Source organism: Cygnus olor, chromosome 2, assembly GCF_009769625.2.
Source record: "Cygnus olor isolate bCygOlo1 chromosome 2, bCygOlo1.pri.v2, whole genome shotgun sequence".
Classification (NCBI taxonomy): domain Eukaryota; kingdom Metazoa; phylum Chordata; class Aves; order Anseriformes; family Anatidae; genus Cygnus; species Cygnus olor.
Genome location: NC_049170.1, coordinates 44,337,561 through 44,467,273, shown reverse-complemented (window position 1 = coordinate 44,467,273; position 129,713 = coordinate 44,337,561). Strand labels below are relative to the sequence as shown.

The 129,713-nt window shown below is 45.9% G+C and overlaps 1 long non-coding RNA gene across 3 annotated transcripts; it reads left to right on the top strand.

Moving 5' to 3' along the window:
• Positions 1-64,285: 64,285 nt before the first annotated feature.
• Positions 64,286-129,266, top strand: LOC121065807. Of its 3 annotated transcripts, none has more exons than XR_005817326.1 (4): positions 64,286-64,396; positions 65,325-65,383; positions 118,703-118,804; positions 127,611-129,266. It is a non-coding gene; the product is annotated as an uncharacterized LOC121065807 (long non-coding RNA). The 3 variants fall into 3 exon arrangements; XR_005817324.1 differs by having other exon boundaries at positions 64,286-64,576; XR_005817325.1 differs by having other exon boundaries at positions 64,286-64,576; positions 118,703-118,851.
• The last annotated feature ends 447 nt before the right edge of the window (positions 129,267-129,713 follow it).

The following is a 129,713-nucleotide window of genomic DNA, read 5'->3' as shown; positions in this document are numbered from 1 at the left end:
ATTTCTCTCCCTGGCAATATCCGGAAAGAGATGAACATGCAGCCAGGTGAATGAATCTGAACTCGGATCAAGTCACATCTTTAATTAATAGGCAAATGATTACAAAACCATTTCCAGCGGCTCCTGGAGCACAAGCCAGCTCCTAGCTGGGTCCGTGCATCCCCTCACCCCATGGACCCCAGTCCCGTGAAGTCGGCCCTATAGGTGTGGATGCCTATAAGATTGGCAGGGGAGAAGATGAAGGCGGAAGAGGAATTTTGTGGGTTTTATGCCCCCTTTCATATGGGAAAGGGAGGGCTGTGGAGCAGGAGGGTACAGAGCGTGGTGCCATCAGCTTGGCAGTACTGTGCAGTAGTACTGTGCCATTGCTTTATTACCCTGATGTCTTTTCACAAGGCAGAAATGAAGCCCATGCAAAAAGACTAGACGGACAGAGGGGGGGGGAGTGCAAACGAACCTCCTGTGTTATTACAGGCCGGCCCCAGAAGGAGAATAAATGGTGATAAGAGGAAAAATAACTGCGACAGAATTATTAAATAAGGGGCAACTTTGAAAGTGGCTCCAGTCTGGCTTCCAATTTTGTTCCTGTAATTTGATTGCGGGTTTAAATGGGGCTGCTTAGACACCAGCCACTCGATCTGCGAGCAGCAGCAGGTGAGCAGCGCGGAGGCACGCGCCCTGCATGCCATCGTGTGCGCAGGGCACGGCTGCACCCACGCTTCGGGGCTAAGCAGGGCACCACGTCCTGCCAAGAGGAGGGATTTCACCCCTCCTGCTGGCACAGCCTTGGCTCTGTGAATGTGTCACAGGCAGGTGTCGAGACCCAAAAGATGGGGAGAAGTGGGGCGCAGGGTGTAGCACGAAGGTGGACAAAGACAGCAAGAGCGATGCGAGTTACTCACAACTTGCTCCAGCAGCCCTGGCCGAGAGCAGTGGCATCTCAACCCTCCATTGCGGCGTGCCGCCACTGCATGTCACTGTTAGGACAGAGCCACAAAGGAGGGCCTCGGTGAGGCTGGTGCGGCTCTGGTGGGGACAGACCCCGCTGTCCCCGAGGGAAGGGCCACCGCTGCAGCAAGGTGACCCCAACACAGGAGGGGAGGGCAAAAAAAGATTGCTCCAAAAACCGGTTGTGCCCAAAGTGACAGAAACAAATTGTCCGAGCCACATACTTAATGAAGTCTTGCTGGTTTTTTGTCCTTTTTTTTTTTTTTTCCACCTGCATGATGGGTACGGGGTACCCGTGGTGCAGGCAGCGGTGGCCTCCCCTGTCCCCTTGTCCAGCTCAGGCTGGGTGGCTGTCCCCTGCGTCCCTCCTCTGGCTCGAAGGTGGGAGCACGGCAGCAGACAGCACGAGGGAGGAAGCGTCTGCCAAAAAAACAGCATGTTACAGAAGCAGGGCATGATTCGTGGTTCAAGGGGAAAGCTGAAAACACGCCGTGTCCTGAGTGTTAATCGTCGGGGACTCTGCTGTAAATAAATGAGACTCTCGCTCGCTGTCTCCTCACTCCCACATGCTGCCAGACATCTGACTCCCTCCAAAACAGGGATTTTTGCCGAGGAGGAAGCACCGCAGTGCCCAGGGAGAATCACAGGCCACTGAAATACCAGTGGTGGTATTTAAAAAGAATTTGCTGTGCCAGTCCCACGGGAGATGCTCAGGGCACCCCATCCATCCTGCGTGCCCCATCGCACCCTCTCTGCTGCGTCAGGTCTCGTTGGGAGAGGGATGCCTTGGAGGTGCCCATCCCACCTGAGGAGCAGAGACAGCCGGTGGAGATGCCAAGAGGAGGGATGGGCAGTTTTGTGGGGTGCAGCTGGCCGGAAAGCTCCTACAAACATTTCCCCGATGCCCATCCCCGTGGCAAGGCCGTGCCGATGGCAGCTCAGCCGCTCGGCAGGTCTGCCTGGTGCTCGCACAGGGGCAGCTTGTCTCAACAGGATATTAAAAAGCAGAGATTATGAAAGCAGGGCTCGGCACGAGGCGAGGCAGTGCCGGCATTTATCTTCTCCCCGCAGCTCACGCTCAGCGCGCAGGAAACATCTGCAGCGCCAGCGCACGTCCCCCTCCTCCTGCTGCCATCGGTCCCTCCTGGTGGCTCTGCGGTGGGGACCGGGGGCAGCTCAGAGGGATGGGCAAAGACCAGGTTCACCGTGCCCCGGGGCTGCAGGGTTGCTCTCTGTTGCGGCTGCCAGACCCGATAGTTGCTTGTTCCTGTTTTCCCCCACCCCACTGTCACTTTTTCTCCTTCCTCCTCCCTCCTGGTTTTGCAGTCTCTGGATAGAGGGATATTTTTAGGGCTCTCAATTACTTTTCAGATCTATTCTATATTTATCTCCCAATAATCCGGAGTCTTCAAATCACGGCAGTGGGATTCACGTCTGCAGAAGAAGCAGCTGAAAGCACGGTGCGGCCATTCGGGCCTCGCCTCTCCACTGCAATCCCTCCTCCTTCTCACCCACCACCTCTCTGCGATGCATCCCCCAGACCCCTGCCAGGGCAGGAGGCTCATCCCACCCCAACTGGAACACCGCAGGTGCAAAGCGGGGAGCCGGGCTGATGGGTGGGTTTGCAAATGTGATGCATTTCGCCCCGAAGCTTGTTGTACCTGCAAAGCTTCCTAGGGGAAACAATTTATATGTCTTTCTGAAAGTTAACCAAGAAATGTGGTATTCTTGAACATGTTCATGCTGCAAACCCCAGGCAAAATAGGAAGGGGACCCAGGACCCCTGCTGCACAACTGCTGTAGGGTGCTCATATGCAGAGCCAGAAAATATCAAAACTTCCCAGTACTCATCCAGAGCCTGCAGCCCTTTGATCTGCTTCCATCTACTCCCTGCAGCGCACGAAGAACAAACCTTTTCTCCCCACTAAGTGTTTCACACCTGCCCCAGCCAACCAGCCCAAACCCCTCACTAATTGCCTTTTTCGGGATCCATGTGCCAATAATTTTGTCCTGTGACCTCGGACCAAGGAAACTTCAGGCTGTTGGTGTGAGGCTGTGCCCCATCACCCCAAGCTATGGGGCTGCCAGGGCAGGATCCTACTGATTTTGTTTCCTCCCCTGTCCTTCCTACCAACCGGTGCCCAGGTGAATCGGAGGGGCAATGCTCTGGGTGGGGTAACAGAAGGAGAAAAGGTGGGAAGGGGTTAATGCTCTTTCCGTCTTAAAGCACTGAGGCTGCCTGCCAGTTTTAGGAAAAGCTGCAAGTCATGCTGCCAGGACTGAGGAGGAGGAGGAGGAGGCTTCAAGTCTCCGGGATGCTCTAAGGAAAGTGCCGCAGTGCAAACCCAGCCCCGCTGGCGCGGCAGGCAGGGAGGCGGCAGGGGAGATACCAGAGCAGGGGGATCTGCAAAAACACTGCTATCCCCTCGCTGTTTCCCTTCTCACCTTCGTGTGCCCCGCACCTTTCACCTTCATGTGTCCCCATCCTTCACTGCCCCGGGTGCCACCCACTCAAGAATCAAGAAATTTGGGGCCCTGGGGTCTGATCGTGCTGTGAGCCCGGTGTGGTGACGGGAGCTCCCCAGCGCACAGCTCCATCCTTAATTCCCAGCTCCTGGGTGCTGTGAAGCAGAGCCACGAGGGCTGGAGGCAGCCAGGGCTGTGCCCACCGCAGTGCCCCCATCCCTGCTCTAGGGGCTCCCATGGGGGTCCTGCTCCAGGGGAGAAATCCCCCTTGTCACTGGGGTCCTCTTTGATTTTGTTGCTTGGCAGCATGAACACCGTGCAATTAAAGGCGAGTAAAAGCACCAAAGTAATTTCCTCTCTTACATTTTTACATTTAGAGCACATTACAGCCAGCGAGACCCAGGCTTTTGAGGGAAGCTTTGGTCAATTAAGATTAGCTGTCATTTTGCATTTATTACCATCATTTATGAATCCTCTGCGTTGCCAACAGGCAGGAGAAGAATATGGTGCATAGAATAAATAGATAATTGGCGGGGGAGCTCGTCAGGGCCCTGCTTTCTATCCCCCATCATATCTGGCTCAGCTCTGCCCTATGAGTCAGCGGAGGGCCCTGGAAAACCATCGCCATTTCGGCCCTGCTATTAATCCCTACGCACGTATCCTGTTGGCACACAGGCTGAGACCGAAGCAGGTGCCCCATGTAGTGTGTGTGTGGGATGTGGGCTCAGGGACCAGCACAGCATCCCCCTTGCACAGCCCCAACCTGCAGGCACTTGGGGTTGGGTGCCCCACGCTGGATATGGGCTGCCCAAAAGGTGGCCGAATTGAGGCAAAGTGTGGAGAGTATTTCAAAGGAATGTAGTTAAAAGGATGGTCCTAAAGGTCTTGAACACCTGGGAGTGCTTCAAAACGCTCCTGTCTTTCTACCCCTTCAGTCCCTGCCGTGGCTGTGCAATTGCATAATAGCAAAATGACCTTGAGAGAGAAAAACAAGACTCGAGATTGCTGGGCTGGGTGAGGAGAGCTTGTGTAACACAGTATTTCTGGCAGGCCCACACTCCTAAAATGTGTGTCCCTAATCAAAGGTAGCTTAAAAAGAAATACTCCTCTCTGCTGCCACAGCACTATTCCAAAAGCACGTGCTGTTGAGAGACGGGGGGTTAGTCTTCACGTCTTTTACACTGCGCAATGTGTGCCTATCACTGCTGCCTAGGTCTGAGTGAAGACAATATAGCTCATTACAAGTGAGAGGCAAACAAAAAGCACCAGGAATCAAATTTACCAGGCGTGGGGCAGGGAGGGGGTGTGAGGAGGATTACTGTCCCCATTGTGCAGTGTGTCTCTTATCTGGCAGGGAAGCCATGGAGCAAACAAGGCCCTGGCACGTGGCGAGCTCCTTACCTGAGCAAGGGGCTCTGTGGTAGCACACCAGTAATCGCTAAGCCCTTTTGAGAGGTTAATAATTACAGAACCCACTGAAAGCAAACAAAAACAAATGCCATTTGATCCTGTACCAAAGGGGAAGGTTAGGGCTGCTCTTTGTGCTCCCGGACAATGGGCTTTGCAAAGCGCGCAGGGGCAGCACCATTTTGGGGGGTGAAGATGCAAAGAGCCACTATCAGCAACCTTATCTGGAGAGCCACCCCAGGATTTGGGCACAGCTCCTCACTGCCTGTTTGTGAAGGGCTGCCACAGCCAGCCTAAGCACAGCCTTGCCAATGAACTGCTAACGAAGAGGCGAGAGTTAAAGGGGGCCCAGCCTGAAGACCACACGCCAAAGCTCACTTGGTATGGGCCCTGTGCGTCCTTTTTCCTTGTGAGGGAAGATACCTCTGGTTTTGTCCAACGGGGTCTGAAGGCGGTGGGACACCCCCTTGAGGTCCTCCTTGCATTCAGGACTGGCCAAAGACAGGCTCAATATTTGGGAAAGCTGGACCCCATCTACCCATAAGTACTGTGCCCCTCCCCTGGTCTGCCCCACACCTAATCTATGGACCGGACTTTTATGAGACTATCTTCAAAAGTACCTGTGGTCACGACATTTCCCAGCATCTCACCACTTTTAATTATAAGGTGCACACATTTCAAAGGTAACCACAACCTCCCCGTCCCACAGCAACAAGCAATGCCATTTACTCCAAAGGACTTGTTTTCTCCTCACTGTTAGTGACTTGCGTAATTATGTTTCCATGCCCTTCATTTCAGACACTGGTCCAGCACTGAAGTCTTTCAAGCAGCTGGCAACAGGACAAACTAAACTTGGAGTTACACCGACTCATCTCTGAATCCCTTTTTGCAGTATCACCTCACTGGGGTCACGAGAGGCCTTTGGGCTGTCAAGCAGTGACATGGGGAAGGACTGTCGCTTTGCTCTGAATTGTGTTCATTGACAATGAGAAGTTCCCACACCCTTTCCTTGAAAAAGGAGATCCTGCAAAGTATAGACCATGAAAGAAAAGCTTGTCCTTTGTTAGAGTTGATGATTATATTTTATAATATATGAATATTAAATGAGTATTGCCTTTGCACGTTTCCCTCTCAGTAACACATCCTGCTTGTTCCTCCCACTCTCCCAGGAGGCCCTCAATGACATTAGGAGGCTCAGTGGGCAGTGATTTCCCTGTCCTCTCAGACAGGCCTCGGGACAGACCCTCATTTTCTTCCCAAAGCACCTGTGCTCTGAATGACCTCTGGAAACCCTTCACTTGTGGTGCTGGGAAAAGTTCAAACCAAACCAACATGTTTTTCATGATGGGGATGCTGATGGTGACTACAGTATTTCTTTGCACTTAGAGAAGGTAGTGAGGGATTGGTACAGATACTGTGGATCTCTGGCAGAATTGCAGCACTTACTCTTTTGAGTAGGGGATGAATTTTCTAATAATTTGCAAATAAATAGGATAATTTGCCTGTGTTAGAAGTACTTTGAAAAACACATCCTTTGACAAATTTAGCAGCAGTCTTCAGACTTCTTTCTTCCCATGAATGCACCAGAAGAAATGTGTAGACTTTTCTCCAGCCTTCCCTTACAGACAAAGTGTTTCTCACAGGCGGTATTTATGGGATTTCGAAGGTCCGTGGGTGTGTTCCTCCCCCGTTGTTGAGAACTGAATCTTTGTCAGCTTTTGGCAGCGGACGGGTGATAACTGCTGTCCCAGAGATTGCCCCATTTCATGAGAGACTGAGCTCCCTCCTCAGACAACTGGGGTCATAAGCTGGCACAACTCACAAATCCCTGAGAGGAGAGGAAGGTGGAAGTACATGTCTGCCCCCCAAAAGCAGATATTTGCTGGAGCAGGAATGGCCTAAGTGCAACTGGAAATACTGGGAGCTGATGTGTTTCAGAATAGCACAAGGGCTGCAAAAGGAGTAGGATGATGGGTGTGTGGAGGCACCTGCATGGGGAATGTGTATGCAGAGGTAGTGGGGAGGGATGAGGGTGGGTAGAGGACACAGGGATGTGTGAGGTGGCATTACCCAGAGGGGCAGCGGGCAGGTGTGTGGGGTGGGACGAGTTACCTGCTCCAGGAGCTTAGGTTCTCTGCATCCCTGCAAGAAAGCCAGGGCTCTCAAATTAGCATGGTCATGAAAGACCAGAGACCTACGTAAGACTGATATTCTCCATATCTCGGACATTCATTTCTTTCATACTGTAGTATTCTCTTCTCATGTCACAGTTGCTATACAAATCTGACATTTTCAACATACTAACACTTACGCACTAATACTAAATGCATCCAAACTGTTCATGTTGCAGTTCTCTCCCCAACCCCTACAATTATAATCTGAAGAGATGCAAAGTTGGAAAAAAAAACATTAGAAAAAAACTATTATAAAACTATGGAAATCACTATTAATGCATTCCCAAACCCCCAGGTCTACCCGGTGTTGATAGCATCAGAAAAAAAAATGAAAAAGTATTAACTAGATTTCATTTTGGAAATCAGGATCATCTACTGTTGGACTAAAATCTTGGTCAAAATGTCATAGTTACAGGATTGCTTCAATGTCACTAAGGGGCAGAGTTAAGATTTGACTAAGCCTACCAAATACACAACTCCTTACTCCAAATAATTGTGTCTTCTTCTTAAACTCAACAAGTATTTCCATGGATCATGGGTTTACAGCATTTTGTTTTGGCGTAATCAAAGCATGCCAATGACATACTTTTCCTTAAATTACCAGTGTGGATGTTCTACCTCTCCCCCTTCTCCATGCCATAGGAGGCATTTTTCGTTTTCCCTGTAGTCAGGGCATAGAAACAAGAAAGCCCAAAACTGTGGTTAGGGTGTTAATTAAAATCAAACCAAGTATTTCCTCACATTTTAAGGATTCTCTAGTGCAGATACCTCACCGTGTGGGGGCAGTGGCCTGCTGCAAGACAGCCCCAAGGCTTTTGCTCTTCTTCCTCCTAGCTGTGGTGCTCCATTTCCCAGGGAACTGAGCATGGGTAGGTGGGAGGATGCACTGGAGAGGTGCTGGCTGCCTGGTGCGTGTCCTCCTGCCTCCCATTTACAGATACACATGCAAACTACATGTAGTTTTCTGCATGACAGTGTAAGTGGAAAAGCCTTGCTACCCTTCCCATTTCCTACCTCCTCCTCAGGACTGCTGCTGCACAATATGGGAGGAAAATGGGATGAACCGCCTGGAGGCTGTCTAGATTTGAAAGGGAACACTATATGTTACATGGTCCTGTAAGCGATGAGCGGTGCTTGCTGGGGTAAAACAGTCTTGTTGGGATGGCAATGGGGAGCCAGACACCACCCTATGGCCAGCCCCTCCGCTCAGCACTCCTCAACCATTGCTGCCCATGCAGAGTCAACACACCCAACCATGCCATCCCAACTCATTTCCTTTAAACAAGGAAGAAGCACAGTTGCTTTTTGGTGGCATTTCTCCTTCTGTCTTGGTGTAGCAGGCCCGGAGGGTGCATCAGGCAGGGAGGTGGGCATCATGGGGCTGAGAAACACCCCCACGTACCTGCTCGTAGCGCATCGCGGCTGACCTCCCGAGGAGGCAAAATGCTGACCACAGTTCTTCTCTTCCTCCTCCTCTGCTTGCTCTCCAGCAGTAATGCACATGTGCTTTGTCCATAAACATATTATTTTGTGTTCCTGCCAGCCCAGACTAATAGGGCTAATGTTTCCTGAGGAGCAGCCCAAAGCTACATTAGCCGCAGATGTTTGATTGATTTAAAACAAAGAGCCCGACCGCCAAACTGCTCCATATGGTTTCTCTTCCTGTCACTTTGCCTGCAGGGTTATCTCTGAAATGCAATTAAGGTGCTTAAAAGTACATTTTCAGGAAGATGCAGAATTGATGAGGGTAGGTTTGCCGATGGGTGCATCCAAATTGTTAGAGCAAGAGCGAAGAAAGTCGTGCCCTACCCTTAGCAGTTGCACACATGTTTTTTCCACTTACATGAAGATCCTAAATAGGAGGGCAGGACAAAAAATGCCCCCATTGTAAAGACCTTGCCATAGATGTACTTCACCAGTACTTGTGCCTCCTGATATTCTGCTCATTTATTATTGAAGCCAAACATTTCTCTAATTAGATATTTGCTTGGGAACTTAAGTGCTGTGGAGATTATATCCAGCCCCACCTCTCCTCTGCTCCTGCTGCATGGACACCAGAGACAAAACCCAACCCAGTGTACCTGCGGTGAAGGCCCAGCTCTGCCTGTCCCTTGCTGTGAGGAGGGTGCTGGTCCAGTCTGAGCACCAGGAGACCTCCAGACAGGCTCTGCAGACCTGGCACGGCAAGCCCAGCATGGAAACCACCCCACAAAGGGCTGACATCCCCTCTCCATGTCGACCTTCACGAGGCCAACAAAGGGAAATGGCGGCCAACCCTCCATCTTCTCCTTAGTTTAGCTATTGTGAGCAAGTGGCAGCCCCCCATGCTGCATCTTTAAAGATCTTAAATACTTTGGTTTCTGAAAACAGATTTGTTTTAATTCTATTCCATGGAAATTCCCCAAATAGGTCCCCGACATCTGGCATCTTTATGCACGTCTTGGTGCCTAAGGAAAAGCAAGTGGGACAAGCCAACTGCAGTGACCCAAGGGACTGCCAGGACCTCAGAAACTTTCATCCCTCTCTGGACCACTTATAAAAAAAGAAACCATGGATTTGAGCAGGGAATCCCAAACCATCATGCAGAATTAATTTCATACTATAGAAAACAGAAATAATTACATCGCAACAGGTCTGAAGATTCATGGCAGCAGTACATGCTGGAAATACACAGCAGCCCCCATATAAGCACGGGATAATTATCTAGTGCTCGACTGTCTTTCAACTAGACCTCTGTTAACCTTGTCCTTGCCTCTTTCAGAATTAAAATCCTAAGGTAATTCATCATAGAAATTCTTGGTAACTTCAAGTATAATTGCTAAGTAATTTTCAGGCATGTGCAATTAACGTGCCCGATTAACCTCATCATGAGTCTCAAAGCCAGGTTGTTTAATGGGCCTCGGATCTAAATAAACTCTCATATTTATATGTATATATATGCATACGTGTGAGCCTGTTCGTACGGGAGAGAAGGATAGCGGCCCTCAGAAATGCATCTTTCTCTGTAGCCTGATTTACTCCCTGATGAGACATTAGTAGAAATATTACCCTAGTTGTTGCATAGTCCCTGAATTCACATGCACGATCAACACTATCCAGGTCTCCACAACCATTTAAAGTGAAGTATTTCATAGAAAACTGATTGTACAAACAACACCATATTGTACCGTGTTTATTTTCTTTCAAGGGCTGCCAGAGCAGCTCTTCAGCTACAAACAAGAGGATCTTGCTTGCATTTTTTTGCCCATGCTGCAAAATCAACCTGAGATCTGAAAGCTCAGCTCTTTTTCTCTTTTTGGCTTTCACCCCCTAGCAGGGGTGGGAATCATGGTTTAGAGGAGCCTACCAGTCTTCTCTGCCTGGCCTGGGAGACCACATCCCTCTTAGGGTGGGTGGAGAGCACACTGCTGGGGTGAGCTCCCAGGGACCTCAGCAGCACCACCTGGAAAGTTCATCAGCAACAGGCTCTGTTATGCACAGAGATGAGGCACCCAAGGCCTTTGGTACTTGGGGAAGGTGTTAGAATAATATGATGAGTAGCTGGAGTCATCCCATGCAACAAACTTCTGCCCAGCAACTCGCCATAATCTGAAGATTTTGCCTCTGAACTGAAGACACCCACAGGGGCCCAACATGCAACTTGGAAACCTTTAAGCAAGGCAAGTGTTACTGGCCCGGGCTCCTTAGAGCTGAACAGGTCCTTCAGGCCTTGAATGCATTTTACAGAAATCACTCAGAAAAGCCTGTTGAAACACAGAGTGAGATTCGGTGTATGAAATTTGAGAGAAACGTCTAAAGACTTCCATAAAGAGAAAGATCTTTTTTTTTTTTTTTTTTTTCTCCTGCATTCTGCAGCTTCACATTTCCAAACAGGCTTGAATCTGCAATTTCATGGTGTCTTTCCTTTCTTCTGAGAAATGATCTTTAAAGAGAAGCGCCAGGAACATTGCCAGCCAGGCTAACGCTATGGGAGGCATCACGTGCTGTACACCTCCCCAACCCCTGCAGACAGCTCTGTCCCTCCCCTTCTCACCCCTGCAGACACTGAGCTTGAAGGGGTACCTGTCCTTGAATTTTGCTGTGCCCAGTCTCTGGGACAGCCCCGTTGCTTGTTCTGCAGAGGGATGCAGCCTGGTCTTGCCCTAGCTCTCTGTCTCCAGAAAAACATTGCAGAAAGCCCTGCGCGAAAGTCTCCTTTCCCCCAGAGAGGAGTGGGCACAGCCCTAGAACGAGATGGCTTTGAGCAGCAGGAAATGTTGACGTGGAGGGAGGCTTGTTAATAGGAAATGGCGTGGCACCGAGCCAGTGCCAGCTCCAGACCCTTCTCTGATTCTTCTCTAAGCTACAGCAAATTCAGCTGGTTCTTGGAACTACACTTTATCTCCCCTTTGGGAGGTTTCTGGGTCAGCTGTATTAAAATGCATTTATTCTTAAGGGGGTCAGTAATCTGCCACAGTAGTGATGTACGAGTGAATGGGGAGAATACATAAATTTCTAGCAATGCAGAAAGAAGAATCCCAGAGTTTTGCTATCTGTAGAAATGGAGCATGGGCTCTGTCATTTTGTGTCACGACAGCCAAATTAAACAAATGGAATCTGACAGGAGGAAAAGAAACAAAGGACTTCTATCCAATTACTTCCCGAAGCATATTAAATTACAGGGGCACTCGCTTTTGTGTTAGCAAATAAGTATTTAAATGGACCTAAAGTCCTTCATATTCTGCAAGTTGGGTTTATCTGCATCGGAGATGCCGGGGATGCTCACTCCTGAAAGGGAACCAGAGGACAGACGGCAGCCTTGACGCAGGCTTGTGGCTGACACACGTGGGTGGCATCTCACACCTGAGGCATCTCATTCTCTGCGCCCTGATGTGCCGAGGGCTGGCAGAGCTGCTAGCACTGCTGTGTGCTGCCACGGAGGAGGGACTCCGAGCCCAAAGGTGCAAGGAGGAGATGGCTGGTTACGGCAGGGCACCTTTGGGTGCCAGCTGGATGCACAGCCTGATCACCAGCTGGGAGGAAGCACAAGGAAGGAGCCACAGCTGCTGCACTGGGTGTCTGTAAAACACAGAGATGGGGGGGGTCATGCATGTGTGGAGCAGGAGATACCTCCCAGACATCAGGAAACACAGGGTACAAGACAGACAACTCTGTGGAAGAAGAGCTTGACCCTACCACCCTTGCTGCATGCCCTGATCTCCCTGGTGGGAGGCTCCAGGCACTCCAAGCCAAGCACGGAGCAGGGTCGGGCACAGGGTGGATTGGAGGAGGCAAATAAGCCATGGACAAAGTGCAAGGCCCAAGCATCCTGTGCTGTCTCCATCATCAGAAAACGAGCAGCATACACAGAGCAGGACTTTCGTTAAAGCAGGATGCTCAGGGGTGCGAGCAAACCAAAGAGCTGGCAGCACCAAACACTGCACTTCTGGAGACGGGTCAGCTTCAGATAAGCCCCAGAGAATATTTCCTGCTGGAACAGATGCCCAACAGGGGTGTGAGATCTTCGCGAAAAGTACAGCAAGGGACAAGAGAAAGTCAAATTTAAGCTGTGGGAAGGCCAGCCCAACCCTAGGAAAAGGCCTGCGTGGACCTGCAGCTTCTTGATGAGGAGGACAGCAAGATCACAGCAGCCTGTCTGAGAGGCGGACTGTGCAAAGGCACTTCTCAGGAGGAATACGGCTTGGAAAGACAAATCCTTGCAAGCTCTGGCGTATCTGACATGCGATGCTGAGGCACGTGGTCAGAGCAGACTGCAGCAGAACCGAAATGCGTCATCACAAAGCGGGAGTGTGAGTCAAAGGCACTTTCCCTTGGGCACGCGCAAGGAAGAAGAAGGTGAAATTGTCAGGAAACATCAAGACGCTCATGACAGAGAGAAAACAGACACTAAAAAGCAGCTGTGATCAGCGATGGATGAGGACCACGTGCTTCCCCTGAAGGCAGGTGGCCACCCACCACCTCCACCCAGGAGATCTGCCTGTGTAACCCATCACCACGTCCAGCAGGAGGTCTCCCCAGCCATGGGAGCTGAAGGACAGTGCCTGGCACCTGGGTGCTCCATGCTGGGACAGGGGTGCCACACCAGTGCACGGGGCTGTCTTACAGGTGGTCCAGCTGTGCTGGTGGGTCCCAGACAAAGGGAAACCTTTGCTAGCCATCAAGGTTTGTGTGCTCACATAACAGCCGCAGTCCCAAGCAGCACCCTTGGCCAAATCTGGGGCCGATTTATAAATGTTCTGCCACGTTACCTCTGCCTGCACAAGGCCAGGAGTGTCCCTGATGAAGGAAGAACTGCTGAGAGCTCCTTTGGATTAGGGGCTGGTCCAGTCAGGTCCTTGAATCACTGAAGGCCAAGACAGGGAGGGACAAAGAGAGAGAAGGCCAAATTCCTTTGTCGCATACCCTGCTGTAAGTCCAGAGTAATCACATTAAATGTAATGAGCCTCCACACTTCCTTCCCCGCTCCCACTTGGGAGCAATCATTTGCTGCGGGCCAATTCCTGCCATAAACGATGCTCCTACCTCCTGAGCTGGCAAAAGTCTCCTGGCTGGGGGATCGAGGGGAGAAGAAAGCTGGTGCTCTTTCCTGCCTTATCCTCCTCCTACTCCTCCTTATCCTCTTCTTCCTCCAGAGAACCAAAAGCTGCTCAGTGTGCTTCCAAGGGTGCTGCTTTACAATTGCACTTGTTTGTTGGTGCTGGTTTTTACCACAAGCACCAGACAGACCTGTGTAACCTCCTGCTGGTCCCCATGGGGTGGGCCACCTGCAGCCCTTCTGCAGGGAGCTGTGGAGCTATGCCCCAAAACTTTCACATTCCCTTCTATTAATTCAAAGAGGTGACAGCAAGGAGCGTGGAGCCAAGAACTGAATCTCTTTGACTTCACTGGAGGAAGCGTCAGGACTTGGGCCTAACAGCAAAGCCGTCTTCAGTGCTTGGGTCTCCTCCTCCTCCCTGCTGTCTACCCTGTGCTCAGGGAAATGCTTTCAGAGACATAAATCAAGTCTCCCAGGCACTGCAGGCTGGGTGGCGGTGCCACCACCAGGGGAGGACACGACCACTCGGAGATCCGTGCCGCATGGCAGCCCTCAGGGAGGGCCTCCTGCAGGCAGGCAGCCCGCACTCGGCTTGCTTGTGACGGCACGGGCTCGATCTGTGCCGCCTGTGATTGTAATCAGAGTTAATTGAATCCTGGTGTGCAGGTTGCTGAGCCACTGGAGGCGTTTATCCCAAGGGACCATAATCACATAACCCTGAGGGAAGTTGAGAGGGCAGCCACCTAACCCTGGCACTGCCTGCTGGCCACAGAAAAATGCTGGTGTTTGTGGTACAGCAGCCAAGGGGAAAGCATTAGGGTTGTGCCTTCCTACCACAAGTTGGAAAGATTGGGAATAGGGCCTCATATGGACGTGATACCTCAAAGCCCAACTTCCCATTAGCAGGTGCCGCTGGACACCTCCTTTCCCCTGATCTCCTGCTGTTTGTCCCCATCCTCAGGCCACCAGCAGCTACAAGGGGGCTGGCAGTGTGCTGCCACCACCGCCCGAGAGCCAAGCATCCCCGGCGCCACCCGTGGGGCTGCCTGCCCTCGTTAGGAGCCGGACTCACTCAGCGCCCGCTGTGCCATCATCAGGGCCATTTGCTGGTGATGAGGAGATTTCGGGAGGCCGGCTCGGCTGGCACCTGCTGCCTGGGGGGACGGGATGCTGGGGGCAGGAGAGGCGGGCTGATTAAGTGCTGCTGTAGAGGAGGGGTCCTGCCGTCACCGCGTCAGCAATCAAGGAGAATTTTTCCTTCACTTTTTCTACTTTTTTTTTTCTAATTGTTGTTATTTTCTCCAAAACCAAAGAGCTTTCATGGAATTTAAAGCCCTGGGGTGCACTGAAAGAAGGAGGGCTGGGGAACAGCAGCGTGCTAGGGAAAGGGACCAAAGTGTGGTGGGACTCCAGACACATGGGGTGACTCCTCACCCCACCTGCCCTCTCCTGCCAGTTCCCCAACACAGAATTTTTTGGAAAAGTAGACACTGCAGAGCATCACGCTCTAGTTAGTCTTGAAAACCTCTCTCCCAGAAGGAGACATCTTGCCAGGCTCCATCCCACAAGGCCAGCAGCACTCGTGTGACAGCTTCACCCTCCTCAGCTGTGTAGGGGTAAATGAGGGGAATGAGAATCCAGTTCCTGCCCCACCAACCTTCCTGGCTGTGAAGTAGGAGCTGCAGGGGAAAAAAAAAATATATATATTTTTTGCTTTATAAACAGGCAGGTTGTGTCCTTTTAGGTGTCTTTTAGCACCTTATTGCCTAGCAAGCAGTGCTCAGAGTGATGGGGCCAGGAGATAATCCATTTAGTAGGGTTTTGGGGAATGGCATGACCCCTACCTCTTGTGCATGAGATTTTCCTGAGGAGAACGAGAGCACAGGACCCACAGGAATTTCACCTTGGCTGCAGGTTGGGTGTCACCATATAGTGGTGTGGCTCAGCCCGGACCTCTTTGGTGGAGTGCTATTTAACATGGCCAGGCATGGACAAGCCAAAGCACTCCTGTTCTTGGCAGGAGATTCAAAGCCTGTTTCCACCTCAGGTATACATTTATTCCCATGTTACAGGCCTTTTTTTTTTTTTTTTTTTTTGACTGTAAACGAAATATTAATTTCATGCTTGGCTTGACTCTCAAGAAGTGTTCTCCCTCCTGCATCACGACGTGGTTTTTCCTCCACACCGGGAGCTGAGGGGCTGCCTTTCCCCAGGGCAGCTTCACGGCCACCACAGTGCTGAGGGACCACAGGGCACCGTCACGGGGGCACCAACCCACCTCCACCTCCCCGCCTGGCCCGGTCATGGTCTCATCCCCTTACTAGAGCATCCCCGCCATGTGCTTTATTTTGGAGGGGTGACTTTTCCAAGCGTGCGGCTCCAGAGAAGGCAGCTGTGCTCAGAGAGCATCCCCCTATGTCCCCTGCAGCCAGGTATTTGGGGTGGTTTGGGGTATGTTCCTTATGGGTGACCTTCCCAGGCTTACCCTTCCCAGGTGGGATCTGAGAAAGTTTCAATCAGTGGTTTTCCTGTCATAAATGGCATGAAACAGAGAGATGAGAAACACCCAGTCTTTCACTAATAAAAAATTCTAAAGCCCAACAAATAATGGGTAAAACTAGGTCTTTAAATGGCTCTTGATCCTTCTTCCTTTTCAGGAGAAATGCAGCATGTGCCCACTTCAACCCATGTGTCCTGGGCTTGCACACTGCTGTAGGTGCTAACCTTATTGTAAGCACAAACTGGGTTTTTCTGTGTTAGAATCCAAACTAATGCTTGAACATGTTAAAATCCATTTACATTACTTGTCACATTTTTTTTCTGAGTATTTGCTTCTAAGTCCTCAAACTTTTAATGTGCTTGCAGAGCCTTGATTGGTCCATTTACAGACTCGATACCAAGAGCTTGAAGGTATTTACAAAAAATAAAATCTGTGCTGCATGTGTGCCCAGAAAAATATCTTATTTAGCTTGTTGTTAATTTTTCTGGGTGGCATTTATTCCTAACACCTTTACATCCCTCTGGTCTTCTGAAATTTCTTTCTTTAAGTAAGTAACTGCATAGAAAGCAAATGCAGAAGCAGCAGTTTGGTAACTGGCTGGGTGACTGAAGATTTATGCTGACGTACACGCTGTGCCTATGGCTGAATTAATAGTGCCACTGAAGCATTTGTATCCCCTGCTTTTTTCATTCCAACTTTGGAATTGGAAAAATAACAACACCTGCACAGAAGGAGTATGGATGACATGTGCATGTATTTAATCTATAATTTTTATTTATTCTCTAAAATAGGATATTGTTGAGGTTACTGGTCCAAAAATGTCATCAAACGCCTCTGTGTTTCTCTCCTACATAGGCGAGTGTTTACCTATTAGTAGAAGTTTTACTGCTGACTTCAGACCAGATTTATGCCCAGATATTTTCATTGTGTTCTGTAAAGTTTGTCTTAACTCCTATCAGGGTAACTGAGAGCAGAATCTAGCCCACACTTTCCCACTCACCTCAGCAAATACTTTTGTTCACTTGTTACTTAAGAAAAACTGAGTCAGAAATATTTTCTTCCTTCTGAAAAGAATAATAATAATTCATTATTCACTTCCATAATTCAGTATCTTTCGGGGCCAGAATTCAGCTACCCCAAATACATTTCCCAGCTTCCCATGACGCAGCAACATGAACAGCTCTGCGATTCTGGGCAATCTGTTCCTTGCTCAGACTGTATTTTTTTGGTGCTCAGAGTTCCCAGGTAAGAAAATACACTCCATCACATACAGCTGTGAGCCACAGCAAAAGACGAGTGCCTTAAAGGAAAAAGAAGGAAGGAAAGAAGAGATGTAGGTTGTTAAGTGAAGGTGGGGAGCAAAACAGATGAAATTGATAAAGTGGAAAGCTATATTATTCACTCCAAGGCTCCATTTAGTCCCTCTGCCCTGGTAGTTTCAGCAAAGTGAAACTCTTGCTAGAATCAATACTGCTATCATTTCACAAAATTACAGTACTTTGAACAGAAAACTAGTCATAAATCAACTTCATGCATGGACAGCTGGAGGAAATATTTCTTGCTTTGAAGATTTGGGTGCTTCAGAAGTAGCGAAGGGGAATTTGACTGCCCGAGAACACCCATTTGCTGCATTGCTTGGAAATACAGGCTGGCATGGCATATTCAAATGGTGCATGAGTCAAAATGGCAATTTGGAAGAAGGCAGTACCTCCATTTTAATCAGATGAAGAATTTTTAGATTGTGATCCTGCAACACCTGAGTGTGCTTGATTTCAGTGACACTCGGGTGTTTTGGAGATGGTCTCTTGCTCTGAGGCTCCTCAAAGCACCCATTCAGACTTGGCTAGGTACGTGTCCTCATTGCTTCTTTTGCACAGACCTAGGTTAGATCCCACAGATTTTGAGAGATTCTGGTAGCCCCTCACTTTCAGCCTAGTGACTTAATATGGATGGAGCCTTTCAAGCCATTGCCACTGGAAGATGTACAGCCCTCTGCTGCCAGGGAAAGGGACTGAGCATGGAGACTGACTTCGTCCTCGCTCTGTTGGAAACACCTCCTTAAAGGCCCTTCTAAGAAAGGCATGACAAGCACAGCTGCTGCCCACCTCAGGAAGGCTTCACTATGCTCATTTTTGTGGTCTTGAATAATTCTCAAATTAAAGGTTTTCTTGTAGCTCTTGTTTTGCAAAAAAAAGTAATCACCAGCAGTGAGAAATCACCTGCGTGTACGCTGGAATCTCACATGTGTAATGCACAGCAGAAAAGAAGGGAATAGTGTCATGAATAGTATTTCCACGACCCTTGGTCTCAACAGAATAAGAGTGGTTGGGGTGGCCCAACCATTAGGCCTGAGGTGTTTTAGATGTCCCCATCACCACCAGGTCCCATATCCTCTTCCCTTGAGTGGCAGGGAGGGTGGCATCAGGGCTGTGCCCATAGGGCAGGTCTGGGACGAGGCAGCCCACCAGTGCAACCATCAGAGGTGGCACAAGCTGAGCTCCATGGCTGGAGAAACCCATGGAAACCATTGCTGTGGTTTGGAAAAGTAAACTTTTATAAAATACAGATATATTTATAAAGTAGGGTGTTTTTCTGCCATATGACCCGAAGCTCTGATTCAAGGGAACTGTATGATTTCATCTCCAAACCCTGAAAATGTTTCCAGTTTCTAAAATATGGCTGGTATCACAGCCTTGTCTTGGCATAGAGCCTCAGAGCTGCAGGCCCTCAAGTGCACTTGCCTTTGCTCAGCTCACCTGGAGAAGGGACAGTCACTTCACTGCATTCCAGCTGCCAAGCTGAGGAGGTGGAGGTTTCTTATTGCTAACTCCTGGTTGTGTCTGAGGCATCTCTGAGCTTGTTTTCACTCCCTTAAGTACTGGTGAAACACACGTTTAGGTGCTATCTGAGCACCGTATAGCTCTAGCTATTTCTAAGGATTTCTGCTATCTTATGCATTTACTACTCTGGAATTTTCTTTTAATTTTGATAGATATTTCTGGAAATTACTCAGTTAAATTTGAAATCATTAAAGGAGCAATCATAATTATTTGATAAATAGCATCATTAAACTCATTACACAATAAAACATTGCAAATACGAGCACAAGTAAATATTTGTGTGAGTATTCACACTGGATTTCCTCTCCTGGCAGTTTGAAAAGCTCTTTTATTATCTCACGACAGAATTGCCAAGTAGCTACAAATGTTCATGCATCATCTGCAAACAGAGAGGAAGAAGGCTGCTGTTTAATAAAATTTAATTTACCCAATGAGGGAACAGGGAGAACAACATATGATGTAAACAGCCAATTAGGTGGCATGTGCACTGATGACTAACACCAGCCAATTTGTTAACAAGAAGCAAATAATAAGCCGTAATCAAAAATAATTCAGACAACTTAGTCTAATAGACACGTTTACTTAAACCGTGACCTGTTCCTTATTTCTTTGACGTGAGAAAACAGGCTGAGCTTGTTGTGTGAAGTGCTTATTGCAAGCTGTTCTGTTTCCAGGTGTTAGAAATTCAGAGAGAGGCAGAGTGACTCCAGGCAAACTGGGGAGGGAGCCCCTGCCCCAGAAAGGTGGGGCCATGTGGAGAAGACCTCTTGGGTCCATGGCTGCCTTGGTCTTCTCCTCCAGAGCTCTCCTCTACCACCAACACCCCATTGCCCCCTCTGACAAGGAGGCAGAGAAGTGCCTGCAACTCCAAGGAAAGGTTTGAGGGTGGTGGTGGTCCCACAGGGGCAGCATCTGGCACCACATCCTGCTCCCCACAGCCACCCTTGCCCCATGGGATGTGTTGGTGCTGTCCTGGGCACAGGCACCCAAGGAAGGAGGCACCCATCTACTGACAGAGGGATGAGAGCTGAATGACAGGCTTTTACAGCTTATTTCAGTGTTATTTCAGTGGGGTGGAGGTATTAGTAACAGCGAGTGGCCGGGAGGCTTCCCTAATGCCCAGCAAGTCAAGCTCCACTGCACTGGAGCCGCATCAGGGAGGCAGGAGCCACTTAATTAGACCAAAGCAACTGACAGCAACTGCGCTGTAAATCTTCCCTCACCGCTTCTGAGGCCCCTGCTCATTCTGTGTCTTAATACTAAATGATGTCTCAATGATGGGAGAGTGGGCAACAAACATGCATCTGCGTTGTGCTGTTGCAGAGCAGGAGGGCAGGGTTTGTAAGGGATGAGTTCGGAGGTAACGATGCAAAACGAGGCTCCCATCTTCCTAATACTCGAGTTTCCTGGGGAGACACAAGGCGGTGGTTAACCAAAAAGAGTCAGTTGCAGACTGAGCCTTCCCTTTGAGGATGAGGAACAGGGAAAGCACCTTTGGCAGTGTGGCTGCAAAACCTCTTTGCTGACCCAAACCATCCCCTTCCAGAGGCTGCTCCATCAATGCTGGTGAGACACAGCTGCTGGCACAAGCCTTGAGGAGAGAAATGGTGTTTGGATAATAACATACAGCAGCCTGGAACAGCATTTGTATCCTGCAGGATTTGTTTTCCCAGTCTAGGCAGGTTCCTGTGTGCCTGTCGAAGAAATTAGGGAGGAATGTAACTACGCTGATGAATACTGATACAAGGACTATTCTCCCTACCGTAGTTCATCTGAGGTATGTTAAAACAAATGTGTTCACCTAGTTGCGTAAAGCAGTGAGCAATGGGCATTAATTACTTGCAAACTGCAATAAAATCACATCTACTGCACATCAAGAGTGGATCATAGCTAATTATCTCACAACAGACAGAAAGGACTCACTGCTTAAAGTAAGCAGGTCCCTAAAATATTTTTTCTTCACTAGAAGATGGGCATTCATTCTTTCAGAGGGCATTTTTGCCATTGCCAGAAAGCAGATTCATTGTTAAATATTTACAAGTTTACTTCGCAAATGAAAGCATCATCCTCACAGAGTGGTCTTGTGGTCACTTCTCCTCACTGCTGGGGGTTTGGGGTCCCACCAGCACTTTGGATTAGCTGCATTTTCCGTGTTGCTGGGAGCACTGGATAGTTATTGGATGGTGAGTGCCATTTCTACCTGCTCTCTCCTTTTTGTGCTGCAGAAAGATGAAGCCAAGTGCTAGAGGGATGGGTTCCCAGCCTCATCCCAGATCCCTTCTCTTCCATAGAGAAGTTTTCTTTTGGTCTGGGTCCCTCTCTTCTTATGGCTGACACCAGCCTCAATATCCCCCAGGGCTGTCTGCTCTGCTGAAATTGCTGAATTTCCAATTCAGGCCTTGGCCCTACATTATAAGTGCATTTCAAAGACTGGGCTCTCTACAGCCTTCCTTTTTACTTCTACCTTACCAGGACAGCACCAAGACTATGCCCAGGACACCATGGTCCTACCTTGGAGGAGCAGACCCCTTCCCTTCCCCTCCCTGACCCACAGGCTCCGCAAACCATGGACAAGGCAATGAGTGGCAGCGGTGCCTTCCCACTGCATCCTATGTGTGCTGCATTATCCCCACACACTTTTCCTTTGCTCCCAAAGTCATTTCCCTGCATTTTAGGAGCTCCTGAGAGCTTCCCTCAGCTGAGGACAGGAGAGGTCTTCTCACCACCTGCTGCCACAGCTGCTGGCACTCGCCTGCCCCTCATCTCCTTCCTATAATATCCTGCCAAGGGCTAGCTCCACCTGCCTGCCCAACCTCAAAACCATCTCCTCCTGCTGCCTCTCCCAGCCCTGCCCTTCCCAGCCCCTCACCAGTGCCCCACACATCCGAGTCACCCCCTCCTGCGCTCACCCATCCAGAGTATTGGGGATTATCTCCACAAGTCCCTGAGTCACTATTTAAATGTGGTATTACATTTTCCTTTCAACCTCTAGCCTGTGCGTTCCTCACCCCATAAAGCATTCAGTAGGTGCAAGGCATTTGGGCTGATGTATATGTATATGAATGAAGCGCACGGCATTGCGATGCATAAGCCATTACCTCCCAGTGCCTCTCACAGCATTTTTTCCTGCTTCTTCGCCGTTAGTTTTATATGAAATGATTTGCAATCAGCGTGGGGGTTAAACGATAACCTTTCAAGGCAGCCTCGCTCAGGAGGACGCAGAAAGATCAAGTCCTCTGCCTTGGTGCAATCTCTTTTTGAATACCAGAGGTAATTCGTGCCTAATGCCTTAAGCAAATGTGCGAGGACACCATCCAGGCACCTTCTGGAGGCACATGGCCTCTGCAGCTGGGGCATTAGGAAACCTTGGCCAAAGCTGGAAAAACATGGCACAAGCACCTGTCCTGCCTGGGGTTTTGATCAGTCCTGGCTGGCACAGGTTAGCATGATCCCCAGGCTACAGTATCTCAAAAAATAAATGACAAATTGCACAAAATCAGAGAGAGTGTGGAGGCAGCCAGGGGGAATACTTACCCAGAACTGGCTCAGAAGGCGCTGCAGGGGCAGCAGTGAGTGCTGGAGGAAGGTGCAGAGGATAAGGCACGGGGACGTGGGGACTCCTGATGCTGCTGGAGAGCAATGCCTGCTGCTCCCCACTAATCTCACAGCGCTCCCCTGCCTGGCATGGGGCTGGTAAAGCCTTTGGGTCACCTGAGCAGCCCAGGACTGAGGCCAGCCCCATTCTGCAAAAAGGCTTTCTGTATTGACAACCCTTTGGTCCAGCTCTATGTTAAAATATCACTTGTAAAGCAGTGGTGAGGAAGCCCTGCTGGTCAAATAGCCACCAGAGACACTGCATCAAAATCTGCAGGGAGAAAGCTGGTTTTCAACCATTTTCCATGGCTCACCCATCCAGACGGCTTTAAAATGACAAGTTGTTTTTCCTGAAATTGTCAATAAGTAGCCAGCCTTTCAAGTGCAGACAGACATCTTGCCAGCTTGTTTGCCCAGGGATGGGCAGAGGCAGGCTCAGCCAGCTCAGGCTTGCAAACCACTGCCGGGAGACATCACCACAGCATTTTGGATGGCTTTAGCCTTTTCTCAATATCAGAATTTAATGGGGCAATAATTATGGTGGGGCTGGCCAGGCTCTTGTGAACGGTGTCAGCACTTCCCGTAGATGCAGCAGGAGATGTTCCAAGGAATTTCCCAAAGGATAAGCCATTTTGATGCAACAACCATCATTTCCAGACCTGGTTTCCTTGAGGGTGGAGGGCACTGTCCGGGTTTTCTCCCTGCCGTCCTCTCCCCAGTTAGCCCTCTGCACGAACGGCCTATCGAATGGTTACTCATGGTTAATCATCAGTCTTCGGTGAAGGTGCAAGGCCCAGGACTCTGTGAGTAGATCCTAATGAAGCCCTGATAGGCTTTCTAGTTGTGTCAAAATGTTGGAGGACCCTTGGTATTTCCATAGTGAGAGACTGAGAGGTATCCAGTTGCTAAGCAAAGCTCATATATACTTATCTCTGGGTAATATTAGATACCTTGCAGTAAGGTGTTCCCTTGTCTTTAAAGGATACTGCTTCAAGAGGGCTGGAGTGCTTTCTGCTGACTCTCCAGTGCCTGCTCAGTGTTTGAAGAGGTAACTGGATGACTGCATTAAGCTCATCTGCACCCATGGGCTCATTATGGTCCCTGTCCTGTGTTAAGGCACAAGGCCTCTATACTTTTCCACAAAGTACTGCACAGTCAAATCACAGCTCCAGCAGGCATGGTTTTATTTATTTATTTATTTATTTATTTATTTATTTTATTTTTGGTACTTGCTCTCCCTGGGGAACCTGCAAGCTCTCCTTGCCATGGTGCTGAAGGCAGTAAACAAGGGGGAAAGCCTAGGCGAGCAGGTGCTTTTCCCTTGTCTGATGATTTGAAATAGTATAGGCGGCACCAGGCTGTATCTGAAGTGCAATCATTTTATTTCCATAACTTTATCTGCAGAGGACATTGGAGCTACAATGCAATCAGCGCTATATAGTTTAAAGTGGAGCTGAGATGTATTGTAAAGTCAGCTGCAGCAAAGAACATATGGTACAGCTTGCCACCCTGCTATAGTATTTCTTCAAAAGACGTTTTTCTTACAAAAACTAAGATATTATCAGTCAAATTGTAAGTAACCCATTTCCATTTATAGTGTACAGTCTACCCTCTGAGTCACATACAAGATCAGCGCTAACAGCTGTGAGACTTCTAAAAGTGTTGTGTTGTTGTGTTTTTTTTTTTTCCTCTTCTTTTTATATTCCTATAAATGTCTCCGCCAGGGTGGTGAGTCTTCCCTCCTCTCCACATTGCAAGCCAAGCATCGCCCTGTCTGTGCCCTGCTTCCCCAGGCTGTCCCACACGGACATGAATTGCTTTACTCCTCTTACTAAATCCTTTCCACCTGCTGCCTTACCTGGAAGAAATACTTCTCCCTTTCTTCTCAGGAGTGCAAGAGCTCTTTGCAATCCTTAGCAAGACCTGGGCACCTCTTGCCATACCTCTTTCTTTTATAGCATGTGTGGTGTATCTTCTTACTCCAATGAGTTTTCTCTCAGAAGCCACTCTTCAGGATTTCTCTGCAAAGTAAAAAAGGTCAAGGTTATTTCCTCAGGGAAAAGGGGCAAGAGGAAGCTCAGAAAACTATTTGACCAGATAAATAATGCGCTCAATTGTCAGAAAAGTATTGGAGCAGAGCAGATGGGCTTTGTTTGCAAGCTCATTTGCATCATGAATACTTTGGCATTGCCCAGATTTTACATAAGCCTTCTCTTTAATATTTCGTTATTGTACAATTGTCCCTGTGATCCCTTCTGCAAACACACATATACATGCAATCTTTTCTAACAGCTTAAATTCAGAACCAGTGAAAGATGATGTAGCTACAGTGAAGACGTATTTTTCTGTATGTTTAAGATGCTTGAGACAGTGCATGTGATTGTCCCCTATAGCCCTAGACCATATCCCACAGGATGTATTTAATAAGGGGGTATGCTGGATTTTTTTTTTTTCTAGAGCTTATTTATATCTGGGGCAAAATTAGGTGCTGAATCTTCAGTCCCATATCATTTGGAAGGGGGGATGTCCATTGTGTCCACAGAAAAGAAGCATTTTTTTCCTGTTCAAAATACTGAAATAAGGCTTGGCATATGGAAAAATGTTATGGAACCTGTGGTATTTCATTGTGGGATAGAAACTATGAAGAAGCACCTGAAAGAAGCCTTCAAACCTGTACTACAACATTATGCTGGTGCCATCCTTGTGCTCTTCTCAGGTTGAATCAGCAGAATGACTTCCCTGAGTAATATCAGTCTCCAAAACAGGACATCCAGCTCTAGAAAATGGGGGGCACACTCTGACCTCCTCAATAACTCCCGTGGTGCAAACACTTCACTCACAAGCACCACATCCTGCCACAATGGATGAGTTGATAAGTACACAGAGGTCGAGTGGTGGTGGCTGGGTTGCAGGAGACCCTCTGAGGACAGTGCAGGAACTCAAATTACAAAAATCCCAGGATATTTTACACACCTAACAAGGATCATGAGCGATGTTTGAAACGTCCAGTGCTGTACGAAGAAAGGATGTTGTGTCAGCATTTGAAAATGGAGCAGATGTGAGAATCCTGCATCCTCTGAAAACCATGGTGTTACTGCAGGTGGGCACCGAAGCTTTGGATTTCAATCCTCTCTTCTTACTGGTTCTTAGATTGCACTAGACACCAACAGAGAGGTGAGCTCTATCAACATCTGCACACATTTACCAGCTTATCCATCACCCTCTTAAGAAGTCTGCTTAAAACCCTCCAGAAAGAGATGGTAATTTGACCCGCAGCCTTTCAGAGTGTTTGTGGTGCCTATCAGCCTCTGGACAAAGACAAAGACAAAGACAAAGACAAAGACAAAGACAAAGACAAAGACAAAGACAAAGACAAAGACAAAGAAAGCCCCACGACTGCATGGTGCACGCTGTGCGTTTCCCCTGCTACCCTCTGCATCCATGCCTTGCATGGTAGGGATCTGTGCTGTCTGCTCTGCTAAAGAGTAATGATTGCAATGCACCTTGCTGCAGCAATCCATTTATTTGTGTGGAGAAAGCACTCGATGGCCAACTTGGTTGATTTTCAATAGAAGAGCAAAGATTTCAACGTGTGATTCACTGATTCAGAAGGCTCCCCAAATAAAGTTAATCTTTTCTTATTGGAGAAAGGTATCCAGCCTCTGTCTTAGTGGGCTTTTAAGTTCTTTAGAAGTAGCTGTAAATGAAGATGGGAAGTGGGGTTTTTTTGCACTTGCTTGTGAGTAGAATCACTTGGAATTTAGGACAATTTTCTCACGAGCTAAAAAAAAAAAGGTCCACGTCCTGGATTTAACACCTCAAGTGTCAAATGAAATCATGACAGTTTTGTACAAATGAATGAGCACCTGAATTTAACTGCAGAGGAGGAAACAAACCACGGAAGGAACCATAAACTGAGTTATGCACACGAATTGGTAGAGAAAATGGAGCTGAAAACAAAAGTTTCACCATTCCCCCCCAGCTGTGGGAGCCTTTAGCAGCAGGTGATGGGCAAATTCCTCCAGCTTTGGTGCCAAAGGTCATACACACAGACCCACCTACCTGTGAGAGCTTTGTAGCAGCCTGGTGAATCTGCTCCTCCACAGCCTGCATCACTGAACCCTCCTCATGGATGGAAAATTTGCCTGGAATTGATCCAGCAATGGTCCAGGACACTGGGCTGAAATCTTTCACTCCTGGCATGGATGTTTTCCATTTGTTTCTTTATACCTTGGCTCTTTGCTCTAATAGCTCAGGCAATCACCTCTCTCCCCACTGGAAAAGTAACCAGCATATTTCTATTTGCAGGCTTCTGGATGTAAGTCCTTCTCATGGGTGTTCTCAATTACTTCTTCTCTTGCAAAGGAAAGGAGACAGTATACGAAAAAAGCTATTTTGTGGAACGCATTTTTAATAAAAATATTTGCTGTTGTTAACACTGAATTAAGGCAGCACACCTTCAATGGCAAAGAGATGAAGTTTGTTTGTATCTGCAGAAGGAAGGTGAAAGGAGTAAGAGGAAATTATAAAGAGAGAGAAAAAAGACGTCTTAACTCCAGCAGGGTCTGCCCATCACAAATGGGGAGAAACTCTTGCAGAGCTACTAACACATTCAAGTAGCTGCGTGAAACCAGAGCAGCCCCACTGCAAATACACCTGCCTTGCACAAAGACTCGTACTTGCACATCCCCCTTTGGTTTGGAAACAGAAAAAAAAAAAAAATACTGGCAAAAGGTTCCTCTTCAGACTGAAGAAACAAATCTGTGCAGAGGCCTTGCAACTCTACTGATACAAAACCAAACAAATGTACAAACAAAAACTATTAATGTCTTCCCCTAAAATGAGATCTTTGTCCTAGCTTTTGTGGCTTCTTGCTAGCTTGTGATCTGCGTATACTCTTTCAACTGAATAGACTTGGAGGATTGTATGCCACATGTGAATCTAGGCCTGCAAGCTTTCACTTGGTTACAACAATCACTATAGAGAGAAAGTTTTGTTTCCGCTTTGCCAGCTATTTTGTAACTAGGTGTGGTGCAGTCATGCAAAGTGTTGGCGTGGAGCTCGGGTGCTGCTGTACAAAGCCAGGCTGTGCCACCACGTGCGGGCTGAACCCCAAGCCCACTAGGGTCTGCCTCTCCCATGTCGGAGGCGTCGTCCCTTCTCTTCGTCTTTTGTCTGGCTTTCTTCCCTCTAGTACACAGAAGACTTGTTCCCATCCCTGCCTGCTGAATTATTCATCGAAAATGTTCCACTGGTATCTTCTCGTCTGCCAGGGAGCTCATAATCCAACACCTCCTCTTCAGTCTTGATTTACAATCAGAGCAATTAGCAACCCATTAAAGGTCTTGGCACACCCATGGCCGTGAGGGCACGGTGTGCATTTTAGGAGCAGTCCCAGTCCAATTCTGAACACCTGTCAGCTACAAATTGTTGAGAAGAGCAGCAAACCTACAGCGAGAAAGGGTCCTGGGTGGGTTTCGGTCAAACCATTGAAACCACTGAAACCAGTACGCCTGTTCAGGCCGATCGCAGTGAGAACGGGATGAGGCCCCATGTGCTGCAAAGGTGTGAGCAACTTCCTTCATGGGCACACAGCCTTGCCTGCTCCCAAAATGGTTGCTCAGCTCCCCAGATATGTGGAGCTTCCTCCCTGCAAGATACAAGCCCCCACTTCCCCCCTCCCCGCCCCTTTTTTTTTGGCTGGGAGGCAGCTGACAGAATGTAAAGGGCTATGAGGGGTCATTTATTAATTCCCTCTGATGCTCTGAAATCATTCAAAAAATGGTAAGAAGCTGTCAATGGACAGCAATGTGGTAGAGCCAAGGCTCTCATCCCTCTTGTGGGCTTGTTAAGTCCGTTTTGGGGAAATCCACGGTGTGTTTGCAGGCATCTCACAGCTGCTGCTGCTCAGGACCAGCGTACTTTGGGGTTGCAACCCCACTCTTCAGCCTCTAGAAAAGCCCTGATTCAGAAAAGGGCAACAAACAACTCCTCCCAGTCGGTGAGCTCCCAAAGGAAGGAGGTGCTGAGTGGAGGAGATCTCTCCCCAGCTGCTGCCCGCGCTGCTGATTGACTGACCAACACGCGATGCGAGGTGATGCACGACCTCGGTGGGAAAGGTCGACGTAAACAGCATCCTTATAAACATTCCCTATAGAAAATAGGCACATGGATTTCCTATTCCATCTCCCAGTCTGCACTGGAGGCTTAATAGGTCAGGACCAGGGCGATTTATCACTTTCCCCCGTCCTTTGCCTTCCTAACGTATTCGAGATGCTCTCCTGCATTTTTGGGCTCTGCCTCTGCTAATGTCTCCGGAAAGATAATCTGTCAAGAAAGAATGTGAGAATTATTAAATCAATAAACACTGCTAACCTTTCAACTGTGTCCATCAAAAGAGATCTTCTCACTGCCGCAGCAATCGCTTGCTTGAGCAGATTGAAAGCAAAGTGTTCTCATTGCATTTGTCAAACATGACTGGAAAAAAAAACACGCTCTTACTCTGTCAAGGGAGCAGTGGTGCCCACAGGGGCTCACGGTGTTTTCCTCCTAAGCCTGTGCAGTGTTAGAAGGAAACACAAACCCCAAACCTGTTGTTTCCTGTATGAAATTCTCCCACGTTTGCTGTTGCTGCCGGGGGGGAAAAGCAAACACATTAACACACAGCCAGATACAAAGATGTGAATAACACTTACAATTATTTTAACAACTTTTGGTAGGCTTTGTATTCCTGAGTGCTTAACAATCAGGCTATGACTAAACATTTTTCAGTTCTCACAGGGGCCAAGGTCTCCGATAAGCACACAGAGCCTCCTCTCGGTGTGAGCATCAGCAGGAATTGCGTGCGCTTATCTCATTATATGGTTCTAGGGAGTGTTTTCTTCCGTCTGCACAAGAGGTATCTGTTCTCAGAGCAAAACGTGTAGCATGGATCCGGAACGATGACTGGGGAGGCAAATTCCACTCATTCAGGAAATGTCTCCCTCCAAATATCAACTTGTTTGCTCAGCTTCCTGGAAAACACAGGAACGGTCTGTTAATAGGTCGTCTCTCTTGTGTTAGAAAAACATGATAGGGTTTGTATTTGAGGATCGTTCCTGTTTATGTGCCCACAGGAGTTAAACCTGCTTTCCAGAAGCTGTTTCCTGATAATACTGGTGTACATTCCCCCAGCTTCAAAATAGTAAACTCACCGCTTAAAGCTCAGAGTGAGAATATTTCTATCTATCTGCAAAAGAGATCCCAGAAACACTTATTTTAAGCTGTCATAAGGGCCACCCAGATCATCCTGAAGCCTGTAGTATTTGTGGTTTTTCTAGGAGAAGCGCTACTCTGAATCACCTTTATCTCGCCGTGTGAATGGGCCAGGCTCTCACCCTTTGTGTGAGCAGAGGCGTTGTACCAGCGAGCTTCCCGGAGACTGCGGGACAGTGATTTTCAGGAACAGCCTTATCAAAGCTAATCCTTCCGGGGAGAAGCACGCTGAAATCCACTGCAGCTCTAAACAGCACTTGCAGGCACAAGTTGTAGCAAGAAGTGATTGGGGTTGTATTTTTTTTTCCCTTCTCATGTTCTGAGGAGCAAGTAAAACCATAAATTCCTACGTCTGCTTGTTCCCCACCTCGAGAGTAATGCACACAGTTAAACAGACTGGGCTCATCCCAGCTTCTGCTGCAGCTGGCAGCACTGATGGCTGTGCCAGCCCCTGGCTGTGGCAGCACAGCAGCTCCTCGGGATGCCTTAACACCGAGGAGCCACGCCGAGCCCTCAGTCATACCCTGCGTACCTCACAAGGAAAAGCCTTTTAGTTCCGCCGGCCGGGCCAAATGAGCAGTAATTTGTTAAATGGGTGAAACATCCAGCAAAACGGATTAGCAGTCCGGCAGTAGTGTCAGCATGCCAGATGTCTCCTGGGCTCATCTGGGACGAGTTAGCGGAGAATGCTGCGTGGTTATCCCCCAGGGTAACCCCACAAGATGCCTTCTCCATCCCTGCAGGAACAGTTAGCCAGTGTGCCCCTCTTTGTGTGGCCCCACCACCACCACAATCTTGAGCCAGAACCCAGCAATAACAGCCAGGGGAGCCCACGGGGAATGAAATGACAGAGGCAACCCTCACTGGTAAGCAGACGGGTTGCTGTGGGATTTTGTGGGGTTGCACCCATTGTACGTCATCCCCACCATCAGAGCAGTTTCTGCAACCATTGCAGCGTGCTATGGGGATGGGAGGTGCAGGATGCTGCTGCTCACACCGAGACCTTCCCACACCCGCTGAGCAGCAGCACCGCCAGGGGCACCCCCCCGAACACGGGAACCACTGGAGCTACATGCCCAGCCGCAATAAGAGACGAGAGCTGAGAGTTGTATAATATTTACATTTAATACAATCCACTGACATCTGACATTTTTCTGGTAAATTTTACTTGGGCCATAAACACTTCTGGAGCACTGAGTAAATTTTAAGTGCTCTGATGGTCTTTTGTGCTAGTGGTATCTATTTGGTGAAATGTTTTGCCACCTTCCCCTCCAAAAATACGTGTCCATCCGGATTTGTGACAGAATCACTCATGAGACTTCTTCTGCACCCTCCAGGCACGAACGCTGCAGAAGCACACACCTCCTTCCCAATTTGTCTTTGGTGTGGTTTTCCTGCTCTCGCTTTCACCCCAGGTGAAACAGCAAATGTGCAGCACACTCCCGTGTGCCAAATCCAGATCTGCTGAGCCCATGTCCTCAGAGGATGCTCCATCCTCCCTCAGTGGGCAAATGTTGGTTACTTTACACAAATTGTCTGCTTGGCTCCAGCAGCACTGCATCTTCCTTGAGCGACTGGTGCCCAGCTGCCCTGTGGATGTAACGGTGTCACAAACAGACACCTCTTAAGAAGCAATAAAAGTTCAAAATTGGGGAAAGGAAATTAATAGCTGAGCAGCCAGTCAACCTCTGCTAATGAAACAGAAAGCAGATAGACAGCGAGGACCTGAGTCGAACGCGATGGCTCCAGTCTTTGACTCGAGTCTCTTACCCTACAGCCTTGGACGGAGTCCAGCAGAGCACTGTGGTATCTGAAACAGTATCCGACCCTGAAGTTGGGATCAATCTGTGCTCTGCAGCCTGTTAACTTTTTTTGTTAATCCTCCCCATGTTATTTTACATCTCGCCTTCCATCACGGAGAAAGAGGGACCGTGGCACTGCCACGGTGACTAATGCCGAGCCCCCCAAGAAGCAGGGGAGAGCTCAAGTTGCAGCCAGGTGCCGGGCTTAATGGGCCTGGGTGATGCTGCCAAGGCATAATTGCCGTAAATCAGCCTGCGCTGCATGGAGACAGTTCGCTGTGTTTTGAAGTCCATTTGCCCTTATTGCTTGTTCAGCTCCTTAATGCATTAATGATAAGATAGTGCGGTGGATGCGCAGCGCAGCCGTTCGCCCCCAAATCCTGAAGTGGTGAATCGATACTGCACTTATCCAGCCTGGCCATGGAGGAGGGGGACATAGATGAAGCTGGATGCAGAACGGGCAACAAAGATATTTTTTTCCCCAGGTTTCTTTCCTTCTGCCCGTCCCAGGGGGCTGAGCATCTTTAAGGAGCATGGGGGCTGGTTTGCAGAAGCATCCCCCAGCTTTGAGGAGACTGCAGCACTCCTTCACCTGCTGCCTGTTCACATGGGTATATTTTCATTTGTGCCTACCAATGCTTTTCAAGTGCCTTTGCCAAGCGAAATGTGCTGCATTAACAGAAAAATGAAGGAGCACCACTGAAGAACTGGAATGCTATTTCTTAGCGGTCTGAGGATGGGCAAACAACCCAGGGAGACCAGTTGTTCTCACCTTCTGGAAAACAAGGTCACTGGGTCTCTGATGGGAGCCCCAGCACACAGAGGACAACCCCAGGCTGTGCCCCTTGCAGGCAGCTGATGCTGGCCAGCATCGGTCCCTTTCTGCACCGCGCAGCAGCAGCAGCTCCCTTGGAGCTGGATGAGCCTTGGCAAGCTTCTCCCTCCTCCACCCCCCCGGTTAGTGCATTGCAACCGCTTGACAAGTCGCCATTGCTCCGTGGACACGTTTATGCTGCTGCTTTTTTCTCAGCCAGCCAGGAGAACCTGTCTGCTGGTGACGGGTGCTCTTGGGCATTACACACACCCAACAGAGCAAGCATCGTCTTGTAAGGGTGCAAAAAGTAGGCATCTGCATGGGGATCAGCAGCCTTGTGACGCTGTTAATATTTTCCACCATCTCCTCCTATTTCACCTAAAAATTTAGAAGCAGGAAAGCCCAGCTAGGAAGGGCAAAGAGGCACAAATCACTGCCTGGCTGCTCTCATTCACTCCGTGCAGATGAAGGCTGTGAACACTCTCTGCCTACCTAGAGATTAGGGCAACGAGCAGCCCCTAACAGCCCCTGCCTGCCCAGGTCTCACAGCACATCTCATCCCTGTCCTTGTCACAGGAGGGGCTGGCCTGGCCCCTGCCTCTGGGGGGGTTCTTCACATGCCTGGGAGAAGCACGACCAGTCAGCTCTGCTCTATTAGCAACAAAACATCAGGCAAAGAATGGGAGAATGGCTGGAGCCCTGATTTGTTTCTCTAGCACAAAAGGCAGACCCAATACCCTCCTTCTGTTTGGCTTTTGAAAGATCTTTTAACCATCGCCTCCAGAGAGACTTTATGTGCTGGATCAATTCGTGTCCTGAGCATCACGATGTACCCAGAATGACTCTGCAGTCTGGTGTCACCCGTAATAAAGCTCCTTTATTTACTCTGCTCTCTGTTACCGAACGGCTCGCACTAGCTTCTCCGAACGCTCCAGGCTAACTGGGCTGGTCCCTCGGCAGAGGTCGGGGTCTGCGGGAGTGAAGGCGGGGAGTTTTCTTCCCACTGCTGCATGCGTGACCCTGGCTGTCCCCCAGCGCTCTCCCCGCGTGCCAGCAGGCTGCTACAGCCCCGGCTGCTGCCAGCAGGGCTAGGTGGAAGGCCAGAGATGCCGTGCAATTAGCAAGTGGATAAAGCAGAGGGGTCGCCTCGTCATGCTGTGTTATCCGCTGCCTTCGAGGCGTGACTCAGCTGTGAGGCGGGCGCTGCAGAAGGGGGACGACTAGCCCCACATCACCAAAAAGAAATAAATCCCCAGCGCTTGGATCCTGAAAAGACTTATCCGCTGCACCTGCTGCTGATGCAGATCTGTGCCTTTTAGTGTGTTTTCAAGTGCTTTTTCTAGTCTCATCCTAAATAACCCAAGAACTCACAGGTCCCCTTAGGAGAGGATATCACACTCTGAGAAATCTCTCAGCAAGGAACCATTTCTCGTGCTCCCACATGACTTTTAATTTGTCTGGTTTCACCCATTTCTTCCCATTGTACTCCTCCCAGCCCGGTGAGGCTCTGGGGATTCTCCTCGCTCCTTGGTGCCCAATCCCTCACATCCTTGGGGACAGCAATTACGTTCCCCTGAGCTGCCATTCAGCTGAGTGTTAACTTTAATCTTTCAGCTTGTTCAACCTTATCTCTGTTTCTCATTTATGAGTTTTTTCCCCTCTCTGCCATCTTTCCAGTATTATGGAGGCATCTATAAGGGAATTTAGCGGTATATTTTCAGCCTTGTGGGGGAGGACCGTCATTTTCCTGAACAATGAGATGACATATACTACATGATAGGTGTTTTCTGAGCTATATGACTCTTCAACACCATACTTATTTTTACATCCATTATCACCGCTGGATTCCTCTCTGCAGTACAGATTTCCTACTAATTACCCCCCACCTTCAACTTTGCTCCTTAAATTGGTCAGCAAGTTCTGGAATAGGTACTAAGCTGTTTTTGTGTCCTCTGCCAGCCTGAGTACTAAGGAACTATGTGAGCAGCAGGAGGAAATTACTCATCTGCATGGTTGTAGTGGTTGTTTTTTATTTTTTATTTTTTTAATGCCTCTCTTCGAGGTGCCTGACACTGGCCTTGCCCAGTATCCCATCTCAATGAAGTTGAAAAACTTGGTAGTTCCTGTGATCTTAACAAAGATGATTCTTTTCACAGATATATCCATACCTGTATTTTTTTTTTTCTTGAAAATGAAGAACTGAGACTGGAAAAAGGTCCACAGGTCCCCATTCCCCTCAGCTACAGGCAGCTGCTTGAAATAGATGCTTCACCTGGAAGAGTCCACAGCACTTCCAATTTATGTTCATGCCAAACAAGGCTCGCTCCATCACTGTTGCAGGCACAAGACTTGTAGTACAGAAGACCAAAAGCTACACAAATGGCAATAGGCTTCAAGTAAGGAGCAATGAAGGACACTACTCATGTCCTAAGTCCCCACACCAGCAGGAAATTTGTTAGCTGAAAATGTCCACATGAAAGATGAATCTCCATCCTTACAGTATTTCTAAGTGTTCTTTGTTGTCTTTTGCCCAGATGACTTCAGTTGTTTCATAAATCACTGCAGCTCCACCGAAGACAAGCAAGGCACACAGCCGTGCCCTTGTTCGGAGATGAGTGATGCTGAGTTGTCACTGTCAGCTCAGAGAAAAAGGAAAATACTTTTCTGATCCCCTCTTCAAAGTGGGAATTCTAAATTCATGCACTCAAATCTTTGCATAGACATCAGAATAAGTAACCTACTCTTAACCTGGGCAGTAGTAGTCCCACTTTTTAATGCCCTTATCAAGCAAGGCACATAAACACCTTATGCAAAAGCACGATGAAACATAAGCAGGTTCTTAAACATCGGTGAATCAGGGCCTACCCATCAAAACGGGGTTGTAAATTTGTTCCTTTACGTGGTACATGGCAATGGACTTTGTGTCCATGGGTTTATTTCTTCTCGTCTGAAATTCTACACAACATGTCGTCATTTCTGCAGCAATAAAACCAAGGTGCAGTGAGCAAAGTGCTTTACATTTTACAAGTGCTTTTCACCAACTAGATGAAAATAAGTGTGATGGAAAGCACTGCTTACAATATGAAATCCTTAGTGCATTGGCATAAAATGCAGGCCTTCCTGTGCAAATATGGACCTATGGTCTGTACACCTGTTGTGTCATGGTTTGGTTTTTCAATGAGCTGGAAGAACATGGAGTAGAAGTCTGTGTCCTTCGGAGAGGCCCGATTTCCTTCCTTGGGAATGCAATCAGTAGCACAATGAAAATAATTCATCAGATTAAAGTACAAATAAATCCTGTCCTGACAATTGGATGTTATCATGTTCAATTTCAACTTAATTATTTTTGTATTTAATTACAGAATGGTTAATTGCTTCATTTTAGTTATGTATCTCTTTTAATTAGATTGAGGCTAGAAAAACCTGATAAGGCTGCTACCACCCCACAGCCCTTCCATTTTCCTCCCCTTCCCCGTATCTCACAACGTATCCGTTGCTTCCCCTTGCTTTGCCGTGAGTTTCCAGCTCTCTCCCACACCTCTTCATAGCTACCTGTTCTCTGCATTGCTTTGGCAAAGCCCTGCCCTACCTCCTTGCTGAGCAAGGAGATGGAGGAGCATGCACTTGTGCCCATGTGTGCACACACATCTGCATGTCTCCCTCATTCATGAAATGGCAGCTGAGTCTCAAGCCCAAGGACGTGGCTTCATGCACCCACATCAGGTGGGCTCCTCTACCACAAGAGCCAGACGGCCACCAGGGACCCAGACACTTGTCCTCCATGAGGCAATGGGATGCACTCACCTGCACAAATGCCAAAGGGAAGAAATGTGCACAGTAGAAAGGGAAGTGCCTTTCTAGCATGCATTTCGGTGGTCTTTCTTTTCTGCTTGCCAGCAGAAAAATGTGTTCCTGAGCTTCTCACACAGCAGAAGAAAGTCCCGAAAGTGAATTAACCCCAGAAACACCCTTGGTCTGCAACACAGCAGGAGGATTGCTAAGTGGTCTCCTTAAAATTTGCTGTATGAACACCAGCAATTCATATTAACCATCCAAATCCAGGAAGAAAAAAAAAGAATACTGGTCAAGTCTATTAAGACTCACATTTGCTAGGACATCAGAGGTAGAATCCCATCACCATTTCTGTTATTTATTTATTTCTATTTTTGCAGAACGGGTAAGGCTGGATTCCTTGCAGCACAGCTTGCACCCTCTGCTCCTGCTCTGTCTGCATCTCACTGCAGGGGCACAACATCCCTCTGACAGGTGAAACTGGGCTTTGTGTAAGCATCCCGACCAGAGAGGGAGCAGTGCCCTCGGTGAGCAGGGAGAAAACAGCCACCCAAGCTCCCTTACCTGGAGGAGCAAGGCTGAAGCCCAGCAAAGGTTAGTGCACAGGCTCCGGGAACCAGGAAAAAACTTACCAATTTGCTATACGACTAAATAAGTGAATACTTCAGCCTGCTTAGTCCCATTAAAATGCCTATAAATACGAACAAAAAGCAAAAATGCAGGAAATGTACAGGCAAACAGTATTAGCCAAACTAAATGATAAAAAACAGTCAAGTATTAATAAAGCTTTTACTTTAGGACTAATCCTATTCCCTTCAGCCATAAAGCCCTTTATAGGAGCATGCGCTTCCTCCCCCCCGTTTCTCTGGCCATTGATATTAACTACAGTACAAATGGTTCTTGTAGGGAAAAAATCTAAAACCTGCCTTGCTTGGGGAGCAGCAGCCGAGGCAGTAGATATCTCATCTGCCCCGATGAAGACCCTTAAAATCAGTGGGCATGTTTAATATGATGGAAGAACCCAGCTTACCCCAACAAGGACCCCCCTTGCCCAGCCCCTTACTTCCAAAGGAGAGCAAGAGACATGAAGAAAGGACAGTCAGAAATGAACATGCCCACCATGATCACCTTCTCACGCATCTTTCCATCTTCTGGCGCTTACTAAGTGAGAGATTTCCTGAGTCAAAGGTTGCATTCAGCCATAACATTGATGGGGCTATTTGTTGCATATTTGTTTAAACAGGTTTTCTGAATTCACTTGTGTTTTGAAGCCCACATCACCTTGTGCTAACTCTTTAAATTAATAGAGCACCTTGTTAAAAAGGTGAGGTTTTTTTTATGTATTTCAGTTTCATCAATATGAACTCTACATATACAAATTTCTTCTGAGACTGTTAATTTCCAGTCTGAAGAGCCCACAGGTTCCTTCCCCAAGACCTGGAAGGGTGGCAAATTACCCCTGCACACCCTTCCCCACTGCTGGTGTATCTTCTGCACCTTCTCTCATGCCCTCCTCGTAGCACAGCCCTGGCCTGCTGTGTTTCTGCCTTGCGCAGGGGCTGCTTCCTGCTCCAGCCTTTATCACTTTAAGTGATTCTTTATCACTTCTGTGATTCTGTGAAACCCAGCAGCTACAACTCAGCCTGGGCTGAGATATTTCCTGGCCAAAACTGTTCCAAGCTGCACTAAGCAGAAGGCCCCACCACCGCCCCCGGCCCACCTCTGGTGGCTGTGTTGGCCAGGGGCTGGGAGGAGAAGGCACAGATCCTTGCTGCTGACACATCAGTGCCACAAAACCCAGAGCCCAACAGACGTCTCACGGCTGCGAGATGTGGTCCAGCTGCTGGTGGGGATGGGAGGCCAGGACAGCCCTACGCAGCACATCCCGGGGCTGCAGCTGGAGAAGGGGGGTGGAAATGGGACGGGTATGGTGGTGTCATGGGGGAGTTTGAGCGAAAGGCTTCCTAGCCGCCGTCTCGAAGAGCTCCTATCAAGTGCTTTATTTTTATGCTTCAATTTGCTTTCCTCTTCTTGATTGTAATACCCTTCTTGAACTTTGCAAATAAAATGTGCTTTCCCTTTTGATTTTTGTCATCATCTCTCTGGCAAGGTGTCAGACTTTTAATTCCAAGCCTTCCATTTCCCCCCCACCTCGCCTTCCTGCAGGGCGAGGAGTTAACAAAGCATTTCTCCCGGATCCTCCTGTCTATCATAGACCAGCACTGTGCCTGCAGCCCTGGGCAAGGTATATTGGGATATTTGCACTGCCTCTTCTCCTCACAGGAAGGGGAAGTTTACCAAGGTCCAGTCCATTACAACCTGGATTATTCCTCCCTCCCTCCCCTTCATTAAAACTCCTCAGGCCCACACCTGACCAGGCCTCTGGTCCCCATCACGCTGTCCACAGTATCAGCCAGTCTGAGCCCTGTGCCCACGTCTTTTGGGGTCACCAAGAAATAGGATATGATGGAGCCACCTCGCAATGCATCAGCCAGGCAATGGCCCAGCAGCAGCAGAGCTGACCCCGTCCCCAAAGATAGCTTCTTTTGGTGCAGGGAGATGACACTTCACTGTTGGGAGTGTGGAGATGTCTGTGAGGGCAGTTAATTGAACCAATGTCATTGGAAATGACTTAGGTAATGACAGATCATGTCAGCTCCCGCTGCTGCTTCAGTTACTGGAATAAATGGGAGGAGAAAAGAACAGAAATAGAAACAAATGGAAGAGAAATTTCTACCAGATGTCAGGGAGGGAGAGGGTTTTATTTTTATCTCTCCACCTTCCTCCACCCAGAGCATAAGCAGCCGGTGCCACCAGAAGGGCCCTGACTGGACATGTGGCATCAGTGCAAGTGCCCTGCTCAGGTCCAGTTACGGTGTGTTAAGCACCCCTGTTCCCTCCTCTTCATCCCATACCTGGCTGGGACTTGAGATGAAAACTGCACGGGCTGCCTCAGTGATAGGGCAGCACCGAGCAAGCAGCCTTGGTACACCAGCAAGATACTCGCATTGGATATGGAAAATGAGTTGAAATACGAGTGATTGCTGTGCTGGAACTGCTGGCTAAACTTCCATTGATTTCTGAGGGATCGGGGTTTCACCCCGGGGATTTTGCATTCCCTTGGCTGATGCTCCTTCAAGAAGGGGTGTGCTTTCACCTGCCGCAGCCACTCCATGGGAAGCCTGGGTTTTGTGTTCTTGTATGTCCATATGAAATATTAAAATCTGACCTGGTGAAAGATAGCACAGAAGCACAAACCACAGAGGGCTCTGACTGTCTCGCTCTCACTCGTTGGCTGTGCTTTTCCTGGCAGCCAAGCCAAAGGAGAGGCAGGCTTGGTGAGAGCAGGGCACTGAGACAGAAACCAGGACATGCATGGGGACAAGGGAGAAGCCAGCTCTGCCCTGGGGTGGCTTTGCTGTGCACGGCAGAGGACAAGCCAGCCATTTATGATGGAGGGAGAGCCCCAGCTCAGGTAGCACAGGGGATCCTGCCCACTGCTGGGACAAAACATGAGAGCGTCGAGAGCATCTGGCTGAAGGGCCTCTGTGCTCTCAGTGGTGCTGAGGGTCAGCCTATTTCTGGCTCGTTCTGTGATAATGCAGCTTGTGTTTTGGATGCTAGCTTGCACTTAAGCCTTTTAATCACTTGTTCATTAAGAAAAGATTTTCAGGACACCTTGCTGAGAGGCAGCATCTCATATACCTCTGAGGAGAAAAAAAACAGCCACTTAGTCAAACACTCAAAACACTCAGATCCTAATGATAGAATAGTAATGAGGGTGAAGTGTATTATCAGCTTAATGATAAACTAAGAGATTTGGCACCCATAACATGGGCTCACTCTCTAACTCCCATAGCTGGTTCAGGAAGGCTAAGTGGGATGCAACTGATAGGGGCTGCAAGCTGTATTTCCTGTTGGGACCTGGAGCAACCAAATTGCATTATAAAATGATTTAGTGAGGCGTTGAAGAAGAGATGCAAAGTGGTGAGAAAAAAAATCTAGACCTTTCTTGTGGTGACTCATGACATAACAGCATCAGAAATCAAATTTACAGAGGCAAAAATCCTTATGAGATGCCTATTACTTCCTGTTTATTTCTATGCAGAGCCATCTTGGTGGTGAAATCAACCTTTCTTAACTTATGGGGTGGAAGAACCAGTGATTTTGGGCAGGCATGCAAACAAAGCCAATGACCAACCCCACGTTGTCTTCCGGTATCCAGGCCTCAGCTCACACCCAGGGCTGAAACCCTGCAGCTGCTGGTGCCTTCAGTTGGGAAGGGGAAAACCCCATCTCCTAAATGTGATGGCTGAGGTACCTGCCTCCAAAAAAGGAGGTGTCCAGGGGAGTTGCCCTCCAAAAAGGAGGTCCAAAATGGGAGTGGACACTGTGGGAAGTCCCTGTCTCCTGAATGGGAGCTGAGCACCCAATTCCCATTTGATGTTACTGGGACATGAGTATGAAAATGTGGGCTGTAGTGTTTATGGGTGAGAGAGGCCAGAAAGCAATGATTGGGATGGGCTGCATGGGGACCAGGAACATTCCCCAGTACCGCAACATTATGCTCCCTGGTCCAAGCCTCTGTGGTGCACAGGAGTGTGCAAGGGGTGAGAGAGGAGAGATGACAGAAGTGCCACAAACTGGGGCTTGGTCCACACTGCCCTGGGCCAAGCAGTGAGGGTGGTGCAAGGAGGGCGAGAAACCCCTTCTCTGCAGCACAAGAGTAGGAATGGGAGACGAACCCAGCCTGGGTTTGCCACGGAACAGACAACTTGTCCTAACCAAAAAGGAAAGTGCTATGTGAAACATGTAAAATAATATTCCAAAATTAACAGTAAAATCACATCTTGAAAGCTTTATTTCAAGGAGTAATTACAAAAATCCCAGAAAGTATAACAAAGCCAATAAAAGCCCTGCACCCTCTGCAGGCAGAGCACATCATGGAGTGAAGGCACTGAACCAAGGGCTCCCATCTGCCCTGAGGAACTTCTTGCCATTGCCCAGTGCCACCAAGCCAACGCTGGTAGCAAGCTCTGATTGCAATAGATACACTGTTTTATTCTTTTTTTCCGCTAAACGGTTGCATGTTGAACTTGTCAGTATTTCCCTGCTCTTCTCCTGGATCATCACTACAGGGCGGCCAACGTGCAAGGTATGAGAATGCCAGTCTCACATTTACCTCAGGCTCTGCTCCAGCCGTGGGGAGACAGGGAGAGACACCTGTGACATCACTCCTCCATGAATATTGCATTTGCCAAGAACTGATGCAGTTTTACACACTTACGTACACAAACGTATTGATCTGCCATGCATAAAGTGCAACCTAATGCAACGCCGTGACAGATGCTGCCCACCGAGGTGATCTACGATTGTGTTAACAGATTCCTTTCCTGGCAGGGTGAATAATTACTAACCCACACAGGCAGTGGCCTTTTAGCATGGTTTATCTTAAAGAGTGCTTCTCAGCTAGGCCAGAATGCAAAGAAAAAGAAAAATGCATCTGTAGTGAAGGTCCAGGGAGCCTGCAGACAGCTAGCAGCAAGGTCTGGGAGTTAAAATTTCCATTTCCTCTTACATGGGACTAATTTTTTTTTTTATTTTTTAGTTTTCATCTAGGAAGCCTGGCCCATAGATTGCTGGGCCATTCAGACAGACCATGTCCTTTAAAGACAAACCAAGGTGCATGTTGCGTCTCCATCCACACAGCGTTAAGAGTGCATGGGTGACTGTTGAGGACTGAGGGGAGTAGTCAGAAGTGGGTAGACTTGGACCAAATGCTTCTTAAAATACAGATGAAACTGAAACGGGTTCCCAGCATCGGTATGAAATTCTTCACATAGCTCTAAGATGCTGAGGTCGATGCATTTTTCCCAGAGAGGGTGTTTCAGTTTTGCTTGAACTGTGTAGTTTCAGGGCCAAAACAGACCTCGTGATGTTTCCGTGGTTGGGAGAAAAGCACTTTTTGGTCAAACCCAGCTTGCTGCACCTACGGGCACTCTGGGCAGCTTTGGAGGAGGTGGTTTAAAGATGACCGTGACTCAGGATCCCTGATTGCCAGTCCCAAAGGAGCAGGCACTGTGACACGAAGCCAGGGGCACAGCCATTGCCCATGCCAGGAGATGCCCTTTGTGGTGCCTGTGCTACTGGGACATCGCTGGCGGCAGGGGCCGAGCACATTGGTGGCTGTCACGCTGATACTTGTCTCCCAAGACATCTTCCCAAAAACGTTACTGATGCCTAATAGCGCTCTGTCATCTCTCCTCTCCGTGATCTGCATCTTGCAAAACTCCATCCCGCTGCAGAGGGCTGACGTGCATGCACACACTGCCCCGTAAAGAAGCGTGCTTTCCTCCAGTCCTTTTCCAGGTGCCAGGAAAATCTGGCGAAACCAAATCTGTCAGATAAATACAATGCTATTGTTGTTATTAATAAATACAGTAGACTATTCTTTCATTCACCGTACATAAAAAGGGACCAGCTTTCACTAGGGTTTATTTTTCCCCTGCAAACTCTTGCACTTCTAAATCCAGACCTCTCAAAATCAGTTCTATCTATGATGTAAATTCCTTTAATAAGAAGAGTTAAAAATGCTTCCCGACATGACAGACTGCGGACTAAGGTGCATGTATCTCAAGCAGCCTCAGACTGCCTGCTGGCTCAGCCACGAGAGCAGTGTCCAGCCTCGAGGTCTGCCTCTTCTGAGATCACAGGACGTGGAAAAGCCGCAGTTCAGGCTTGCTTCATGATTGATGTGTTGCTGCTCGGTGCTTTTACAGATAAAGCAGTGGAGCAATAATTAATGAGAAAATACAAGGACGATGCCACCTGGAGCAAAATCACATCCACACTGAAGTCAGTGGGGATTTTGTGTCCTGCGTGGCAAGAGTTCACCTGACAGCAGGGAAACAAAATATGCAGATGAGGCAGCAGGTAATTATTCTAGTGTTTTTCCCTGTGACTTGTGGCCCAGGGACTCCTCTCCCTGCTTTTTCTTTGCACCCACCTTCCCCTGCTGCTGCTGCTGGAGGCACGCTGCACTTACAGACAGACCCATGAGATGAGGCCTCGCTGCGGGAAGCTGCAGCCCAGCCGAGAGCTTGTTTACAAAGCAGATCACAATGCAACACCACCTCAAACACCAGGCAGGTTTCACCTTCAGAGGCTGTTTTTTCATTTTTGGTCACCAGATGTAAGATAACAGGGGAAGATGGGGAGGAAGGACCGCAAGGTAAACATGCCTGGTACCAGGCACTGTGTGGTCTGAGCCTTGGTGGACCAGCAGATACCCACAGAGAATTTGTTCCCCCATCTGCTCCTCTGTAGATCACTTTAAAAATTAACTTACTGTATTAAAAAGAAAATGTGATTGTTACAGTTAAGTGGCTGCAGTGCTAGAGATAGTTTGTCCCCCTCCCTTTCAAATTATATCAAAAATACACAATTAGTAATACATTTACTTAGCCAGGAACTAGTGAGAATAAGTCAAGGTTTTGTTATAAATACATTTTATTTTGTGTCATAAACAGGTATTTTTTTCCACACATATAATATTGCAGAAGTGATAATTCCTCTCTACAGCACATTTCACACTCCCCTAGTTTCAGGCAGATTAGTACAAATGACATTTTGTGCTCAACTCATCTGATTTTAGAAAGCACTCGTCTGTTAAGTCATGCTACGTTCAGATAATTATTCTACAAAAATATTCTTAAGCTAATTGTATGAGTGGAGCAAAAATACAGTTACATCAGCTGGAAACCCTCTCCATGTCCAGCAGAAAACATAGAGCCCAGTGAGCTGCCAGGGTCCTTTAACCAGTGAAGAGAGTGGACATTTGACAAGGTCAATATTTATGTACAGTTCACATGCAAAAGTAAAATCACTAAAATCACTAAAAAGGTAATATAAATAAAAATAGATATTAATGTTTCAAAACGCTCAGAGGAGACATATAAATCCATAAATTTTTCAGCAAGACTGAATCCATCGGAGCCCAGATCTTTCTTTCTAATAAATTCGGTTGTCAGACTCTGAGTCATTTACTGTAGATGCTGACAGTGCTCTATCAGTATCCACGTTAGACTCTGCTTTTGCTAGGATTTTCTTTCTCTGTCTTTAAAATGATCATGTGATAAAGCCTGCTGCTTGAGCAATGGGTCTTGCACCAATCAAACCACTTAGTTTATCAAATTTTTCCATCGCTAAAAATAATAAATGGCTATGGGTAATATTTTGCTGTCTTCAGAGTGACCAAGGATCAGTTCTCTTATGAGAAAAACAGTGCCTGAAATTAGATGTGAGCTCTGCTTTGTTACACTCCAGAGCACAAAGCAGCACAGCGGTGCTCAGGAGAGCTGTTTTCTGAAACAGTCTCCTCGTAAGTATTACATAGGTGTCCTGGGCAATGAGAAATGTAGAAACTTCTTTGTGAAGTTATCAGCAAAGATGACCTTTGAATGCCAGATGGGTATGTGCTACATGAAGGTCTCCAATACTGCTTGTCTTTGCTGGTTTTGTATTAAACCTTTCTCTTAAAGCTTCTTTGCAACATGTCCCAGCAGTTGTGAGTTTCTAGTGTCTCTGATGTTCAGTTCAGATGGTATCACTTAGATATTGGTGGAGGAGTCACGAGAACTCTGGACATTTGGTATTGAGTCTTGCCCTTTGTTGGGTTTGCATCCTACAATGCAGAGTGGTTTTCACAAGTTCAAGAGATGACCAGCAGCCAGAATGAGCTTTTTGTCCTCCAGCCTGTAAATAGACGGGGGCTTGTGACCATTCCTTTTTTTTTTTTTTTTTTCATGATGGTACCTCTGTGCTGTTTCATGGGCTGCTATACTTCACGTGATGGCATGTCTTAAATCTGGCGATGGTTAAGCTGGTGCAGAACTTGGTGATATTTCCTTTGCTGTAAGCATGTTCATGCTACAGAGAGCTGCACCAGGTCCCTGTTGGCTTCTGGGTGGCTTCTGTGGTAAGAAACTTAACTTCAGAGATACCTTGGCACTGATCCAGCTTGGGGAACATCTGAGGGTTCAGCCAGGGAAGATATTTGGCCTGCAGTCTTCATCCTACCCATTACAGAAGCGAAGGAGCACTTCCAGTGGTAGTTCTACAGGTCTAGGACTTGGTTCTCTCCTTGGCCTGTCGTAATTCAAAGGGGTTAACACCAGGGTGGGACAAGCTTTGAGCCCCACTTTACAGGATTTCCTTATGATTGACCCACTCTCACACTCTAATGGCACTTTGTTTGGAAAACACAACTTAAGCCTGGCCCCCTTAGCACCTGCCCTTCCTTTGATGGCCAAATCCCAAAGTGGCCAACAGCCCCCAGTGTGAGTTGACACAGTGCAGACCATCATATCCTTCCTGTTCTTCCTCACCAAAATTTTTCTTAGACTTTTTGGTGTAGCGTGGTCACGGTGCTGCATGTTATAGCCCCTTTGTTGCTCACCCTCCCATGCCGACGCGGGGCTCCAGCTCATGGTCTCCTCACCAGACGGTTATGCTTCTTTTTGCCACAGAGCCCCTGCCTTCTGCAGGGAGTACTTACGCAGGTGAAAATATAAATAGTCAAAAACTTACTCCAAAGGGTAACAGAAGAGAAAAAAAAAAAGAGTTTCAGGGGAGCATTTTCAGCAAGTCCCAGTGGATTGCTTCACTGCATGCAACTAATTTGTGGGGCTTCGTGCCAGAGGGTAGAGTCAAGCAGCACTGAGTTTCATGCGAGCCCAGAAAAGGTTAGAGCTGCATTTTAAATGCCAGCAGTATGGAGAACAGCAACAGCTTCTCTTTCATCCCCAGATAACCTGCTCTGCGGAGGGACACCCTGCTGCTGCAGGGCCTGCCTCTCGGTGGGCAGAGGTGGGCCCACGAGGAGACATCCCTGGTGGGAGGGGAGCGAGGCTTTGCCCTGTGGCCTAGGTGAAGTACTGCCTAATTCCACCCAGTGCCTCATGCTGAGGTGTTATCTAGATGTATATAATGTATTTGAAACGCAAACTGCAGGCTTTCTTTTATGGATATATAAGTAATTAGCATTCCTCATCTGCTTCTGATCACGTGTAGAGAATAACTCTAATAAAGCTATGTAAAATAAAGATGGGAGGCATAAAAATCCCCGTGAATTTTTAATCTGAGAAATAAAGAGCATACTGTTAATACAGTGCAATTGTTGCATTAAATATTTAAAATATACCTTCTATATTAAATTTGTATTTTAAAAAATATCTTTCTGTTTATAAACTTTTAATACATTTAATGAACATTGCGTTCAGCCAGCTGAAACTTCCTCGATAACAAGAGCTAAGTCTTTACATGTTCATCCTCTTGATCAAACACTTCCATTTTATATCAAGATACATTTGTACTTTGTCATTACAATTTATACATTTTCTACTTAGAGATAATGCAATTACAAATGTTTCTTGTAAATCTTACTCCCCTCACATACCATTTCATTTAAATATCATTCTACTATTTATAATTGCTTCATTTTAATAAGAAAAGATGCTCACAACCAATTATTTAATCAAATGCTGCTTTTCCACACACTATTCATTTATTTCAAAATAATTTGTATTTTGTGTATGCTGAGCAGATATTGGAAAAAATATTGTTATTTTGTCAGATTGTGTTTCTGCAACATGCCACCGTTTGGAGTGAAAGCTGATATGAGAGTGGAAATCTACAGCCTCCCCAGCCCTACCAGGTCTCTAGCCTCCTTTACTGGATGGAATAAATATGTCACTGGAGACAAACCATCAATGGGGTTAAGTCAGCAATTATTTTACACCCCTGAATACTGAGCAGAAAATACGTTAATCTGGTAGGGGATTTTACACCTGCCTCACTTTTTCATGTTCTCAGAACAGTCCACAAAAAACCCTTGCTGGGAAGGAAAAGAAACCCTTGCTCACCCCCACCAAATCTCAGTAAAAATATCCATACAGTGCTCACTTTTATTCTTTTCCCCTTATTTTATTTTTTTATTTTTATTTTTTATTATATTGTATAAAAGTCCAGGCTATGAGGTGAACAAAAGGAGCCGGATAATTAACTAAAATTGCCCATAGGCAAACAGTATCTTCATGTAATAATCTTGCACAGAGTTTTGACCCTTTTTCTTATGGTGCGTTTTAGTTTTTGTCCCTTTTCCACACCACTGAGCTACATATGAAACTACTTACAGGAGGCCATCTGGCACTGGCTGGTAGAAGAAGCAGAGTTAGTGTCTTGGTGCTCTTCAAAAACACAAATGCCAAAACAACATGCCAGATTTTCATCAGGTAGAAAATACTGATGTTGATGTAATCATATCATCTTAGACAAATAGGATGCGCTCAGACCTTATTTCTACAGTTGCCAAAACAATTGGTTAAGTGTGTTATGTAAGATCTCCTAAACAAGCACCTAATTTTGAATGGTTTTCTGAGCAATTGTTACCAGTTCCTATGGGTATGTGGGTTATGAAACATCCTTAATTATCTCATTACAATACTATTTTTTTTTCTCCTTGACCCATCCCTCATTAATTGCTCCTCAAGATCCTGCTCCTCCTCATCTTCAATGCATGCCTGTCTCATTTACTGCGCACTGTTCACACCCTGCTCTGCACACAGCATTATTCACGCCTTCCTGGGCTTTGCTGCAGCGTGTGGTATCAGTGTTTCATGAACATTTAACTAACTCCCAGGGTGCTGCTGGTGAGACGAATTATCAGTGGAGATGGTTACGCACAGAAAACTGAGACACACACACAGTGTACAGTCAAAACTACCCACTAATTCAGGGTGGAAGATTTGAAATACCTAAGGCTTATCATTTCATAGTATTTCATATTTTCTACAGCACTTCAACTCAGAAAATAGCTTATATTGATTTCAGATGCGACTATGCATGCTAAATACTCCCGCAAGCCCAATCACAAGATTTCAAGCTGGGTACTGCAACATGCAAATGGTCACCTCTGAAAGGCTTTGTTCCTGTGGCTTTCCACCATCACAAAGGGATTTTGTAACAGAACAAAATAAAAAAAATGCTAGGGTTCGATCTCCAAAGGGGATTCGATTGCACCATTGAAGAGGATTGAAGAGGTTTTCTCTGCCCATAGCACCATGTCCCATGCTACACAGCTCTCATGCTACACAGAAACAAACCCAGGCTGTGCACTCAATGCCAACACATTGCTTTTAACAACCCAGTTGATTTCAGAGAATACAGTCTGGCCATAACAAGCTGTAGATGCAAAGCAGGGCGAAATGAGAACTGCCTGGACTGCCTCAATTCCAGCAGTTTTTAATGTCTGGGATATTTCCTTTATCAGCCTTAGGATGGTAGCTTTTAATGCAGTCTTCCACATTCTTTTTCTAAGAAAGATGATAGAAAATTACTCTCATCATTTAGCATCAGATAGCATCCATGTGGTCCATTCGGGTTGGCTGTAACTTCTGTATTCACAGCATAAACCTGCAATGCTGAAGCCAACCAAGTAACTGGTAAAAGTGTTAAGCTTTTGTGGACCAGAAGTAGAAAAGGATAAGACAGGTGAGGTTCATAGATAACCAACACATAGCTGGGGAACAGAAGAAGTCACGGATTTGGGAGTCCATTGCAGGCTGCGAATGCCTGTCCATCTCCTTTGAGGCCAGCAGTGAGGGGAAAGCTGCTGGGAGCACTGGAGAAAGATGCTGCTTACTCTTTACCCCACTTATGCAGTCATTACAGGAAGGTGTCGTGAAATCAGTGAGCAGTAAATGTCCAGCATAGAAAACTTGAATGCAAATAGTTAACTCTTTCCTAAGTTCTTGAAAACAGAAAGGAGCATTTTACCACAGAAAATAGCAAGCCTTTTTAGTAAAAGGCAATCCCCCCAAAGTCATCTGTAATTAGAATAAACTCTGTAGTTCTAAATAGTCATTTGAAATAATAACATTTTCCAAGTAATTTTAATTAATTAAATAATGAGCCACAAGCTGGAATCTAGAAAGATCAATCACGTAGCTGTTAATAACTTGATATGCAACCCTGGAGCTGCCAACAGGTGAGTGTGCCCTGCTCTGCAGCGGTAGGCCAACACCTTCCAGGAGCACCTCCTGAAAGTGATAATTGACACCCTTTTGATCTCGTATTTCAGCTTTTGCTTTTCTTTTTACAAGTGGCTCTCTGACTGACAGTGTTAAGTTGGATTTCCTGTAGGTTTGTGTCTCTGGGCTGAGACGTCTAGCTGATGTGATACAAGGATGCTGGCTTCTTCGGCAGGATCCCTCTTCCCTTCCTAGCCACCCCTTTTCATGAAAACTTGTAGAACCTGTCCACAAGTCCTTTGGCAAATTTTGTTGGAAAAAAGGTTTAAAATATAGCAGGGAGGGCAAATGGACATGATACGGTCATACAGAATTTTATTAAGGAAATGGAGCTGGGAAAGCATGTGTGCACATAACTTCTGCATAGAGCAGGGCAGGTCTGCGGAAAGTGCTTGTGGGCAGAGCACAGCTGAAACAGCTGGACTTACGCCAGCTGACGAGAGCTGAAGATTGTGCCCATATTATGTGTTCTAGCCTTTCATCAACGTGGTGCGGTGAGAGTCCGAATGGCTTGCTTTTCTTAACACTTGAAGTAGATTTCTAGGACATAATTGCTGTAGCTACTCCATGTATTTATTATCTTTGCACAATAGCTGGTTCCAAGGCTTAATAGAACGGGGTATCATTTCTTCCACAATACTGATGTCTTGTTAAATTATTCACATTATTTATTTGACAGATACTAATAACCGTTATTTGGTATTCAAGAGAAAGACAAAAATGACTATTTGTTACATTCCTCCATTATCTAATATTCATAAAACGTATGTGATGTAAAATGTCTCTCTGATGGATGGCCATCTAGGGTGTGTTTACATGTTTTGCTTTATTAACAGAGAAAACAGCTACTGAAACTTATTTACAAGTGTCCCCAGGTACCCAGAAACTTCAGTTCTAATCACTCAGCCTCTCTCTTCCAGGTGTAGAAAATGTCCTGCTTTGGAGCAGGTCCCTCTCCCGCACTCCTTGGCCGTGTGCTGTGTGCCTGCCAGCCTGCTCTCACCTCCATTAAAACAAAAAAAAAACGTGGGCAACGGCTTCATGCTGTGACCCTCTGCATGGAGCCGCGGTCCCTCAGGGGGTCTCACTTAGCCCGGCGGTAAATTGATGCTGACATTTGCCTTCAGAGATGAAAACCTATTGTATTAATGTTTGCTATGTGTCCCACCAACACCGATACCACACTAGGAAAAAGTACCATTCATAGACTCAATTCATATGACAGAATGGGCTACAGGCAGGATTTGTTTTCCCATTGTTGGTTCCCATTGAGGCAAGGGGAATTTACATTTGTTAATAGACATTAGTCATGTAAATCTGCATTTAGTTCATCAATGGGAAAAAGGACTCCAAAAATTGTTAAATCTGATTTTCCACAAGATTAGAAACAAGCCATACTTAATCATGTGCTGCTATCACTACTCCTTTTTTTTGTTGTTTTTAAGACTGTTATTCTGATTATTCAGATATAATCACCCAAATATATTCAGTTATGCAGAACAATGAAGGAAAATCAAGTGTCCTTGATTCCATGACATGCTCCTATGGAAATAACTGATTGAACTTTTGAAAGCAATGTATTTTCTCATCTTCCATCTTAATCATCACATTATATATCAATACTGTTCGAATGCAAAAACAGAAGTTTAGTTCTAAATGTACAACCAGCTTCCCTGTTTGATTTCATCTTTTTAAAACCTGCAAACAAGTTATCAGCTGATTCTATTACCTCAAACAACAGGCTTTTACCCTAATTAGCAAACAGGAGCAAACACCAACAAAGAAGAATGGTTCCAAGTTTCCCGGGTGGTATATCCCATTCAGGGCATAGCAGCCAGGCTTTCAGCTCAAAAATGGGAACTCTTCAGGTAAAAATGAGCAAACCAGAGAAGCTAGGTTGGTCAGAGATGGCTGGGAACTGTCAGCAACATAAGGAGACTTCTGCATGGTGAGCATAAAGCTGGTTCAGAAAGTTGTATTTAAATAGTAGCTGTCAAAATCTCGAAAGTTGCTGTCAAGGGTAGAGGGATGTATAGGATGATATTAGAATACAAAATGGTCTTGGTAACCCTGTGATCCTTCCTCCAGCAGGAGGTGCAACCCAACAAATACAAGAACACAGTAGGAATAATACACCAGAAAGTGTGGTCTGTGTTAAAGCTAAGACACTTTGTCAGAGACGATGATGATGAAGTTTTCTGATTCTGCAGCCCCACCTGCCCCAGTAGAAGACCCAAGAGATGGTGATGTTTGACCTAAAATTCAGAGCCCTGGGTGGGGCACATAGGAGCCACAGAGCAGGGTCTCACCTCTCCTCCAGGCCCTGCAGAACTTGGTTCAGCTGACGCATGAGGGTGAGAACAAAACTGAGTGCGTGCTGTGCTTTACTAAACACTGTACAGAGCATTTGGTGAAAGACCTGTCATCAGCTTTTGGAAGGGCCAAATGAACCGCGTTGAGAGGGTTATGTCCATCTACAGCCTTACCCACTCCTCTGAAGGTCTCTGGTAGATCTGCAAAGCAGCACATCCCTCCTGTTTCAATCCAACCTTTACGCCTGGACTTTGTTTCATCGTACCATCTGACAATCTGCTTGGTATGGAAAGCAGACATACAAGATTGTGGCTTCCCAGAGCCCTCTTTTAAAGAATTGGTGTGCTGTTTACCACCTCCATTTCCTGTTGTATGACTGATTGATGGCACAGGTTACATATCGCACTTGGTTGTCCAGCAGTCTGGTAATAGACTCTCCTCAGGAGCCTGGGGTGAACCCCAGCTGGCCCCAGTGTTCTGCTGCAGTTCATTTCATCAGCTTGCTCTAAAACCTCCTCCACTGACAGTTCAATCTGAGGCAGCTTCTCGCTCGGCCCCGGTAACAAAATGTTCTGGCATGGGAAGCTTCCCGAAGCTCCTCTCTAGCACAGAGGGCTCATTTGCCTTTGCTGTTCTGGTCCTGTCATCCCTAAGTGCTTCCATTAGGCCACGGTCATCTGTTGGCCCTACGTGCTCTCTGGCAAGCGGCCTCTGCCCAATGTAGTTGAGAAAGGCTCTATTATTGGTTTTTATGCCTTTTAGTAAATTATTCCTCAAAATCTGTTTTGGCTTCTTTTACTATGGCTTTGCATCTGACTGCAGTGCTCATACTCTTTCCAATTTTCCGAGCTTGAACACAACCTTTGGACACTTTTTTGACACCCTTCTTCACCCAGCTTCTTACTCTGAGCCTGTTTTACTTTGTTTCTAAAATATTTTCTGATAGCTGGTAATACCTCTACTGTGACCCTGTAGCAGCATGTCTTAACCTCCACGCCACCTGCAAGCATTTTACCCTCTTGGCTGTTGCTTTTCGTTTCCTTTTAAGAAGGAAAGAAACTGTGTGAACTGTGAATACCAGTTTCTGTCAAGCACCCAGATGCTTTACAGGCTCTGTTGTTCTTGTACCTGGTTGACATCTCCACCAGGGCTGAAAATCGACCTACCTTCTTTACCTACCCTACTTTAGTCCACTTGGTAGGGACTTTGGAGCATGAGGAGCCTTCTCCTTTTCCAGAGTTGGGGACTGGGATACTTCTTGCCCCCTTCTCCTCCATTGCCTCAGCTGTAGCAAGTGAAGTGACCAAGGCTGCCCTAAAGCACCGTCCTGAGCCCTTCTCCACGACTCCCACAGTACCATGCCCAACGAATAAATGAACTGGCAAACAGCACTGCCTATGGAAACTGCCTGCTCTGTTACAAAGGAAATGGTCAAGCCAAGCAATTATCTCTTCACCGCCTTTGTTTTGCCTCCTGTAGATCCTTCTTTTAAGATGTCCACTCACTAAATATTAATCTTTAAAATGTGATGGCTCGTCTCTTAATATGTACTTGACTGGACTCATCCCTGCACGCAGAAGTCTTCAGTGGCTTCCTGTACATTTCACAGTCCAGCACAAAATCTGCTTCCCACTCTTAATGACTTTGTGATTTATTGACCTGTCTGTCTTTCCTCACTTCAGCTCTGTAAGCGTTATTTATTCCGTTTGTATACCAGTTCAGGGAAATAAGCAGCACACACATCTCTTTTACAAACAATAAATGTATGATGGTGATAGAGCAACAAAACCATCATTAAGAAAAGTCCCTCCTTCAAGGTACTCATGCTCGCTACCTTTTCTGCAGCTTGCATAACCAGGCCCACTAAACTCTGAGTAATTATCCCTGCTTGGGATTTCTCCCTGATGCCATTATCCCTAATGGCACTAGCAAAGATTTTGCTTCAAGTGCGGCTTTCATTGATTGTGTAATCACCAACACGTTCACACAAATCACCTCCTCTATGTTGGAAGAGATATCTTGGGTTTAACTAATGGAATTTGAAAAGCTTTCAGTGCAGAAATTTTCAAAAACTTATTCCCTCATTATCTCTTCAGTGGTTTTCCACAAAATGAAGTATTCCTCTTTTCCTGAAAAGTACTGTTCCAGCTGTGATCCCAAGCCACACTCCAGTTATTTCCCTGAGACCCAGAGACCTAAACTGGCTTTGACTCCACCAGCCTTGCAGTGTCCCTCTAGGCTCCCAGGAGACCGTGTTTTTTTGAAGAGAGCCTTCCCTGGGTGACACGAACATGGTGCGATGTTCTCGGTACTCAACCCTGCTCTGGTTATTCATGCACTTTGTGTACACCGGCTATTCTCATGTGCAGGAAAAAGGGAATAATGAAAAAGCTTACATTTACCAATGCCCACCCAGCAAAGCCTGGCTTTCACAGTATAATGGACACTAAAAAGAACTGGCCAAGATTAAGGAAGTCACCGAGCTGTCCTCACATCAAAGACTGGATGTGCCAGCCCCAAGATCTGAGGAGGAGGGATCAGTACCACAAGAAAGATGTGGTGACCATGGGAAGAAGCAGAGCAACATAAACTCCAGTGAGATCAGATGGGTGATGGGGCTGAGGCATCCTCCAGGTAAGTGTGAGGAGGCTGAGCAGAGGGCCCCCCCTTGAAGCTTGCACGTTCACATCCTGGCTTCAGGGGGTCAAAACTCGAGCAGAAGATGTGCACAGGGCAGTCCAGGTGGCTTGGACTGGAGAGTCTCTTTAGCTAAACTGCAACACAGCTAGAAGCAGCAAACACTGGTTGCACCTAGAAAATAGAGGTCTGCAGCCTGGAAAGGGTCCTTCAGAGAAATCCAAAGATCCCAATGGTTAAGGAAGAAAGGGCTATTAAAACAAAACAAAACAAAACAAAACAAAACTGTTACTAAGCTCGTCTGTATGCAGCACCAATGGAACCAAATGGGGAATATAGAGTGTACTTTCTGACATCCGTGTTACCAGAAGTATTTTGAAAAGTCAGCAAGTATATGAAGGAAGGAGCCACAAAACAATACAACAAACAGAGAGCTGCTCTCTGATGGAAGTTCAATCTGTTTAGCTCATCGGAAAGAGAACTGTGGGATGATTTGATAGACAGCAGATAAGCACTCTAAGGGAGGAAAAATGTTGGGTATTAAAGCGCTCTTTTAACCTCGTGGAGGAAAGGGACAGCAAGTACCACAGACTGGATGGTGAGTTCAGACCCGTTCAGATGGGAAACGTGGCACACATTTTTAGCACAGGGCTTGGCGGGCACGGGGAGCAAACTGCCGCAGAAAGTTGTGGATTTCCTCCTCCATAATTATTCCATTGAATTATTAAAGTCTTTCTGAAAGATATGCTGCAGGGTAACATGAACATCCTGTGCTTCGTACCGAGATAAGTGTTACACAGAGGGGCAGGGGAAGCAAGGGGAGACGGGAGCAGCTTTCTGGCCTTAGACACAGCCACCAAGACAAATGCCTCTCACGCTGTCATCCTGGCTGCCCCCTTGCAGGAAGGAGGCAGATATTTCCAGACAGCAAGCCGGAGCTGGGGGCCTGTTTCTCTCCTAGAGAGGGGGCTCTGAGGACCCTGCTCCTGGACTGACTTCCCTGCTTCAAGACCTTTGACAGCAATGCAGAAGACAGCCATGGGATTTCAGCCTTTCACCACTTTTTAAAGAGAGGGCAGTGAAAAGCATTTGGCTTGTCTGTAACAGAGAAGACTTCTTTTTGTTTACGTTTTGGATATTTACACGAATGATTCTTCAATTAGCCTCCACTCCTAACATGCATCTATCAGCTGTGACTGTTAAAATTATTACCTTGTTGCTTTTGTTTCCTTTTTTTTTTTTTTTTTTTTTTCCTTTTAATTTTTCTGCCTTGTATCCCCGGCTCTGTAAAACTAGCACTGTTTTGTGGGACTTTTACTCGGTTACCCTTTTAAACTCTACTAACCACAAAACCATGTCAAAACGGGTGTCTGCAGGCTGCCCACTGCTGCTGGATGCACTCGGCAGACACTAGCTGGCAGCACCATGTCTGCTGCACACACGAGCCCATGAAGTTATTCATACCCAAGTGCATTTTTGCTGTTTAGTCGAAATCCTATCTTCTTTACCCTTACAAGGTTTTTCTTGGCTCGGGATGCAGTTGTTTTTGTCGTTTTCTCGCCAGGCACAACACAAAGGCTTTATTGACTATTCTAGCTTGAGTAAAAGAAGATACCAAGAAGAATTTTGCTTATCTGGTAGGCTCCAGCACATGAAAGACTTACATTGAAACCATTTTCAGCACAGTGGGAGCCAGGGCTGCTGAGAGCCTGGGTTAGTGTTATTAATTTTTAATTCTTTATTATTGCACCTAATACACTTCAGTCATTTACAAAAACAGTTCTTAGTACATGTATTTTCCATCCTTTTACTTCCAACTTTGGGCACTCAGTGTCCATAAGCCCAGGTTCAGCTCTAGCAGGGCAAACACACCTGAAGAGGCCTGCAATCCTCTGAACTGGGAACCACCTCCGGGAACAGAGTTTTCTCCTTCCAAAAAGGGTGAGAAAGCTGAGGCTGTTCCTCACCACGCTGAGCAGGAAATTAGCAAAAGGTGTACCAGAGCTGGGGAGCAAGGAGCAAATGTCCTTAGGATGCTCTCTAGGCTGAAAAACTCTGGAGAAGGCACCTCTCCTGTGTGGGGAAGGGTCCAGGGCATTCACTTCCAGTTGGGCTGGTGAGGATGCAGGCCATACGCACCTGAGTTGTGCATGTCCCCCAGCTTCTGCGCAAGGACGGGTGCGACTGCTTCCCCACTGAAAAGGGAAGCTCAGCGTATGATAGACAGGGCACTGTGGGCCATATCTGGATCATTGCTCCTCATTTTTTACTGGGATGTAGCTACAGTGAAAATACTGTAACTCAGAGTTGGAAGTCAGCGGCATTGACTTTGAACGCGAGAGCAGATGCAACAGGCCAGAGCAAGGCCCACGTTGCTGATGGTGGATGCTGAAGGAAAGGGAAAAACTGAGGAGCACGGCAGGGTAACACTTCTCTCTGCCTCCAGACACTGACAGCTCCAAAGGGACCTGAGGCTGAGGGGCTGCCTTAATAATTAATGGCTTTTGTTGGGATTTCTTCCCATTTGTCTACTTTGCAACCCATGTAATTTCGGTGGCACCATGTCCTGTGGTAAAGGGGTTCCTGGGCGCACCTGTATGCTGGGTGAGAGGCATCTCTCCCTGTTTGCTCTCAGTCTGCTCCTCTGCGGCTCAGTCAGTACCCCCTGGAAGAGCTACCACAAACATAAGTCTTGCTTCGGAGGCTAAACGTACCATCAAGACCTTGAGCTGTGGCACAAGTTACAGCAACCGCTGGCCCCTCCAACAAATGCCAGCACCAGGTGGCAGGGGAAAGGGAAATTGAAACCAGTCCCTGACATCTACCTTTATTCCCGTTGCTGAGCCACATCCAGCCTTGGCTGACAGTCAAGTTCTGCAGCACAAAAATCCCGAGACCTTGTACGTGTAGCCCACGTGAGCAGCTCTTGCTACAGAGAAAGCCCCTTGCAAGTCAGGAGCTGGCCCAGGAATAGGTTTTGCTTTCATGAGGAAAGGTTGCAGGTTCAGGCTCTAATTTGTTTGATAATTTTTTTATTGTGCTGGCCGACATGCTGAAAAGAGATTTATTCATGGAAAGGGCAACGTCAGCATCTATTCCCTGTGCAAACAGATGAAGAAAAAATCTGTAAACAGCAGAAGTAAGTGAGAAAGCATGAAGAGCAGCATACAAAATTACCCCTGCCTTGTGGGTCACTTTGGAGCACCTTTCTATTTTATTTATTAAACAGTTTCTGCACAAAGCATGTTTTGCTCTGCTAAGGCATCATGCAGTGAATACTAAAAGGATGCTGTAGCTCTGAAGCACTGGGGGCAGGGGGAGTGCGGGAACGCCCCTTTTATTCCTGGAGTTATTGTTTTATAAATAAAAGGTGCTGCTGACACGGTGTGTACAGCGCAGATAGGGCGTAAAGAATCACTGCAGTGGTTTGATAGGGATGATCTGTCGCTGAAAACCCATTAACGCAGACGGTAGGTGAGGGAAATGTGCTGAAATGTCAGGATGTGGAACGCCAGGAGAACAACCCTTAAAATAGCTCCTCCAAAAATAGCCTCTGTGGACACCAGGAGGGGGTTTTGCCCGCGTTTATTTCTGCTACCAGCTCCTTGACACACCGTCCCTCGAGCGCAGGAGCCCGGGGACAGGGCGGGCTTTGTCCCGCACACATGTGCTGCTGCGCGCCGCTGCAGCCTGCTGAAGGATGGCAGCACAGCTCAGGAAGCAAATCCCCTCTGTCTCCAGACAGCTGGGGGAGGAAGCACTGTCCTCGAGCAGCTGGCACATACACCAGGTGAAAACCCAGCTCCCCAAATGCTCCAGGGTGCCTGAAGCAAAGCACATTCCCGTCCAATAACCTGGTAAAAATCGCCTCTTCTTAGCATGGATGTTACCTGCAAAGCTGGAGCAGCCCTCAGGGGCTACAGGTGGTGCCTATGCAGTCTTCGTTTGTTTGGGAAACCACTTCTGTGGTTTTGGAGGAAAATGTAGCACTTGAGGTTAAAACAGCACAAAGCTTCAGGGTGACAGCAGAGGTGCTGAGCGGGACCAGTGTGACCCTAACCAGGATGAAGGGGAGGACCTAGCGATGCTTTTTAGCTGCCAAGTACGTGTCTCAGCCACATCTCATGAAAGGATGAGACCGAGAGCTCAACTACATTTCCCCACCCACCTTTGGTTTCTGCAGGGGAAAAAAAAAACAATAATAATAATTAAAAAAAGAAAAGTCATTTAGGCTAGGGCAAGGTCAGCACATATCCCTGAGCATGCAGGCCACAGGACTAGTTATGCACCTTTGCTCTTGGTGCACACCACAGGCACAGACCAAGGCAGAGAGGGAAAGGAAAACTGTAGCAGAAACTCACGTTTTGGCACACAGTGAAACACAGCTGTGTCAGCACCGTTTCATCTGCAATGTGTGCAGCGAACATAGGTGGGAACTCAGAGCCTGGGTTTGCAGGCGGCAGCTTGTGATTCAGTGTGATGACTCAGGACTTTCGGTTTCTCTGCAGGCAAAGGCTGCTCAGACCTTACTCATTTTCCAATTTTTCTCAATTTCCATTTTTTCATGATAAAAGGCCACTCCTTGCTCTCCTGGGTCTTGTCCTGATGAAGCTAATATTGCTAACTCACGGCATGTTGGAAATTATGTAGACGATTGTCATGGCCCTGAATAGAGTTGTAATCATTGTTTGCTGGCTTTACAGTCACCTTTCCTGTGCTTAGAAGTGATGTTCTCACATTCTTTTTGAAATCCATTGACCTCATGTTGTATCTACCCAACCTCCCTGGGATCTACAAGGGAAACAATCATTCCCACATCCACCTCCATCAGGTGCAGATGTTACAGGTGCACCTGATGTTACAGGTTACAGGACTCTTGCTCCTCATGTCTGGTTTTGTTTGTCCATATACCACCTGTGTACCTCCACCTCATATTCAAGCCCAAAGGGTCCAACCTCTCCTTAAAGCAGGAGGCATCCAGTGCTTTCAACATCTCCAGTGCTTTGCTTTCCTCCAGAAGAACTGACAGCAGAAGATGGGAGTAAGATTTACACCTAGGTCAAACCCAATTAAATAACGTGGGATTTGGAATAAATGAAGTGTAAACTGTTCATTTCAGGTGTTGGAAAGGATGAGGTGGAATGAAATCTGAGTGATGCTGTGACTGTGCAAAGAGTGGAGTGAGCAGAGGCGTTGCTGCACTTGGGAAGGTATCAGGAGGAGGCAGGGTATAGCCTTCAGAAGCGTAAATCACGGATCGTATCCATCTTCTCCAGTCATTAGGAAAAAAGAATGAATGACAGAAAAAGAGAAAGAAGAGAAGGTCAACAGAGAAGGGCTAAAGGTTAATTTCCTGATTGCCGGGATATGAAAGGTAATGGCCCCAGATGCCTGTGAATTTCCTTTCAAAAGAGGCATCATCATTTAATGCACTCTTTTATTACTGCACTCATGTCAGCTTCCTAGTGTTCCAAAATGGTCTTTTCTTCTGCTATTAATGCGATAACAATTCACATAACGTGGTCTTCTGATGGACCTTGAAGTTTTTGACGTGTTAGGTAAGGGCAGTAAATATGTCAGAAACATAACCTGTTCCTTCTGAAGTCAATGGGAACTTTGCCTCTGATGTCTGTGGCAAAGTGAAAGGTCTGATTGTGATGACTAATGGCATTAGTCACATCTTTACTGGAACCTGTTGTTTATGAACAGTTCCAAAATGTTTGTTCAGAGGGCTCAATTTGGATGCAAACATTGACAGCTTGTACTACGTTTTATGATATCAGGAGCTCTCAAGCTCTGCTGTGTGTCACCGGCAGCCTGCAGGCTGCCCACTGCTCCCATTTTAAGTGAGGGATTTGCATTTGGGATGGCGGGTAGCTTACAAGGGGCTCTTTCTTATAGGAAGCATTGTACACCATGGAAAAGCTGGAGGAGTGATCTTAGACCAAAGGTTGGAAGGTAATGAGCAGGTGGTGGGCCTCATGGCCCCGCTTCTATCCTTTTCTGAATGGACAGTCACAGTGGAAGGGCTGAGTATCAACACCTTAGACTCAGCCAATTCACCTCAGTAATCCCATAGAAATAAAAAATTTTTGCAGGCCCTTTTGTATGGGCAACAATTCCAGCTCCATCATTCCCTGACGGTGGGCAAGGGGCACGGCAGAGGACGTCCACACTGCAGCCATGCAGTCACACATGGACTGGCACCTCTCCCTGGCAGGATTGCTGCCTCATACCTGCTGCAAGGGGTCCAAAAATGGTCCTCGCTGGGGCACGAGCACCCAGCAGTCCTCCGAAGGCCCGAGCTGCAGGGAAATAGATGGGGAAATAGTTTGAGTTACGCCTTGACCTCTTTAGTTTGGGACAGGAACTAAATCTGGTTGAAAACTGATGTATGGATCCAGCACGTGTGACTTATTTTTGTACCCTCCAACTATGCCGGAGCATTTTACACTTGAGCAGGGAGCTGTTCCCTACACAAATGGGCACTGAACAGAGTTACGCCCTATCGGTACATCTCGGGACATCAGCCACGTATATTGCCATTTTTCAGGATGTGGGATGTACAATGAATAGATTTCATACCAGGACTTCCAAGCCTCCGTAGCGGGGCTGCTGATCAACTGCCCCATTCAGCGCAGCTATAGCAGCTATTTGTGTTAAGCAGATTGCAGGCTGAGCGTCTGAGATTTTCTCGGGGTGATGTGTTGCTTCAGCCTCTTTTACGTCAAAATTTGTTCACGTGAGGAAATACCATACTCACATTCCCTTGGGGAAAAAAATAAAAATAAAAAAAAAAAGAGAAAACAAAAACAACAACTTGCCAGTGGACTCAATTTTAGCCATTTTTTGTTAGAGATGTACTGTGATGTGGGGCTGCACAGGCTGCTACCCGATGACCATCACTTATTAAAACCCTTAACTCTTTCCGTGTCTTGTAAGGAGACCTTTATGGCAGATGCAGCGGTGAAGACTTCACCACCTCCTATAAAAATAAGTTTACTTTTCGCATTTTCGGCCCGGATCCTTTCCGACTGAAGTCACCAACCTAATTCCGTGCTCTTTCAGGCAACGAGTACTTCTTTACGTACCATAAGTTACAAGACTCGAAAGTAATCAACTCCTTATGTTATTCGCAGCTTGGTATTTATTGGAATTAGAGTCAGATTCTTTGGAAACACTTTCTCGCACTGTTTAAAGACTCTCAGTTTTCTGTTTTACGTAGTTTAACCACTTGGAAGCTTTTGTTCAGAAATAACTCTGCAAGTATTCTTATGCCATAAGTATAATGGGATGATTGCATTACTACAGAAATCCTGGAAATTTATATAAATACGGTGACAAATCTTCCCCTGCTTCCTTCAGGCTGCTTGTGTGTGCTTCCTCCCTCTCGCACGCTCCATGCTACTGTTAAATTGATCTGGGCTACTGATGAATGGGTGGATTCCTCCTTATTTTGGTACAACTGCAGAAACCTCCGTTCCCCTCTTGCAAGAGGATAAGGAGGCAGGAGCATCAGGGCTGTCCCGTGCAGGCAGGGTCGCAGCCTTTATTCCCCCGTGTCTTTGCCGGGCCGTCGTCCCCGTTGTCCCAGCACGGTGGTCACCTCCACCAGCTCCACACCGGGCACATCCACCCAAGGGACAAGGAGCAGAGCTAAGGGGGGTCCGTGTGGCCGTGAAATGGGGTCTTTCCCCGAGTGCTGCCAGCAGCAGGAGAGCAGAGGCTGGCGTCGTGCTCCACTCGCAGCCGGCTCCTCCGGGGCTCTGCTGCTGCTGCTTCTCAGTGCCGAGGGCTTGGAGTGCCTGTGCATCACCGGAGTGCTTTCCTAAATCAATAGCCTCCTGTTGCCGCAGAAATACCTAACTGGAGCAAAGATGTTTATTTTCAGAGTGGGAGACGTTGCTCCTGTGACAATGTTTTATTATAATGATTTTGATCCCTAAACTGCAATCTTTACACAGAGACAAGACTACCCTTAATTTCAACGCTAGCTTTGTCTGACTACGGCTTTCAGAATTAGCTCTTTGCTTTTATTTTTATTGGAAAACAAGCTCGCGCTTGACAAGGGAAAAGCAGTAAGTGGATCATGTCAGGGAGACAAGTTCCTGTGAGAAATTTCTAGCAGGAGAACCGCAGCCTTACGATGGCACGGCAGTAAGCTACAAGGTTACAGCTCTAAGGTTTCTGCAGGGGAAAAATGGCAAAGGCACTGCTGGAAGTGGGCCCAGTCCCCAGGGGAGGAAACCCAGCCCTGTGCCCACCTCAGGTACTCCTCTGTTAAATCAGCTGTGGCCCCGGAGTGAACCATAGGGAAATATTTCCAGGAACATCTACAACATCCGTGCAGCGGAATTAAACCGGTTTTGACCTGAGGGTTTCTGAGGGAAGGCGGCACGGCGGTGCTTAATGCCACCCCAAAGGGCTGCGGTCCCAGGGGGGCTGCGACCCCAGTGCCTGCAGCAGGGGCACCGAGCCCAAAACGGGCCACTCGGCGGCCTCAGGCACCCCATATCCGAGTGGGGTGCCAACCCACAGCCCCCACTGCCCCCCCCAAGGACATTTTGCCCCCCTTTTGGGTGGCTGCCGAGCCCCCACCAAGTATCGATCACCAGGAGCTGAGGTAGGGCCAGCAAGGCTCTATGAAAATGAGCCTTCGCAATGGCTCGTCCTCACAGCAGCCTGCCAATACGCCTTAATGGGATTTCGCAGCCCCGGCGCTCGCGCTTTTCAAAAAAAAAAAAAAAAAAAAAAAAAGGAGAAAGAGAGAGAACACCGGGGTCAATATTTTTAATTAAACTCATTCCTTCGCAGGGCGTGAAACACAGCCGGCCTGACGGCCAGCGAGGCATGTGGGGGGGCAGTGATGGCTGGGGGACCCCCTGCCCAACCTGCGTGCGCTGATGGAGGGGTTTATTATAAAATAAACTCCATTTCATTAGTTTATATTTGATTATATTTATATCGATTATTTATTTATATTTATATTTTATTATAATTTATTTTTATTATAATTTATTTATTTTAATTTATTTTTATTATTTATTTTATTTTATTTTATTATTTTGTTTTTATTTTTGTATATTTCATTTTTCTATTTCATTTTAATTATTTATTTTCATTCCGTTCCCCCCCCCCCCCCATTTTTTCCCCCGACCTGCAGCCCACCCCCCTTCCCCAATTCCCCCCCCCCGCCCCCCCCCCGGGGTGTCAATACACGTGTGCAAGGGGGGGGTGTCCGCCCGGCACGCCCGGGGGTCCCCGTGCCCGGTGTGTGTGCGCCGCGTGTGCGCGCACCCCGCGGCCGCCGCCCGGCTCCGCAGTGCCCCCCCCCGTCACCTGACCGCCGCGCGCGCGCGCACCGCACCGCCCCCCCCCCACCTCCCGTTCTCTCCCCCCCCCCCCCCCCCCCTCCGTTCCCCTCCCCTCCCGCGGGGGCGGGGGTGCCCGGTATATACGGCCCCGCCGCCCCCGCCCCTGCCTGCCTCCTGCAGCAGGGGAGGCCGCCGGCCGCCGCCGTGCCCGGCCCCAGCCCCAGCCCCAGCCCCGGCCCCAGCCCCGGCCCCGGCCCCGGCCCCGGCCCCGGCAGGTGGGCGAGCAGCGCCCCGCCGCAGCGGGGCCCCCCCGGGGTGAGTGCTGGGAACCCCCCCCCCACTGCGCGGCCGGGGGGGGAGTGCTCGGACCTGGTGTGGGGGCGGCTCCCGGTGGGGTTGGGGGGGGTGTGGGGAGCCCCCCCCCCCCCCCCCCCCCCCCCCGCTCCATCCCGGTCCCCGCGGTCTGGGGGTGGGGTGGGTGGGGTGAGGGGGAGCCCTCTGGCAGCGGCTCCCGGTGGAAAAGTTTCCGCAAGTCCTAAAATGCCGCGAGGGGAGGGTGGGAGGGGGGTCCCCGCGGGGGAGCGGCCGTGGAGGGGGGCTCCGGGTACCGGGGGGGGCTCCGGGTACCGGGGGGCACCGCGCTCCCGTCTTGTGGTGCGGAGGGCGCAGGGGAGCGGCCGCCTCCCCCCGGGCAGCCGCGGTGCCGATGCTGTACGGCGCGTGCTGGAAGGATGCTCCCCGCTGTGATTTTGGTGGTTTGGGGTTTTTCCTGAAGTTATAACACCCCCACCACCCCCCCCATACCCCCCAAAGTTCCACCAGCATCACATCCCAACTGCTCTTTGCCCTGCATGGAACCACCCTAAAGCACGCCCCGTGTTGCTTTCTCAGCCATATTTCCCTCCTGAGAGCTGCTCGGTAAGCCCGGCCGTGGGGCCATCACAGACCCCCGCCCGGAGCATGCCCACGTTGGGCATCTGGGAAGGTTCCAGAAGCGCGGTGTGGCCGTGGGAGCGCCCCATGCGCCCACCTCCTGCTGGGGGCTGCGCCAAGGAGGGGTCTGTCAGGATCCAGCCCCAATGCTGGGTGACCCAGGAGGTGGTGGTCCCATCGCTGGGCGTCTGTGGGGCTGTGACAAGGGCTCGGCTCCCCTTGGGCACCATCCGGGCTCTGGCTGTAGGTCAGAGCGGTCAGAGAACCTGAACACCACCTGAATGTGGTTTTGCCACGCTGCTCGCACCAGAGTGGTTATAAGACATCCCTGTTGCTGAAGGAAGCCAAAAAGGATGGGAGTTGGTGATGCTTCCTTTCAACAAGCCCCTTCCTCCTGCAGTGTTGCAGCAACAGCTGCCTGCCCAGCATAGATGTTAAAACACTTGGTGCAGCAGGACGGGGTGGTTCTGCTCTCTAATAAACTAGGTAAATTACACAGAATTGGCCAAGAGGGGCCATCAACTTGGAGGAGAAAGGGAAAAAGAGTGTTTGAGGAGACCTTGATTTCAAACGTTGCCGTGCGAGTCTGCCATTTGCCCTAACCAAGCACCTCCTGAAGGTGTGAAATACATGGCTTAAAGCCTTTTTTCCCCCACAGAGCTTTGGCGGGAAGGAAATGGTTATTCATAACTGTGCGTTTTGCGTGTTTCTTAAGCGGTCTTTCCTATCGATGGTGTAGCCCTAATATTAAAATACCTGGAACGCGTGTCTCTGCACCTCGCATACCGCATTTAAAAACAAGAGCATCATGGGCGAAATCCTAGGTGGTAGGTCTGGGGAAGGGTGGGGTGTTTTACAGCTCCAACCCGCCTGGCAGGTGAATAACATCTTCCCAAATACCTGGGTCTTGCAGGTCTCCATCATGGCTGGCGCCTCCAGGGCTGCCCTCCCACATGCGGCTCGGTGCGACGCGTAAGTACCAGGCGTGTTGTATGTCCTTGTGGATTTCGGCAGATGATTTTTTTTTCTCCCCCCTCTTTAAATAGGCGGGTTGATTGCGACAAACTGGGATGGCAGCATATTGCAGATGTTTTTTGGTTGGGAGGCATTGTGGGTAATAGCTGAAAGACTCCGCTTTTCGTACCGAAAAACGAGTAACTTGCCAAGAATTTGCCTGTATTTCCAGTGCTCACATCACCAGCACCTATTTCACCTTTTCATGTGAAAGAATGAGATCTTTCCATTAACTTGCAGCAATGCTATGGCCTTTCTTGAGCCATTGAGATGTCGGCAGGTAGGTACCCTAAGGATTGCTTTAATGCCACTCAACACTCAATGGCTAGATGAAAACCACAGAGCAAAGCTAAGGTATGGTAATGTATGTAACTTGTTTCACGTGAAAATTGTGTTTTTTAATGAAATAAGAATGTAAACTGCCTTATCAGCATGAAACATCTGCCTATTAAATGTCTTTTCCGAGGGAAGAGTTGGCCACGTTTCACCACAGGTTAAGTAATTGTGGGTTAATAGGATTCTGTCAAATACATGCTGTGAAATATTAGTGTAACGAGTAACTATTCTTCTTACCGTGCCTGCGTTTTTACCTCCAAAAGAAGCCCATGTTTCTGAAAACTCCTAGTACCGCATAGATGCGTGATGGCTGTCTGGAGACGCAAAATACACTTCAAAAGATGCCGTGGAGGGGAAAAATAATGGATGCTCATGAGATGAGCAGTTTTAGAAATGGAAGGCGGGGGCGATCAGGCCTTTCTGCGAAAAACGTGCCCTACCTGATTATTTTCCCTTCAGTACCTCGGGCTAAATGATGCTCCATTTTGACTTGTGTTAGCTTTATATTGCTGTTGGCTATTCTCAGTCAGGCTTCCCTTTCAAAAGGCAAATAAGGGCTACAAGTTTTGGTTTTAATTAAACTGAGCGTATGCAGCGAGTCCAGAGAGAATGTGGTATTACTTAAAATTGCTTTGAAAACAGAAAATGTTGTCTGTACTTCAACAGTGTCTTCAGTATTCTCTGATAGCATGTATTTGGTATTTAATGTTAAGGTAAAGCTGCCTAAAGTTGCTCACGTAAATGGCTGTTAAGTAAATGTGTGCTCTTTCATGAGAAACTTGCACTTCTTACGAATTAGACGGTTAAATTCATGTGTTTACTGAAAGTTTCAGAACTGGAATTTCATAAAGTTTTTAACATTCTTTTCACATACTGTGTATTTGTGTAGCAGTGCCAATATATATGCATGGCGCAGGGAGAGGAAACAATAACATTTGCTTCATCTTATTTTAACCATTTTGTGCAGTATGTCATATGCAGATAGAGCGAGGGCAATGTAGGCTGCCTTGTTAAAAAAGGTAGGGAGGAAAAATCCTTGCTAAAAATATTTTCAGGAAAAATGATTAATACAGGCTCCCCTGATTTTTGGTGTGGGGGAGTGGGTGCTTTGGAGGAGGGTTATTTTTGTTTCTTCTGGTAATTCTTCATTTGTAAAGAACCGGTTTCCTAGTTTGGAAATCAGCAAGGGAGGGAGGGATGGGAGGTGTTATTACAGGAAAAGGTCAGTGCTGCTCTCTTTCCCCATTGTTTCATTCATGGGGCTTTCCTTCTCGTGTCTGACCTGCCAAAATATTATCTGGGAGGGAATGAGAGGAGGAAAAGTGCGTGTTTAAGATGCACGGGTGTATTAGGGGATGCTTACTTAGAAGACTGTAGTACAGCCCTACAGCCTAATGGAGTGAAAACATGACAATCCTGAGTCAGATGGGTGGGGCACAATGCAGTGCTAACTGTAAGCCTTTTGTCTAATAAAAATGCCTGAACCAAAGTGGTTGTCTGGCAATCAGCATCCCGCCTGACCTTTTTAAAGACATGACAACAAAGTTAATGAACGTGTCTTTCAGCTGCCCTGCAATATGTCGGGATTTTTGTGCATTACCAGAGAGCCAGGGCTCGTTCCGCTGTGGCTCGTGTCGCAGCATGGCTATTCCGGAGTTCGGGAGAGTATTTATGAAATTATTATTAAAGCCTTGAGCAAAAGGACAGCCTGCATACAGCTCCTGAACTGGTTTGTCTCATTCTCTTTAAGGTTTCTTTTCTTGGGAGTGCAATGAATTAACTTCACGCGTTTCACACGGTTGCTGGAAAATGAATTCCTAAGCTGCTCTCTAAGACTCCTGTAATACCGAATAGTTGGAATTGCTAGATAATCACAGAAAACCTAGTGCATTATGTAAGTTAAATGTGGGCATTGTTTAAAAACCTTAGCGTAATGAGATAAAGCGTTATTAAGCATTCTTGCTAGAAAAATGTTTGAGCTTTTTCGAAAGCTGAAAATACTGCATGATTATTGAAGAATGCGTTGCATTTTGTAAGCAGGATGCGTGCAAGGTGCATCAAGTCGAATAATCCCAGATGTGTGAGCAGCTATTTGTCTTGCTAAATTTGCAATGGAATAAAATGTACAGCTTCTTCAAGACCCAAGTAAGCCTGCTCCTACTGAAAAATCGTGTTGTGCGAGGGTCTCTCTGCTCTGGCAGAGAAGATGATCAGTGTGAAGAGAATTCTATATGGCTGTGAGGTACCTTGGAAATAATAAAACTAGTATTTGTGCTGGCTTGTTAGCCCATTAAATGCTTAATTACTTCCTTTAAACAGGATTGAGGAATTTCATTTACAAATTAATACTTGTTTTTAATGCTAGGTGACAGTTTCACCACCGACGTGCAGAATTCTCTGTGGCTTATACTTTCTGTAGAGACAAACAGAATTTAATTTGCATGTGTCGAGAAGAAAATGGTGGCTTCTCCTCTCAGTGAAGACTGAATAGAAAACTAATGTGGTGACATCTTAATGCTGAGGCACTGTTTTGCAAAGAATAATGCATACGCTGGAGTATCATCATAAATTTAGACAAACTTTAAAATGAGCAGTGAACGTTTTGAGAGGCAGCTCCTTTCTGCTATGCTTAATATCTGTATGTTGTAATGGGTGTCTGCATTAATAGAGCCCACTCAGACTTATGATTATAGATAAAATTTAAATAGGGAATAGGCTATGGAGGGAAGTAAAGTGCTATCCAGGAACTGATTTTTTTTTTTTTCCTAAGCTTACTCTAGGATATTCAATGGTAGGATGAAAAAGTATAAATGGTAAACGGTACATATTTATCATCTGTGCAGTATTGATCTAGATGAAAAGGAAACAAGTAAAAATCAGCATTTTAAATGGAACTTAAAAATGAATCTCTAAGATTTTGAAACCTGTAATCAGCCTAAATTGGAGGGGAGGAGAAGGAGGGGATTGGGGGAACTGTTGCAGGAGGAGAGCACATGCTCTACTTCAGCTGTGTATTTAAGGAAGTAGGTATTGTGATGGGGAAGATATAAAGTGACTGCCTAAATTTACTGGGTTTCAGATCAACTAGTAGCACTTGTGAATTACACAGCATATTTCTGAAAATCAGCGTGTTGCATCTGTGCTTTGTTTGAGCAGCAGACCTATTTGCGAAGCTGTTTGTCACACTGTCATTTTTATTCTAATAGGGCTTATATGGAAATATTCCTGCAATGCATCTAAAGAGAAGACAAATGGCAGTGTTTATGGAAGGTGGCAGATTGTACCGCAACGTGCGTGTAGGGTGGAGGAGGCTGGCGTCCCGTCCCCCTGCTGCAGCCCCTTACTAAAGAGGGATTGACATGATTTTGTTTAAATATGATGCGTGTTACACCAGCCTGATGTAAAGATTAACACAATAGACTCCTTAACCTGCTTAAGGACTCTGGGTCCTGCCCCAAGGTAAATAGCGAATACAGTTTTGTTTGCCCAGCGGGTCTCGCTGTGTGGAAAAATAGCTGGGAGTCTGCTCTTTTTTTCTTGCTAACTGCTGGTCTCACACACCAGTCAATTCAAATTCGGAGTTTTTCTGAAGAAGTAGTTCAGCCTTTCTAACAAACCAAAAGACTTTTTGGATATAGTTGCTCTATGTCAGCTGAAGTCCCATTTTATTTTCTTTATATTTAAAGAGCAAACCCATCAACTTCAAAAAAAAAAAAAAAAAAAAAGAAAAATAAATGCTGACCTATCTAGCTGATGTAAAGCAGCAGTTGCTCTTGTAGACTTGGGATGTTCAACCTCTGTAGCAAATGCGTTCCTTAGTAATTCAGCAGTATGCTGTTAATTTCATGTAAGCTTGGAATTTATTTTTTTTAAAGCAGAAGGGGGGAGGACATGAACGAGGAAGGTGGAAAAGAGAAAAATAGTATTTTTTCTGATTAGCAAAGAACTACTTTCCCGGCTGAATGGATTTAATTTCTGCCTCTTCCCTACCAAGAGGTAGCACGCGAAGGAAGGCAAATCTTAGGGTTTAGTGAGAAGGAAGGTGCAAGGCTGGACAGAAGCTCCGTGGTGTCCCGATGAGTTGTCACCTTCCTCCGACATCCTAGTGCTGGGGCTGGGAGGCTCCAGGCTGGTGATGGATAGGTCTGGCTGGGGTTTTGGCTGCTCTTTGTTCTGGTGAAAATCAGCATTTGTCTTGGAGGTCGGTGAATAATAAATGGATTATTTTAAGGATTTACTGAAGTGCAATTTTAAATTTGATTTTTTTTGAGAGGGAGTTAAAGTCTAGATTTCTTCACAAATGAAAGAAAAGTATTACTTTACTCTTTTGTCTAGCTATTAAGGTAAGGACACCATAGGTGGTTTGAGAGCATCTTGCAAGGAAGGGCTGCCTCCAGTCATCTCAGCTGTGCTTCCAGCAGCAAGAGCCCTTATCCAAATCGTTGCTGGTGCCTGTTCATGTTGCAGATGGCCAGGCAAAAGCTCTGGCAGCACGAGCTCTGGGTTTTCACTGAGTTTGCCCATGCACTGTGGGCTTTCTTCCAAAGTGTTTGACTCATCCAGGCCTCTTGAACCAAACCTTCACCAGGGTGAGGCAAAGCACTGCCGTCATCAAAACCAGCAGGAACGGTGCTGCTGGCTGCTGCTGAGCTGAGATGTGTATTGCTGGCAGCCATGCAGGGGTTTGCATTTGCCCTCAGAAACCTGTGGGGAAGAGGGTCTGCAGAGGCACCAGATGGTCAATGCAAGTCACCTGTGAGGGCTTGGGGGTTTTGCTGGAAGCTGGTGGAAGTGCTCTTTGTATGTTGTGGTAGGTATTGTACTGGTGATTGTGTGTAACATTCTGCTGCTGACGGATCACAAGGTCCCAGTGAGCCAGGGAAGGAGCGGACAGAAAACTGGACAAGACCTAGGCACTTCTGGTGTGAGTTATCCCTTGTTTCCCCTCTGCGCTGTACTGGGGTGCTGCTGGGGATGGGCACACATGCGGAGCACGGAGCTGGTGCTGGCTGGGCGAAGCTTGCTGCAGGGGGGTGATGTTGCAGCTGGTCCCAGAAGCGCAGCCTCATCGTGTCTTCTGCTGGTTCCCTAGCTTGGAAAATGCAAAACCATTTTCCTTCAAAGCACTTCCTGAGGACTAACCCAGGGATTGAAGGCTGGATGCGTGAGGGACTTAAGACAGGTCAATCTGTCACCAGTGCCAAGCCTGACCTTGGGCACGCAGATGTAAGCTTCCCTCTGGCATTGCTTTTCCAGCTGAGAACTGGGTGCGGTGGTGGGAGTGCTGTGTATCGAGTTTCTGTGAGCGTGGTGTCAGGTCTGGTGTCTGTAGAGGTGTTTGTGATCCTCTGGGGAGAAATGGGCAGCCTACTCCTGCTTCGTAACCCCATTCATATGGGTGAGGTGGGAAGTGGGGCCTGAATTTCTGCCCCTCAAAACCTTGCAGGCTCCTTCCCAAAACGCGGGTGGTGTTCTGGATAGAGGGGTTGATCCCCGGGGTGTCTGCGTGCATCATCCAGCTGGCTGTCAGTACCAGAGCATACTGGAATACATGGCGTACGGGTCTGCGTGCAGCCTTCTTTTGGGGGAAGAAAGGCTTTTTTCCTTCAGTGAAAGCGATGCCCGCTGGCTGGAGGAGTGGTGGGGGAGCGCTGTGTGCTCTAGAGCCTGCCGAGGGGCTGTGGCCCCGACGGGTGGATGGGACGTAGTGCTGTGAGCGATGCGCGCTCGGTAGGAAGGCCATGTGGCTGTCTGGCTTCACCCCTGGACAGCATCGCTGGCTGGGTTATGGAGGCTGTCGTTTGTCATCACCGTCTGTGACTGAAAAAGGCGGTCCTGACAAAGCGACGGGAGCGCTGGGGATGGCTGAGAAGCAGCTTGCAGGGCTGGTGGGCCTTAAGTAGGAAAGCAAGTGCAGAGGAAGGAAAGGAGGCTGGGAGCATCCCCCAAACACCCACAGCGGCAGCTTTACCCTTGCACAGGGAGTTGAAATTTTCATGAACTGAGAGCAGTGCATATAAATGTGCCTATTTGATTGCTAATAGAGAGGGATTGTTACTATAAAAAAGGACAACAGGATTAATGCTCCTGCCAGTCGCAGTACTTGGTGGCTTGATTCTGCTCCTGCTAGTCCGCCTGGTTTGTCCTTGGTTCCAGCAGGTGCCGCTGCTCGGTGGGAAGGAAGTCACCTCATGGTGGATAAACTGCACAGGCTCACTGCTAGCATCAAGAAGTGCTGAGCACTCGTGTGCCTGCTGTTCATACCAAGACTGTGGTGCCCTGTACTGCTTTGTGTGTTTGAGGGCTGCTTGCCTACTCGTGCAACATGCAGTGTCCTGGGGACCTGTTTTTCCTTCAGGTATGTCTTCAGTGCCACGGAAATAACTGTAAAGCCCACTGGCCTAAAGTTTCAGCCAGATAATCCACTGCCTGTCTTCCTCAGCTGACATCCCTGCCTGGATTGCTTCCTTTGGTGGCTCACTGCATTGTCCTCCTGCAGCGCTACCACTGCAACAGGCACCCCCGTGCTGCGGTGTCGCCACTAATAGCAGGGAGTGCAAGAGTTTGCTGGTACGGGTGTCCCAGGAGTGGTGTGGGTGCCAGTCCTGCTCCTGAGGAGCCTGGGGTTTCTGAGAACACACACCCCATGAGCAGCCGTGGCAATGGCAGTAAGAAGCTCCATGACACATCTCCACTCATACCCACAGCCAAAATAGTCACCAGAACACTTAGCAGTCAGCAGCCCAACATGTCCTGGGTGGTATAGATTTTATTTTTATGTTTAAAGCTGTATTTGGTCATTCAAGAATAGTATGACTTAAAGTTTTTCTGGAGGCTTAATGCTGAAGTGGCGACAGGTCTTTCTTGTGCTGTGTCACGCTACAGCTCAGGAGCACCACTGCTTATCTTTGGGGCGTGTGTGTGGCTGTTGGATCATGATGTATCATGTTGGGTCAAAACATATCAAATACCAAGGAACAGCTGAACAAAACCTGTTTTAAAACAAACAAAAAAACCCTACACCAGACCTCAGAGGCCACAGCAGTGCTGGTTTTGCAAAAGAAATCCTGGCTAAGTCAAGCGATTCCTTAACCCTGCCAGCCCTGAAACTTGGGAGGAAACACCACTCTTGTAACTCAGTGTGTCAGTATGTGTAACTTGGGTGCCTGAAGAAATAAAAGGGCCGTCAGGATGCCTACAGCTTGCCTGCTGCTATGGAGCTGCTGAAAACACAGCCGAATTGTTGCTACTGCCTTGTGAAAAGGCTGGCAGGGCAGTGTTGCTGGATTTCCTCCAGAAATCCAGGAGTATGAAGTGGAGGTGAGGGAGATGTTTCTGACGGGCAGAAGTGGCACAGGTGGTTTCACAGGTACCTGTTCTTGCATTGTCTGCATCTTGCCTTGCGTTGCCTGTTTGTCTTATAAATAGATCGAGGCAGGAATACGCATCATTATATAAATCTGCAAAAAAAAAAAAAGAACAGGATGTTTTGGGTATTCTACAGCTCACTTAAAAGGTTTTTTGGTTTATATCTGTTTGTGGAGCGGCCATATGCCTGTGATCTGCAGTCCTAACTGGTGTGTGGGTGAGACATGAGAGGCTGGAGGGCCTCTGCATGGAGCAGCACAGAAATAGCCTTTCCGTGGCTGGGATTTGCAGGGGGCAAGATGGGGATCCAAGGCTGGCACATTGGTGCTTGGGGTTGGGCTGCCCTGAGCATTTGATCCTGGGGGAAGATTGGGAGAGGAGCTGGGTGCAGGGCATCTTTTTTTGGCATTTACCTGATTTGGGGCTTTTCTTCCTCTGTCCTTGCACTCAGCCTGCTCTGAAGCCACCTCAGAGGCTGTGCCCTCTATCACAACCAAGCATCCCAAGGGGAGCAAGGGGCTCCCTGCACTGCCAAAACACAGCATCACCCAGAGCCCCTGTCCCTCAAACACATGTGCAGGGGTTCAAAAACAGCACAACCCAAGTGCAGCAATTCCAGAGCGTGAGAATCCCTAATGTTTTACTACTGGGGAGAAAATGGCTCTCCCTGTGAACAGGAAAAAGGAGAATGTGTGTTTTGTGAGGACCAAAGGGTGTGGCTCAAGCATCAGTAACAAATGCTGGGAGAAAAAATGCTCTTTGTTCTGCAGTCAGGTGGGCTGACAACTACCCTCCTCCATCCCTGGCATGCATAACACCCAGTGCAATTAAAAGATTTGGGAAGGAAGGTTTGACACTACTGAAAGGGCTGCGAATGCAGCAAGTGAGGAGGTTCATCCTCTGATCTGCTTCCGTCTTTTTTAAATAACCAGTTAAGTTGCAGAGCTCATTGATACCAAATTCAGTGTATCTGTGTTGTACTGCTGCATTGTTTGAGTGTAGATGTTTTGCGTGCATAATGCTTCAAATGGGCAAATAAGTTAAAGCTGTTTAGCACTAAAATTTGTTGGTCTTTTATGCGACTAGAATTGGACCGAAGTGTACATTAAAGTGTATGAAAAACGTATGTCTGTATATGCATGCAGTACAGCAAATCAGCTCATAATGATAGCCTTGCTAACAGAAAATAATTTGAAAGCTGTTCCTTTTAAACTACCAGTGTTTGGCAGTTTTAATTGCTTTTAAAAAAAAATCAGGTTCAGTTGCTTTTAGATATTTTTTTAGATTGTTCCATGCTGAAGGAGCATCTTGAGCTTAAAAAATAATTTTTGAAAAAATCATTTTTGCTTCCTCCACTCTTCTCTTAAGTTGGTTTGATTGAGTGACTAAAATATTGGTGTCATCGTCACACACGCTTACCCCCCAAGCATCAGAACTAAAGCTTGGTCTCTTTGCAGTTGATGGCAAGAAGTGAAATCTTTGTATAAGTGAAAACTACCAACTTTTTTATGAAAAGCAAGTGGGAACAAACATACAAAGCAATAAAATAGGATCTGGCCAAAATACATCTCTTCCCAATTTAAGTAAATTCTTTTAAGTTTGGGATCAGGAATTTAGGTGGCTTTTTATTGTCTTTTTATATGGTGTTTCTGTATAAGTGTGTGTGTATTTTCATATCTTCTAAGAATGTCATATTTCTTCTGGGAGGGAGAGAAATCTACTTGCAAATTTACATCTTGTGACATTTCCTTACAACTGTGCACTGGCTTATGTACTGCTAGAGGCCAGCCCATCATTTCTTGGTAAAAAGAACCTTTCAGCTCTGTTACCTCCTGTAGAGAGCTAATTTTCCAGCAGTCAGGCTCGATCTGGATAAATAATTAGAGAGCGCGCGAGAGAGATGAAGATGATCACATCAGCGCTGCCTGTAATTCAGTTAATACCGCCAGACCCTGTGATTTCGTGTCTGCAGCGTGCTTGCGTGGTCTCAAAAGCCGCAGAGGCGAGCGGCAACAAAGCCAATCGCTTACATTTGTCTTGGAAGAATTAGCGGCACTTCGCATTCATTTGCCGAAAGCGAGCAAACAGCTGCAGCGTGCATCTGCAACGCGAGAAGGTGATTCTTGACACGTTCGCGCTCCCCCACCCCCGTGTATGCAAAAAATGTCATCGTGCAATTAATTCTGGGGTGCCGCCGTCCTGAAGGGGAGCGCTTCCTCTGCAGCTTCACGCCCTGCGGCGGGTTTGTGTTCGGTTTCACGTCGATACCGTACACGGCAGGGCAAGAGATGACTGGGTGAAGTCTGTTTTGGCACTTCGCGATTTTATAAACGCCAGTCAAAATTATCTGATGGCAGTACTAAGATGAAGAGGTGTCTGTTTCTTTGAGCGAGCTGTAGCACTTTGTGTGGCTCTTAGCTCGATCTCTTCCACTGATGCTAGAGCAAACTACACTCTTGTACGGTCTTGGAGGTCGTGTTTATTGTTGATGCAACCTCCTTCATCCTGGTGCTATGAAGGAGTTAAAAATGCCTTTAGTTCACTTATTCCCAGTGGTAGCTCTGTAGCATTTATACATGGATCGGATTAAAATAGGTCAATATCTTTTGTGGAAGGTCTTTTGACACTTTGGTGCCTGACTGCAGTACACCTACCTTGAGGATGAATGGACCCTGAGGAAATCCGTGCATCAACAAAAACACAGCCTAGGGATGCTTTAGGATCACGTTCCTTTATTCATCAACTGAATCAAAGACTTGACAGAGGATACTTTGTCATCAAGTCGGTCCGAATAATACTTTGTGAGGTGATGGGTAACTTCTGCTGCAGAAATAAAGCCATGTATTTTCAGGGGCAAGAGAGATGTGAGCGGTGTGGGTTTGTTCTGTTTTTTACAGTGCGTCATTTGCGTTAAAAATGCGTATATGCCCTAGCTGAAATATTTCAGAACCTGATTAAAAAGAAAACCCTGTATTCAGGAGTTGTCTTATGGCAGGAAGTCTTTGTCTGCCTGTTTGCTTTATTGCGGTTGCTGACTGCCTTGGATTGATTTTTGGCTACCAAATCAGTACAGTGAGGACGGCACGGGAGGCAGGGGCGCAGTTCTGCACTTGGTGGGACCGAGAAGCTGACTGCTGCCTCTCAGAGTGCAGGTTTTCTTGTTGTTTTTTCTTTAACTTGGAATTTCCATATTATAAAGAGGAAGAGGCTTCTCTTCGATATAATGGAGCCATTAACATCTATTAATAATGCAGACAGGGTAAGTAGCTGGAGTTGGAGCTCCCCGGGGGCCTCGTAAAACAGATGTGCACTATATCTTCCCGGATTTGATAGCTGCTGGGGTCGAGGGGGTCGCTGTGGTTCCCGTTTATTTCCTCCGGCAGCGGTTTTCTAATTTAAGCACCTCTGTCTCCTGGCTACGGCCACCCGCCGCGCTGCGGAGGGGGTGCTTGCGCCTTGCCGTGCCTGCTGCGAGCAGGGGCACCGCCGGGCGTCCCTGCCTCTGCTCCTCGCACTTCTGTCTCAGACGCCTTTCCCATGCAGGTGCTGCTTTTGTTGGCTTCGCAAACGGGCAGGGGAAAGAAAAAAGGTAAGCGTTTCCTCCTCCTGAAATCTGCACTTTCTGTTTTCCTTTTTTGCAAGCCGAAATATTTCTCGCTTCCCATGCATTTCATGTACTGCATCGTTTGACAGAAGGGCTAGCCACTGGAGGAGGGTGCAATCATGGTATCCCCTCTTTCAAGATCGTGCTTCTTGGTTTTAGTTGAATGTATTCATGGCCTCTGAATAGATAGTGCTGCATGGTTTCTCCGTAGCTGTGTGCCCAGCTTGGGAACTGCACGCAGGGGAACTCGAAATATCTTGCATTTTATTGTAATTTTCTTACTGCAGATTGCTCTCCGAAAGTGGTGATAAAACATTAGTGCTCATAGTGCATGGCAAAAAACCATCTTTATAATCAGTACTGCACTTGCATCGTGCAGGTTTAGGATTGCCTCCAAGCAAACAGGGGATGTGAATGTTTGTCCTTGTGTGCGCTTGTATTACAATATAGTCTCGCTGTATGCATTTAAATGTAGAGGTATGCACTCCTGCTGCCTTGTCACAGATGTAAGGGAGAAACCCTGCTACTGGCTCCAGTTCCTTTTCAGCTGCTTACACCAGCTGTGTGTTATGGTTAAAAGTTTAGAAACAGAGGAAGGTCATGTACCTCCTTTTGGAAGGAACAGACAGAATTGTTATTTTTCTCCCACCTCTTTTTTCATCCATTACTATGTATGCAAATGACTGCTAGTGTTGCACTGTGAAGACTACTGTATTATATAGGGAAACATAATTTCTGCTGTTTTTCCTACGGTAATACCCACAGAACCAGGTTGCATCGCTATTTGCAGAAAGATAGGCACATGAAGTAGAAAGGAACAAGATGGGTGTGAGCAGTTTTTTGGAAGTGCTACATAAGCCAGTCTGTGGCTTCAGCAGACAGCATTCAGAATAGGGTGGATGGGCCTTTCTCTTCCCCAAATTCACTTCAAAACTGAAAATAAAATTTGCCTATGACGTTCAAAACCCCTGCATTGCATCCTTCTTTCTATGCACTGAAGTACTGCACATCAGCTTGCCTGTCCTTGTGAGTGTACAGCGATGCGCCAGGCGCCTCGCTCAGCACGGTGCTGTGTGGTCGCTGGTTAAAGTTGGGTGGGAACAGCCATGCTAGCAGTCTGACTACCTGGCAGATCTAAAAGGCATACCTATAACAGTTGTTCAAGTGCATGTTTTTTCTCTAATAACGCCTGAAAAATTTACGAGTCAAAAATTAAATTATAAAAATGATTATATACATTTTTGAGGGGAAACATTCAGTTACATGTAAATGTGCAGTTTGGCTCTTCTGTGGTTTTATCAGATCCAGACTATACTTGTAGATAGATGTCTTTTAATATATTGATCTTATATTTCTGATATACATTTCAGCATAATATTAATATCTTAGACTTGAAATGTGCAGATTCTACAAGCTATCTAAATTAAATAGTGTGTAATTTTAATGACTGAATTTACAGATCTCTTTAAAAAAAAAATAGAGCTATTTTTCTTGGGAAAACTTGCTGCCTGTTACTTCTGTGTTATTTGGTGAATAATTGCCAGGACACTTGCTGCTCTCGTTACAGAAGAGGTCAGTAAGGCTTGTAACTGACAGGTTCAAAAGAACAATAAGATGCCGTTTTAAATCGGGTACCGAAGTCATTGATTTCTGTTAGCATATTGCTAATTCATAATTGGTTTGATTAGAGCTGTTACCTATTAGTACAAACCTCTAACAGTCAGCCCTTTTTCATGAAATCAGTGCATGATGCTACAGCTGCTGCTGGTGCTTAATGATACTTTTCTCCAGGCTCTAAAGTAATCCCGTCAGAATCAATGGGAGACCTAAACATCAACCAGTATAAGTGGTAGGAGCAAGCCATGCATTTTGTAGTTTACCTATTGCGTGGTTTCAGGATTGGCTTTAACTTTTTTTGTTTGTGGCATCAGCAGCTTATTTGAGCCCCTTTTGGATTATCAATAGCAAATTTTACATTCAAAATGCAATTCGGATGCGCAATACTTGATGTTTTAACTTGAATCATAATCAGGAATTAGATATGTAATAAATATAAAATAAAACTTGACTTCAGTAAGAGTTTCTCTGTGGAATGCGGAAAGACTTATGGCTTTTGGGGGTGTTGATGACAGTATGTTTTCTCCTTATTTTCCTGTAAGGAGGCAAATACATGCAGATACGATCAGTAATAGGAAACAGTAATTTTCATTACTTTTATGATTGTCCTATAGATGATAAAAATGCTTTTTAAGGAATAATAAACTAGAAACAAAACTGTATACTTATGGAACTTTGCCAAATATAAAAATACATTACTAGAAGTCAGGCTTCCGCATTCTTTGGGAAACAAAGGAAAGATCCTCTTTCTTTGTTAATGGTATTTATCATCTTTAACTCATTAGTTGCTGAAAGCAGGGAGGAGATGTTGGAGGCATTACAGATTTATTATTAAAATTTACATAGATTCTTTGAAGAATGCATATGTGCAGGTATTTTGTAGATAAAATGCATGCAAAAACACATAAGCTGCAGACATTGTTCCTTCACAATGTTCCTTAAAAATGCAGCATTTTTATCCTTTGTGTGTGTTTAATGCCTTCTAAATAAAGAGCAACAATCATAGGATTCGTTTTTATAGAAGGATGCATCCAAAGTTCAGATAAAACAGAAATGCTTTGTGAGGCATCTGTGAGAACAGAACAAAATAGAATGTATTATGGTGTGGTGCCTTATGACATGCCATGATTTGACCTTTTCTGAAAGTATAGCATTGTGACTTGGTCTAAGCAGTTTCAATTTTCTTGGAATGTTAACATTTAAGTGATTGTCTGCAAAGTGGGATCAATTATGGGTTGACATACAGCAGTATACAAAAAATATATAAATATAAAATTTTCTTAACATGATCTTTTGTTTACATCATCAAGTAAAAGACATGTACAAAATGTGAGGAATGCTTTTTACTTTTGGGTAGGTGTAGAGTTGTTGTGATGGTGTTCTTGCTTTTTCCAAGTCCAGTAAGTTTTTCACTATTTGAATTTTTAAAAATGGTGTTTCTGTGAACATTTCATTCTAGCGTATCGCTCTTACATAGGATTTACAAACCCACAAGTAAGTTGTGCAGTTTTTTCTATTTATCCTGTGTGTACCCATTCCTTGAACTCTCTGCTAAGAGACAAAAGTCTTCCTTCTAGTCTTTCATGTTTTTGTGTGAGATCCTACAAACCTCTAACTAGGCTCCTTACAGTAGCTGCTTGTGATAACCTCCAGTGTGTTGATACGAGGGGAGGAGCAGAAATCTAACGGCTCACACTCCAGACACCCACGCTGATTGCAATAGAAGAAACTCTATACAGCAGCAAAACAGAATAGTAAATATAGAGTAAGAAATTAGAAAAATGTGGCAAGTTATAATTGTAAAGAAGAGACCTACACCAAGTTGAATTTTTCTGTATATGGCACAATTGAGGATTTTTTCTACCTGCAAAAATTCAAATTTATATATGGTATTCACTTTTTGTAAATACATGTTTGTGCCTCCTGTTTTCTGATCAACCAGCCTCAAAAGGAAGTCCCTTTCTTTTCTCCAGGTTGTGGCTTCATGCTTTTAAAAGATACACGCTTGAGTGTAAAAAGGGTGTAGCATTGGTTGGGAGACCTGAAGAGCAGCAATGAATCTCTGAGGATATATATTTCCTAGTCTGTGTTGCTAAAGTCAGATATATAAAGTAAGCACAGACAGAAATATGTATGCGTGGCAGGGTGGCTGTGAGTACTACTTGTAAGCCCGTGGGAATTCAGGATGCAGGTACCAGGGAAGGATGGGGAAGCGCTTCCACGCCCTTCAAGTTTCAACATGCAGGAATTTGAATTGCTTCTCCCAGACTCTTCCATCTGGGGACAGGATTGTTTGGATCACAGAAGGGTATAAATTAGTTGTTTATTGAATGTGCCTGGAAAGACAGGAGACTGTATTTGTGTACAGAATGGGAGACGACTACTGATTAGGTATGCTATAAACCATACGTAGCTTAAATGCACATGTGATGAATGTCTTTATTGTACACCCTTGTCCACTTTATCAGCTGCCAATGCATTCAGTCATCTCCCTGAGGACTGCTGTAAATATTGCAAACGCCCAGCCCTTTTTAAATAAAACAAAACCTGTCGAGGTAGTGTTTTTTTTTCTTGCTGAAGTGATGAATTTTCCCCTCCACATATCATGCCCGTTTGGTGCTCCTGAGATGTTTGAAGGCAACTGGCTTGTTGCATGCAGGTTGGCCTGAAAGGGAGGGCAGGAACCCCCATGCTCACCATGGGGCACAGCCTTTGCCCCTGCCCAGGAGATGAGAGCTGGTGTTTGCAGGGCTGTGCTGTTCCCAGGAAGGACTGGGAGGATGCTTGGGTGGAGCTCCTTGTCTTGATCCCTTTCAAGGTCTGTCCTCTTGGTACTTCGGAGATGCAAATGGCAGGGGGAGCGCTGCCTTTTGAGTGGAAGGAGTTAAGAAAATGTGACTTTGTACCAGCTTGCCTCTGCATATAACAAATTCCATTTTATTAAAATGCAAGTTCACTTCCTGATATTGTAATTGCTCTACTTTGACCTTCCCTCAAGGACATCTGTTATCCCAAAGGTACGTTTTTTCCTTGAGGGAGTAACATCACTGTCCCTTCCTCCTGCTTATTTTATGCCCCAGCTCCTCATTTATGTGAGAATCAATATATCTTCTTTGTGTGTTTAGACCATGAACATCGCATAGGGAGATTAAACTGCTGTGCATGACAATTATGTGTACTTGAAACTCTTCATTAGCCTCTGTGCTAAAAAAAGGAGAAAATAGATGTCACAGACAAATTTCTGCCCAGTTTAGCTTCTGCAGCAGATGAGTGGGAGTTCTGAAGTACCTCTTCTGATTCTGGAGCAGCAGCATGTGGGTTTTCAGGCAAACCTCATCTCTGTATTAGATGAACGGGGACCACAGCCACCATGCAGAGGTTTGTGCCTAGTCCTGGCTGTATCCCCAGACTGGGAGCTGGGGGTACCCCTTAAGTTTCCAGGCAAACATCACATGTATCCACGTTGCTCTGTCTGTTAGCCTTTATCTGTTACCTTCAAAGTTAAGGAACAGGGTGCAGTCCTTCATGAAACCATGGCCCCCAGTGGAGGGGCTGGAAGTTCATAAGAGGGCTTGGGTTTTCAATTCTTGCTAAATCTCTGTAAAAAGCTGTGCTAACAGCCCACCCCAGCTGGCAAGGCAAAACATCACTTTCTGCTTAAACACCAGAGGTATTTTTCCTGAGTGTGGTGAAAGCTCTTGCTCTTAAAGTTGAACTTTTGAACCATTTAAAATTCATAAAACATCTAGGGATATGCAGATTTTCATATCGAAAGTCAAATCCAAGAGCCTTTTAAATACCTAAGTACTCTATAATTGGCTTGATTAGGCTAATATTAACTCCAAGTGACACTTCAGTGACATCAACTGTGACAACGGAAGTGACATTTCTGAATTGCCTTGTTTTTAGGGAGGATGTTGATCACTGCTTTTTTGATTGTCACTGTGGAATAATGTTCATAGACCAACATATTTCTGGCAGGCACAATGTCTCTGCTGTCTGCAGAGGTGTGGATGTTCAGGTTTGCTGCTGTGTGTAGGTTTCATGTACTGACAGTACACAGACGTGGAGTCTCTGTCAACAGAAACCCCTGGATTTCTGTCAATCTGTTCAGAATTAAAAAGATTTCCTGAAGTAGTTCTTGTAGATATCAGTGATCTTTACAAAGGCAAACAAGAACTGCCACTGTTAAAGTCTATGAAACAAGGGCTTCAGTAGCCCGAGTATATGATGATGATGTCAGCGCAGCATCCTTTCTTTTCTCCTCATCGGTGGGTTACGTGTTTTCAATTCTGGTGTAGCTTTCAGAGGATTACAACTTCAGGCACTCAGCATCTAGAGAGGGGCAGCTCATACCATGGTCTAGATCCCTGGTCCTGTGTGGCCTGATGACTCCCAGGCTGATACAAGATGCGCAGAGCAATCTTCTCTGCAAAGTGCTGTGCAAGCATTTGTTAGGCCCTGCCTGAGATCTTGGACATAGTGTTAGCCTCGATAATGGAGGCCAATACTGCTCTTTGAGCTCATGCCCGGCAGGCTTTATTTCCAAGCTGTTTGGGCAGAGTCTTTTACTTCTGTCTGGACTTCAGTCAAGCACTGCAGCACAGTAAGAATGCTTAGACCAAGGCCATGACTGCACATCGAGTGGGGACCCAACAAGTCTTTCAGCACCCATACAACATGGTCCTCTGCTGATATGTGAACGTACCAAGCCAGCTGGGTCCACTCCTAGAAGAAGGTCATGTACTGGGGTCTTAAAGGACCACCAAATTTGAGCTGCCCCTTTAGACACATGGGGCATAGGTCTCAGAGCAAGGTACACAGTGATCTGTCTTTCAGCTGGTTTCATAGCTGAGAGAGTGTCCTAGAACACCTCTTGCAAGGGAGGCAATACTTTGTTTAGTATATAACATTACTAAATATATAAACACTTGAAATACCTCTTTCTTTTGAGAAAAGTAATATTTTTAGTTCCTTTTAACTGCTTGCTTGTTCAGCTATCAATAGGAGATAGTGTTGATGTAATTTATAGTAGTCAAAACCATAATTGCCAAAGCAAAAATTCAGTGGCTAAAAATTCGAAGGATCTATTCAGGAATGCCAGTGTCTTCCATAAACTTCCTACCTACTAGAACAAACCTTAGCATTAAATATAAATGAATGCTCCCACATTAAGGGGCAAAAGTGTCCCCTAATCAAGAACTAATAGCTCTAGACAATTTTTTTTGAGAGAAGGCTTGTGTAGTTTCATCAAAACTTTTTATTTTTTTCACCTATCCTATTTTCACCTATCTTCATGTAATAATTTTGGTGATGAAAGAGATGGTTTAACTAACTTCTCCTCTTGGCAGATCATTGTGATTGGGGTACCGCTTCCCAAAAGATTCAATGTAGGATTTCTTTTTTTCTTGCGTGGGAGCTGCAAAATGGATTGTATCTAAGCAGATGGAGTACTGTCATTGTCTCTCCTGATTGACTACAAATAACCATATCTGCTGTTCACTGTTCTGTTCTCTTTACCTGCTAATTCTTGTCTTTTAGCTCTGAAGGTTGTTGAGATACAAGCTTGTACTTTCCCCGTCTGTTCCTTGGGCAATGAAACCTTGGTCAGCTTCGCTGGTGAATACTGCTGTAATATATAACATGTTGTAAGCTGGAGAGACCACAGCCTGGGTAGAAACCTGATTGCATTGGCCTGTGCTTCCCTTTTGCTTCCCTTCTTTCTACCATTGATTGGATTTTCATCCAGCATCTTTTAAGTAACTTGGAGATGCAGCTTTGTAGAACCTATACTGCCATGCATATCCAACTTCTTCCAGTGTACACAACCATATGTGACAACTTAGCTTTGTATCCAGATTTTAAATGTTATCAAGCAAGAAAATTTGCTTGCTATCAAGCATTTTCTTGCAGCTGCATTTTGCGTGCGCACAAAACATTTGAAGTATTTTTTTTCCTGTGTATTCTAGCTGCATGTCTTTTCCAGTAGGCTTGTTGAAATTAAGCCTGTGATAAGTCTCTCATTGCTAAGGATCAGGGACTTCTGTCTGTTCTCACAATTACATGAGGTAAAATCTGTAGAAGAGATTTACCACAGATTGCCTAATCCAATTACTTCATTTTGAAAATGGGACGTTCTTCTGTGCTTTATGGCTCTCGTGGCCTTAAATGCTGACACTGAATATTCCCTCATTGCTGTTGCTTATAGCAGAGGAAGAGTGTTTTATTCTCAGTTTAATATTTTCTATATGAACATATTCTAAAGCCTCCTCACACTTAATGCTGTGGATATGACAGGATGAAATCACACGTGATTAACCAGGGGCGGTATATCTTGTTGCACATCTATCCAATAATACTAGATAAGTTCATTGTAATATGTTGCAGCTCTGAGGCTAATTATCTAAGAGCAATAGTTATGTTCAGTTTACTTTTGTGTGATGTGGAGTGTATCCATTATTGTTGTATGATCTTCTAGGATACCATTTACTATGACAGCTTTGTTATATAAAAATGTTTAATGTTAATGTTCAGGTGAAAAGGAGCGAATAAAGTGGGATGCACAGAAAATAGATTACCTGAAAATTTCTTTGTTGCCTACACAGTGACCTTAGTTCGTGTTCAAAGGTCAGACTCTTCCCTCCATTTTCTACCACACAACTGTGAGACTTGTACGTGTCCATATCAGCCTGAATTATCTGTGTTTTGGTGAATCCAGCGTTCCTTGCACTGGATCAAAGCACATCACTAGAAAGCATGGATGACCATTACAGTTGAAAGGATGGCTTATCTGTAATGGCTGGAAACTTGTTTGTCGCAAAGTCAATGGAATGCAATTCTACATAAGAATATTCAAATACTCAAAACCAGGAGATTTTTAGTGTAGTTTAACATCATGGTGGGTAAGTAGCCATTACTTTAGTTGTATGCTGTTAGGCAGACATGGTATGTTCACCGTTTGAGCTTAAAGATAGCAGTCTTCTTTTAAAAATAGTCTTTTTTAGTAAATCTAAAAAGGATTTTGCATGCAGCTATGTTTTTGTGTTTCTAGCAAAGATGATTAAATAACAGAGTTGTGTGGGATTGTCTGGAAAGGGGCACCCGGGAGTGACTACCAATCTAGTGGCTCCAGCAGATTTTGAAGAAGTTCCTTGTTCCACTTCTCGTGACTGGTCTGTGTTTGGATAATGAAGGGCTGCCGCTGGTTAAGTGGCTGACAGGTACAATCCTCATACTGCATGTCTCTGTAACCAGTTTTAAAATCTTAGCTTTATGCACTACCACCAAAGATCCTGCTTACATGTTTGTAAGTTTTTTTGTTGTTGTTCTTAATATCTGCAAAAAGAAGATGGGTCTGTATTTAAGACATGAAACAGATGGAGAAGCACATGGATTAATGGTCATCTGGACTGGAACACTTGCTAGGTGTTCAAATGAAGTGCTTTTCTAGTTCTAACCATTGACTAGAGCTCACGGGAGGTTGTCTGTTCCTGCTGTACTTCTGTAAAAACCTCTGACCGTGCACATGATCTCCCTCATCTAGCTGATCAGTTGTCCCAGTTTTGCTCATCTGAGAAAATCCTGTAGGAAATAACTATACAGTTGGGTTCTGTGGTCATGCCCTAATACTTTACTTGCCAAATAATGCGAACCCTTAATTACAAACTCTGCCACATCAAAAAACGTGGAGGGCTGACATTTGTGCCTGAATTGTGTGATGTGTTTTTTGCAGAGGTATGAGGTTGTAAGTAAGGCTTTTATACGATATTGTAAAAGGAGATGAATGTGTAGTGTTTCCTTATCATCAGGAAGCAGGAATTAGTTCCCTGTGATAGCGTGAGGTCTGTCCCTGGACATGTGCTGTGTACGCATTCACGTGGGCTTGAGGAGCCCATCAAAAGGGCTTCCATTAACTAGAATTTAAAAACAGTGGAGAAGCAGAGGTTGGTAACATAGAAGCCATGAGTGCTTTGGAGGCTTATTTCCAGGTTTTAGTTAGTGGCAAAGTACCCCTGTCTGACCATGGCACAGTGCCTGGGTGTTGCAGCAGGGCTATCTGAGGGTGCTTGGAGCCCACCCCAGGGCTGGTGTTCGTAGCCCTGTCCTCTAGACAGTTGGTCAGTGATGAGGGGTGGCCCAGGAGGCGGTGATAGCACCATCACCCAGGTGGTCCTGGTGGGTGGTGAGCATAGGCGTGTTGCACCCCTCACAGCAAAGATCAGGGAGCTGCACAGAGGCGCATCTGGATGCCTGTTAGGGGAGTCCATCTGTGTTTGTCTTCAGGGATTTGCTGTGGTTCCTAAGCTTGCATCTCCACAAAGCTCGCACTGAAATGCCTGTTTCAGCTGGCCAATTCTTCAAAGCAATTTGCTCGTACATCCATCTCCCACTTCCCACACCTACGCAAAAGTCTTTATTGTTTTCTCATTGCCTTCTCCCAGCTTCTCTCTACGTGAACTAAGCAGCCCAGCGAAGGTGGTTATGAAATCTTTTGCATACTGACGGGGTTGATGTTTTCTACATCTGTCCTCTATTAAGTCAAAATGATATTTTTAACTTCTTCTGCAAGTCTCGCTTTTTGCTTTTTATATAAAACACAATAGATGGGAAGGGCCCAGCACTCTGCATACACTCTTCTATTCTTTCGCTCCCTAGACAGGAAGCCCTGATTTCCCTATCTTGTTTACATAATTTCAGGATTCTTTAACGCCACCCACATGCGTATGTAAGTGGTTTACTGAGCCATGCATAATGTGGTCACTTGAATGCTTCTCGAATGCATAGGTATCATGTGAAGATAATGATCCATATAAATGCATTTCCTAGCAAGAGGCTCATCTATGGATTCATTGTGTGTAGGTTGCCATAAGTGTTGGAGCTGCTTTTTGTGTTTTGTTCTTCTCTCCACTTGCTCAGCTTCAGATCCCTTTTTTCAGATTTATATTTTAAAACAGATTTTCTTTGTTAGCTGCGTTAGAGATATTAATTATACTCATGGAAAGCCACAGCTAGGTGCATGTGTATCAAAAAAAGCCACTACATTCTGTATCTAGAAGAAAATTGCAGATCATTTTCTTTAGTGATTTGAGTGGTTGGTTGCTGCTCAGTGGGAGAAGAAAGTAGAACTGTATTTCATACATTTTCTATGCTCTTTTCTGAGGAAAAGTGTCAGGTTTTCCACACATGTTCATCCTGGGTCTGCAGCCTTCCAGAGAGGTTGTTCCATGCTGTTCTTTTGGAGTATAGAAATAAAACCATAGGTTTGCAAAAATGCTAATTAAAATCTGCTCCAAAATACATTCTTCTTAATTAAACAGCTGAAACAATCAATAATTGTAGGTGTTTGCTGGTGAGAGCTGGAACTTCCTTTTCCTGTGTGCATGTATAAAAGCATGGCTCGCCTTTGATGTGCCAGAACCTCATGGTCGAGCCATCCCCCGTGGCCCCCATTCCTCTTACTCTGAGACTTTGCATCACCCTTCCTCCTGCTGCACAGCCCCGTTACTTCCTGCGGATGGTATGAATCATGCACGATGGGTGTCTGAAGCTGGAGAGCAATTTCGGAAATTAGTGAGCACAAAAGGTAATTATTGCCCTCACCATGACCATACAAAGACTGCAGTCTGATGTCATGAGACCTAAAAGACCATGCCATCTGGCTAGCCTTATCCAGTAATAGATCTTGCTTAAAATGAGCTATTTTCCATGTTGGTCGTGAAGAGTTGATAAGGTAATAAATATTATGACTGTGCTCCTGTTTGTGGCTCAGTGCTGCAGCAGGCTTAGCTGATGCTGTGTGTCCACGCTTCCAGTCTAAAGAATGGGCTCAAAAGTGATCTGACCCCATAAACATGCAGGATTTCTGTCCCTCGCGCTGATGTTCTGCCACAGCCTGCAAAATGTCCCCTATATTTAGGAAGACCTGAGTTCAAGCTCAAGTGGTATCCTACTGCTTCTTGCGAGGGGAGATATGATGAGCTTTGAGGCGCTTCTTGACGAGCCCTTGTTTATATCCGCTTGTGGTATAGCTCAGAGGATACTTAAGTTTCTCTGCTTTCATGGAGGCACCACTACTGTGTTCTTCTTAGGGCTTCTTTGGCAGTTAAATGTGAGATTGGCCTCAGACACAAGACTTTTTTTTTTAATCTATAAGACCATGACTGTTGGCCACAAGCTAGTACTTTAATAAATTAAAAAAAATACACTTGGAAACATGAACAATAACTTATTTTAGGAAAGTACATTAATATTATCTATCAGAATGCTGAAGACAGACTGCTGACAATTCTGATCCATGTCCAACAAATTAGTTAAAACAAGGAATAAGAGTTGTACAAAGATGATCTCAGAATACTGCAAAGCCAAGCTGTTTCCATCGTGTCACTGAATGTAATTTATAATCCATTGTAAAATAAACTCCCGAGTTTACATTTTGTAATGGAGGCTGCCAGAAAAAGCTAGAAAGCTTCTGATGCAGTTCATGATTTGAAAGCATTCATAATTTGGGGTAAATAAAATATTGATAGAGGACTGCCTATGACTGAAGAGAATGCACCCACAGTCCCTGACAAGGAGCAGGTTCAGTTTTAAGAAGAGTGAATTGGTTAGCTTTTCTTATAGCTAGATAGCTACAAAGGCGTTCTTACTGAGACTGAAATTACATTGGCATAAGATCAGTTTGTAAATGGCATTGTGCATCAGAACACAACCTCTAATTACTATCTGTATTGTAACTTCCAAGTAATCTCTTCTCCAGAGCCTTCATACTGTCTTACCTAATCAAGCAAGAGGTTTTCCTAATGTTTCAGCACACTCATGTGTAAAAGGAAAGCTGTTACAGGGCTTTGTGGCTCCTGAGCAGGTGGTTTTTCCTCTAGTGGTTGACCAGGAACACTGAGCTGGTGAAATACTTGACCTTTCCTGCCTGGCAGGCTCCAGCAACACTTGTTCTGGTGCTGCAGTGTCAAACTTCTGGCTTCCTCTTAGAAATGCAATTAGCTCTGGAAGAAGGTGCCTGCTGGAAAGCAGCATGAGGGTTTGGGTATCTTCTTCTGCCACAGGTGCAGGTTGGCTGTGCTGGCTCCTTCTAGTCTGTCATGCTCTAAAGAAACTCGAGGAACAAGGACTTCTTGAAATGGCAGTCCTTGGCTTGCCTGCTGAGGTTGCCAGAGGTGTTAGGTGCAGGGGGCACCCATCCCCTACAAGAGCAGCAATCACCCCACTACATAAGAAGCTGCTGTGCATTGATGGCTTCCAGTTTGTAGCAAAGTGCAAGAATTGCACCTTGGTAGGTAAAAGAAAAGAGCGTGATGACAACTTAACATCTTCTCTACCAGTTCTGTAGGACATTTCCTAGCACGATCTGTGTGAAAAGCAGTAGCTATTTCTGTCCCTTCTGTCTTGTCCCAGTATATCTATTATTTTGTACTATGCTATCTCTGTGTCATAAAACATGCTCCTTGTTTTCATTTTGACCTGTAGATTCAAAATACAATTCTGTCTCATTTTGGGTTTATTGCTAATTCTTTTAGTGAGCAAGACAAAATATGGTAAATGTTATCAATGAACAATTGCAGGAAAACTTAAAATACTTGCCTTCAGAACACTTCGGGATTCCCTGTAAGATGCAGTAACTTCTTTAGATATAAAATGTAATTCAAATTATTGACGTGTGATAGAGTACATAGTGTGGGATTTGTGTCCTGCTTTCATCACATCCACAGCAGCTTCCATGTGAAGCTTGCAAAAGGAAGAACTCTGAGGTTAGGCAAGGCACAGAGCAAGAGGTGTGTTTGGAGCACTGGTATAAATGCTGACACTCAGTGCTTTGGTTTGACCATGTATTTTAGCCCTTGCAGTAGCAGTGGCCTTCCATAAACCAGAGATGGGAAAGGAATAAGATGATGCAGTGATTGACCTTTGAGTAAAGAGATGCAGCCCATAAAGCTTGTGAACTGAGCCCATGCAAAATGTGCGCACACGACACTGCATGGAGAGATAAGTGTTTGCTCTGGAGCAAGGGTTTGATTTTTATACACTAATTGAGAAAATTGATCTTTCATGAAGTAGATTTGGAGTCTATCTGCTGTTGTTGAAATTGGTAGTTTTTTTTCAGTTGCTTTTGGTTGGGACTGTCAGAAGAGATAAATAAGATGTGGAAAAAAAGTGCTCTCTTTTTTCAGAAAAGCCCTGAAATTATCATTTTTACCTTTTGGTGTGTGAAAACTGCAAATGGTAACTTCTGTGAATCATTAGCATTGTTCAAGAAACCCACAACAATGTGAAAATTTGTCAAGACTGATACCTGGCTCTTCTGTAATTTGTGTTAAGCTCCTAAACCTTTTAAACTGTACTAAATTTGGGTTGAAATAATAGCCTTACGCTACTGTATAATAGGACAGGTATTGGAAAATGTGGTTGTGCTTTACTTACCCACCACAAACTGAGATCACGTTTGGTGTCCCTGCTTAGAACTGACCTCATCAATGTCACACAGGTCAGAGCCAAGACGTGTGGCCCCTGTGTTGCCTGGCCATGACACTTCAGTTGCAAAAGAACTACAGTCTTAAATGGAGGAGGAGGCAGAAGGGACTGCAGGCTCTGGTCTACAATCGGGAATCTTTATCTTATTAAAAATGTCTGGGCAGAAGCTTTGTTGTTCATCTTTCCGTATAAGTGGATATATTCTCATTGTCTGCTGTTAAGAGGGATATTTTTAACAGCTACAGAAAGGTCCTTAGGGTACACGTCTACAATAATAATTTTTGACTTTTAAAGGAAATCATCTGTAAATCCCATTAGTTATCATTTTTCAATTTCCATGTTTCTAAGCATGATTTAACTTCAAGTGTTGCAGTTCTTAAATCTAATTAAGGAATTGCTTTTAGTTCCCATCTGAAAGTCAACCTATTGCAGATTGTTTGATTAAACTTTGGAGATCAACGAATTAAAGCCCGTGCCTGTTCTGGTGTGAAGGACCTGCAGGGATGCTCCTCAGCTGCGGTGCAGAGCTGAATGCGCCCGTCCTCTGCGTGGGAGATGCAGACCTGGCCTTGCACCCAGGGGAGGTGAGAGGGGGATGCTGGGCAGATTCCTGGGTGGTTCCCACAGTTTGGGCCTTTGCAGGCGTTGTGAGCTGGTGGCCCCACGTTGTCCCCCTCTCTGGATGGGAAGCGGTTGTTGGAAGTACTGCTCGCATCAAGATGCTGGGGATGAAAATTAGAGCAATCACCAGCCCCTCTTGCAGACTGTCTCAAGCTGTAAATTCTGGTTGCTGTGAAAGAAGTGTAGTGACCCGCCATCATCTCAAGCACTGCTTCTTGTGCTCTACTTCTTACAGCTGATCCTCACTCCAAACCTCCCTCGAGGACAAAGCCAGGGTTCAGCCGGGGTCCTGGCTGGCTCCCGGCTGCTGTGGGGCCAGGACGGCAGCGTGTAGGACTGGCAGTGCATGGAGGCACGTTCCCATCCAGCACCCCTTTCCTGGGAGGTGCTCCCTGCCGAGGGAACAGGGCCGCGAAAGCAGCCTTAGCTCTGCCCTGGGGTGGGCAGCCCCATCCCCACGGTCCCCATCTCCCGCAGAACAATGCAGTGGCCTCCCCCTCCCGCTGCGGTGGTGCTTTGCGCTCTGCAATATCCGATAGCAGAAGCCATGGAAACAGCCGCCGACGGTGGCTTGCAGAAGGATTCGTTAATTAAAAGATTTTAAATTATAATAAAGTCGCTATCTTAAATCCAGCAGGGATATTGCGAGCAGTATCCCACTCCACCATTGCTCTCCAAAACTAAAATGCAGCTGGAGATGAAGTGCCCCTCTGCACCCAGCTCTCTTTTCCTGTTGTATCCCCTGTGATGGTGTGCAGAGATATTAGTATTAGCATCTGTGTAGCTGCAGAGGTGAGGGCTCGGCCCATCCCTGTGACCACCCATAAGCTCTATGTCCCCCAACTTCTCACGGTGTGAGACAGCGTGGGGTTTGTCCACATCCTTGCTGCAGTCGGGGTTTGGTGGTGGAGCCATACCCAAGAGTGAAGCTGAAGTAAAAGGATGTGAGTGAAACCCATCTCCTGTGTGTGAGTGTGGGGGTCTCACAGGAAGCAACAGACTGCCTGTGTGTTTGAGGGCTGGAGCCGTGCGATGTGTGAAACTGAGCATCGCTTCCTGCCTTTGCATGCAGGAATCACACGGTGCAAGGGGGTTGTGAACCTGAGAAATCAGCAGGCTCTGCTAAAAACAGCTCTGAATGTCACTTAAGAAGCATCTAGAGAGACCATCTTTTCTTACAGGAAAACACCTACGTGGAACAATGTAAAACAGGTGAAGCAGAAGCTGATGCAGGAATGCTTTTGGGGAAGAAGAGCTGGTGCAGGTCTGATGCTGGCCTCTGGCTGATGGTTTCCCTGGGGTAACTAAAGGCAGTAGCTGTGGTGGTGCAAGTACCAGCACGGTGGTGTGGCTGCAGGAGCTGGCACCAGCAGGGAGCCCTGAGCTGTGAGCCCTGCTTGCTCCTGGCAGACCCCACATGAACTCTGAGAAAGGGATATTTGGGATTTGTGTGGACAAGCAGGCAGGTGTGCTAAACCCCCACTGTTTCAGGGCTTCTTTACGAGCGCGCTTTGGCGGTTTTCCCCTCCCATTGATGAACAGACTGTGAGTAGCTTTTGCCAGCGTGCAGCAGCTCTAATAGCTGATACTCGGCGCTGAGCAATTCAAACGTGTGGTATGCAGAATAGGAAGAATTAATTTGTTGGTATGTTCCTTTCATTGGAAAAGGACAAACAATCTGGACATCGAAAAACTTTTTTCTTCTTGCACTCTTTTACATGGGAAAAGAATTTAAAAGAGACTGTATTTAAACTTTTCAGAGGAAAGTATTAACTTATTGCAAGGTTGAAACCTCTCAAATTCTTATCTGTTACTTCATTCTCATTCTTATCTCAAATCAACTTTTTCTACATCAGCCTTTTTCTCCCAGAAAAATAATTGATTCCAGCCAATAACAAATGCTCATCTTTATTTCATTGGATTGTATCTTGGGCAACACAAGGGACGTTGAGTAATGGCTCAAAATATCCCTACTGTATAATGTAAGTAAACCACCACATGAATCCAGTTAAACTTCGTAACCTTCAAAAGTTAAAACTTAAAGGTTTAGACCCTGCCTATAAGTAGAAGTGAGCATGCTCAAATCTTTTTTACTTCATCATTTTCACATTAATTTACACTTAAATGCAGATATCTGTATTGGCTATTTCTGTTCATTAGTGCCACCAAGTAATTAACTTTATGTTAAAGTGAATGCATTAAAAGGAAGAACTGTCCCAGTAACATACCTAGAGTTGAGCAATGTTATACTCCCCTACACTGGAAATTCAAACCAGTCAGTTTGTAATTTGCTTCCTAAGTTTCCTAACCTCCAGGAGGAATGAAAATGAACTGTATGGAGGAAGAACAAAACAGAAGTTGTATTGGCCTGTCTTGTTGAGTAAAGCAATTGGTAAGGAGTAATTCTTTGTGAACGGCATAACTTATTTTATTGCGGAATGAAGCAATGTGCTTGGAAAATCACTGCTCTCTTTCTGGCAGGGTTGTTTCCACATCTAACACCTACCACTGCCACTCACAAGGATGCTTATGACAGTTGAAAGTTGCATTAAAGGAAGGAAAGCATTTCAAGCTGACTCATTCCAATAAGTGAACAATAAACCCTGGATCATCTGACAAGGGCATGTAGAAAGTGTGTGCTCGTGTTTTTCCTTTGCTAGCAACATGAAATAGGAGTAAAAGGGTTTTTTCCCCTCATTTCCCCCCGACCAGATATAGCAGGGGAGGACAACAGTAGAAGTGCCATAGCACTGCCCCATCTCATTTCAGACCTCTGCCTCCTGTAAGTGCTGGCAGCTTCTTTTCTTCCTCCTGATAAAATGCCGCTCTCAAGAAAATATTACCAAAGTATTTTAAAAATGGGTTTGAATCAGGTGCAAGTGTGTGCAGATTGACTTGACTTTATCAAACTAAACAAATTTCAGATTACTTTTCCTAAGTTTTCACACTAAAAATCCGCTTCAGCAGTGGTGTTTCACAAATAAGCTGTCTGCAGGTATGAGAGCAGACACCTGTTTGGTCTGAACCTGGAGCAGAACAAGGATTTGCTTTCCATGTTTACTGTAAAAGTCAGATGCAAGTCAGAAGGGGGGAAAAAAAATCTTTTTTGCCAACTGTTGAGGCTGGGTTTCAGGAAGAGCCACCCCTGTGAGCTGCACACAGCATCTGTCTCCAGCAGAGATCAAATCACGAAGGGGTCTCGCTTTCTGGCTCCTGGGCAGTGCCGAGCTGTTGGGCAGGGAGCGAGCTCTTTGTTGTGAGGGCTGCCTGGGTTATTTCCACATAGGCTTCATGTTGGGCTTGGGGGCCAGGTTTCGCATTTGTCTCCCAGCTGTGTGCTTGATGAACCTGCTGAGGGTCAAGCTGGAGACTGATGATAAACAGGGGGTTAAAAGCTCTCAGTCGTGTGTTGGGATCAAACGTGTAGCAGTAACAGAAATGGGGTGAAACTGTAAAAATGTGCAGGTCTGGTTTAGGTGTGAGCCCACGAGTGGCTCATTGGTGCCTGACGTGTGGGTGCTGAACAGTGCCAGCCCTGAAGCAGATGCACTGGCATAATGTCCTGCATAGCTGCATGTAGTGGTCTAGTTCAATAACTTGCTCAGTCTTCGTAGTTTGTTACCCTCTGCAGGATGGAGTGATTTGTGCGGTTCAGTGCCACACTTACTGAAAAGGAAGGGCCTCAAGTAAATGGAGACACCAGCCTGAAGCGGATAGGATGCAGCTCCATGGGACAAGTGAGGATAACATTTATCCAGGGGAATGTGCTGCCCAAGCAGGAGACAGTTCTAAAGAGTGTCTTCTGTAGTCTGAAAGTGGCACAAACTAGGTATAAGTCAACAATGACTGTTGCAAGGAGTCATTGCACATAGGATGCATGGATTAATCCTTTTGAGTTGGCTGATACCAATAAGGACTCGGCAAGAATGTTTGTGTGCTTGCTTTGGGTCACGAGACTTGAAGAAAGATGCAAGGAGGGGGCAGAGGTTAACAACAAGCATGATGAGGAATTTAGAAAATAGGATGTAGGACAAGTTGAAACAATCCAAGCTGTCACCAGGTCTCTCTGCTGGGCTGTGTGACCTTGAAAGGTACAAAAGTCTGCTCAAGAGAAGGGAGTAACCTGTAATCTGTCTGTTGTGAGCAGGATAAAGAGCAGTGCGTTGCATCACGGCAAATATAGGTTAGGTTTTAAGGAAACACTTTGCAACAGAAAATAGAGAGAACCTCCTGCGTCTGCCTATGGCAGTCGTGGGGCATCCAGCACTGGGGGATTGACAAATGCTGGTCAGGTGAAGGAGAGGTCTTTGGGCTGCGTTGATCTCCAATTTTTTGTTGTTTCATAGGAGAAAATTACTGCTGTAGTGTGATTTTTTTCCTGCAATGCTAGGGGATGGAGGTTAGTGATGTGGAGAGTTGGCTCTGCTGGCCCCTTCAACATACCAGGGCAATTGCAGATTACAGCATCAGCAGGTAGCACTGCTCCTCTTGAAGATATTTCCTTCTCTACCTGTTAATTTCTTACATTTTTAATCTCTTTTGATTATGGGGTTTGTACTTTTGTCTAAGCAGTATTTTTCTATCTGATGTACACTGTATAGAAATATTATCAGCACATCTTCTAGCCCTAATTCCACATTGCCTCGTTTTTTTTGTCATGTGTCAGGTCACTAACATCACTTCAGTAAGGTTTTATAATTGCATTTAATATGTCACTTACTATGCACGCCTCATCTGATTTCTATGGCAATAATGAGATAATTTATCTTTGCTGGGTTGCACAGTCAGTTGTGTGTTGATAACGCATTTAATTTTACCGAGTTACAAAATCTTGGCAGATTTTAGAGAAGGGTTTGAGCTGAGATAATTTTGTATTTTAAAATACTTATCAACTCCAAACCCTTAATGCTAGCTTTCTCTTTGTCTTTTCAGCTAGGGCAACTCCATCCTGATCCATTGTCACTGCTATCTCCTGCAAAATTTTTCATACAGAATTCGTACAACTTCTGTCGTTTAATTGATAGAGGAAACAAAATGAGAAATTCTGTGCTAATGTTTATTAACTGTTTAGGGCTCACTTGGGGAGAGGGTTACAGGCAGGGAGGAGACAGGCAGTTTTTCCACTATCACAGACATCACACCACAAGCCTTCCTAATTCACAGTGATAAAAGCACAGCAAACAAATCGGTGGGGGTGGAATATTTTCCATGATTTGACAGGAATTTCTGGAGCTATGTTTTGTCATTTTATCCTGAGCGAGAGGTACCATTTTTAGGAATATTTTTAGGTTTTACCCACTTCTTGAAGTACTATATTTCACTCCTGTACAACAGTTTGGTTGTGAAGTTAATTGCTCTTTTGTTTTACAGTGACCTTGACTGTATTTCATATCTGAAGAAAAGCGACATTTGGGTTTTCTAATTTAGAAGCACAAAAGAGGTTGGAAGAGACAGTGTTAGTACCCAATTCGCATGCCAAGAAAAGGTGCTTATGTTAAATTATAGGCTGCTGAAGCTGGGACCGAAGATAACATTATTAGACTTTTGCAATAAATATGATTAATGGGACAACAGGGATATAATTTGGGCCACCTCTTGTGTATGCAACTTATTTATTTTCATGGGTAGGATTTTATCATTTAAATCAAATATATGCATGCATGTATTTTCTAACCTCTTTCTCCCTCTATTTTGAGATTTAAAAGGTACCTTGTCTAAACATGTTCATGTTTTCCAAAGCCCATTCTGGCAGAATTTTTGGTAAAAGTCGAATTTCCCCTTCTGTATTGCCTCTTCCTCAGATTAAGATCTGCAAGGTTTGGGAGAATACAGATTATTCTTTGTAACAGAAAAACCTGCCTGAGACGTGAAAAGAGTAGTCAGAGTGCTGCTGGGTTTTGAAAATGTGAAAGGGTAGGACAGAGCGAGTGCTCTGGCTCGTGCTGCGCACTTGGAGCGGCTGCCACACAGGACTTTGCCTGAAAGCCTCGTCCAAGCAAATCATTTAAATACAGAATTGTTGCTTTACTAAAGCTGCGGTCCTGCAAGATCTTTCATGCCTGTGCTCAAGACGGATGGATTGTAGTGTGGAAAGCTACAATGCATCTTTCAGTAGCTACTTAACCTCTTTTTAGTGCAAAGGGAATCAAAACACAGGACAACATTTGCTTGTGTTTATCAGTAGCTTGTTTTTTGTCAAGTCTGGAAAGAAACTTGGAGTCCAGCAATAATGCTTCCTCTGCCTTACCTCTCCAAATATAGATATAGGCTGTATAAATTTCCAACTGTTTTTAAGACTGAGATGAGGGAAAAATATCCTTTCACAAAACCAAGGGTTTTTTAACCTTTAAAAGCACAGACATGGAAGATAGTGGTGGATGGTGGCATCGGCGTGATGGATTGGCACAATTCCCATGCCTCCCATGGGGTCAGCGGAAGTGTGCATTATTCTGACACGCTGCTTTTGAGGGGAAATAAAAATCTTTTCGAGCCTTAAATCATCTTTTGCAAGAAAGATCAGAAAAGGTTACTCTAGCAGCTGAGATGGACCTATCAGCTATTTTCCCCTCGAAACACTGCCGTGCACTTCTTTTTACCACCTCCTTGCCTTGACTTCAGTGCGTGGCACAGACCAATGTCTTCATCGTGCATGTGTATTTTTCCCAGCCTTCATTGTATTTGTGTGTTGAAATTCTGTGTGTCTGTCAACTCTCCCCTGGGAACCAGCTGATTTCTGTATTTTGGCAAACCGAAATGAAAGCTGAAAAGAGAATGTTTTTCAAATATCAGTGTGGCCTGATAAGCTGAGAGTTCTTGACTGTGCTTATGTCTCTCAGCAGGATGTTAATCACCATCTTAGAAATGGAAAATCAGTTTAAAAGGCCAAAAAGAGAGATTTGGCCTTTCTGAAGTTTGAAATATTAATGTTCTTTCCTTAAGGGCCTGGAAAACCCTTAACTGTTAGAAAGATTTTGTGAGGAATATGAACATTAAACAAAGGCGTTGGGGGCACTTTTCATCTTGGTGAAAAAAAAATACATTTTAAGCCTATGGATTCCAAATGCTTTCTGCTTATAACCCTACCTGCGGCTGGTAATTGAGCATGGTCCAAGATCTAGCAACTGCAGGAGGAGCAGCGGGACAGACATCCATCCTGCTTGTGACCCCTCTCGTGGCTGCTGTCACTGCTGCACGTGGTAGTTGGGGCTTAATGTGCGACCTATTCTACGTGTTTTTAGAGCTTATTGGGGCTTTGCTAACACAGCTTCACTTTGGAGCTTGGGCTGGTGCCCAATGCTGTTTCACCACCAAGTTTTGTTTGCTCACCAAACAAGTTGTTGCTGAGGTGGTACAATGGTTCTGCAGCCCCGAACGTTGCTATTTTCCCTTTCCCAGCCCTCCTTCTGTGGAGAATAAAATAGGAAGCACAGCTTCCTTAGTATGTCTTCGTACCTCTGCCACATAAGGATGGATAAAATATGTTTTGAAAACACAGGCTGTCCCCTCCTGCAATTGTTTGAAGTTGGTTTCCCTACTGTAAAACTGGCTGCCTTCCCCTCGGCTAAAATCCGGTGTCTGCTCTGGAATGGTGTTTGTAAAAACTGTTTTAATCTAGGCACAGCGTGTTAAACTGACACCTGCCCAGCAAAAGGTCTATTCCGAGAAGCGTGGCAGCTTGCAATGCTCTCTGCAGAAAGTGCTGTCTTGTAGATGCTTGCTTTTTAAGGGAACAATGCTGAATTTAAATAAGCAGCAGGAACAGCTCGGCTGTTTGATCCCTGTGCTGAAGTACATCCACATTTAAGAATCAAGACAACTCTGGAAATTCCTACATATTGAGCTGTTAAATGATGCAAAAACCTACAAAATGAATATACATACGGTGCAAAGGTGTTAGCCAAGTGCTGAAAGCAGCATAACTGCGTCAGTCTGTGACAGAGCCTGGATGAATAAATTTGTCCCCTGGGAGTTTTCCTGGCTGGTGGGAGCTGCTTGCTATGCCTGCTGCTGGCCCTTCCAGGTCCTGTGGAGCTTGTGCTCAGACTTTTGCACTATGGGTCTTTGCTCAGCCTAGATGAGTGCTCTGATTTACCTCTGGTGTTTGAAGGGGCTGTCTTGGAGGAAACTCTTTGGAGAAACACTGGGGTGGGCTACATCCATTTCACTCTGCTGCCCAAGTGGCTCATGGCTAATGGATGTGAGGCTTCATGGCAGTGGTGGATGGGTATGTATTTCCAGGGAAATCACTGGAGGGGGAAAATGTTGAAAATGTAACACTGTCTTCAAAAGGATGTGAACCCCGTGCTTTTTACTCTCACAAATGTGGTGCTTAAAAGGGAAATATGCTGGGGATTTCTAATTCCAGATACTAACACAGTCCTGTACCAGAAATGTAGCAAAAGGTTCAGATAACTCTACATAGAAAGCATCTTTAGCATCTATGTATTTGCGATTAACTTTTTTTCCTTTTCTTCTTGAAAAGAAGCAAGTGAAATATTTTTATGAAACATCTTTACTGTTTCCTCCTGTTAACTTATTAACTGATGAATGAGCAGATATTTGCATCTGGCTGGTCTGTAGATGGTTTTAAGTGTCATCACATCAAAAAAAAATGTATCTGGGAACCACATTTAGCTCTTGAGTGGGTAGATATAAAAGAATGTAGGAATCTCCTTAAAACTGATAAATGATAAAATTAAGGGGAAACGGGAAGAAGTTAATTTTAATTTCTGGCAGGTTGAAGTAGAAATACTTTTATGTATCTTGCTTAGCATGTGTTGAAGACGTGTATTTTTTCCTTATCTAGGATCGCTGTCAAATTATCAACTTGGGAAATGAGACGTGTGTTGAATTTTTACACCAGTGACAGCCCAAGGAAGGGATCGGTGTGGTTTTAGTACCAGGTGACATGGCCGTACTGTGCTTTAGCAGCTGGCTTAGTGATCTCCAGGGTAAGAATTTCTTCCACTTCATTGCCAGCATCCTCTTCTGAGGAAATCAGTGTGGACTTCTGCAAATAGCTTTGTCCTTTCTCAAATAGGCTGTGCTCTTAATAATCAGAATGAGTCGCAGGCATTCCATTAATTGTCCAGATAATTAGCTTTAGGCAATCTGGCGTTTCATCTTTGTCTCAGACTTAATCTCAGCTAGTTTTCGTTCAGTCACTGGCATGTGTAATTCCTCATCTATTTTGACATTTCTGTCGCATTAGCATTTATCATATTTCCATTCCTCTAGACCTGAGGAACCTTTAATCAATTGTACTGTTCTGTGACTTACTTATGCTACATAAAACACATATCATTGTAACTTTTTGCATCCACGGACTTGATCAATGTGCATTTTCTGTTCCTAAAGTTCATTTGCAGCCTTAGCTGACTTTGTTTTTCTCATAGCGCCTTTGTGTAGGTTGTTGAAATCTTCAGTAAGAGTTCTCCTTTCCTGGGCACGTTTGTGGTATTTTAAACCTAACTTTGCATTTATTAATCCACAGAACAATGCCAGATGGTGAAACCCAGGAATACGCGATATGGATGCATGTGTGCGCCCATGTGCACACATTTTATCTCTGTGCATGGCCGCACAGGCTGAGTTAGTGCAATGGGAGGTTTTATTAGGTAATAAAGCTGTTTCAAGTTATGCAGGTCACTTCAAGTGAGGACCCAAAAAAAGGGGTTATTCAGCTCTGCTGGATATTGCTTCTAGAAAAGCTTTTTAGAAAGCTCTGCTGTCGCTGGCGGGGAGTTCTTACATTACTTTTCTCCGGAAGTTGGACACCTTCTGCTAAGTTCAGACAAAAAAGAGAAACCGTTACCCTGTGTTCATTTGGAAAACTGTGAACCTCCCAGTTAGTTATATTGGTCCCAAAGTGCTAGTCTGAAACACTGCATGGGTATCAGAGGCTAGGCCTTAAATCTGTCACTGCTTCCCTAGGTATTGTATGCTTTGTGTCTGAGGCTAGTAACGAGGTGGAGAGATTTGGCAGTAAAAGGAAGGAAGCATCTTTCTGCTAAGTAGACTTTTAATTAGGTTTGAAATTGCTGAGAAATTTAGAACATTAGAGCAAGGTGGAGAGGAGGAGCTACGTGTGCAGAGGAAAAAGAACTGTGGTACCTATTTGAAAATGGGAGGAAAGATCTATAAAAGGTGTGTGTATTAGTATTCATTGTAGAAAAAAAAATATGCTTCAATTAGCTCAGTTGCTCTATGCTCTATTGATTTTTCTATCCTCAGTTTGTTTTTAACAGGAGAAACACTGCTGTTTCTTCCCCGAAGACCAGAACTTTACCACTGCCTTGTCATAGAATCACAGAATCATTAAGGTTGGAAAAGACCTCCAAGATCATCTGGTCCAACCGTCCCCGTACTACCAATATTACCCATTAAACCATGTCCCTAAGTACCACATCCAATCTTCCCTTCAACACGCCAGGGATGGTGACTCCACCACCTCCCTGGGCAACCCATTCCAATGTCTGACTGTTCTTTCTGAGAAGGAATTTCTCCTAATTTCCAATCTAAACCTCCTCTCACACAACTTGAGGCCATTCCCTCTTGTCCTATCACTAGTTACCTGTGAGAAGAGGCCAACCCCCAGCTCCCCACACCTTCCTTTGAGGTAGTTGTAGAGAGCAATAAGGTCTCCCCTGAGCCTCCTCCTCTCCAGACTAAACAACCCCAGTTTCCTCAGCTGCTCCTCACAGGACTTGTGTTCCAGGCTCTTCACCAGCTTCATAGCCCGTCTCTGGATACGCTCCAGGGCCTCGATGTCCTTCCTGTAGTGAGGGGCCCAAAGCTGAACACAGTGCTTGAGGTGCGGCCTCACCAGAGCAGAGTATAGGGGGACGATCACCTCCCTGGTCCTGCTGGCTACACTATTCCTAGTACCAAGCAGGATGCCGTTGGTCTTCTTGGCCGCCTGGGCACACTGCCGGCTCGTGTTCAGTCGAGCATCAACCAGCACCCCCATATCCTTTCCTCTGCACAGCTTTACAGTCACTCTGCCCCAAGCCTGTAGCACTGCACGGGGTTGTTGTGACCAAAGTGCAGGACCCGGCACTTGGTCACGTTGAACCTCATCCCATTGGCCTCTGCCCATTGACCCATCCTGTTCAGGTCCCTCTGCAGGGCCTTCCTACCCTCCGGCAGATCGACACTTCCCCCCAGCTTGGTGTCATCTGCAGACAACTGAGGGTGCACTCAATTCCCTCGTCCAAATCATCAATAAAGATATTAAAGAGGATGGGCCCAAACACCACTGGTGACCGGTCGCCAACTAGATTTCACTCTGTTCACCACCACTCTCTGGGCCCAGCCGTCCAGCCAGTTGTTAACCCAGCAAAGAGTGTACCTGTCCAAGCCGTGGGCTGCCAGCTTCTCCAGGAGAATACTGTGGGAGACCGTGTTAAAGGCTTTGCTGAAGTCCAGGTAGCCTACATCACCAGGCTTTCCCTCATCCGCCAGGTGGGTCACCCAGTCATAGAAGGAGATGAGGTTGGTCAGGCAGGACTTGCCTTTCATGAACCCATGCTGACTGGGCCTCTTCCCCTGGTTGTCTTGCACACGTTGTGTGATTGCACTCAAAACGATCTGTTCCATTGTTTAAGGATGGAGGCAGTGAGGCAGAGGAAACTTTATCAAAACACAAGTGCCTTGGAAGCTGTGCTAGGACAGTGACCTACCCTCAGCCAGAGGGGTCTGATCTATGCATGACTATCAGTGGGGGAAGCATCAGCAGAATGAGAAGCGCAGCAACCAGAGCACCGCTGCCATGAGGCCCACCTTCTCTGCTCACACTGGCACCACTGTGGGCCAAAGCTGCACCAGGTCTCATGCAACCAAATGGCCACCAGTATCAAAGATGCTGTGTTTCTGCACAGAAAACCTGTGTTGTGCTGCTTGTGTTTTGATGGGAAAGTCCAAGGGGGCTTCAGGGCTGCTGTGTGGTGCTGCTGTGAAATATGTGGCCGAGGTTGAGCAATGAGTGGGCCCACCTCAAAAGGTGCCTGCTGCTCAGGAAGGGTGTCACATGTAAACATGGATTCAGGGGAGAATAATATAGAGAGCACTAGTTTTGCGTGTAATAAATAATGCAGAAATAACTGCCTAACTTTTTCCACGTGAGTAATCCTTCCTAAGTACATCATGGATTTGGAACCCATAAAATTCATGACTTCATTGATATCTAGTTGCTGTGTAAGCCATCTAAACAATTTAAGTGCAGCCATACCATTTTAAAGATCCTCATCCTCTTTGGGCTGACACTGCAGCAGCTATTTTTTCTCTTTTTCCAAGGACGTAGAGTAATAGATGCAATTTTCTTGTTTAGGGTTCAGTTTCTGAAACATTGTAGTAGATGAGGCGTTTGTAGATTTTGGTAGAGTTAAATGGGACTCACACTATAATCTGTTCCTTCTTGTGTATGATTTCTTCTTCAAATATACTGGCACTTCGTGGCAAGATACGTTATTTTCTGTAGTCTTGTAGAGTTTGGTACAAACTGTTCAGAAGTTCCAGGCTCAAAGGTTTTCCCATAACTCATCCGATCTCTTTCATAACCACTGGCTTACATGGGGCATTGTTTGGTCTTTAACAGGAAAAAAAAATTTCAAGGCCAAGTTCACTTTTCTTTTGGTAGAAGGATTTACTACTTGTAGTGGACTTGGTAGAGGAGTAGGTAGGTTTCCCTCACTGAAAGATTTTAAAATCAGAAGGGAATACTAAATTATTTAGTCAGCATAACACGAACTATAAAATGTGATTTTTAACTAGGTATCTTCTGCAGGGAGTCCCCCATCTGTAATATTGAATGTGCCATACAGTACCTCAGATGTTGAGGATGCTGTTGAAGCAGCATGGTGATGAAGGTGAGGAGCAGACCGGAGCCAGCTCTGGCAGAGGTGAGGTAGGGAGGGGTAGGAGGAGGCTCGGAGCAGCACCTTTTCTGCCTGCCTCAGGTTGAAAAAATGTTTTTCTTTTTGGCCTGTTCTGGAGCAGCTCGGTTTCTCTGTTCATTTACTGAAGGAACAGAGACAGCGTTGGTTGCTTGTCTGTTCCTTTGGTGTATACGTACCATTTGTTTCTAATAAGGATGACTTGAAGTCGTATGAATTCTTGTGCTTGCAGATGACTCTTTCTCAGCCTCCCCACGCACTTTGCAGCTGTGGGAGGAAGTATTTGAACACAAATATGATTCTGGATTTATGGAGGCTGCTCGTGTGAGTAGAGTTACTTATTTGCATTACTATTTGCTGGCGTAAGCTCATGTGCTGTGACTTCCCCTCCGTGGATTTGCTCCTACCTTGCACTGCTTTCATCAGGGCAGCAAACCTTCACTACCGTGAGCATGCAGGGAGGCATACAAGCATTCAGTGGGTTTGGCTTCAAGCTACAGCTTCAGCTAGGTTTTTACGCCTCTGCTTTTCGACATCTGGACCGAGAGCTTTTCTGATTCATTGCAGGTCTTCCTGGAGTACGAGGTGAGCTGCTGCGTCTCTGCCACATGTGTGAGTGCTAGATAGGCGTTCAGACAAGATTACCTGAAAAATGGGCTAGGGAAACTTTAAAGCCGATGGAGCTAATCAGCATCCTGCATGCTCGGTCTATCGGGCACATCAGATTCACCAGCAGGACAGAAATCTGGCGTGCAGGAAATTAGGGTCAGGAGTGACGGGTGGGTAGGAGAGGGAGACGTTTAAGAACCATCCAGCAAGAAAATGGAAGGAGTCAGAAATGCATTTGCTGATGCTGCCTGTCAAAAATCAGAAGCTGATGTATGCGTATGAAAGGAGCTGGTTTTTTTTTGTTTTGTTTGTTTTGTTTTTTTTTTTTTTTTTTTGCTTTAATGTCTCCTAGGTTGTTGTTCTGCAGTGGCTGGATGTAGCACAATGAGGTCCTCTGATTCTTTGGTTGTCTTTGTGGTACTCTCCTAAATTATAGCAATAAATCTAATAAAGTAATAAGATTTAATACTTTTTTGGGGGTGTGACAGCAACAATTTGCCTTCAATCAAGGAGTTATATCTTCCTGAAATTTCATTTATAGGCTGTTTCCTAAAATTGGGAACTTAGACTATTTCCTGTCAGTCTTAGTCTGCACTATTTCTCCTAAATTATTTAAGGGTATTAAAATTGCATAGCACATACACTGTACCAAGTTTAATGAAAGAAAAGATTGGTCCTGACTTTACATGAAATTACGCACTAGCCATTATTTATTGTTGCACTTTATTTCATTTGGGAAACAGGATTAACTCAGATGAGTACTCTCTGATGGACATTTCTCAGTAATATCCCCTATGTTATTTAACGTATTTTGTAGATCTGCACATTCTGTTTCCAAAGAGCTCATTTTCCATTTGAATTGAGATGTACAAAGTCACCTCTTTAAATTACAAGAATTTATCATGATAAAATAGAGCTTTTTTTTTTTTTTTTTTAGATCATCATGTGTATTTCTGTCTCCAGTCAGGCTGGAGGGAGTTGAATAAAAATTTCGAGACAAATCCTTTCTTCCTCTCCTCGCTCTATAAGTCTCCTCTGCAATATATTTGTTTCAAGGCAAAAAATCAAATCCTTAAAACTGTAAAAGAATGTCATCAGGAAGTTGCAACCTTGTTGAAGTACTGTGAAGTTAAGTATGAGTCTTGAATAAGTTGCCATCATATTTAAGTTGCCATCGTATTTGGGACCTTCCTTTGACTGGTGAGTCTAATAGGGTAGTAAATAGTAAAGCAATTCCTCTGGTAATTTGACATGTAGTAGCCTGGCTTAATAGCGAAGTATATTCTTGGGAGAACATATGCATTGGTTAGAGAAAGGCATAATACTTTGTGCAGGAGCTGGCAGTGGTGGGGACTGGGGCTGAAGACCTGTGAGTCACGGCTGGGCTCCGGCTCTGTGCATCACTGTTACAGCAGCAGCATTTGCATGGACAGATGAATGCCATTTGATTCAGCTTGTGCTTTCTCTGTCTTGCATCAGCAAGGCTCATGCGCTGGTTGAGATCTTCTAAATTCAGCACTTCAAGGAAAAAAAAAAATAGGCCATTTGAGCAACTGTGCGCAGGAGGGCTGTAGTTCTGTTGCTTAGCAGGAAGGCACCATACGAGGCTGTAGTTGTCCAGATCTCTCTTCCAGGTTTGCCATGGTACTGTTTCTCAAGGTGTCTTTTCTTTTGAACCTGTGACGAGGAGTGGGATTGTTCCTTTAGCAGCCCTCGTGTGTCCGAAGCCCAGCTGGTACCCCATCTCTCACACCTTCTGGTGAGTGCTTGACCTGAGGGCTGATCTCCTGGCCATGGTGTCATCAGGAGGCTGAAGCCCTGGTGTCAGAAATGGTCTGTTTTGTAGTAAGACAGCCCCAGATGAGAAAATCTTAGCCAAAACAAGGAGTGACCTTGTCATTTGTGCTGGGTGCAGTAATTTTGCACATTTTCATAAATGTTGCTAACGTGCTATTGCTGCTGTATGAACCGGTCCTTGCTTAACTGTAGCACAGCACTAAGCTGTTAATTATAGGAGTCAGAGGAGAGGTACAGCTGCAAATCTGCCCTGTCAGGATTTATCAGGCTCCATTTTGTAATCAATGGTTTATTTATTAAACCATCAGAAAATCATGCATGCACTCTGGCCACGACAGCACGCAGCTCTGCTCGGGCATTTTGTCTGAATCGATGGAAGCAATCATCTGCTTTACATCAGGTATCGAACCCACACGGGTCCTCCAGTGATGAACGGCTTTATCGTCTGCGTGGAATCGACTGCTGCTGATGCCTGGAGCTGGGAGGGTGGTGTTAAAAACACTGAATTTCTCCATAACTTTCATTTTCATGCCTTTTTATTTCTGTATCTTGCTCTGGCTTCTGTGAAGCAAACCAGAATCCTTAACTCTGCATGGCTGAATCCCCTGCAATTAGGGAGAGGCTCGTGAAATGGGTTGAGAGGGAAGGTGCTGGGAAGCACAACGGAGGGTGGCTGCAGCACTGCAGCCAAAGCCTGCTGGTCTCATTGACCCGGCCAGAAGGTTGGTTCCAGGGTCAGCAGATGACAAAATTTCAAAGTACGATAGCAGCATCCTTTTATTTTTCAATCTGCTTTGTGTTTCCCTGCATGCCTGTGGCGGTTGATTAATTTTGGGAGATGGCAGGGCATTGCCTTATGTTCATTTCTGAGCACAGATTTTAATGGGGGTAGCACATCCCCCTGAAACACAGGGTGTGGGGGTACGTGTTTTGTATTCTCCTAGCTTTCATTTTTCTCTTACCTCCTGGCCAGAAATCTGATAAAGAAGCCAGAGCTGCTACAACTCCCGTCACCCACTGAGAGCAGCCCCTGTAACATAAGAGACCACTTGCCTAAGGACGTTTTGGTTTGGAAACTCACTTCTCGGACCATCATCTTTTCCCTGTGTAGTCATCACGGTTGTTACAACAGCAGAAGCTCTATTTCACCAGACAGTGCAATAGTGACTAACTTTGTCTGGGTGGCACAAGGCTTGAAAGATGCTCCGCTCGTGGTGCTCGTCCTGTTTTCTGCAATGTGCCCGTGGATGTTATAAGGGAGGAGCCTGGCTTGGTGTAAATTGTTTGTCTGGAGGTTAATTTCAGCCCCAACCTGTTTTTGACAGCTCGTTCACCCTAACGTGGGCTGCTGTACAGAAACCGTACCATTTGCCTGTTGTGTGAGGTCTGTTATTGACATAATGAGGCTTTATGGGATTAGAGGGCTTACTGCCAGCACTAATTATCCAAAAGAATATATAGGTTTTTATAAGCCTCCAAAACTAGCCTTTATTAGATCTGCATTAATACATTTCAGTTCTTTGCCAGCAGTAGTAATTCAGGCATACTGTTCCTTGCTTATGACCAGTGCTTACGGGAACTTAGAGGATTGGCAGGAAGATGGGCACGCAAGCTAGCGCTTCTTGTTGCAATATCATGAAGCGGCTCTTGCAGAGTGCTGTTATCGGGGGATAGTGTGTATTTCGTGCCATGCTGGCATGAGACATGCTCTAAATGTCCCCTTGTAATGCCTTGGTATCCAGTAGTGTAATACTTGAGGAAAGACTTGTCAATGTATTATAAAAAGTACTGCTTTAAGTATTTATGACCAGTGTTTACTAATACTAATTAATTTCTCAGAATGATCCCTACAGCACAAGAGACGAGGGCACCCAAACCACGCACAGGATAAATGTCTGCCTGTCCCCTGGGGCGGCTGTTACAAACCAGGTGTTCACCACTCCAGGTGTTCATTTTGATCGGTTTTGTGCCGAGTTATTGTGAGACTCTGCAAGATCAAGAGTTAACTAACTGGTGATTAATGCAATGATACCCTTCACGTATGTATCTCCACTTAATGTTTTCCCCTCCATTACTGTTAGTAATAGAAGCTCAGTGAATGTAAGAATTGTGTAAAGCTGCAGACGTTATCTTCTTTCTATCAACCTATTTTCTGTATAAAAGAGGTCAAATCACATTAGGTTTTTACCATTGAGATCCCAGGGCTTCAAAGAGAGCCCTGTGAGTCTGTTCAATGGAAAATGAAACTAAAGTAACGTGTACTTACATCAATGCACTAAGACCTGCACTGATTTCTTCTTTTTCTTGCATTAGTTTAGAAGAGAGAAGTTAAATATCTGATGATAAAAGTGGATGGTAAAAGATCATGAATGGAAAGTGATTACTCTTTCAAACATCTTGTTGGACAGCCAGTTACACAAAAGGGGAAGATTGTTACCTCAGAGTTACTGTCTTGCTCCTCACTTGGGTATTAAATGCATTCCAATTTACACTAGCCAGTACTTTGGTGTGCAATTTGTGTGCATGTTGATAGGGTTTCAAAAAGTGCTTCTTTTTTTTTTTTTTAACCCTCTGGGGACTCTTGATGTGCAAGCCAAGTGCTTCTACACGCATGATAGAGCAATTTCTTCGCTCTGGAAAGTGCTGCTAGATAGAAATAATAGCAGGGCAAACATTGACTTCCTCAGAATTGTTACTTGTTCAAATAAGGATACCATAACAAAACCGTACACTGGGTCAAAAGTGCTCTGCTCTGCGCTGATGAGATCTCAGTAATTTTGGTAGCATTCCAAGAGGAGGATGTAGTTGATAGAAAGTTGGTGCACAGTATAGAGAATAAGCTTATATACAATCCTGATCTTGAAAGTCACTTAGTTTAAGTTTTAAATCTATTACTAAGTGTTTTCCTAATGCTTTAGGGCTTGTTTCCTAGAATAGATTGGCAGGGTTTTGTTTTGGTCAAAGGACTCATACTGATTTGCCCTCTTGGAAAATCTGAAGTTTGGTTCAGGGTTGTTTTTTTTTTTTTTTGGAAACAGCATTTTTTCATTGGAATTTAATGCAGTGCCAGTGGTGCCTGGAGAGTAAAGGCATGTGTGTATATTCATTTATAAGAGGAAGAGCAGATGACTCTTCTGCGTGTACTGTACACTATTATTTGGCAATCTGTCACAAAAACTTGAACCCAAGTCAGGCGTGTGCATGTATATGTAGAGCTGATTTCAAGAACAGTTTCACAGCACACACTGATTTCGAGGGGATTAATAATCGATGAATAAAACATATCCAAGCTACGTAGCAGCACTTTAGGTTTTGAAATGGCGACTAGCGTGTGAAATGCAGAGGCTGTGTCCGCCCTGAAAAATGACTCGGGGCAGGTCTCCTGCTCCTGCACACCAGCACGAGGCCTTTTGCCTTTGCAGAGGGGATCCTGTTATAAACCCACGGAACATCCAGTTCAGTCTGCGTAGTGTGCTGCGGTGTCTGTCTATCACCATTGCGTGTAAGTAACAATTTCATACTAGCATTTTAAACTATTACTCCCTTCTTAAACCATATGCTAATTTTCTTAAAGAGAAGTCTAATTGCTCTCTTTATATGCAGTTCCAAGTCAAAAGCTTAATTTCTCTCTCCAGTAGGATAATTAAATCATGCAATGTTCATCTCTTGTGACTCCTCCTGTCCCAGAAATCTTACATTTTTACTCTAGCTGTCTTCCACAGTGCACAGCCACTGACAAAGCCTTCACCTTTAATTTACTTGTGCCAGTAAGACAGCAGTTTGTTTCAATTCAGAAGTGAGGATTCATTTTCCTTTCCTTGAGTTTCACTGCGTATTTCTTTCCCTCGAAAAGAAACCCCATCTTTCCCACAAGTACATTCTCCAGGCGTTGTAAAACAAAGGATTTTTTTTTCCCTGTGACCTGATTTTGCAAACCTGCAAGTGCTCCTGTTTAAATCAGCAGCTTGGCTCGCATGGGGTAATAGTTTCGGGAATGGATTAACTTGAAAATCAAAGAACGCAATTTGAATGCCTTTGTGGCACAGTACGAGGCATACTGTTTGTGGGCAGCTAGAGCTAGCACTGCAAGAGCGAAGCTGTCGCACAGGAACATGTGGTCTCCTTGCTTTGTTTCTTTTCTTCAAAAAAAATCACTTTTGAGAACCGTGGGTGCTCAGCAGTGGATCAAGGAGACCCAGGCACGAGCAGCCCTACTAAAGTTGGGCGGACCATGCGTATGCCAAAAGTGAAGGCCTCCCAGTCAGCCTTGCTCGGAAATTTGGAAGGATTGAGCCCAATAAGAAGGGTGAACATCTCTGAAGGACTTTTCCCGTGGTCTGCTTGTGGAGTTTTAAGGGATGATGGTACAGTTTGCAAAGTGGTGATTCTGGTGTTGAAACATTGGTTCTGATGTTATTTCTTGGGCACAGCAGAGCCCATCATCATAGTCCTGTTTAACCGCGGCTGTTATGTTGTAGATATTTTGCTATCCAGATTGATAGATCGCTATGTTAGTGCACATTAGGGCAAGGGTGTGGTGAAGCAAGAGAAGCTGACTGCAAAAAAAGCTAGTAAAGGGCTAGCTTTGTGCTCTGCTTTGTGTTGGGGTGCTGTCTTGCTTCTGAGTTTTTACAGTATAACATGACTACCGGTAATGCTGACTTTTCCTTACGGGAGCTGCAGGTCAGCATCTCGTCATTTCCCCATTGATTTTTAAATGCCCGTATTTTCCAGTGCCTTTCATTCGTACTGCTCTTCAGCATCGGTACTTACAACGACTATGCCGGTTAAGGAGGTGCTCAGATGCTGCTCACCCTCCTTCCCCATCTTCCCCAGAACTTCTTCCAGTTCTTAATGTTTTAAATAAACATGCTTTGTATCCACAGGTGCGCTGAGTGCGTTTACTTGCAGCGTGCTCAGCTTGGTTCATGCAGCAGTCTATTTTGTGGTGCAGTGCCTTGTTGGAAAAAGGTATCGGTTATCCCGATGGCATTTGTAGTGTTGGCTTTCATAGATAAAGCCCTGGCTGCTTTGGGCCTTTCCAGCTTAAATGGGAGCACAGAAGTGATGGAAATGTCTCTCTCCCTGCAATTGGCAGGGGAGCAGAGGTGGGTGGCATCACAAGGATGAATTTTTTGCCTTCCCTTTGATTTTGAAATAGCTCAGTTTTTTGGATTTCAGGTAATTGTCTTTGCTCTTGCAGAGGTTGTAGGGTCTCAAGGGAGCACGTTTGAGCACAAATGTGCTGCTCTGTGCAGCTGACAGGAAGGCGGGCTCTTGCCTTGCAGTCTCGTACCTGTGTAGGCTTTCTTTAAGCATCACTAATGGTTCTTTAAATGTTGTTTTATTGAAAAGTTGTTAGAAGAGCACTGCTTAAAGAATTGACTGTAGTTGAAAGAAGGGGCTGAATACCCTGAACTAGTTTCTGAAATAGTGCGCTCCATGCTGGGGGTCAGCTTTAGCATCTAGCAATAGGTTTTTTGTGTGTACATTAGTCCCGAGACAGCAAGGAGCCGCATGGGAGGAAACACTGTGATACTGGGGCAGCGATTCTGCCAGAGGTCCTGTGTGCCTCTCGACAGGCCTGCTCCCGAGATCACCTGGGCTGTTGAAGCCACGCAGAGATGTGGACTAGGAACCCCTTTGAACACCGACCTTTCGCTGTTACGGTTTTAGTGATAAAATATTCAAGGGAGCAGAAAGTGACCCATTTTGTGCACTGCCTGTCAAAGCGAGCAGAAGAGGGCGAGTACAGCAAGGGCACAGGTGGAACCCAGCAAATACAAATGATTTATGGAGTAGCTGCTTTAAGCCTTTCCAATTACCTCTATCATTATCCAGTAACATCTATTTATGGGTATGAGCTTAAATTACGTTGTCTGGAAGAAATGGGTGACATAGGCAGCGGTGGGACTGATGCACGGTCCAGCATCTCTCCATCCCTCTGCTAACCCGGGTGTTTGCCTGGTGAAAGCAGTGCAACCCTGTGCTTCAGCTTGGCTTCTCCTTGCCCCACAGCTCAGTAAAGCAAAGTTAGATATTTGCTGCATCCAAATGATTTGCCAGCTTTAACAGTGTTTTTCTTGTAGCCTTGAAAGGAAGGAACTTTACCTGACCTAGTTGCACCTGAGCAGGAAAGATGCTTGACACGGCAGCTGGTTACTCAAGTGTATGTTCTTCTTGTCAAAAATAACGTCTTCAAACAGGGTTTGCTGAAGGAGAGGAGGAGGTTGGGTTGAGCTGACCCAACTGGTTGAGCTGAAGTTATGTTAGCAAGAACCACCCAAACCAAAGGAATCAACCATCAAGCCGCCCATCTGCTCTCAGTTTTGTGCTGCTTAAGGTGGGCTTGGCACATACCTTGTGAGGTTGCACGGTGGAGGTTTTGTAGGGCTTCTTGCAACAGTAAACAGAACATTTTACACTCCTCAGAGGCTTTTTTTTTTCCTCCGTGGTGACAACAGTATGGCCGTATGAAAATATGTAATTAAAAGTGATAGTAATAGATCAGCTAAAAATATGACCATTAGATGAGACTTAAAGGGTGTTACAGATATTTTTCCTTTATGCCAAAATTTTTGAGCGTTTTCAGGAGTGAGAGCTATTTCGGGGAATCTTCTTTATCTTTCCTGTCACTTCTTAACTTTTCTGTTAAACAGTGTCCTATTTCTATTCGGCACACCGAAGAGCACGCGTTGCACTGATGCCACTAGTGAATTGGAGCTATGTCATCTTCAGGAAATGAAAAGTGATCAAATTCTCTTGTCAAGGAGGACGTCGATTTGGAGAGGTTGCATCCCTCTTTCTATAAAAATAGAACCCAGAAATAAAATTTGAAAAAACTTGCGACCCAGATATAATTACATGCCTTTAAAATGTAAGGAGATACAGTTGGATGTACGAAACCGCTTAAAACCAAATAGCCTCCAAAAAACCACTGTACTGTTTTTTCTTTATGGGCACTTAGGCCCTATATAGTAACTGATTTTATGAAATACAGGATAACTGTTAACCAGCAAAACTGAACTCTTCAGTTGCCTTAGTAACTAATCCAATCCAAGGAGGAAATAAAAATAGAATATATAATTTTAGAACCTTTAGGCCCTTTGCCAAGCAAAATATTCTCACTAACAGCAGTCAGATTTGTGATTTGAATGGGTTTTCTTAATAGAATAGATTCTATTTGTTTTATGGAGATAAATGGTACTTGCTTTTCAAATCTGATTAATTACATATCCGGGCCATTAGGTCTTGTAGCTTCTGTACTCTTCCACAAGTATATTTAACTAAAAATATAACATAACTAAATATAATATAAATAAAAATGGAAAAAATGTTTTAGTTGCCGGCTCCTTTTCAACCTTAATCTGGTTAAAAAAACGAAGACTGCAGTATAACTCAATAAATCACATTAAATTGCCAGGAGGAATGTCATAAGCATCTGCTTAATTCAAGTGTGTTCTTTTTCTATATTGATTTGTAAAGCTTGTTGAGAGAAAAAAGATATTATTTTTAAAAGTTATTATTGGTGAAAACTGCCATATCATACCATGGCACTGCTCATTCAAGCAAGGTAGGAACTTGATACCTTTTAGTTGCTCTAAAAGGAATTCTCAGGCTGACAAAATATGCCTCCTGTTTTAAAATACGTTGTCAAAAATGTAGCGTTTGTTGTCGGCAGTTTTAGAGGCTTGCGCTGCTCGTGCACATTGCCTGTGCTTTTGCCAAGCTTCATACGCAAGCCTTTTGCAAATTCTGGTGAGGGTCTGCATTTTTTCCCCCCTACAATTTTATCCGTGTCAGCAGTGGATGAGGGGCTTGCTGGACTGAGTCCTTACGTGTGCGAATAGCATTCCTGAAGCCAGCTCTCTTGCCCTTGTTCCTGAACGAGGTACGTGGTACGGGATCCTTTATCCTTGTAATGCCTGGATCCTGAAACTGTCTTGGTGCTTTGGGTTATCAAAACAGAGAGCGCTCCTTCCACAAAACGATACGAGTACCTGCTTCTCAGTACGTGAACTCTGATCTAATTCCCCGCTCCTCTGAACTGTGCATTCGGGAAGTTTTCAGGTATTCCTTAATCTCTTTCAGTCCAGTAAGTATTTTAAGGCAGGGCAAAAGGCAAAAGATTTGGTTTTCTGTGGCTGGTGTGTTTTGCTTGAGGACAACTACATTTTTAAGGTGTATGATTCAGCAGGTTTGCTGTTCCACTTTAGGATTATCATCCTATAGGGTAAAAAGCTAAATATAGCAGATACGTGCCCTGCACAGTAGCTTTAATGCATTTTGTTCAGTGCTTTTTTTTTTTTTTGCTTGTGGAATTTCAGGCGCTGCTATTCTTATTTTCAGCATTGTAATTTATTAATACAGCTAACAGGCTCCTCTGAAGCAAATTAAGATTTTTCATCATTGTGCTCTGAAAGAATGGCATGCCAAATCAAGCAGGAAGCTTCCACTGGAACATCGCTGTAATTAGTTTACATGCCTGGAACTAGGAGAGATGGAGTAGGTATGCCTGAGACTGAAGAACCAAGCCACAGCAGTGTGAGCCCATTGTGTGGCTCAGCTCTCCAAAGCAGGGGTTTCCAGATGAAGGTTTTGTAAATAACTAAAACAAGCAGGAGGTGTGTGCCCACCTCTAATTCACTAATTAATCATTGCCCTTCATCCTCTTTCCTGTGCCAGCCATGGGTCACTTGCAGTTATTTTGGTAACATTTCCAATTAAGCGTGGCAGCGTGGCAACACGCTTGCCATTTACCAATGACAGATCACCTCCCGCTCACTAGGTGCTGATCTTCAGGGGTAAGGTAAGTTTGGATGTGAGGGCTCCTGCAAGCAGTTGTGGTGGCCAAGAACCAGCCCTGCAAGGCTGAGGAAGCGCTGAAAGAAATCTGCCTTCCCAGCATGGGGCAGCACCCGGCCACGCGCGTCGTTTCTGTGTATGAATATGATAATTGGAGGCCCTGTAAGTTAGAAGGAGGAAATTTGGCTGATTCCCCAGGGGAGGATGAGAAGCAATGGTCTGTAAGGACCCCAGCTTGCTGGAGGCTGTGGTTGGAGCAGTGGTGCTAGAGGTGCCTTCCCTCCAGCTGGTCTGACGATGCACCCACTGGTGCTGCAGCTGAGTGAGTGCAGATACTGGCAGCCAGCATTAGCTGGTAGCAGGGGTATCATCCCAGGGTTGAAATGGCAAAAAATTGATGCCCAGTGACATCTGCAGCCAGGTCCTGACCTGAGCACGAGGTGAGGACCTTCCTTCCACCCCAGATTGGCTCTGGTGGGCTGTATCTAGCTTTCCTAGCTTTCCCTTCATCTTTGGTCATACAACCTTCTCCCCATCTGCTTGTGTTCCTCACACAACTCCACGGGTTGCTTGTGATATGTATTTCAGTGGAGAGTGTGCCCGCACAAAGCTTAAAGCCCCTCTGAGACCCACTTGCAACCTCCAGTAAGTACCTGGGAGCTGTACAGCATCCTGTGGTGGTGTTTGGGGTGAAACCAGCTGGAAGGAGGAAGCTTTTGTGTGGAGCCAATGCTCATTTTCTTCCTGGAGCTTCTGGCCTCTGCTGCCTTGGCAAGTTGCCGGGCCTGAAAGGTCTTGCCTGAATGTTTGTGTCTTACTGAGGATAAAAGCAAAATGCAAGTGCCATGGTAAAAATGCAACTTGATCTGCTACTATTTCTTTTCAAAGAAGTTCAGAAAACATTACATTAATACAATGATTTGTGGCCAAAATGTATTATGCAGTTAATTCAAGTAAATTGCAGTTACTCTGTAGCAAATAATTACCACCTGTTTCACATCTGCCTCAAATCCACTCAAAAAACAGCAATCTAGTCGTCATTCTTGTATTATTTATGTAGTTTTATTATTTGCAGTCAGATTTCTATTTGCTTACCCCATTTATAATAATTTTTTCATGCCTTCTGTACACAGAATGGCAAATTTAATAACCTCCTTAGGATTTGTTTATAAAACCTTTCCAAATATGTTTGCAATGCATGACAGGGCTCCTGATACACCGCAGATACTCGGTGGCCTTTCTCGTAATGAACTGCGGTGCTGAGAGCGCTGCTTGCTGCTCTGAGATCCCCATGGCTCCATCTCCTCTTTAAAGCCAGTGCACGTTGAAGTGTCACGCGCAGTTACACAGTTTGCTGAGCTTTTTCACTCTCAGTTGAGACAGAAGCTCCTGAGATGCATGTTCAAAGCATTTTGGGGACAGACAGATGTTTCGCTGAAACAAATGAGGCAGGGATGGTCACCTCCTGTTACGATGGAAGTGCAGAAGAAGGACGGTGACAAAAGCCAGATGTACAATTCTTTAAAATTCTCAGAACAATGGAGCCAGTGGAGCTTGTACTCTGTGATCTCTCAGAGCAAGATGTGCCATCGTAGCGTTTTCTTTCAATATTGCATTTCACAGCAAAACTGAGGATGTGGCAGAGGGAGGGTGAGGGGCTACCTCCTTGTGGCACATCTAGGAGTGCTCCCTGAAACCACAGGAGCAAAACCAGCTGAGCACTGACTGGGGCCAGCATCCCTCTGCAGGGCAGGAGCAGCGATCAGAAACCTTGCCTTCAGCTGTGCAGGGATGCAGAGGAAAGGAATGGGGAAACATGGCCCGTTACTCACCCATGAGTTTGTCTTCTCCATTATACCCAGCCCATATGTGTGTGTTTGCAGCTCTGATACCAACAGAGTCCCCCACACTTTAACTCTGAGGTAGGGTTGCTGGCCCCCATAGACGTATTTCTGCATCAACACCCTCTCCCCTCATAAATTTTGGGCTTCCATACAGGCAACTCGATTTCTGCAGTACCCCACTGATGTTAACAGCTTTCACAGCAGGGATGTGTTCCCCTCCCCAGAAGCATCTCCGTCCAGTTGTGTCATAGAGCTTGTGCCCCGTGTGCGTGGGTGAGGGAAGCCTGGACTTGCATTTCTCATCCCGATGCCCTGCTTTGGGAGGGGAGGGAAGGCAAGGCGTGGGCTGGGGTCTCAACGCTTCTGTGATTGTACCAACCAAAAAAAATTGCAGATCTGCTAAAAGTTAAGCTTGGAGGATTCCGAGCGAATGAGTTGCAAACTCAGCAGCGCTATTGCATGTATTTGTGATACCTCTCACAACTGCCTGTCAAAATTCCCCATCAAGGAACATCGTGGATTAGTAATTATGCGCATCTATTAGCTGAGCATCCATTCTGTCTGAAACGCTTTGTGGCAATCTCTCTCCAAAGAAGCGCATATCTCATCTCGGTGTCTGCTAGATGGCCGTAACACCTCCCCGAGGGAGATGCCTCTGATAACACTATATTAAAGACGGGGCTTGGTTTTGTCTTTTAAACCTCTATCATACAAGCCAGTGCACAAGGAAAGACACCTATTATAATTTGGTAGACAAACGTTAACAAAAGCTGCCTGCACATGTGCACACGGAGAAAAAATTCAATGTTAACATTGCAGGAGGCTGTGATGATGACAGGAGTACTTTTATTGTCATCTCTGCTGGGGGAAAAAAAAAAAGCCTTATTTGTGCAAATAACCTGAGCTTAGCTTCATTCCCGAGCAACCCATTTGCACATGTGAGTATGTTTTGTCAGCTCTGTCTTTAGGTACAGATTAAAATGAAATGCTGTGCGGTTCTCATTTTCAGAATACTTGTGCTTGTTTCTGTTAAACAGATTAGTGCCATAATAGTCCCATCCCCCCACGGAGACATGAACGTTGTACGGTAAAAATCCCAAATACATATTTTTCTCCCCCCCAAAAAAATGCTTAATTGAACTATTATGCTTAGTTTTCCTGATTCTATTCTGCTCATTAAACGAGAGTGAATCTGAATAAGAACTAAAAGCAAAGCTAGAGGCAGAGGACAATAAAATCTATTGCTATTAATTTAGCTGAAATCCTCAAACATGACTCCTTCCAACTTGTTATCTTCCAGACACTAGATTACTTCGTTCTTTCAGTGACTACTGCTAGACAGACGCATCCTGTTGTGATAAAGGAGACCAGCTGGATTTAGGACTGCAGCTTCGTGTTTGTGGTATGACTGACCATATGTGATTCTCTGTCAAGTTTGCAGCTTTAATGGTAAATCTCCACAGTATTTGCACTTCGATTCATGTTTTTTCGCTGATTTGGTAACAAAATAGGGGGTGGCTTTGTGGAGCTGGCTTGCACTAACGTTAAGAGGTTGCACTGCGGTCTCTGCAAAGTAAAGGGAAAGCTCCTGCATACTTCAGAGTTGCTTTGAGCTGGGTTTTCTTCTTTGTTTGTTTGGTATGTTTGGGGGTGTGTTTCCTTTTGTTTTCTTGTTTTTCCTGATTTCTTCATCTTGGTTTTATTTTCTGTTTTTTTTTTTTCTTGCTGTTTTTATTTTTTTAGGAAGAAATGGCATACCCATGTTTCGTTAGGAATATAATTTTGAATTCGTACTCTGATCATGGTTTTTATCTGGCTTCACCAGAACTGAATAATTCTGTTGTTACTGTCTTCCTGCCTGCTTTGAGAAATGTATGTGTCAAGCCTCTGCAGAGTATGGGAACAGAGGGGTATATGCTTGTGAAAGAAGCATAACAGACAGCAGATAGAATTTGGAGAAGTTTTGGTTCTTTTTTTTTTTTTCCTAAGGAGAAGCACTATCATAACCTGGCCAATTTTGCTTTATTTCTGATGTCAGTGTGTTTTGATTCATAAGTGTGTAAGGATCATGCTTCCCACCCTTTTGTCCATGTAAGGCTCTACTACGTCGACCATGTCAAACCCTCCATTACAAAAAGTGCCAGAAGCTTTGTAATGTCACAGGCCTGAATTTCACATTTATGTTTTTTGATGCATATACATGGTTGTTCTCTTGCTCTCATGGTCATCCTGGCTGGAGGGAGAAATGGTACATTGTGCAAGCCTTGCCTGCTGAACTCTGCCAGTGCGCCTGCATCCTGACCTCCAAGGTCCTGTCCTGCACTGGATGAATCCTTCCCATCCACTGAGGGCTGCAGCAGAGCCCTCCCTTAGGAGAGGCACCAAATGCCTTTACATTAATGTTTCTGTAGGAGCCTGAACAATCAAGCCAACCACTTGCAGCAGAGGTTTGCCAGAGATGCTCAAGTTTATATGTGCAGTGCTGCACACACTTTGTTAAAAGCCTGTCTCTGCACAGCGGGTGCGCAGAGTGGGTTTTGGAGGCAGAAGCCAGTGCACCACCTCGCAGTGACTGCATCTTTACCTGAGGTGGAGGGTTGGCATTTTGGCTACAGGTTTGTAAAGCGTCAGAGTCTGTGCTTTCACGTACCTTGTGATTTTCGGTCTGTTTGATGCTTCAGAAATACCGTGGAGTTCGGTATCAGAAAGGACAACACGATGCATGTGAAGCCCCAGCTAAATGCTATGTTGGCTCCTCCACATTCATCTGTTTTCTGTTTCTCTCCCCCTTGTTCTTCTGCCACACCACACCACTGAAGAAAATCCCACATTACTGCAGCTTTTGATCTCCGGTTCCCCTGGGTTATTAAGCTGTCGTGTTAGCTCTCCCTATCCCCGGCTACAATTTGGCCATAAAAGGCACGGTGGGCAAGAGCTGAAGGTACCTGTGACATTCGGCTGCGGGCAGAAGGGGGAAACCAACATTAATATTAGTCTTCAGTTTTATTAAGGCAGAGAGATGAGGAGCAGGGGCCTCTTCTCAGTCGTCAGGGTTGAGAAATAACTGCAGCCTGAAGAGTGGTTTGCTTTTCTTGGTCGTCCAGACTTGAGAGCAGTATACATAGGAGCAAAGGCCAGTGGTGGTCACAAGGATACGGGGGAAATACAAATAGGAAAATTCCCCTCTTTTTCCACTCTACACAAGTTTTACAAGGAACACGCAGTGAGTTTATTATCATTTTCAATGGGTTATTTTCACCTCCATTCTCTTGGCTCCTCTGAGCTTTCTGGGTTTCAGCCAGAAAAGTCAAATGCCACAGGAAAATCTCATCATCTGAGATTCGTAGCCTGAGGGCAACTGGAGAGGCATCAAAGCTGCTAAGCCAGCCAAGTGTCTCAAAGTCCCCCGTTTAAACAGAGAGAAAGTGTAGGTTAACACCCCGTGCCCACCCCTGGGCTTACCATTTTCGCTTTGGTCAAATACTCACTGTATTTGTATCTTGTATCAGACTGTGTCTTCTCTGCACCTTGTCAAACACTTGACCAGCACCTCTGCTGTAGTGATCCATGTTTGCAGACGGCATCTTTTGAGAGAGGGCGGCAGGAAGGGAGCAATTCCAATTTCTTTTTGCCCTGGACTGTCAAAGCCCAGCGGCTGAGCGCAGCAGGAGAAGGGGGGAGCAGCTCCATCCTCCACCAGCGAGGAAGATGCTCAGCAGCGCCGGGTGACAGAAGATGGGAGGGGAGGGATGGTTCTTGGTGCATCGCTGTGCCTTTACACTTCCCCTCCAGAATTTTCAGTGTAAAGCCCCCGAGCCAGGAGGAGCAAGAGAGGAGACACCCCACGAGCAATTGAGGCACGTGAGCTTCTGTTCATCCGGTGCGGGCTCGATGGCTTTGCATGCATTGGGGTGAATTCCTGCCCTTCCACCACACCTCAGTGCTGGGAGCAAGAGGCGAGGGCACACAAATGCTCTTCCCAAAGCGTCCCTCTTTTGGGGTAGGTGCTGGCCAGGCGGGGAGCTGGTGAATAGAGGCAGAAAGACTGAGGCTGGTGATTTGTCACTTGGTTTTGCTGGTAATTCCTCTAAACAATGAACAGGCAATCTTGTAATGGGCCATAGATTTTCGAGATGAAAGCCAGCTCATTACCGTGTAGATGTGAGTGTTTTCCAACAAAGAGTTTCTGAAATTGAGGGGTTAGTATCCAATTATTTATGAAAATTGTGCCTATATCTAAGTGGAGGCTGCATTATTTAAGTACTCTGAAAGAAAAGGGTGCACTTAAGCATTTTGTGCGTATCCGAGATCTGTTTCCTTTGAGGCAAAACTAATTTTTCCAAAGCTAAAAGCTGTTCAAATTAAAAAGGAACAGTGCAAAACAAAAGCTCTCAGCCTGCGTCCCCCACGGGGCCAGACCGCAGCAGAGCGTTCAGCAAGGACCACGCTGCTGCCTGCTCCAACAGTGTGATCCTGGTGTGGACGTAGTGTTGGTGCTGGGGCAAATAATACCAGCCCCACCTTCTGCTTTGAAGTGCTGTTCCCTATTGTGTAAATCAGTTTCCTAAAACATGTGGTAGTGGTGGTGGTTGTTTTCTCAGACAAGTACAGTTCAATACTCCTCAATATTTGGTTTTTGAGGCACTAGACCCCAGTCTCCAAGCCTGTAAGACGGGATGCGTGAGGTACCACGGGGCGAGCTCTGCGATGAATTGTAACAGCCCTGTCCTGCTGCTACTGGGATGATAGGGGAACGGCTCTGACTTGTCCAAGTATTGCATTCAGCAAGCAAATCTGAGTGTTATTCCTTTAAATCAAAACAGGCAGTGACAGCCTAAACTAATGCAGCGCCTACCAGAATGGTACGTTCGCTCTAAATGTATCCCAGAGACTATTTATTTTCTCATTACAAAGAGTATGCTGGCCCAATGTAAATGTCAGTGAACTCAGCACGTTTAGTGCAATGAAATGGGTAGATCTAAAACAGTGGCAGGTCAGAGCTGGAGCCTAGGAGCTGCTGAAGAGCACTTGCTTCCTCGTTTCTTTAAGTGCTCTGCATCGAGTCCCCCTGCCTGCTGGTTTGAGCCCGTCATCCTCAGAAGTGCCGTAACTGTACATGCACCTGCAGGACCTCGGGGGGGAGAAGTTATTCTTCATGAAGTAGGTGAATCTGGCATGTCGTGGTGTGTTTTTTTGTTTGTTTTTGCTTTTTTAAGAAATGTTTTCTTAGTCTGGATTTTAAACATTTCCATATCCACTACAGGAAATGTGAACGATGTGTATTTCTTGTACAGCTGTTGGTGGGAGTCTCCTCTGTGCAGGCAGGTCGGTGTACAGACGGCATGGTGTTAAGTTCTGGTGTCTGCAAGCAGCGACACTTAGGAAGAAACAGTAAAGCATCTGTATTATTGGGACATCTAAAAACTGTCCTGAAGTCCTCAGTGTTAATGATCAGCATCCAGTACAAGGTGATTTTTCCAACAAAGAATCAGCTCACTACAAAAGCGTCTCGCTCTGTATAGCACATACCAGCCTTTATTAGGGGATCAGCTGATTATTATTCTGCTACCAGCCTTTATTTTCTTCTCTCTCTCTCTCTCTCTCTCGCAGGAAGACTGCATACAAATATAGCAATCGATGGAGGGAAGATATTCTTCCTTTACGAGATTAATTACAAACGTAGGGGTGCTGTGTCTAGCCTGCTTGTATGATTGATCTTGCAGGAGGAAATGCAATAGGAAACTAACGCTTCCTTTTATCCAGTAAGCAAAGTTCAAAGATGTTTACATTCTGCTAGGTAAGCACAGCTGTCTAAAGACGCCAAGACGGATGGACTGTCCTGTCAGCACAATTCCTGCCAAGGTAACAGGCTACGCCGTCTCTGTGGACCTCTCTCCGGCCAGGAGGCTGTAGGGCCAGAATCACTAATTTAGGAAACAGCTTAATTGTTGCACGTTTTTATTAGCATGGAGACCCACACCAAGGCGATGCGCTGTGAGGGGTGGCGAGTGGGACGCGGAGGTTGGTGGGACCATGCTGGTGGGCTGAGGAGGAAGGCTCCTGGTTACACTGTGCATAGGGTGGCTGTCACAAGCCAGCTTTCCAGATATTATGAGGGTTTTTTCTTTTAAAACCTGGCTGGTGTAAGGAGCGCTCTGCGTATTCTTTCAGCAGCTCACAGCATGTAGTTGTGGAAGCATCTGCAAGAGGTGCAGTGCTTAGCTGCCCTTGTCTCTGTTTGTGCATAAATACAATCTTACAAGCCATGGATTTGGCTCGGGGTCCTTCCTAAAAGGCTCATTTCATTCTTGGGCACAGGCTGGTGATTGCATTTAGGATGAGAAACAGAGTTAAAGGTGATGGATCCAGCTTAGTGACTCAGCCCTCTTCCTGGCAGCATTTTAAATAATAGATGCACTACTGCTGATATTTAACTCCTGCCAGAGCTGCTGAAGTATACGGAGTATTTGAAATATTGATAAAATGCCGAATCTCTGCTCAGACAGAGGAGATCCCCACCTGGGGTTGGTTTTCTCGGAAGGAAAAAGAAACCAGCGGGGGGACCCCAGCCATAATACCTCGTAAGGGCCTGAAGATGCCCCTCACTGGAGGCAGCAAAGCAGTCGGCTCTGGCAGCGTGTTTGCGGAGAATCCCAAAATCGATGCTGCAGCCCGTGTTGCGTTTATACACGCCTGTAGAGAAAGGGCGTTAAAACAGTCAGTGTAATAAATACAGCGCAGTGAGCGCAAGGGGAAGGAGGGATGCCTTTGTTCCCATCTCACCCCCTGTCACTGGGTCTGGCGGAGTTAAGCTTCAGGTTGACTTGGCCTTTTATTTTCTTCCTCGAGGTCTAGGGCAGCGTGTCCTGCTGGTGCCCGAGCTGCAGCCGGCGTGGCCGCCGTCCTTTCTCATCCCTCTCTTTGTGCATGCAAATCCTGCCGGATGAACATGGATCCGCTGGCTGTTTAGCAGTCAGTTTACCAGGCTTGACAAAGGTTATTGCAATAATTGATGTTCCTCTTCTAATAATTAATGTTAATGAGTCCACTAAACAGTAAACAAGACAACAAAGAACTGTTAATGAGACAGTCTTTACTCATTTGTTTAATCTTTTAGTAAGATAATGGGCGATAAATATATCGCTATTCAGCCATCTTCAAGTCCTTAATGCGTGGAGAGTGTTTTAAAAAGAGATTTGAGCTGATTTTTTACACTTGCCTTCAGTAAATTCAGCTGACTGGGTAGGTGGGGCATCTGAAAGAGTTTGGAGACCTATATAATTAAGTGCCTTGACATTCTGTGGCTGAAGGACATTGGCAGATATCCAAACACTGTGTTCTGCTCTCAAACCATTTAATTGAAACCATACAAAGTTGGGGGGGGGGAGGGCAAAAAGAGAGGGAGATCTTGGCAAAAACCTTCTGTGCGTTTTTTCGCTATTGGATTGACCAGACAGGGCAACAAAGCTGATAAAACAGGATTAGCAAAATTGCATTGTTGGATATTATATGCCGTGTGACATGTACTACAGCAAAGGAATTTGGCAGGATTAACCTGCAGAGGATAAAGATGTACCAGACAAGCGGGCTGAATTAATAGACTGCTGTGACCAAAGCAAGGAAATCTATTTGCATGGAATATTAACAGTGATAGCAGAGCCGTGGCAGTGGAGCTGCACTTGCTGTTCTGCACGGACCCAGAGACCCAGGCTCGACGGGAAAAAATTCGGGGTAGAAAAAGCATTTTATTGGCAGGGTTTCTCATTATCCTTTCCTGTTTCTAAATGAAAAATGCTAATTCATGGGGAGAGTGATCTGCATTATTAGATTGTCTCCCCCCAAACAGAGAAGTTAGTTTTCCTATTTATAGGAGATGAGATTCTTCTCCTAATATACTAGTGTCATCCTAAAATAAATATTTGGTTTGGTGTTTTCCCTCAGGGCATGTAGAGCCAGCCAGCCAGCCAGCATGGGAGAATGCAGTGCCGTAGGTGTTGGTTACTCAGCTGTTGAGGAAATTGTACGCTTAAATATGCGTAACCTAGTGGAAATTGTAGGAAAGCTTTCCAACCATGTAGTGTTAGAGAACATGAAAACTATACCCCATAGAATAAAACCATACTAAATAAAAATGGAAGCATATGGATATTTCCGGTCAGACATATTCTAAGACCACGTTGGACTATCGGAGGAAGTAAAGAGGCAGAAAACCAGCATCCATCTCTGGTACAGTAAGGGCAGAGAAAGTCTTAGATTAAGTGTTCATTTCTCACTTGTCTGCTGTACTTCAGTGCAGGTTGCCTGAAAGGTTTCATAACGTTTTAAACAACCTTGGAAAAGGCTTGTATCATTTGTTTTTCTGTTCCCACCCACAGTCCTAGTGGCAGACTCTGATGTTCCCATGGAAGAAGGAGTGTACAGAAAACGTTGGCATTATTCTGGGTGTGACACAATGTACTTCACCCAGTGTGCTCAGTGCCACAGCGCGCAGGGAAGGATCTGCTCAGGGGAAGTTGTTCACCTTCATCCGGCGTTACCATGTCACCGTTGATCAGGGCCAGCCAGAAAACAAGTTCCACTTTCAGGCTCTTCCTCTTCTGGGTTGAAGGATGAATAGCAGATTTGCATAAAATATAAATGCATTGTTTTGCTCCACGTAGCCTTGTGTATTAAAATTCCAGGAACTGCTCTTTAAATAAAAGCTCTGTTAGGATGACATGACTGATACTTTAAAAGTACATGCACAGGTGTCAAGAAATTCATCTCCATTTCCTACAGCAGCTCCATTATAGAGCCTGTTTCTCCAGGACGTCTCCTGTTAGTGCTTATGTTCGTAGCTTTTCTGCCTAGGTACTAACGTGACCACATCTCCCATCTCCGCAATGGAAAGACAATATATGAGGTTTCCTTTGGATTAAACGGCATGGTGGGGAGGCATGGGGTGTACTCTCTTTGTCAGCAAAGTCAGAAGTATTACCTCCACATTAAACAGATTTCAGGAGAACTACTAGAAATGAGCAGCTTCTCCCTGGAGGACTGCTAGGCTTCACATCACTTGCTTTCTGTCCGGTTTGGCTGAAGGGCTCCTGCATTTAGTTCTCACCCCAGGGATGGTCCTGAGCTGGTTCACAGAAACTCTGCTTTCTTTCGGGCTCTGATTGCTAAGGAAAGTCTGTAATACACACGATGTTTATTATCTGCCTGTTGTTTGTGTGTGTCTAGATGAATTAGCCCAATAAGGTGTCGTTGGTATCCTATCCTGTTAAGAACTACCCAACCATTTCAAAAAAGTCATTGTACCACACCTGGAGCATTTTGAGGGAAATCAGTCAGAATCCCGTATTTGTTTCCATATCTTTTTTTGTCTGCTTGAAAAGCTGCAGGATGACCATGGACCCGTGCTTTTCCCAAGGCCATTTCTGCAGCATTGCAGAGCAGGTCTCGTGCTGCCCAAGAAACACACTGCTTGCAGGCTATGATCGTCCATGTGCTCACTAATATCAGTGTTGTGCAGGGGAAGGGAGGCTTTTTATTTTTTTCAAGCAATATGAAAGTCCCAGAATCCAGAACTGCCTGTGTGATTTTTAAAAATCATCTTTACTGATAAGCAGTTTGTTGTTCCTCCCAACTTCTGCAAGCCCCAGAGGGATGGGGCCATGGAGAGGAACGAAGGCCTGCAGACTGGGTATTCATGGGTCCCAGCAGGACTTCTGGGGGCAGGGGGCACCATCCCGAATGCCAACACACCGAGCAGCTTCTGGGGATAGACCGGGCACGTGCAGGTGTCTCACCTGCCTCGGGTAAGGTGCATGCTGAGGGGTGTGAGGCTGAATGGCAGAGCAGTGCCGAGGAAGCCACACAGTCTCTGGGGCACTGTTCTCCTTCTGACAACGTCCTGGCACCAGTGAAGAGGCAGCAGCCTGATTCTTCTGTGTCTCTTGGGGCTTGGCTGAGTTTCTAGGTTACTTCCCCTGACTGCAAGCCTCCATCCTCCTGAGATGAAGGCAGGACGTGAATAGCAAGGATGCAGCTGTACCCATATCGCACTGCAGCAGCCACCTCTACAGAGCCGTAGATCCTCGAGGGCGGCACTTGCTGGGGGAGAAGCGCACTTCATACTTTCTTACCACTGTAATTGGGTGGGGGTATGTAACCTGGTATGTAACCTGTGGGATCGACGGACTTAACCCTGTCCCTTTGCTTTCTAGCATGCGATGCTATGGATGACAGACGGAGCACAGAGGACCCGGGGCCCCGTCGGGTGCCGTGCAGCAGCTGGTGTTGTGAATCAGGCCGTCGCCAGTCGGAGAACGGCTACTTCACAACACCAGGGTGGCACCGCACCACGTTTCGACCGCCAGCCGGAGAGGAGCGGAGGTTCCCGAGGATGGGCACGGCAAGGGGGAGCACGGCCTCGCTGCCTCCGCCCCAGCCCAGACCTGCAAAGGTAATCAGGTGCTCAACTCCTATTTAGGCACCAGCCTCCCACGGAAGTCTGAAATAGAAGTTAGGCCCCTAAATATCTCTGCGGGTCTGGCCCCGAGGCCCGGCCTCGCTGTGTGGCATGGGGCAGTCCTGTCACGGCTCAGTCACGGCCTGCACGTGTGCTCCGTGAATGGTGAGGAACGGGTGACTTCTGGTGGGTGGTGGAAAGCTGCAGGATGAGCAGCCTCTGTGCTCCACGTGTAGCCCAGCGGACACCTCATCGCGTATCATTCTGTAAAAGGTGCTGTAGGCACTGTGGAGGAAGCCAGGCTCCCTGGAAATTACATTAAAACAGCCCCAGGTGTGTTGTAATGAACGATAAAGTACCGAAAATAAAGAGTGGGGTTGGCCAGAAGTGGTACCCTTGTCTGCTGTTGTTAAAATGGAGAAAATATTTGAATTTGCATTGCTTGAGAACCCCCCAGAAAATGGTTATTAGACCCACACTGTCCAGAGGGGTCCTATAACAGTTGCCCTGTGTTTCAGGTGTGAATTTCAGGCTCTTCTGCCTCCTCCCTCATAGCATAAAGCCCACATGCTCTTAGCTTTAAGGGCAGGGGCTGCAGTGCAGCACTTCCCACCCGAAGCCACGTCGTGTTCATGGAGGTCCACAAAAGCTGATGGCTGTGTGCACCCCGTAAGTGAAACAGAAACTCTGCTCAAGTTTGATCTGTGAAAGCAGCCGCATTCTCTTGGGCTCAAGATGTGCTTTTCACTGGTGAGGTTTTCCCTTCACCCCACCCCACGTAATACTGACTATACACTCTTACACATTTGCTAGCTGCTCGCTCACTTGATGTGAAACACTGTACACGTCTAAAGCTAAGAGAGGAGAAATAAAGAGAGCAAACAATTAAGGTAACAGAAAGTATTAAGGTAATAGAAGTGATGAAGGATTTCTTGAAAGTTTTCTCTATTATCCTAATTTGTCTGATTGAAGCCAGCAGTAAAAATTACTGCAGTGTCATCCTGGATGTGTGATGCTGGCAGGGAGATAGATGTAGGAGAGAGTCAGGACACACCCAAGATCAGCGATAGTATAGGGCAGCCTGGAAATGCAAGTGTAAAGTGGCAAAGGTGGTTGCGTTAGACACGTCCTAATTTTCCTCTTCAGGTGGGCTTTCTACAGAGGCAACCCTGCATTCCCTTCATAGCAAAAAGCCACAACTGACAGGGTGAAGAACGCAGGAGATGTTTGGGAGGCACTCTCATTCATTAGGAGAGGGCAGTCTGGTGATGCAGTTTAGCACTGGCGTTTTTACATTGACGAGAGGGAAATTAAGACCCCATTTCTATTTCAGGCACTATGGCAAGAATGGGCATGAATTTGTCAATCTGGTGTGCAAGAAGTATGTTTTATTAAACTTGTCCTCTGCTAATGCAAAATGTGTCCTCTGTGTAGTAGTCTCATTGTTTATTATAACCTTGTTTTAAAGCCTGATACCTTTCACTGTAAGGTTTGTTTCATGGGGTAAAATATACAAGCCTTTGGAAACAGGAGGTGACAGTGAAATAACCTCAGTAACCCCTGCTCATACACTCTATTTACATTGGCAGCTATTCAAATATGGAACTAAATATCATTTCATCTTACACTGTGAACTAGAAAACTGTTCGACCTATTCAGTTGGTCTGTAAATACACATAACATTTGAAATAGGTTAGTGCTTAATATCCACTGACGGATGACCTGGCAGACTGTCTCCGTACTTTGCTAGGTATGCTGTGTGAAGACACAGTATGGGTAAGACGGCTCATTTTCAGTTCCCTTTGTTAAAGAATTTCGTGGGAAGTCACACTTCAGAGGTACCTTTGGGGCCTTTATT